This window comes from Myodes glareolus, chromosome 8 (assembly GCF_982192425.1).
Source record: "Myodes glareolus chromosome 8, mMyoGla1.1, whole genome shotgun sequence".
NCBI classification, from domain to species: Eukaryota; Metazoa; Chordata; class Mammalia; order Rodentia; family Cricetidae; genus Myodes; species Myodes glareolus.
The window spans coordinates 15841637-15985815 of record NC_142033.1 but is presented as its reverse complement, the minus strand read 5'-3'; the positions used below and the strand labels follow the sequence as shown (position 1 = coordinate 15985815).

The 144179-nt window shown below is 40.5% G+C and overlaps 1 protein-coding gene across 1 annotated transcript; it reads right to left on the bottom strand.

Moving 5' to 3' along the window:
* Window positions 1-47852: 47852 nt before the first annotated feature.
* Btc (betacellulin) lies at window positions 47853-99044 on the bottom strand. The gene is made up of 6 exons (XM_048425445.3): window positions 98681-99044; window positions 71274-71372; window positions 57738-57855; window positions 53147-53293; window positions 51444-51551; window positions 47853-49648 (listed from the first exon to the last, which is right to left on the bottom strand). The coding sequence occupies exons 1-5, from the start codon at window positions 98742-98744 to the stop codon at window positions 51446-51448; spliced, it is 534 nt and encodes a 177-aa protein (XP_048281402.1). The 5' UTR covers window positions 98745-99044; the 3' UTR covers window positions 47853-49648; window positions 51444-51445.
* Window positions 99045-144179: the final 45135 nt, after the last annotated feature.

Below are 144179 nucleotides of genomic sequence, written 5' to 3'. Positions count from 1 at the left end.
CACACACACACACACACACACACACACACATACGACAGCTTTTAAAAGATGAAACCAGCTAGAAATATGTGGGAACTGCCCCAAAACCAGATAGAATATCCTAGAGCGATCAAAAAGAGAATGTTTAAGGGAAGTCATTGTTTGTTTATTTATTTATGTTTGCAAGGTGCTGACTTCACTGTAAAAATCTGGTTGCACCTGTTCCTATTAGGGCTAGACACATAAATGGACGTGAAAGCAAATAGAAAGATTTGTAGAAGAGGTAAACGGATACTTTAAACAGGGCAGAGTCTGGATAAATATTGTTTATCAAAGTTAAATCAAGATCAGAGAAACAAACTAAATAGACCTATAACCACCAAGGAAACAGAAATAATCATCAAAAGTCTCCAGACCAAAAAAGCCCAGGACCAGATGGCTTTAATGCAGAATTCTACAAGATTTTCAAAAAACTACTGCCAATACTCCTCAAATTGTCCCACACAGTAGAAACAAAAGGAACATCACCAAACACTTTTTATGGGGGCACAATTATCCTGATACCCAAACAACAAAAAGATACTATTAAGAAAGAGAACTATAGACCAACCTCACTCATGAACACTGATGCAAAAATACTCAATAAAATACTGACAAATTGAATCCAAGAACACATCAGGAAAATCATCCACCATGGCCAAGTTGGCTTCATCCCAGAGATGCAGGGATCGTTCAGTATATGAAATCTTCAACATAATCCACCACATAAACAAACTGAAAGAAAAAATCATTTCATTAAATGTTGAAAAAGCTATCAACAAAATTCAGCATTTCTTCATGATAAAGGTCTTGGAGAGAGCACGGATACAAGGAACATACCTAAACATAATAAAGGCAATATACAATAGGCTGACATCCAACATCAAACTAAATGGAGAGAAACTCAAAGCAATCCCACTGAAATCAAGAACAAGACAAGGTGTCCACTCTCTACATATCTATTCAATATAATTCTTGAATTCCTAACTAGAACAATAAGACAACAAGAGGAGATGAAGGGGATACAAACTGGAAAAGAAGTCAAACTCTCACCATTTGCTGTTGACATGATAGTATGCATAAATGACCCCAAAAATTCTACCAGGAAACATCTACAATTCATAAACACCTTCAGTAATGTAGCAGGATACAAGATTAATTCAAAATACATCAGTAGTCCTCCTCTATAAAGATGATAAACTGGCTGAGAAAGAAATCAGAGAAATATCACCCTTCACAATAGCCACAAATAACATAAAGTATCTAGGGGTAATTCTAACCAAACAAGTGAAAAACCTTATGACAAGAACTTTAAGTCATTGTATAAAGAAATTGAAGAGGACACCAGAAAATGGAAAGATTTCTCTTGTTCTTGTGTAGGTAGAGCAAACATAGTAAAAATGACAATCTTACCAAAAGAAATCTGCAGATTCAGTGAAACACCCAGCAAAATCTTTCACAGTATTGAAAAACCAATACTCAACTTCATATGAAAAACCAAAAAAAAAACCCCAAAAATAGTCAAAGCAACTCTGTACAATGAAGGAATTTCTGGAACCATCATCATCCCTGACTTTAAACTCTACAATAGAGCTATAGTAATGAAAATAGCCTGGTACTAGCATAAAAACAGACAGGAGGACCAATGGAATCAAATTGAAGGCCAGGATATCAATCTGCACACCTACAAACACCTTATTTTTGACAAAAAAGCTAAAACTATAAAGTGGAAAAAGTGGAAGAAAGAAAGCATATATAACAAATGGTGCTGGCATAACTGAATATCAATATATAGAAGAATGAAAATAGATCCATATCTAACACTATGCACAAAACTCAAGTCCAAATGGATCAAAGACCTCAACATAAAGTCAGACACACTGAGTCTTGTAGAAGAGAAAGTAGGAAATACACTTGAATGCATTGGCACAGGAGACCACTTTTTAAATATAACCCTGGTAGCACAGACACTGAGAGAAACAATTAAGAAATTAGACCTCCTGAAACTGAGAAACTTCTGTAAAGTAAAGGACATGGTCAACAAGACAAAACAACAACCTACAGAATAGGAAAAGATCTTCATTAATCCCACATTGGACAGAGGACTAAACTTCAAAATATATAAAGAACTCAAGAAACTTGACTTTGAAATAACAAATAATCCAATTTAAAAATGAGGTACAGATCTAAACAGAGAACTCTCAACAGAAGAATCTCAATGGCTGAAGACACTTAGAAAAATGCTCAACACCCTTAGCCATCAGAGAAATGCAAATCAAAACAACTCTGATATTCCATCTTACACATTTCAGAATGGCCAAGATCAAAAACACTGATGACAATTTATGCTGGAGGGATGTAGAGTAAGGGGAACACGCCTCCATTGCTGGTGGGAGTGCAAATTTTACAGTCGCTTGAAATCAGTACGGTGATTTCTCAGAAAATTGGGAAATAACCTACATCAAGACCCAGCAATATCACTTTTGGGTATATACCCAAAGGAAGGTCATTCATACCACAAGGACATGTGCTCAACTTTGCTCATTGCAGAATTATTTGTAATAACCAGAGTCTGGAAACAACCTACATGCCCCTCAACTGAAGAGTGGATAAGGAAAATGTGGTATATTTACACAATGGAGTACTACTTAGTGTTAAAAAAAATGATGACATCTTAAAATTTGCAGACAAATGGATGGACCTAGAAAAAAAACATATTGAGCAAGGTAACCCAGATCCAAAAATACAAATATAATGTATACTCTCACATAAATGGCTTTTAGACATAAAACAAATAAAAACCAGCCTATAATCTACAAGCCCAGAGAAACTAGACAACAAAGAGGATGCTAAGAGAGACATTCAAGAATCTAAATAAGAAGGTTAAAAAGACAAGATCTCCTGAATAAATTGGGAGTGTGGAAGTCACAGGAGAGGGTAGGAAGGGAGAGGGAGGGAAATGTGTGGGGAGAAGTAAAGAGAAATGTATAGCACAATAAAAGATAAATAAATAAATAAGACGTAAATAAAATACCACTACACAACCTGGCTCCAGTAAGAGCTGAGAGCTAGAGAACAGGTCTACAGAGAGAGTGAGTGTGCCAGGACTGTGGGATTGAGTGTACATGTCTTTGGGTCACAACCGTACGTAAGGACAGGGGATGTGCAGGTCACAGAGTTCTACCACGTGTAGGCATTCCATATACAAAAATAACCACAGAAAACAGTTCAGAATTCTAAATTTTGAAATAACTGTGACTCCTGAGGAAACCCAGGCTTGGCTGACCATAACCTGTGTTTACTCACAAGGCTGTATCAGTGTTGAGAAGGTTCCAGCAAAAAGGGGCTGAAAGAGATGTTCAGTGCCCAGGATGGCGCCTTCCCTAGGCCTGTGTGGGAGACGCATTAGTTGCAGACCTCACTGAGCCAGGACTGGGAAATAACCTGCCTTCCAGTCTCAGTAGATTCTGCAATTTCTACACAGCAAGATTCAATATTTTCTATAGATCGGGGACTACTTTGGGTTTGCCCTTTTCTGACACTACACAGTGTGCATATTGAACACCCTAAGTTTGGGGTTATAGGTCACTAGAACATGAGTTTCCTTCAGACCCAATAAAGAAAGCAGAGATGTCTTGAACATTAAGTGATACAATGAGTCAATGAGACTTTGGTGTGCTCTTCCCCCAAAGAGGGGAGCATGCTCAGTGATGTAAAAAGACTGCTGAGGAACCAGATGAAGAATTTTGTTTCTTCTCTCAACAGCTGTTTAAAGTGCCTTTCCCCTAGATCAGTGTTTCTCAACCTGTGGGTCACGATCTCTTAGGGGGACTGCCAACTCTTCCACAGGAGTTGCATATCAGATAGCCTACATATCAAATATTTATATTATGACGCATAACAGTAGTGGAATTACAGTTATGAAGGAACAATGAAACAATTTTATGGTTGGGAGTCACTACAACATGAAAAACTGTATTAAAGAGTTGTAGCATTAAGAAGGTTGAGAACCACTATCCTAGACCTTCTCCCATAGAGATTGGGAAACAGAAAGATCCACCTCACTCAGATCCAGCCCAAGGGAGCCACGTGACCAGGAGAGGCTTAACCAGAATTGCTAACGAATCTTCTAAGACATGTGATTGGTTTTTAAGGGTCAGACTTACCAGGAATTCCCTTACATGTTGATTATTTTATCTTCCCTCTAGAGAAGGTGTATTAATACCTGGAGCTTTGGCAATCATTTTTGCAGTAGCAAGGATGATATTTAGAAATGGTAGGAGAGGAAGGCTGGAGAAGCCACTTTGACATCCTTGAAAGGAAGCAACAATGTCATCCCTGTTACCAAATGAGAAGACAATTTCCTGTCCAGTGACCAGTACTTCTGCTATTTGGATTTGAATTAATCTGTAACTGTTACATAAGTACATGTCCAAAAGCAATTAAAACTCATAATATGAGAGAGAAGAATAGTCACTCAATTGTACTAAAAAAATTGAAATAAGGAAAAAAGACTTAGGAAATACTTAAACCAAATAACTGTATGAGGAAATACAATACATAGAATGTCTCAAGCTTGTTTCTTTCTCCATCTTAATGACTAATTTCACTAGAATAAATATTGGGAAATATTTCTATATAAAATATTATCAGGGGCTAGAAAGATGGCTCAGTGTTTAAGAACACTGGCTTCTCAGTTCCCAGCATGGCAGCTCATGTCTCATATCTAACTCCAGTTCCAGAAGATCTGACACCTTCTTCTGGCCTTCAGAGGGCACCAGACCCATATGTGGTTCACAGACATGCAGGCATTCAAAACACCCATACACATAAAATAAAAATAAATTAACAAAAAATAATATGGAAAATAATGGTCTTAAGCAAAATAAAACAAGTTAAACATACCTATTTTAATTACTAGATTATTGATTATAAATGTCTTCTTCTTTATATCTATCTGTAACTATTCATCTTGCTTTGCTTTGCTCTAAATGAAATACCACCTCTATAAATCATTTATGCAATTACAAAAACACAATCAATATCATTTGTCACACTTCCGTTCTGCTTGTCTGGGTGGAATGAAATGAACTAATGTAAGCTCCTGCACATTGTGCTAAATTACAGAATTGCATTCTGGTAAATTACCTGTCTGGATACCATGACTGTTCTCAGGTTGCCTCACAGCTTAATGAATGTTCTGTTTAAGCCAGATGTGGTCCAGCGCCTTGAATTGTAACTTCGAGGCAGAAGGATTGTGGTTTTGAGGCCAGAATGGACTACAGAGTTCCAGGTTACCCTGAACTACATTGTAAGACCTTGTGTCAAAAACAAACAAACAAACAAAACTTGTTTACTGAAAACCCTTCTGACCTTTCATGTGACCAGTTGAGGTGGTAGCCATGTGAGGGAGGAAGAGTTAGGTTCTGGGTCCTCAGACTTTTAGCTGAGATGATCCTAAGTTGAGGCATAAATGGAAGATTTTAAAAGAAGAGACGAACTTCTCCATTAGGGTAATATGAAACTCTTAATGTCAATGCTCCTGTGGAGCTGTCAAAGTGATGAAAATAGATTAAGGAATAATTTATGAGTATTCAGATTGCCAATATATCATTTCTCCTCAGTGTTTCCCATCAACTGTATAAGGATACAATATAGTCAAAAACTTTTTGCCATAAAAATAGCAACTATTTTCTGTAATTTGTTTGAACAGTGGCTGTTTTTTTTTTCTGGACTTGACAGATGCAAAAGGAAACACATAATTTGATTATTAAATCATTTTGCTATAGTAGACATTAAAAATGGTGTCTGAGAGTTTTGTGGGAATAATATATGACTAATATCCTTTATAAGAAACAAAATAAAATAGTTGGAAATGATAGGGCACCCATTTCTGTGAAAGATGAAGGTGAGGTGTTCTCTGTTTTCTTTGCAACTTTTCTCTAAGTTGGTAGCCATTATAAATACATGAATTTTCTAAATGAATAGTTAAGGAAATACATTAAACGTCATCCTCACTCCTCTAAGCCGACTTTGGGTCACTGAGAAATGCCAGTGTTACTGGTTTGAGACAGCCAATTGACTTGTCCATAGACGTCAGTGCTACACTGATATGGAGGATGGTCTCTGAGTATGGCTCACACTGATGAACCCCTGACAACATCTGTGTTTAGGCTTGAATGGGAGGCAGACCTCTGCCATCGAGTGGCTACTTTTGTAAGTGAAAGTTCCATGTAGTAAAGAGTAAAGATCGTTACTTCATAACCCTCTACATTTTCCCAGGTAGTTCCCCTGCATTTGATGTCCCTGGTTTCTCATCAGAAGGCAACATGGAATATTAGAAGGATAATGGACCCAAGCTTCAAGGCTGTGATCCCAGTTCTATGAACCCTAGACCTGTGCCTTAGCTTCAGTATCTGAACCTGATAATTAGTAAATGTGTTTTTTTATTAATAGATCTGTTATTCTTAGTGGGAAGGCTTAATGGGGTCTGAGCAGATCAAGGTATAAACTGCAACCTAGAAACATTTCATTCATTTGCCCAACTGATGGCTATTTCGTACTTAAGAAGTGCCAAGTCCTCGAGGCATGAGACACATAGATGGGACTTGCAAGAAGGGTCCCCACTGTTGCATTCATAGTCTAGAGGAAGTGTAGGTAGAGAGTATAATTAAATGGTGATGTGGCAGCAAAAGTGGGGTGAGATAAAGAGCAATGCCAAGTAAATACCGTGTCTAAGTTAGGGGTCCTGTCCATGTGATAAAGCATTATGAGCAAAGACAACTTGCAAATGGAAGTGTAACAAGGCACCAGACCTTAGCGTGACTGACTCCATTGTGGAAGTGCCTTTCAGGCTGTAAAACCCTGCGCATAGACAGTACCAGTTGCTGAAACTAAAACAAAGGCCTAACCCATTAAAGTTCATAGTTCTGGGAAGTCTCTAAATGTGCTAACCTTGCTTTTTGGTTTCCGTAGTTCCATTTCTGGCTAACTCTTCTTGCCAGCTGAAATATGTCAATCCAGAAGATGGTTTTGGTGTTTAACCCCTCACTCTGAGAAAGGCTCAGGGCTGCACTGGTATCCCAAACACCCAGTTGTAGTTGTAGGCCAGACTTTCTATTGACTTAAACCCATAGCTGAGCAGTGTATACTTCTGGTGTATAGCCCACAGGCAAAATGGTTTATTTCAGCTTACAGGTCACACCCTATCACCGAGGGAAGTCGGGGCAGGAACTTAAGGCAGGAACCTGGAGACAGGAACTGAAGCAGAAGCTGTGGAGGAGGGCTGCTTACTGGTTTGCTTGCCAAAGCTTGCTTAGCCTACTTTCTTACACCCCAAGACCACTGCCCAGGGGTGGCACTACCTACACTGAGCTGGATCCTCCCACATCGATCACTCATTAATAAATGACCCCACAGTTTGCCTAGAAGCCAATCTTATGGAGAGGCCTTTCCCCAATTTTAATTCCCTCCTCTCAACTCTTAACTTTGCCAAGTGGACAGTGAATTAGCCAGGACAAGTTGTTGCAGGAAGTTTCTAAGAAGACTGCAATGAGTTAAGAGGGAAGCAGCTGTGCTAAGACACTAAAGAGCAGCTCCAAAGTGGCCCAAACAGAGTGTTCTCTTTCAGGGAGCAATGAGCTCTCCCTGGAAATGAGCAGTGGTGACCATGAGTACCATAGAGCATCTTCATCTTGGCTCCAAAGTCACTGGCAGACATCATAATCCCTTCAATTGCTTGCTCTTGCAGTACAATCAATAAAAAAAAATGCTAGGTCAAAGTATTTCATTCTTAAATAAAAGGCCTTCAGCTAAAGCAAGAACTTGACTTCTTTGAGCTGTTTTGTTTGTTTGTTTGTTTTTGAGACTGGGTTTCTCTATGACACAGTTTTGGCTGTTCTAAAACGCACTTTGTAGACCAGGCTGGCCTCGAATTCACAGAGATCCACCTGCCTTTGTCTCCTGAGTGCTGGGATTAAAGGCGTGCACCACCATTGACCTTCTTGGAGGTAATTCTTAAAGCTGGTGTGGGAGTGCCAATGGAATTTCTAAATACCTTTCCCTATGAAAAAAAACCCTTGTTTTTGGATAAGGGCTACTCCAGTCATGTTTGCCTCTCACTGCCTCTTTCTCTCTGTGTCACTTTAGCAGATGTCAAAGAAATGAGAAACACCCTCTTCTGTCTGTCTGTCCATCAGTAATTCTTACCTCCCCAGAGAACTCAGCAGAATCCCCACTTAGTGAGACTCTAGGAGATCAAGAAACACTCTGAAACAACTCTACAATTCTCACTTCCCCAAGGTGGTTCACCAAGCTCCCCAAGCTAAGGGTGGCGCTGATGACGTGATGATACATTGGTCATTGACTGACTAAATGACTGCAGTGCCCCTCCCCCTGACATCCACACATGAGAGAAAACCTGATTGCAAACACAGCTACAGGATACTCATCAACTTTACGTTATGGGAACTTCCTTATCTCTCTGAAACCCGTAAAAAAAAAAAAACGCACCTACTTTGTCTTGCAGAACTGCTGCCAATATATGTCCATGCTGCTAGTAACTTAATAAATCTCTTACCCAAGCTATAGTCTGCCTCAATGCCCTTCTTGAAGCCTGAAGTTTGAGACTCTGCAATATCGCTCCACAATTATATGCTTCTGACGGGACATAACAGTGGGCATCTGTCATCCTGGTTGAGACATGAGAATCACTAACTCAGACAAAGTCTGGGCTACAGAACAAGAGTGGTCCTCAAATAAACAAATAACATTACTGCTTCTGAAACAAGTTATTTCAGTCCCCTTGTTCAAAAAAATTATATGCTCATTTACAAACTCTATTAATACAATTACTCACAAATAATTAACAAGGCAAGATGAGAGAGAGCTAAGTTCTATGATCACAAGCAGACAGACAGCCCCACAATTCAGTTGCCATTTTCACAGTCCCCGCAGGGATGAAGCTATTCTAAGGAGAGCATTTCTACTTCTTTTGGCCATAAAACTATTGCAACAATGGTCCCCCCAAAATTAGAATTTCTCCAGGAATCTCAGTCTTGAAAGGGGAAAAAACTGAAGTCAGGTGCCATTCAGAGGAGGAACTTGACTCTGGAAAGAGATTTCATAGTTCTAATGACTTGTCAGACCACCATGCATGAGATGATCAGACAATATTGGGTCAGTGATGGGCAGGACATCACCTTGATCAAGACGGCTTAATTATATACCTACTTCCTGCCTTCTGTTTAAATCTAAACCTTATGTTATGATCCCAAGATAGACTTAGAAGATCCCACATCACCTTGTTCTTCTTTTCAATGGGGCCATATTGAATAGTCTCCTTTTTGGTCTTCACGATCACTGATATGTTAAGTTGGCCCATTAAGATTAGGCAGTTAGGTCTGGCTTGCTAAGGTTACCAGTACCCAGGCTCTGACCTTATCATCTCCGGTATCTTAGTTAGGGTTTCTATTGCCATGAAGAGACACCATGACCATAACAGCTCTTTAAAAGAAAAACATTTATTTTGGTAGCTTATGATTTCAGAGGTTTAGTTCATTATCTTCTTGGCAGGACATGGCAGTATGCAGGTAGACAAGGTGATGAAGGCATAACTGAGAGTCCTACATCTTGTTCAGGCAACAGGAAGTGAATCGAAACATGGGGTACAGCTTGAGCATAGGATACCTCAAAGCCAGCCTGCATAGAGACACACTTCCTCCAATAAGGTCACATCTCCAAATAGTGCCACTCTCTATGAGCTTATAGGGGGTCAATTACATTCAAACTTTTACATTGGGTAAGAACACTATGATACAGGTAAGAAATAAAAATATAAGTTATTCTAGGTGCTTATCCTAACAGTCAGCATGGACAACAAGCATGGAGTATTGGCTTTCCTGATGTCTATTTAAATATTTATGTTAGTAAATTTTACCATCCAACTGATGCTTCAGAATTTCTTGTTTATAAGGTTTCCATGACTTAAAATAGAAAACTCCTTAATTAGAAAGTCTCATCCACATTTATGTGTTTTTCTATCTGTGCTTTGAATAGTTTTCAAGTGCATATTTGTATTCTCATCTAGCATTGCCCAGAGAATTTTCAAAAGCATTCTATATTTGGTAGACCTGCCTCAGAGAGCAAAATGTGCACATTTGGTTCTCAAAGAACATACTGTGCTTCACACAGAAGAGCTCCCTGTATTCTTGGCCTTTTTTCATACAAAGGAAGAAATATTTTCAAGCTATGCTATGGCATAGCTATTTCCTTAAAATCAAGACTTACCTGTGGAGGTCTGTGGGCTTGCTAGATAGATGTGTCTATCAGGTAGGTGCTGATTCACAAGACTAGGCACACAAAGTCTCCTTAGGACAACATCCAGGATATTCATTCTTACCCTCCTGATCTAATCTCCCTCTAGTTTTAAGAAGTAGACATTGCACACAAACCAGGCATTCATATTTCAGATTTAACAAATGTGTCAAGTACGCTGATTCACCATTGTTATTCTTTTCTTCTTCCTCTACCTGATGACTATCTTTCAGCGTCTTCTTGACATAACTTCAAATCACCTAGGAAGAAAGTCCTAATGAAGAATTGTTTATCTGTGGGCACATCTTCAGGGGGATTGTCTTAATTAAATTAGTTGATGCAGGAAGACCCAGGTCACTATTGGAAGTACCATTTGCTGAGCAAAGGGGTCCCAAACTATAGTGTAAATTGAGTTGAACTCAAGCAAGCATTGGGGCAGGAGAATACAGCTACTCTGAAGGTTTTCGGTGGAGAAAGTGAATGAGCAGGAATGTCAGTAAATTCTAGTTTATGGTGCCATGAAGCTGAAGAAATCTTGCTACCTAAGAAAGATGTGTTTGTTTAGTAATTTTGAATGCAGAGAAGAACTGAGGCAAGCATGCCTACTGTGATGGCAAAGATTGTCTAGGCAGGAGACATCACCCATAGGAGTCAAGTTTTTGATGAGAAGCTCTGATAGTTTGATTTGGAAAATCAGCTTGTTTAGATTTATGATTACCTAGTAGATTGGTTAGGCACAGCTCTGGAAGTGTCTGTGAGGGTATTCCCAAACAGGACTAACTGACAAAGGAAGACCCATCCTGAGTGTGGCAGTACTTTCCCTCTGATGGGAGTCCTGATAAATTAAGCTGGAGAAAAGGAATAGCCAAGCCCATGTTGGCATTCCCTTCCCTCTATTTCCTGTCTGCTGTGAAGTAAAATGTTCCCTAAACCATACACTCCCACACCACGATTGCCTACCCACATTCTTGAGGCCAAATGGCCATGGACTTGACCTCCAATAGGAGATGAAATGAATAATAACTTCTCATTCGGTTTGTTTATGGTAGGTGTTTAGAAACAACTAATAACAGGCGCTTACTGTTGGTATTTAGTTCTGTATACCACAACGAGAGAGAGGAAACAGAGGAGGTCAGAAATGCTAAGGTGAATTGTGTTTTACCCATTAACATGCTTAATCATCTGTAAGATAGTTACTTCCTTTTCAGGTCTCAGGTTAATATCCATCATTAACTTGTCTCTCAACAAATCTCCCTTTCTCATAACTCATTCTGTGGTCATAAAACACTCTGCCCAGTCCTTTAGAAGAGCAGTCAATGTTCTTATTCACTGAGTTACCTCCCAGTCCTATATTTCAGTCCATTTAAATTTTTAAATTTTATTTTATTTTGAGATATGGTCATGGTATGTAGTCATGGCTAGCTTAGTGTTCAACATGCAGACCAAGTTATCCTTAAACTTGAAGTGATCCTCCTGCTTCTGCCTCCTGTTTATATTTTTATCCTTTTGGGTTCACATTTTGCTGTTATGTATTCCTTTCCCTATTTTACAATAATACAATGTAATGCACAGAAAAGTCTTAGAAAAATGTGGTCTTACTCAGATAGTTGATGTATATTCAGCAAATGACTTTGTGGGGAAAATCGCTTCTATAAAACAAGAATTAAACTCAATTTGAAGAAGTGCCATAAATAATAAGAGTCAACACTTTCAAGGAGTCTTTTTACAGTGAACAGCAACCGAGTATGTCTGTTCCTGAGAGCTGAGAAATGCAGCTGCTACCCTAATTTTGTACCTCAAAGTTAAGTACTTTCTGTATAAACACCAAGAGCTTCAGTATTTTTGATTTGTCTTTGCTGACTCCAAAATACCAAACTCAAGAACTCCATAAACAGGAATTCCCTCAGGAAATGAAGCCAGCAGCTCTGGAAAAAGTGCCTTGCTGAAAGGAGTCATTTTAACCATGAGGTAGAAACAGATTCTTCTTCTGGGTTTATCCATTATGAGCAAGTGTTTTTGAAGAGTCCATATATAGCAAAGATGTGCTGACCCCAACAAATAGAAATCTGACTAACTCCATACCAATGCAAGTTTATTTAAGAACTACAAAATGGGATATTCTGCAGGGACTGAATGGCAGGCTACCTTGGTGGCAAGTTCTGATCTCCAGATTGTTGTGTGGAACATGCAGCCCCTTTGTTCTGTCCTGGTCCAACATTAGCTTACACCCAAAATAATCACACAGAAACTGTATTTATTTAAACACTTCCTGGCCCATTAGTTCTAGCCTCTTATTGGCTAACTTAACATCTTGATTTAACCCATTTCTAATAATCTGTGTAGCACCACAAGGTCGTGGCTTGCTGGGAAAGATTCTAACCACTGTCAGTCTCAGGCAGGAGCTTCATGACATGTCTCTCTCTGTCTGCCCTTCTTCCCAACATTCAGTTTTGTCTATTCTGCCTACCTAAGTGCTGCTCTATCAAAAGACCAAGACAGTTTCTATATTCAATCAATGAAAGCAACATGTAGACAGAAGAACCTCCTACACCACCAGATGCTATAAATGTCACGTTAGGTAGAAGAAAGCTGCTTGAGAACGTGACTTTTTGAAAGAACTGGGAATGAGGAGGAAATCCTGAACTACCTGGCTGCCCCCTAAATGTCATCACAAGTGTCCACACAACAGAGAGACTGAGCACATTATACTTGCAAAGAAGACCACTGCAGAGATGGAGACCAAGATGGGGGTGAGTGGCACAGGCACAGCCAAGGAACACTGGCACCTTCCAGAAGCTTCAATAAACAAGAATATCTTCTCTCTAGAGCCACTCAATTTTAATTTATGGAAACTCTTTGGAGTCTGACTTCCAGAATTTAGCAATCAAATAATAGTGACTTGTGTTGCTGCTTCCTGTGGTAGCTAGAGCAGGTTGATAACCACAATATTTTGCTTTTTCCAAGCAGTTGTTCACTGAGACATCTAATAGATTAATTGTTTTCTCAAAAATATTTGGAAGCCTAAATGACTAAGTCTAGGCCCTGCTTGAGTAAATTCTGAGCTTGGCTGCAGTTGACAGTGGGAACCAGGCACTGACTGCTCCCATTGTAAGTTGCTCATTTACCAACCGAGGGCTGTCAAGTGACCTTTACACAGTCACTTTCACTTCCAAATGTGTGATGCCGGAAAAATGTCAAAATCTGTTTGATACTATCTTTGCCACGTGATTTTTCTGTGTCTTGAAATTTTTGTCAAAAGCAAGAATTCCAATCAAAAGCAGAAAACAAGAGGACTAGCAAGAACACTGTTCATTGGGTTTGATGTTCATTTGTGTTCTAAGATGAAGCATCTGCCATTGTTTTGTTTCATTGCCTTCCTGACATCAAAGCTGCCTCTTCCACACTGACCCAGCCCTGCACTCTGTTTCCTATCTGCTATGCACTAGTCCTTTCTAGATCGCCAAAGGACATCAGTGTGACTTATTGAAGTCTCTAGCGTGATGAAACTGAGCAAACACAAACAGAAACTGCTTTTTATGAAATCTTCCTGTGTACAGAAATATGCTTCATTTAAGATAACTTCAATCTTAATCCCACTTCGACCTGTGAGGCAACAACTACAATCTTCATGTTGATCTCCCTTCAGCTGCCCAGCCTTTGCGAACTCCGGGGAACACAGAGTGGAAGACAAGAAGAGTTTACTGCAGAAAAGGTTGGAATACTCTTGAGGAGACAGTGACTGGAGTCCCTCTCTGAAACTGTAAACCTAAATAAATTCTTCCATAAGTTGCTTTTGTTCATGGTGTTTGATCATAGATACAAAAAGTAACACACTGACTGCCATGGTACAAGCAATGCCTACAGGTCTAACCTAAGATGACATGACATATTGTCAAAAAGGAGTCCCACTTAGTCTGACCCTTATTTTTTCCTTCTAGGATATTATGGATGAGTGGATGGTTGGATAGATGGATGGATGGATGGATGGATGGATGGATGGATGGATATGTCCCTTATAAATGAGTGTGTCTCCTTTATGTAAAGAAATTATATTCCCAATGTCATTAAAAAATCAACTCCCCCAGTCTCCTCTCAATATCTCTCTCTGACTCTCTCTCTCTCTCTGTGTTGGTCTCTCTCCCCCCTTTCTTTCTCTCTCTCTTTCTCTCCAGGAACATGGTCATTATGTAAATGAGGCTTTAGGCTTCAAAGTCCAGCCATCTGTTCAGTCTTCTGTATCATTTATGAAACAGCCTTCAGTAGATAATGACATGGCAGATATACATTAGCCTGAAACCCTTCCCCAGCTCTGACAATTACATTCTGTTCCTGCCCTCTGAAAGCCAGAGTAAGTTTTCAGGATGGAAATAAATAAAAATAGCAAGAAATCAATGTACAGTTTTCGTAATATCCTTAAGCAACGACCTAGAAGTGACAACTGTGTAGTGCAGGCACCTTTAAATCTGGCAGAATCACCAGTGATATCAAAACCAGCCCCCTTAATCCACAGATAAGGACACTGAGGGTCAGAGGGGTGAAGTATTTTACTAAAGGACACCCAGTTAGCAAAGGTCAGACAGATCTAAGATTCAAATCTAGTCCGCTGCTCCTTGAAAAACCAGGAAAATGCAACTTCCCAGTTTCAGGCTCACCTAGAGTATTGTTACCTTAATTCCACTCTAGGACAGTGATCAGTGAGTTTTCCCCCTAAATAAATAACACTTTTATCATTCATAATTCTGAACTGGTGTGAGATTATTTGGTATGATGGAAGTCACAAAATAATCGAGCAGGAACAGAGTCTAGCAGCCGGAAGCAGAACCAGAAGCAAGAGAGAGCAGGTGCACATTTACCTCTGCTTTGACCATATAAGAGACCACACCCAAGTGGGCTGGATCCTAAAGGCTATTGGCTGAAGGAGCGGAATGTGCTTCCACAGCACTCTGTGAAATATTTGGCCAAGGAGGTCTTCATTTTGCCAACTGCATGCATTCAATTAAAACATTCTAAACCGAGGCAGATTGTGTCTCCTAGTTGTGGAGACACATCATCAACAGCAATACTGCGTCTGGTTATTTAAGTAAGGTTTGTACCTAGAACCACTCTTGTCAAGAGTCCTTTCCTGACTTGTTTGTCTAGATTTTAATCTTTTTTTTTACTTTATTTTTTCCCTCAAAGTTTATTAAAATACAAAAGTCTCCATTTCCGTCCCTCCTCCCAACACCCTCCCACTCCCCCTACTCCCTCCCCTCCTCCCTCTCCATCCCCAATAGCAGTCAGGGTCTCCGGCCCTGCGGGCAGTCCAAGCTCCTCCCCCCTCCCTCCAGGTCCAGGAAGGTGAGCATCCAAACAGACTGGATCCCCAAAATCCAGTATATGCAGAGGAAACAAGTTCCAGTGTCATTGTCGATGGCTTTTCAGAAAGACTCCGGGCCAGCCACATTCAGAGAATCCGACCTCAATCAGAGAATCTGGCTGGATTACGTGCTCGCTCAATCCCAGACAACTGGCCTTGGTGAACTCTCATTAGATCAGTCCCCTTATATCAGTGGGTGATCGCACCCCTCGCGGACCCGATCTTCTTCCTCATGTTCTTCCTCCTTCTGCTCCTCATTTGGACCTTGGGGGACTCCGTCCGGTGCTCCAAAGTGGGTCTCCGTCTGTATCGCCCTCCATCGTCTGATGAAGGTTCCCTCTGATCTTGCCTTCCTTGCTCACGTTCTCTTTCCTTCTGCTTCTCGTTTGGACCTAGGGAGTTAAGTCCAGTGTTTCAATGTGGGTCTCCGTCTCCATCTCCATCCATCGCCAGCTGAAGGATCTATGGTGATAAGCAAAATATACATCAGCATGGTTATGGGCCAAGGCCAGTTCAGGCACCCTCTCCTCTATCCAGAGAACAATCTGGGGATCTCTTCTTGGACCTGGGATCCCATTTATAATCAAGTCTCTAGTAAACCCTAAACTGACTCCCTTAGTTGAGAAATATTCTTCCCTGATCTCATATCTATCCTTCCTCCCTCCCCCGCTCCCAGTCCCCCCCCCCGAGCATTCCCCATTCCTCCCCTGCTCCCTTCTCTCTAACCCTCTCCCCTTCCAGCAACCCTCCCACCCCCCCCCCCCAAGCACCCGAGGTTACCTGGGACTCTTGTCTATTTCCAATCTCCAGGAGGATAAGTACATGATTTTCTTCAGGTTCACCCTCCTATCCAGCTTCTCTAGGATCAGGAATAATAGGCTCAAAGACCTTTAATTATGGCTAGAATCCATTTATGAGTGAATACATACCATATTCCTCTTTTTGGGTCTGGCTTACCTGACTCAGTAAAGCGTTTTCTTTCTTTCTTTCTTTCTTTCTTTCTTTCTTTCTTTCTTTCTTTCTTTCTTTTTAAATTATTATTATATACATTAAAGTTTTACTCAGCAGTAAAAAACAATGACATCTTGAATTTTGCATGCAAATGGATGGAAATAGAAAACGCTTTACTGAGTGAGGTAACCCAGACCCAAAAAGAGGAATATGGTATGTACTCACTCATAAGTGGTTTCTAGCCATAGTTAAAGGTCTTTGAGTCTAGAATTTGTGATCCTAGAGAAGCTAAATAAGAAGGTGAACCTGAAGAAAATCATAGTTATCCCCCTGGATAATGGAACTAGGCAAGATTGCCAGGCAAACTCGGGTGCATGGGGGGTAGGGGGGGTGGTAGCAAGGGAAGATGTTCAGGGAGAGGGGAGAGGGGGAGGATTGGGGATGGCTTGGGGAAATGGGAGGGAGGGAGGGAGGAAGGATGGCTGTGGGAGCAGGGAGGTTTATATTCAGCTAAGGGAGCCATTTTAGGGTTTGCAGGAGACTTGATTCTGGAGGGGTTCCCAGTACAAATTAAATAAAAAATAAAAAAATAGATTTTAATCTTTTGTATCCAATTGTTACATCATGACACAAGCAGGTTTACTGACTACTCAGACAAAGCCTGGGCAAACCAAGAGCTAAACATTCATTGTGAAATTACTTGTGGTTAGCTGAAAATTAGATCAAATAAAAATCTTAAAGCAGAAAACACTAATATTTTACATCATCTGTTTTTGTAGAAGTTATATTCCAAAACTGTAAATGAAATCATACCTTCTTATAGAATACAAAATTAGAAAGAATAATCTCAAATTTGTTTATTTTATGGTCATGTATTTTAGCCAATTAAAATGTGTTCAGTTTGATTTTAAAAATGCAAATGAGATAAACTTTATTTGGATTTAGCTTCACCTTCAAGAAGCATAAGAACTTAGACAATCTAGTTTTCTGAATACTCCCAGTTTCTTATTTGTGTATTAAGAGGTATAAAACTAGTACTGACGATCTCTTAGTTCCTGTCCATCCTGTCCAGCCCTGGTGGATGTGGTCTTTTGTGCTCCATACTGTGCAGGGGGATAGTGGAGAAAAAAAAAACCTCAAATGTGTTCAAACTGTGAAGTATAAAATACAGTTTTGTTCCAAGGTTCTGAATATACTACTTCTGTTCCTTTGGTAAAGTGGACTTTTTTGTTTAAAAAAATCCTGACATCTACGCAGCATTTGTCTAAAAAGAAAGTGATAGTTAACTTGTCTGCCTGAATACTGTTACACACCACTGGAGAGAAACTAATGATCAGCTCACTGCTGTCGGGAAACATGTTAAAAATCCTCCACACTCAGCTAGCTCCTTTTGCTTTATTTTTGTTCTTACAGTTATTTCATTTTTTGAGAATTTCATACATGAATACTCTGTTTACATCCTTTTCACCTCATCCTCTCTCTCAACTATAACTTCTACCATGTGTCTCATCCTTTCTTAAATTCATGGCTTCTCCTTCTTTCATTGTTTTTGTTACATATATAAACATAAAATATATAAATATAAATGTTAAGTCCATTTAGTTTTGCTCTTATGTGTTTAGGGTTGATAATCTAGAATTGGATAACTCATTAAAGGATGCATCTCTGGGAAAGACTGATTCTCCCCCTCTCTTAGCAGTCAGTAATTAACTGTCCATAGCTCTCCGTGGAAGAACAGGTCCTTGTGAGGTGTCTCCCACACACAGCACAATGTCAACAGCTGTTGTCATTGCTCACTGTGTTTCTACACTGGCTCTTCCAGTGCTCTACGAACACCTGAAGTGCCAGTTCATGTGTAGAATTTCAAGTCACTTCTACTCATTGAGAAAAGTACCGGGAATACAGGGCACCTTAGCGTGCTTGGCCATGACACAACACTACAGCCTGGCAGCTTGAAAGCGAAAATTAATATTCTCATGGTTCTGAAGGTAGATGTTCAAAGTCAAGGTGCAGGCCAGGGTAGTTTCTGATGTCCACTTTCTTGGCAGGTAGACAGACGGATGTCAACTTGCTATATTCTCACATGTGGAAGTCCTTTGAGGGAGATGGGAGGAAGGAGGAAGAGAGAGAGAGAGAGAAAGAGAGCAGGGGGAGGGGAATTGCTACACTAAAGTAAAACTGGGGTGTAGAGGCATCTCTGTGGTTAGGAGTGCTTGCTGTTTCTTATGGAGCACCAGAGTTATGATATTACCATATTGGGTAGCTCACAACTGCCTATAACTCCGACTGTGGAGGTCTGACCCTCTTTTCTGGCTCCCATGGTGCTTACACTCAAAGAGACAAAATTAAAAAAATATTTAAAAACAAAAGTAAAATGATATTGATGTAGTCTTTCGAAAAACTTAAGGGCAAACAAACAAAAAGTCTACGGGCATAATGATACCTGAAAGGGACACAGGTGTCAATGGGGAAAGCTCCCATTAGTAAAGCTACACATTTTTATCAAGAAAATGAATGAAATGACATTGGCTTAAAATATAAAGCATACAACAAATATCTATATATCTATACTACTCCTGTGGATACATTATTAAATAAATGATTTTGTAGATGTTCCACCTTCAGGGAAATGGAAAATAATTTCCCACATATACTGTGTGGGATCTGAGTGGCTTCTTCCTAAAGAATTTAGTAAAGAAAAAATAAACAGAAGAACAACTAACTAGCACAGAAAAATCCAATTTGTTTTCCCTCAGCCAGGTAAGCCAGGTAAGCACCAGTGTTAGTGACAAGATGGAACCCTGGACACCATAGCAGTTAGACAAATAAAGACATTAATAATAAGAGAAACAGAGAGTGCTCAGTTATATGAATTTTTCTTGCAACCATCACTGTTGAATAGTAATCTTCACTGTTCTAAAGAATAAATCTTAGTTTACATATTTTAACATGTTTGATTCCTTATTTCGGGGAGGTGCCATGGATACCAGAGAACAATCTACAAGGCTCTATTATATCCTTCCATCATGTGCTCCCCAGGATCGAATTCAGGTTGTTAGACTTGACAGCAAGAGTCTCTAGCCACTGAGACATTTCATTAACTCAAATTTAATTATAAATATTATCCTAACGGCCAGGGCAATGGTGGCGCATACATGTAATTCCAGCACTCAAGAGGCAGAGGGAGGTAGATCTATGAGTTCAAGGCCAGCCTGGTCAACAGAGCAAGTTACAGAACAGTCAGGGCTACACTGAAAAATCCAGTCTCAGAAAAAAAGGAAAGAAGGACAAAAGGAAGGAAGGAAGGAAGGAAGGAAGGAAGGAAGGAAGGAAGGAAGGAAGGAAGGAAGGAAGGAAGGATGGAAAGAAAGACAAGAGGGAGGGAGACAGGGAAGAAAGGAAGAAAGAAAGAAATATAAGTGGAGAAGAAAGAAAAAGAAAGGAAGAAAGAAAGGAAGGAAGGAAGGAAGGAAGGAAGGAAGGAAGGAAGAGAAAGAAAGGTGGGGAAGAAAGAAAGGAGGGAAGAAAGAAGGGAGGGAAAGAGGGAGGAAGGAAGAAGGAAGGAAGAAAAAGATTTAAACAACCAAGATTCTAACATGAAAATAATTTTAATAATACTTTGACAACTTTTTGCATAAACCTCCCAAATTCTCTCAATAATAATAAAATATTTTAAATCAAGAGGCAGAAACAGATCATACAAAGAACAATAAAAGTAAAAATTTAAAAAGTGAGGTAAAAGTCTTTATATTAAGTATTACATTGTAAATGTACTTAAAATTAGCAAGATGTAATATTTACTTCCATGGATATTTTTTCCAAGTGTAATATTGTTTGAAAGTTCATTAGAAATAATTCATAGGAAATTTTTATTAGATCAAAGAGATTCTAAATTAGTTCCAACCAATGCCTTATTTCTATTTCTTGAGTTTGTTCCTAATTATTCAGCCTTTTATTTGAGGCATCAAAATGCACTGAATGCTTTAGATAACACAATTTTAAGAAAAAGTTACAGTTCTCTAATAGGATCTCATGTTGTGTTCCTTTGCCCCAAAGTGACACTTCATGAATGTTGGAGGAATGAATGGAGCTGCCCCTTATTGCTTCGTTCATACTGTGTCCTGACAATCTTCTGGGTGTGGTTAGAGGTCGATGTGACATGTCTACTTTGCCTTTGACACACTGTACCACATCCTAATCCTCATTGGAAGTTCTGGTGACTGCTGACACCCATCACAGACTTCTTTCTGCAGCTGCTTTACCGTGTTCTGGTCAGATTCAAAAGATGAAAAAGAGGAGACTCCAACCCAGGAATCTGTGACATCTTAACAAATTCTGCTCCATATTGTGCCACTGGGAAACAAAAATTAAACTCTCTCTTGGCAAACCTACCACCTTGTTGGACAAACCCAAACAGTTTTACATAGCAAACTGCCTATGGTAGTTTGAATAAGAACGGCCCCAATGGGCTTTAATCTCAGTCCTAGGGAGTCACACACCCTAATCCCAGTACTAGAGGGAATATAAAATGGGAGGAAAGAGCGGCTTAGTCTGCTTAGTTTGTCATCACCCAGGCTTGGTAGAGGTAAGACTTCTCCAGTTACTTAGCTGCTTTGCTTTTTTGGTTTTCGGGTTGAACCCCAGTTTCTGTCTCTGGGTTTTTATTATCCATGCTACAGTGTCCTGGTACATATTTTGTTACTATAACAGGATGCCTGAGACTGAGTAATTTATAAAGGAATGAAGTTTAGTTAGCTCATAATTCTGGAGACTGCAACCATGTCTGTGGTTCTGGGCAGAAGCCTCATGGTGTTTCATATCTATGGCAGAAAAGCATGCGTACAAGCAAGCACATGCAGAGAGATAAGGGAAAACCAGCATCCTCACCTTACACCTATTTGCTCTGTAACTAACCTGGTCCCCGTGCGAGAGAACCCTTCTTTCCCTTAAGAACCCAGTCCTGGAAGTACAATTCTACTCGTCAATCACCTGACCACATCCTAAAGACCCAACTGCTCAGCACCTTTTTGTTGGGAAGGGAATTTCAACATGAATATCAGAGTGGGCAACTGATATTCCTGTGGTGATATCTTCTTTGTACAAATAAAGCTTGCCTGAAAATCAGAGGGCAGAGCTAACCATTAGCTAACCATAGAGGTCTGGATGCCTATACAGGCAGACAGGAAGTGATATGGCTGGGCAGAGAGAGGAATTGACAAGATTGGAGAAAACAGCAACTCAGTCTCTTTTTGGCTGGGAAGTTCCTTCGCCTCACTGATCTCCCAGCATTTTCTCCAATATCCAACTCCGGTCTTTAATTGTTAAGACCTATTAGAATTCATGCTACATAATCCTAAACATAAGCCTCCTTTTTAAAGATTTATAAATAAACCCCTCTCTTAATAAGGAATGCATAAAATATTATGACATTTTATTTCTGTCTACCAGAAATTAATTACATTGACTTCTTCTGATCCAAAATGCACTGGCCTCCTTTGGCTACCTCAAGACTCAAGACAAGGAGGTCCAGGTCTCACCAATAAACATCTTGCAGTTTTTAACTTGTTTAAACAGGAATGATACTCATCGGATGGGGTGTCTTAGTACTTCCTCATGTTGTACAAACTTCCAAACATAAAAAATGTCTGCTCTTCACATATATAACATTCAATAGCTAAAGAGGCACAAATGACAAACTCTCATGCAAAGAGAAAAAACACAAGAGCAGGTGACAACTGCTATGTCACAGCAATTCGGAAATCCATCTGAGTGTTGTTCCTCAGAAGCCCCTCCAAGGGTTAATTAGAATGCAGTTGTACTTGCAGGAGTAGGTTCTTTGTCCATTGTTCTTTGTGTGTTTGACCCCCCCATACTCATCCGGCTACCAATGAGAATCTGCTCATGTTTTCACAAGAAATGACAGCACTTGAAACTGGGCTGAGTTCTCAGACCTCTTCCCACCTCTTTTTTCAAAATGTGAACTCTCTCCGTCCACTTTATGCCCAACAACTAATTTGCCGCTATAACATTTTTTAAAATTTCAGGGATTTTCTTTTGAGTTCATCTTCTGTCTCTTCATAATTCTTTTCCTGGCAAGCTTGTCTCTGTTTTGGGTGTGTCTGTGTACAGACTAGCACTATGTCAACTTGACCCAAGTCAGAGTCATTTGAGAAGAGAGAACTTCAATAGAGAAAATGCCCTCATCATACTGGCCAGTGGGCCAGACTATGGTACAATTTTTTGAATGATGGCTGATGTGGGAGAGACCAACTCTGTGTGGGTGGTGCCATCCCTGGGCAAGTGGTCCTGGGTGCTGTAAGAAAGCAGACTGAGCAAACCATGAGGAGCAGGACTATAAGCAGCATTCCTTCATGGTTTTTGCTTCAATTTCTGCCTCAAGACTCTTGCCTTGAGTTCCTGCCCTGACTCCCCTCAGTGATAAACTATTAACTGGAAGTAAAAGCTAAAATAAACTTTTCTGCACAGGTTCTCTTTGGTCATGGTATTTTATCCAACAATAAAAATTCTACTTCATAGTATGTAGCCACTGTTCATAGTACCTTAAGATACTTAAACATTTATTTCCTTATTTATTATTTCAAATTCTGTTATACTTTATAACTTAAGATTTACAACAAAATCTTAAACTTTTCAAGATCTTCCAAAGACCTATAAATTCTACTTCAAACTTAGAAGTTATCATTGATCCTTTATCTCCCTTCTCAGACACTTTGAACACTTTGCCTATCAATTTCCTTGGTTCACTGGACATACACTCTCTTACAAGTGACTGCAGACATTTTGCTAGCACAGGATACATGAGACTGTTTCTAGTTTTCTACTTGCCAGATCACTTTCCACTAATTTCCACTTCAATATCTAGGCAACTTGATCCAGCATTTCTCTTTCTGATTTTCAGACTTGTGCCAACCACCTTGTCTCCAAATGAGTGCCACTCTTTAGGTTTTGTTCATGGAAATATTCCATGTTGGTAATTTCTTTGATTGGGTCTTTTCATCTCTTGTTTAACACACCACCTCCAAACTCGATGGCATAACAACAACCATTTCTTCTAGATTACAGTTATGAGAATGCCGGGGTGGCTGGAAGCACCATCTGAACCAGCTTCCATCTTGAGCTAGCCCAGGCATCTTTGAACTAGCCTGGGTATCTTCCCTTGGGGAATTTTTGTTTGCTTGCTTTTGTTTTATTGTTTTTTTCTTATACTTGTGTTTTGTCAGCAGGTATGTATGTATACTTTATTCATGCCTGTGAAGGCCAAAAGAGAATGTCAGATCTGAAATCATTGTTACAGTTGAATGTGAGCCACCATGTGAGTACTGGTTGCCAAACTTGGGTCTTCTGCATGAGCAATGAGTACTCTCTCCAGTCCCTTCCCAGAGTGTGTGACATCCCGATTCCCAGTAGTATGATATTGCTGTGTAGTAATTCTTGTGACATAAAACATGTGGTCTTGAAGGGAAGCCCTTTAAGAAACGGAAGACTCTAAAGGAAGGTAAAGCATTTGCTCCTGCTTCAAAGAAGCTCCTTAACGTGCAGGGTGTTCTGAAGGGAGATGAGAGGATCTGTCCTGAAGGAACACCATCTAAACTCAGCAAATAAACAGCTCAAAAACTTTAGAAAGACTCTGAAGCCAAGCAGACTCCTTATGCTTGTCCTATTCATAAGTGTCTCCCAGCAGTAAGAAATGCTGAGAAACACTCTCCAAAGAGCTGAGCTGCCTAGCAGGTTCTTAGACAAGCAGCTTTAAAGCACCACAGGGCAGCTGCGTCACCTGGAGGTGACAGAGACCAGGCCAGATGCCTGCAAAAGGCTCAGACGAACTGAACCACCTGAAAGAGTCACTGTCCAACCTGTTGAGCCGCCTGAAAGTAGTGAAGTGTGCTCCAGGTTTTCAGCTCTCAGCACTCATGCTACTATCAGCTTTTGGTGATACAACTGTCTTCAGTTTCATTTCATCTGTGATATGTAATCCCTCATACATACTCCTGCAAGTAGCCCCAATAAAACTCATTGACTGAGATGGACTTTGAGAGTGTCTGTACTTTGATCTGCCATTGGCTCTTTATCTGTGGTGAGTTATTTGCTCATATCTCCCCAGGAACAGTGTCACAGAGCAGATATCCTGTCCCAGCGGGCACATACTTTCCAAGCCCATTGATACATGCAAATACATAGCTAAGCACAGATTCAGGGGCTGGTTAACTGACTAGACTGCATCCTTGGTGGAAGAACTGAAAACGATTGTTTACATTTGGTCTTTTCTTTTTAAGTTTTGAAAGGATACTCTCCAATTTATTTAACTGCCTGCAGGTTGCTTAGTTAGCTTGGGTTTCCAGCTTTCAATGAGCTGGGGTTGAGTTTAGGCATTATGTTAATCTTTTTTTAATTAATTAATTTATTTATTAAAAATTTCCACCTCCTCCCCGCCTCTCTTTTTTCTCCCCCTCTCCCCTTCCCCCTCCCCACCTCCCCCCTCCCTCTCTAGTCCTAAGATCAGTTAGGGTTCCCTGCCCCGTGGGAAGTCCAAAGTCCTTCTGCCTCCATCCAGGTCTATAAAGGTGAGCATCCAAACAAACCAGGCTCCCACAAAGTCAGTCCATGCAGTAAAATAAAAATCCAGTGCCATTGTCCTTGGCTTCTCAGCCTTCATTGCCAGTCATGTTCAGAGTGTCCATTTTGATCATGTGCTCCAACACTCCCAGTCCAGCTGGCCTTGGTGAGCTCCCATTAGATCAGTCCCACTGTTTCTGTGGGTGGACGCACCCCTTGTGATCCTGACTTCCTTCATGTTCTCCCTCCTTTTGCTCCTTATTTGGACCTTGGGAGCTAAGTCCAGTGCTCCAATGTGGGTCTCTGTCTCTATCTCCATTCATCACCAGATGAAGGTTCTCTCTGGATGGAACTCCTCAGCACTGAAATAGGGATAGTTGGTATTCCAAGGACACAGGAGACAAAAGGGCGTGACCATGGGGGTTACATTTGGTCTTAGTCCCTCATTCCCTCAGTTCTCCGTACTCCTCACAAACCTGCTAAATTACTTGGATCCTGGGTCTTCCCCTCCATCAAACTGTAACCTTGGATAAGCAATTTCATGGCCCACAGCCGTAATTTACATCTACAGAAACAAAAAGCTTTGGCTCAATGAGAAATGAAACATTTTACACATTTAAGTGATATTTTAAACAAGTCAAAACAATGAATAATAGGTTCAAATTAGGAGAAAAAAGTTCAGCTACCTTCAATTCACACCTAAGCAAAATTGTCTTCCTTGCTATTCTTTTTGTATTTGTTTTATTGAGCTATACATTTTTCTTTGCTCCTCTTCCTTCCTCTTCCCTCCCCCCACCTTCAACTCTCTCCCATGGTCCCCATTTACTCAGGAGATCTTGTCTTTTCCTACTTCCCATGTGGATTAGATCCATGTATGTCTCTCTTAGGGTTCTCATTGTTGTCTGGGTTCTCTGGGATTGTGAATTGTAGGCTGGTTTTTCTTTGCTTTATGTCTAAAAATCACTTATGAGTGAGTACATATGATACTTGTCTTTCTGGGTCTGGATTACCTCACTCAATATGTTGTTTTCTAGATCTACCCATTTGCGGGCAAATTTCTTTTCTGATGTGTAGTACTCCTTTGTGTAAATGTACCACATTTTCCTTACCCATTCTTCAGTCAAGGGGTATTTAGGCTGTTTTCAGATTCTGGCTATGACAAACAATGCTGCTATGAACATAGTTGAGCACATATCCTTGTGTAGTACAATTGAACATCTGTTGGGTATATACCCAAAAGTGATATTGCTGGGTCTTGATGTTTTCTAATTAGTTTTCTAATTTTTTGAGAAATCTCCACACTGATATCCAAAGTGACTGCACCAGCTTGCATACCCACCAGCAATGCAGGTGTGTTCCCTTTACCCCACATCCTCTCCAGCATAAGTTGTCATCAGTGTTTTTGATCTTGGACATACTTACAGGTGTATAATGGAATCTCATTTACATTTGCATTGCTGTGATGACTAAGGATGTTGAGCATTTCTTTAAGTGTTTTTCGGCCATTATAGATTCCTCTGTTGAGAGTTTTCTGTTTAGATCTGTACCCCATTTTTTATTGAACTATTTGTTCTTTTGATGACCAATTTCTTGAGTTCTTTGTATATGTTGGAGATCAGACCTCTGTCTGATATGGAGTTGGTAAAGATCTTTTCCCATTCTGTAGGCTGCCATTTTGCCTTGCTGACTGTGTCCTTTGCTTTGCAGAAGATTTTCAGTTTCAGGAGGTCCCATTTACTAATTGGTTCTCTCACTGTCTGTGCTACTGGGGTTATAGTTAGGAAGTGGTCTCCTGTGCCAATGGGTTGAAGTGTACTTCCCATTTTCTCTTCTATGAGGTTCAGTGTGGCTGGCTTTATGTTGAGGTCTTTGATCCATTTGAACTTCAGTTTTGTGCATGGTGATAGATATGGATCTATTTTCATTCTTCTACATGTTGATATTCAGTTATGCCAGCACATTTGTTAAATATGCTTTCTTTTTTACATTATTTTATAGTTTTTCTTCTTTGTCAAAAATCAGGTGTTCATTGGTGTGTGGATTAATATCTGGGCCTTCGACTCATTTCCATTAGTCCTTCTGTCTGTTTTTATGCCAGCACTTATTTTCAGTACTGTAGCTCTGTAGTAAAGTTTGAAGTCAGGGATTGTGATGCCTCCATAGTTCTTTTATTGTACAGGATTGTTTTGGCTATCCTGGGTTTTTTGCTTTTCCATACGAAGTTGAGTACTGTTCTTTCAAGGTCTGTGAAGAATTTTGCTGGGATTTTGGTCGGCATTGCATTAAATCTGTAGATTGCTTTTGGTAAGATTGCCATTTTTACTATGTTAATTCTACCTACCCAAGAGCATGGGAGATCTTTCTGCTTTTTGGTGTCTTCTTCAATTTCTATCTTCAGAGATTGAAAGTTCTTGTCATACAAGTCTTTTATTTAGTTAGTTAGTGTTACTCTGAGATATTTTATGCTATCTGTTGCTATTTTGAAGGGTGATGTTTCCATGATTTCTTTACAAGCCCATTTATGCTCTGTATAAAAGAGGGCTACTGATTTTTTGAGTTAATCTTGTATCTTGCTACATTACTGAAAGTGTTTATGAGTCTTAGAAGTTCCTAGGTAAAATTTTTGGGGTCGCTTATGTAAACTATCATATAATCAGAAATAGTAAGAGTTTTTCTTTTTCTTTTCTGATTTGTATCTCCTTGATCTCTGTTTATTGTCCTATTGCTTTACCTAGGGCCTCAAAAAATATATTGAATAGATATAGAGAGAGTGGGCAACCTTGTCTTGTTCCAGATTTCAGTGGAATCGCTGTGAGTTTTTTTCCATTTAGTTTGATGTTGTATGTTAGCTTTCTGTATATTGCTTTTATTATGTTTAGGTATGTTCCTTGTATCCCTGCTCTTTTTAAGATCTTTATTGTGAAGGGATGTTGTATTTTGTCAAAAGCTTTTTCAGCATCTAAAGAGATGATCGTGTGGTTTATATTTTTCAGTTTGTTTATATAGTGGATTACATTGACAGATTTTCGTATGTTCAACCATCCCTGCATCTCTGGGATGAGGCCGACTTGATCATGGAGGATGATGTTTCTGATGTGTTCTCGGATTTAATTTGCCAGTATTTTATTGAGTATTTTGCATTAATGTTCATGAGTGAGATTAGTCTGTAATTCTCTTTCTTAGTAATGTCTTTATGTGGTTTGGGTATCAGGCTAATTGTAGCCTTGTAAAAAGTGTTTGATAATGTTTCTTCTGTTTCCATTGTGCAGAAAAATTTCAGAAGTATTGGTATTAGTTCTCCTTTGAAAATCTTGTAGAATTCTGAACTGAAACCATCTGATCTTGGAGTTTCTTTGATTGGGAGATTTTGATGACTGTTCCTATTTCTTTAGTAGTTATAGGTCTACTTAATTTGCTTATCTGGTCTTGATTTAATTTTGGGAAGTGATATTTATCCAGAAAGTTGTACATTTTCTTTAAGTTTTTTAATTTTGTAGAGTACAGGATTTCAAAATATCACCTAATGATTCTCTGAATTTCCTCTGTGTCTGTTGCTATATTCCCCTTTTCTCTCTGCCTTTGGTTGGTTTAGATAAAGTTTTGTCTACTTTCTTGATTTTCTCGAAGAATCTTTGTCTCATTGATTCTTTGTATTGTTTTCTTTGTTTCTATTTTGTTGATTTCAGCTCTCAATTTGATTATTTCCTGCCACCTACTTCTCCTGGGTGAGTTTGCTTCTTTTTGTTCTAAAGTTTTCAAATGTCCTGCTAATTAATTAGTGTGGGATTTCTCCAGCTTCTTTATGTAGGCATTTAATTACTACATAAAATAAGAGGAAATACTTTCCTCTTAACACTGCTTTCATTGTGTCCCATACATTTGGGTATGTTGTGTGGTCATTTTCATTGAATTTTAAAAAGTCTTTAGTTTCTCCCTTTATTTCTTCCTGGACCCATTGATGCTTCAGGTGAGCATTGTTTAATTTCCATGTGTTTGTGGGCTTTCTGTGTTTGTGTTGCTGTTGAATTCTAATTTTAAGCCATGGTGATCCGATAAGATACATGGGGATTATTCTAATAATTTTGTATCTGTGGAGGTTTGTTTTGTTACCTAATTTTTGAGAAGGTTCCATAAGGAGCTGAGAAGAAGGTGTATTCTTTTATGTTTGTATGAAATGTTCTATAGCTGTCTGTTCAGTCCATTTGAGGCATAACTTCTGTTAGTTCCCTTATTTCTCTGTGGATTTTTGTCTGACAGACCTGTCCAATGATGGGAGTGAAGTGTTGAAGTCTCACATTATTAGTGTGTGGGGTTTAATATGTGATTTAAGCTTTAGAAGTGTTTCTTTTACATATAAGAGTGCCCTTATATTTGGGACATGGATGTTCAGTATTGAGATTTCCTCTTGATGCTTTTTGTGACTAATATGAAATGTCCTTCTTTGTCTCTTTTGGTTGATTTTAGTTTGAAGTTTATTTTGGTAGATATTAGAATAGTTATACCACCTTGTTTCTTAGGTCCATTTATTGGAAAATTTTTTCCTAACCCTTTACTCTGTGGCATTATCTGTTTTTGAAGTTGAGGTATGTTTCTTGTATGCAGCTGAAGGGTGGATTCTGTTTTCATATCCATCTGTTAGCCTGTATCTTTTTATAACTGAGTTGAGTCCATTTATATTAAGGGATATTAATGACCAGTGATTGCTAGCTCCTGTTAATTTAGTTTCCATTGTTGGTGATGTTATTTTGTGTGTTTTTCCCATCTTTGGGATTTGTTGCTGTGAGATCATCAATTGTCTGTATTTTTGTTGATATAGCCAACTTCTTTGGGTTGGAATTTTTCTTCTAGTATTTGTGTAGGACTGGGTTTGTGGCTAGGTATTGGTTAAATCTGGTTTTGTAGTGGAATATCTTGTTTTGTCCTTCTATGGTGATTGAAAGTTTTGCTGGGTCTAGTAGTCTGGGCTGGAATCCGTGATCTCTTAACGTATGTATAACGCTTGACCATGACCTTCTGTTTTCATTGCTTCCATTGAGAATCCAGGTGTAATTCTGATAGGTCTACCTTTATATGTTACTTGGCCTTTTCTCTTTGCAGCTCTTAATATTCTAGTTTTATTCTGTATGTTTAGTGTTTTCATTATTGTAGTGAGAGGCTGCTTGTTTGTTTCCCGGCTGCCTGGCAGCTCTGACTGGAAATATTCACATAGAAAGTATGTTATTTAAAACACCGCTTGGCCCATTAGCTCTATCTTCTTATTGGCTAACTTTTACATCTTAATTTAATCCATCTCCATTAATCTGTGCATCACCACGAGACTGTAGCCTGTAGTGAGGAGTTGCGGGCAGGCCTGCTTTTCATCCTGCCCAGCTCCTGCACGGCTAGCTTAGCCCCAGAAATAATAACACATAAGCTGTATTCATTTAAATACTGCCTGGCCCATTATCTCTAGAGAGTTAGTTACTGGCTAACTCTCACATCTTGATTAACCCATTTCTAATAATCTGTATAGCACCACAAGGTGTGACTTACCGGGAAAGATTCAGCATGTCTGACCTGGTGGCTGGCTCCATGGCGTCTGCCCCATTGCCCTCTTCCCAGCATTCTATTCTGTTTACTCCGCCTACCTAATTTTCTGTCCGATCAAAGGGCCAAGGCAGTCTCTTTATTGACCAATGAAAATAACACAATAGACAGATAACCCTCCTCCATCAGTAGCCTATCAGCAAAGTTTTAGCATGTCTGTCTCTGGCAGCAGCTCCATGGCTTCTCACTAACTCCTCTTTCTTTCTCCCCCCATTCAGTTTAGTTTTCCCTGCCTATCTCTATTCCCTGTGCAGGCCCAAGACAGTTTCTTCATTAATCATTTCATTAGTAAAATGCTAACATAACAGCTGGTACATTAGCAAGCACTTAATGCATTTTAGGAGTGGAGGTAATATCCAAAGGTTGATGACCTGGGTTTGAGTCCTACATCTGCCACTTACCTACTGGGAAATCCCCAAATAAACACTGAAAAAGTATTCTGTGTCTCTAAGAAAATTAAGACTCAAAAACTCTAATGAAGTTCAAAAGTTTGATTATCCACTGTTTAGGTAAGGCATTGAGTATATGATCTGTAATTCAGGCATACTGTCTCTGATCCCAAATTCACTCCATAAGCGCTCCCCTAAACTCAGTAAAACCTGCCTTCCTAAAACGGCAAGGAAAAGCTGTTGGCTAAGTGACAATAATATTGTCATTGCCAATAATGTCCTTCATCCTTTTCAGATTAAGAAAGATGAATTTCTGAAGACATTTCTGCACTCCAGAGAAACCACTAGAAATTCACATCACTGATTTTTCTTTGTATCAAAATACTTTAGCTACAGCACTAGTAAAATTATGTTTATCAACAGAAAATAAGCTTCATAATTGAATATGAGCAGTAAGATGTTGGGGAAAATGTACTGACTTTTGAAGCTCTCATCTTCTAGAGACAAAGAGAGCTGTTCGACTCCAAAACACATTGTCAAGATGCTCCAAGAAATGTGAATTGCCAGAGTCAAATGATAATGAGAACATCCTGTAGTATCATGCTTACCCGGGTCTGTCTGACTCCAGTCTCTGATGGTGTCTGCCACATGATTGCTTCGCCTCAGGATCATTTCAATGTGTTTCTTAGAATTTCTCCAAGAGGTCAAGATAGGACTGGTGAGGGACACTAAAATGTGCAAGGCTTTTAGGACAGCTGTAGCTTTTCAGAATTGGAGAAAATTACTTAGTAAAGCCAAGCAAACTCTTAATATTCAGTCTTAGCACTGTTCCCTTTTGGCTTGGTTGCCATGACAACGTGTATTTATTGTTTGATTCCTGGTGCATTTGCTGAGGGCAAGCAGTTGCTTTCCCTCAGCCTCGGGTGGATATGAGAGAGAAGCCACTCAGAAAGCAACAAGTATACAAAGAATCTTGTTTATTATTTTTGTGAATATTCTCTTAAAATGCCTGCCTTTATGATAATCATAATCAAAAAGTAAAATTAATGTCAATAATATGATTAGGATGAGGAAGAAAGAGGTAGAGTGGAATATACACAATTAACCACCCTGCTAAGTAAGTCATTTGTACTACTTGTCTTGATGCTTGAGGCATTTCTTCATGCCCTCCCCTCTCTGCATCCCCCCATGCCCACCACTGTAGCATGATTAATAAAGACCCAGAGATAGATATTGTGGTTCAACCTAAAGACCAGGAAAGTAGCAGCCAGCCACTGGCTCTTAGCTCAACTTCAGTCCAAAAATGGTGATCCTGCCTCCAGGAATCTCAGAATGAGACTGAAACTAAGAGCTGTCTCCTCCCATTTTATAATCCTCTCTAGTTCTGGGAGTAAGGGTGTGCACCATTGGGATTAAAGGTGTGCACCACTGGAGTTAAGGACATGCTCCACAACCACCTGGTTTCTATGGCAAGTAAGTGTTGCTACTGGGATTAAAGGTGTGTGGCATTGCTACCTGGTTTGTAAGGATAGGCAGTGTGGCTGTTTTACTTTTCTGATCTTCAGGCAAGGTTATTTATTAAAATACCAATGAAATTCTACTACACACCCCTACCTGCAGTTTCCCCATGCCCACTCCTCTCTGCATCTTCCCCACGCCTATTCCTCTCTGCATCTTCTCCATCCCCACCTGTCCTGTATCTTCCCCATCCCCACCCCTCTCTGTATCTTCCCCATGCCTACTCTTCTCTGAGATGCCTCTCATCTTTCTGCATCCAGGCAGTGATGTCTGCTCCGGCCACTGCACAGATACAGAAGAGAAGCACAGGCTGACCTACAGGGACACTGTATGCCAGAGGTGCCACCATTACCTGCTGTAAGTATCACAGTGCTAGAGCCTCTCTTGTCTCTGGTTCTCTGACTCTTTACCTGAGAGTTCACTGCAACCTCGAAGGAATCAGCTGTTATCAGCACAGCATACAGGTAGGCAATTATACTGCTGTTGGCGATAACCCCCAAACAGTAAGGAATGGGCATCCATGAATTAATACTCAATCTTCAGTCTTAGTGGAATACTTCTGAGGGTATTGACCAGTTCTTCTGAGAGACCTGCACTAAATTGTTCATAGCAGCAATTCGTTCACTAGCACACATGAGAGCTGCCCAACTTCTCGACTTTCCTAGCTCCCACATATATCTGGAAATTCATTTCTGCAAAAACAATCATTCTCAAATTTTCACCTCAAAGCCTGCTTGAAAATGAATGCAAATGAAAATACTAAGGTACTCCTTTCTTGACACCACTGTCTCTAATGGATAACATAATATTAATAATTACTGATATTGCTAATTAAAGCAAAAGGAAGTTAACATTTTGAGGGTCACCACTGCCCAATGTGTGCTTCACCATGGGTTTTGTTCCCTCAGTGAAACAGAACCTCCATATACCCACATCAGAGGGCTAACTGCAGAGCGTTTGAGGCTCAACAACCACCTAAGACTAAGGGATGGAAGGTTAAGACAGCCCCAGTGAGAAGCAAGTGACTTGGTTACACACTGGAAAGCACTGCTCAAGATAGGGCCGCTTTCTGTTCCCTGATTTCCCACTGGAGGACCACATCTCTGTCCTCTCCTGCCACCCATACACTGTGAATTAAATTTCTAGCCTGGAACCGTGAGAGGAAAGGTGAAAACCTGCAGCTCTGGGTTTGATTTCCTCCTTAAGATTCGGAGTGGACTGCGAGAACGGGATGCTCACAGAAGAGGAAGTGTGCAGCACACGCAGATAGAGCACCAGAGAAGCCAGAACTCAGTGTTAGACTGTGCTGGACAAACAAGGAAAACACTTACTGCCCAATATCTAGACAGCACAAATCCCATCATGTGCCATCCTTTTGTTTTCTTAACCAAAATTAGGCAGAAATTCTAGTCCAGCTAGAATCAGACCATGGTAATTGGGACCCAAGCATACATATCCGTTCATCTTAATTAGTCAGATGTCCCTAGTTACCCTGTCCAGCCCTGCATTTAGGAAATATCTTAATGAATCCAAGTCGTAAATCTTTCTCACTACTGCAGCCCAACATGCCAAGACCCACTCCTCCTGCCAGGTTCCCTATTTAAGCTATAGCTGTGCATGGAGAAGCATTTACTTATGAGTTTACTTTGTGAGATAAGTGCTAACTCAGGTTTTACTCCAGGCAGGACTGTGTACAATGAACAGATACCTGCAGCTCTGCACGTCAAATAAACTGTAATTTCAGCCCAGTCAATCCTCCTTGTGCCAGATGCCCCCATCCCTTGCTTGCTTGCTTCCTCCCACTTTGTCTGTGGTTTTCTTTACATTGAGTCCCTGTTTCTCCTCCCATCTCTGGTCTTTCTTCCTGTTCTATGGTTGGGTCTACTTTCTTCAGTTGGGTATCTCCTCCAAATCGTTGTTGAACTTCTTCCACCTTTCTCTCTGGAGATTATTAACACTCAGAGATCTAATAGTCATATTGAGATTCTAATAATCCCTCAAAACAGAAAAACTTGGCACGAGTGTAAACGATCAGATTCGTGTCAAATTTCATCCTCCCCCACCCCCTTTGACTCTAATCTCTTGCTTGAATCCTCTGGTCAGAACACCCAGTTACCTCAAATAAGAAAACTGAGTTTCTCGGCATGCTTTGGCTTCTCTGTGGTTTGAATACTGAGCTAAGAATTAGCCAGCCCCCCTGTCACTTGCTGTGGCAGTGCAGTGACAGCGTGAATGTGTGAGGGACAACTGGACTGAAAACAGGTGGGGAATGAGAGAGAAGTCAGCAAGGCAATAGAAAAATAAAAAAGGCACGTCATAAGGGAAAGGATGAGTCCTTGGTCCGTGCCTACACCCAGGAAACAGGAGCGTAAGTTTGTCTGCCACAAGATCCAGCATTCAAGGACAAAAGTAGGAAACAACAGCCAGGTGAGCCAGGGTCATGTTCCCGAGGCAAGACCTCCACCCTTGGCTCAGACATAAAACCATAGAAAAATAAACAGAAGGTTGGAGACATTCTGAGAATTTGAGATTTTTTTTTCTTAATTCCAAACATGCCAAGAAATGTCTAGAAAAGCCCCTTTAAATTACTCTAGTGAATTTAAACCAGATGAGACATTTAATTACTTTGGTTTCCCCCCCGCTTTTTTTGTAGAAAATGAGCATGGCATAAGAAAAATGATTAATAATATAATTTACTATATGTATTTCATGTGCAACCAATTTGGAGAGTAAATCTCTCTCTCTCTCTCTCTCTCTCTCTCTCTCTCTCTCTCTCTCTCTCTCTCTCTCTCTCTGTTTGTTTCTCTCTCTCTTTGTCAAAGCTCCCAAAATTGCAAGCCTCTCCAAGGCATTCACGGTGCTTCTGAGGGTTAAGATTTAGATTTTATATTCGTATCCTCAGGATCACTGTAAACTTGTCATGATGCTTTTCTTTTTTGCAAAACCTGTGGTTTGGGCTGTGATGTATAATTGACGCTAGCAAGATACCTTCACATAAACAAGCTGATGCCTGGTGAAGGCACATCAGAGCCCCCGTCCCTCCTCACACTCAGCACTACGTCACTTTGGTCTCACTGTCCTGAGCATGCCCAGTTTTCTTGTCCATACTAGCATCAAGGCCTCATCTGTGTCTCCTACATCTCTGCTATCCCCCAGAGCTGATGATCTTTCTTCTTCCTTGTGTGTCTAGGGTCCATGTCTTATCTCTCTTCTTACTGTCGTTACTGCACATCAAGACGCTGCGGGTCCCCTCAGGGTCCCTCCCTCTGTCCCGTGGCCTCAGTATCTGGATACATTAGTCCATTTTTAATTTGGCAGCATCAAGCCCTAAACATACTGATTTTCCTATCCCTGTGTGCATAAATTGAATGCCTTCGCCATCGTGATGAAGTGCATAAACTATGGTAGTAAGTGCTGCACTTTGAGGCTTGCCGCCGCTGCTCACCTGAATTTCTCTCCTGTCTTTCCTCGCTGCATAGCTAGGTTTCCTTTTGAAGTCAACACAGGACTCTTTGCTCTTCATTATTTCAATAACTTACCTTTCAGCCAAAGGAAACAGTCGGTGGCTCTTTTAGAACATACCTAAATTCCCATCTCATTGCTTTCGTAATTGTAATTTCTTAATTTGCAATTTTATAATTCATTATTAAGTAAAATAAGGGTTACGTGAATGTAGCACTGTGAAGCTGGGACCTCCAGACTGATTATCTCCAGTGACTCCCAAGAGACTAAGGGGTGGGTGATGCACACAGTGTAAGGATGATTGACAAAAGCATCTTTCACATTCTGGCTGATGGAGAACAAGACAAGATCCCCTCCCATGACTTAGAACGGTGTACAACGATTAGTTCTAATGATTTTCATATAATGTTTTGGTACTGAGGTTGCCTGGGGTTAACTAAAGCCACAAGAAACAAAATGCTACCACGGGGAAGCTGCAGTTATCTGGGGCGTTCCTCTTGGAGCTTTGCTATCTTGGTCCCCTGCTTAAAACAGTCTTTGTATTGGCCGAGGCTATAATAACTTATGAATTCCAGATGATCACTCTAATATATTCACGAACTCCTCAAAACCACATTATTGTTCTGAAGCCGAAGTCATTCTCACGCAGGCCTCCATCCCCAGTGTGCTCCTTGTTCTCCAACCCACATCATAGTTAATCATAGGAAAACGTTACAGACAGTTGGCTCAGAGGCTAAAAGTGCACACTGTCCTTACAGAGGCCCTGAGTTCGATCCTCGGCACCCATTTTGAATGGTGCACAGCAGCTTGTAATCACAGTCCCTGGGGTTCTGATGGGCTCTTCTGTACCCACACATGCCAGTCACACAGGCACATAATTTTAAAAATGATAAAAACAGTTCTTATTTTTGCTATTTTAAATATTTTTAAAAAGAAAACAAACTATTTTTTTTCATTATACATACCAATCCAAGTTCTCACTCCCTCCCCTCCTCCCATTCCCTCCACATACTCTCCCACCCCACCCCCATCCAGTCCTCAGAGAGGGTAAGACATGTTGCTTTGGGGAAGGTCTAAGGCCCTCTCTACTTTATCTAGGTTGAGCAAGGTATCATCCAAAGAGGATAGGTTCCCAAAAAGCCAGTACATGCAGTAGGGATAAATCCTCATACCACTGTCAGTGGTTCCTAGTCGACCCCAGCCATGCAAACTGTTCTTAGAAGAGAAAAAAGAACTCCCTGATGGAAGCTGAGGTGGTAGTAATGTACAGATTCTAATGTAATGTACAGCCTGGGGTTGGAGCACACTCTTAGAATCCCAGCACGGAGATGGATTACTTAGGATTTCCTAGCCAGCTAGCCTAGCCTACTTGATGAGTTCTAGGTTAAGGAAAGACCCTGTCTCAAAAGAATACAAATAGCTCCTGAACAATGACATGGGAGGTTTGTTTCTGTCCACGCCACACACACACACACACACACACACACGCACGCACACACGCACACATGTGAATACACATGTTCGTCCATACAAGACCTCTGTATTTACCAGTATGGTGGTGCTCTTGTTTTCCTGTAATTCTAACCTCCTGTCCCCAGCTAGTTGTGAGATCATGTTAACTCTCCATAATGGCTTGCTTAGGTCACAGTCTTCATGTTTCTCCCTCGCCAGCCCAGCACCTTCAGCTACCCTCAGCTTCTAGTTTGCCCTTCACAATTCCTGTCTTCCTCAGTTAGAGATCCCAAGGTATCTGTCACCAGCTTGCCCCAAACCTTTCATTTTCTCCATCCAGTGGAAGCACGGGGCCCTAGCATGGCATATCAGATGCACTATCATGGCAGGCAATATGATCTCTGACCACTCAGGCAACCTCTCTTGAGGAGACTTCTTCTTCGTACCCCATTTCCAATATTCCGCATAAGGGCTGTCAGGTTGAACAACTACACAGACAGACTGTACAACTGAATGTCAGTATTTGACACATACTTAGACACACATTACTTGTTATTTTATACACATGCAATTCCAACAAGTCTCTGACCTCTAGCTGGCAGCATAGGCTAATGCAGGAGTCACCAGATGGACCCCGCACTCACAAGTCCGTGAAAACTCATCTGTGACTGTTTTCTCTTCAAAGGCAAACCTTCACCACACCTCCCGGATCATTCCATCAATCTCTTAACAGTAGATGTGGTCCAGCCTCTATTGCCACTAGGGCAGGCATTATCTACTTCCCTGTATTAAGATGAACTTAAAGCTGCACCTTCTTCTTCTTATCACTGCAAGAGATGAAGTAAAGCATATTTTTTTGCCTTACGTAGTAATGCCAAAATAATTATTTTCAAGAAGCAGTGTTTCAGTTAGGGTTCTAGTGTTGTGACGAAACACTGTGACCAAAAAGCAAGTTGGGGAGGAAAGGATTTATTTGGCTTACACATCAGCATTGCTGTTCATCACTGAAGGAAGTCAGGACAGGAACTCAAACAGGGCAGGGTCCGGAGGCAGGAGCTGACACAGAGACCATGGAAGGGTGCTGTTTACTGGTTTGCTTCTCATGACTTGCTCCGTCTGCTTTCTACAGAACCCAGGATGACTGATCACTAATTGAGTGATCAATTAACCTTTCCCATTGATCATTAATTGAGAAAATGCCTTAAAGCTGGATCTTATGGAGGCATTTCCTCAACCGAGGTTCCTTCTTCTCTACTGACTCTAGTTTATGTCAAGTTGACACACAAAAGCAGCCAATACAAGCAAATTTAAAATTTCACTAATAAAGAGCACAAAGAGTTCTCTCTGGGGCATGATGGGAGGTGAACTCTCTTAGGGGAAAATTTACTTGGCTAGGTGGGTGAGGGTGAAACCGGTAGACTTCGAAACAAAGCCTCACTGTGAAAAGACACCACCATCCCATGGTTGAGATCCCTAAATTTGTAAGATACTAGAGGACCCAGGGACAAAGCAAAGGGGCTCTGGAACAAGGAAGGAGTGGGGTAATGAAGGCACCTGCTTGTTAGATAGAAAACGTCTGGGAAGTTGGAGCTGTAAGGGAAGAGAGCTACAGGCCTGTGCTTGAATCCCATTCAAGACCAGGAATGCCTGAGTTTGGTTCAGTCTTCTTCCTCCCTATTATAAATTGGAAAGTTTTGTGGAACCACCAAACTATTTTAAAAGATGAATCAGGTCCACTCCCCAAATGTGTAGTGTGCACTTGTCTGAGGAAGAGTGGATGGAGCAACATCTGGAACAGAGACAGCGTCTCCTCCATTCTGGGCACAAGCTGACCAGACACCTCCTCAAAGGAGTCATGGGTTCCTCCAGACCTTTCCACACAGATGATATCCTAGCCAAAAAGAGGTATGTGTGTGTAGGGGCAGAAGGAGATCGATTTAATTACAGCTTGGCCCTCCCTAGAAGTTAAGGACTTACAAGACTGAAGTGTCAAAAAGATGAAAGCAGCCACGTAGACAGCTCTGTGTACGCATTCACCAGCCCTGCCTTATTTGACAGTAGCGACTTGTTGAGCATGTTAATATGCTGAGCTAAATAAAATGGCGTTGTCTGACTCTGACTGAACAGGTTTATTACTAGAGAGTGCGTGAATGCTTTTCTCTTCCTTCCCAGAAGCAAGCAGGCTTTTGCTGCCAATTCTTAGCCCTTTCTGGCAGGAAGAAGTTTATGAGATTTTGTTTGACCCCTGAGAATGGAGAGCTGCCAGCAGAATGAGAGGGAGAAAAAACTAATAAAATCATAAGCAATTGAATTCCAGTCATTTCATTGCCTAATAAAACTAGGACAATTTTATTTATTTATTTTTGTGGTTAGGTATTGAGACAACGATAGCAATGCTGCTAACTGGACTTTTGGAACACCCAAGATTCAGGCTGGTGCCAACTGACGATGCCCAGAGGGACAGGACTGACTGGAAGCCAGAACCCAAGGAGGCTGTGAATGGCTGAGCAATGCCATGGGGACTAAGTAGATGGGTGGAAGGAGCCACCACTTGAGGTCAGGCCGTGTAGATGGTGAACCAGTTCTGAGGCTGAGGTCTTCCTTTCGGAACAGGGTGTTCAACCCAATGCATTGTGCAGCTCAAGAGGGAGTGAAGGCTCGCTGTCTGGATGACAGCATCTGTCACCGCTAGCCATTTTGTCCCTATGTACTCTCTGTTGCCTTGCCACATTCCAATCTGGCGTCCCTTTTCAGAAGGCAAAGACTATAACTAATGAGACTTTGTTTAAACCTTCACATCCCCACAGGCTGAGAACAGGGCCAGTATTTCAAACCGCAGTCACAAATCAACTTCTGTGTAGCAGGTAATGCTTGTGTTTCCCGAACGCCCACTGTGAAGCAGGCACCTGCCACAGGCTGGCTTCAAAATTTCCATGTTCCAGTGCTAAGGGAGATGCTGAGCAGCCCGCTCAAAGATTAAGAATTCGAAGTGTAAGTCCACCCTAAGTACAAGTCCTGTCTACTCAGCAGGTCTCAGATCCTAAAGCCAGCTCTGAACAGGGACGTCATGAGCTCAACACTAACACATGGGGATGGGACCATTCTATCAAGTTTATTAAGAAACTGAGGCTGGATAAATTGGTCCCGCCACAGTGGCATTCTACACTAAACTCCGTCAAAAAGTTTTTAGGTTAATGTCTAGAATATTGATAGGGATGACAAAAAGAAAAATTATTTAACTTCTAGTAGAGACATTTGTGTATTTAGAGAAAATTGTGTGATCTCATAAAGATCACTAATTTTTTTGATGTTTTGTTTGGTTCTGTTTTGACACAGGGTCTCATTAAGTAGCCATAACTGAATCTCATAATGTAAGCCAGACTGGTTGTCAATTTACAGATCTGCCTGTCTCTGCCTTCAGAATATTAGGATTAAAGGTGTATGCCTAGACGCTCACCTAAAGCCTGACTCGAAGGAACCTTCTGGCTTGCCTTTTTTCACAGTCTGGATTGAGATCAAAATAATACACTCAACTGCTCTTGTTCCATATTTAAAGAAAAGCCAAACACTATGAATCTAAGCAAATACCTAAAGTTCACATAAAATCCACGTGAAACAAAATATTAGAATTATAAATAAAGACAGGCTGTGGTAGCTTATTTTATAGCCTTCCATAGCTGTGCAACAGGAACGGTCTGTTTTCAATTAGCCTGCTGTTCCCTGGTCTGTGACGACGGGATCCCAGAGGTGCATGTTTATGAGGGCTGATGATGTTCTGCGAGGGGAACTGACACCTCCAGTCTTCTGTGAAGTGGGGCTCCGATGCAAAAACTTGCTTTGTTTTTTTTTTCCTACTGGGTTAAAACACCAGGATAGTTTGATAAGTATCTATAGAAGCAATCACCCTTTCTTTTGCCACAGAGTCCAACATGGAAGGGCGCTGTTGATAACTGATCGTCTTTTATATAACCCCCATGGTTATGTGCTTGGCACCTGCTTACAGCTGTTCAGTGCGCCGTTCCAGGGTAATTGGAGACACCTGTGCCTTTTGGGTACTTGGATTTGCTCTCATCTGTGCTTGCACGTTACACCCTGTCCGTTCCATCCACGCACCATCTCTTCCTTTTCCCATAACCGTCTCCCTGCATGCAGACATTTTAGCAAATGCTCCTGATCAGCTTTCAGCGCGCATCTACTCAGGGTCGGACCTGAAGGAAGATTATACAATGACGTGTTTGCGACTTGTGTCTTATGCTACTGCTGAAGTATGATTTTCTTTGTGTTAAAATATTTTATAAGACAGTACTGATATCTCATTCACACACTCATGCTGGTTTTTTTTTTTTACAGTATTGCACGTGCTAGTCCAAGCCTAAATAAATAAATCAAATTAAATATCACTAAAATTCCAGGTTGATGAAGAAGACTAAGTGAATGATGCTATTTTAAATTCAATATATTTTAGCTGTATCCAGTTAATTCTGGCTATCACTAAATGTGTTTTCATCCTAATTGCAACAATTTGTTTAAGACTTTTCTGATTATAAAAGTGTCAGAAATGGCCCCCAAAGTTTTCCAATCTTTTCCTTTTTCATACCCTATGTTGTTTGACTGGGATGTTTGTTTTCATTGGTCTACCAAGATACTCTGCTCTCCAGGTAGAGAGTCCTTTGGGTAGGACACTCACTGCCTTTCCCTGTTGGTGTGTTTCGCCCGATGTCCTTTCAGTATTGGTGTGCAAAGCAGGCTACTTACATCTACATCCAGTTGAAACGTTGCTGTGGAGCTCTCAGGTTTGTACCCGTCTAGGTTTTCACTTTTTAAACTGTTCAACCATACAATCTTATCAGTTTACTTATTTAGCAGATTCAGAGCTCTGAACAACATATCCATTGTTTTAGCTGGATTTGAGAGGTAGAACAATATATTCGTTATTTTAGCTCAGTTGGAGAAGTAGATGTCTTAAATGCACTTTTATTTCAGAATTGAAGACGCTCAACATTAAGATGCAGTGACAGCAATGGACAAGCAGCGTGGTCTTTGGCTCTGTCCCGAAGCTCACAGGATTCAGCTTTGCCTTCTAGGAAACGTGCAGTGATTCTGTGAAGCCCCACTGTGGATAACAGTGGGAGGTTTGTCTAGTTCCTGGACCAAATTATTTTTAAGCCCATCTTTGGTGTTCACCAAAAGTATCTGACTTACAAACATCCCAGTATTAGCTTAAACATCACTAGTCCTTGTGTTTATTTTCATTGGTGTTAGAGCTGTTTCTGAATATTTTCCCCATGCTCAAAAGAAAGAAGTCGAGAAAGACAGAATGCAGGCAAGTAGCTGAAATAACCATTCTAGGACCAGCTCCCTCGGGTGGACTGTTTCACCAAAGCACAGGTCCTTCCCACGGGAATAGAAAGACACTCTTTTCCAGAGGACTCAGAAACCTTCAAAAACTTAGTGAGCTCGCCACTTGATGTGTGTGGTCATTCAAGTTGAGAGAACCCTGGCTTTCCATGACTAACATATCACTCCTACTATTGATCTCAGTAATGATAGCTGCACTTCTTCCTGGAATCCAGGAATATTCTTTGTGTCACAATACGTATTTAACTGCTGTAATCTCATTGAATCTTCTTAGCTCGCCCTATTCACTAGCTGTTTCAACTTTGTAAAGGAAGACCTTATCTTGGTAAAATAGCCCAGGGCTTTGTGGGTAGGTAGCAAATTGAAGCCCTAACATCTAAACAAAGAATATGCTCCTGACCCTCACATTGCAATAGTTCAGAGGTGAGCTTTCCCTTCCTGTGGCATTTGTGCAGTGATCAGGAGCGTTGGTTTGGTCAGGAGCTCAAGTGTTTCGAAGTCTAGTTAGAGTTAGGAGGCAGAGAAATGTTCCCACAATAATTTCAGTAAAAATTCTCCTTGTTTTAAAAGTGAAACGAATAAAAACCAACCAAGCAGATAAAAATGTTCTTAAAGTGACATTTTCGAAATTTTTCTTCCAGTACATTGAGTAGACAAAATGTTCCTTAGGATGTTAAAAATATAGAGTATAAATAAGTTTATTTTAATTAGTTTGTACACTGCAATATTTCAAAAGTGGATCTAGAGATCAAGTTTAAGATTTGCCCTTACCTTTTGCTAAAACCCAGAACAAGGCACTTCATTTTCTAGCTTGGGCCACACAATTACAAAATATTTTATTATTCTTCATCCATCCTATTAAAAAAAATTATACTTGCCATGACCAACAATGTTAAGGAGCTCTGTGCTTGTGGGGCACTTTGCCTCGTCAAAGAAACTGGAAACAAAAGACGCAGGGAAGCAGCCTTTTGGCGAACTTCTGTCACACATGTATTTATTTTGCAATTTAAGCTTCAGTGAAAATAACAAAGCATGGAGGGGCAAACCTTTTGAAAACACAGTTGGTCAACTTTGCTTTTAGAAGGTAAATAATGATTATAACTGTTGACCGATTGTACCTCAAGACTCACATTTTAAAACATCCAGCAACAATCTTATCACTTGGCATAATTAATGATACAGTTTTCAGAGTTATATAATTTTATAGTTTCCTAATAAAGAATTCCAGACTCCATAAATGTCAGTAGCTGATGGGGCCTTGGGAAGAATGACCTGCTTGCAGATGTGCCAACTTGATGTTATGATAAGACACACATTCCTGGGTCCAGTAACGTTAGCAAAGTGGCAAGAGTGGACTAATTGCCCCTTATGCTCTGGCAGTAATGCTTGGCTGCCAAAGAGGATCACATGGGAACTGCTACCTAGGAGGGAAAAGGAATTGCATTGACGCATAAAGGACTCTGCAGAACAGTCAGTGCCCAAGTAGAGCACCAGTGTTTCTCAGGCATAACAAACAGAAGTATTAAGAGCTAGTTTTAGATCAAGGAACTATAGTTATGCATAGGTGCTCTTGGCAGCCATTATAAAATATGTTAGTTATTGAGAGTCTGGGAACTCCCCCAATCCATTTATATGGGGTTCTTCTCTGAATATTTGCCTTGCCTTTAAGACAGTCCTGCCCTCCCTTCCTCCTGCCTTTCCTTCTTTCCTTCTTTCCTTCCTTCCTTCCTTTCTTATTAAAACACCTGGAAATAACTGAAAACATCAGGTGTGAAGTCTGATAAGCTCCTGGTAACTCAGTGTTTGGATAAGTCTACAGTGTGAAAGACCGGAATCACTAGAAAAGGGTCATGAGGTCAAAGGTTTATTTCTTTATTTTGATGGTTTTTTGTTATATTTTAATATTTTAATTGTTTTATGTAATCGGTATAAATATAGCAGTGGCAATACTTGGCACCTTGAAAATACAGATGGATGAAGAAAGGATCAAGCCACCATAAAAGCTATGTGAGGACTACTCTAAAATAAGTATTTCTTTAAGGAAATATCCTGGTATCAAAATCATGGATGCTAAATATTCTTTAATTTCCTTCATAAAATTTTGCTCAAACTGATTCTTTATTTTATATTTTTATTTTAAAATTTTCCAGGTATTTTGATTACTTTGTTCCCTTTCCCTAACTCTTCCCAATTCTTCCCCACCTCCCTACCCAGTCAACTTCATCCTTCTCTCTCTCTCTCTCTTTCCCTTTCTCCTTCCCTTCCTCCCTTTTCTCTCCCTCCCCACTCCCTCTCAAAGAAAAACAAAAGCAAACAAATCAACAAAACCAATAAGACAAAAGATGCCAAAAAAAGTGAACATAAACCCATAAAAACATGGCATTCATTTTGTGTTGGCCAACTATTCCTGGGCATGGTCCTGGACTGAAGTGTGGTTGATGTAGCCGGTGACACTCCATTGGGGAAAACTGATTTTTCTCTTTGCAAGTAGGTATCAATTGCAAATAGCTTCTTGGTTAGTGGTGGGAGCCTGTGTCCACCTCCTCCTCTCAGTGCTAGAACCTCCATCTGGCTTAAACTTCTAGAGATCCTAAGTATGGCCACCATAGCCTCTGAGAATTCATAAGTCTTTCTGTGTCTGGAAGACACTGTTTCCTTGGGGTCATCCATCACCTCTGGCTCTTACAACCTTTCTGCCTTCTCTTCCAAATAGATGCCTGAGTTATGAGAAGAGGGGTTTTATGAAGACATCTTATTTAGGACTGAGTGTTCCAAAGCCTCTCACTCTGCACATTGTCCAGTTGTGAGTCTTTGTGTATTTTTATTTAAATATATCTCAGAATTATATAAATCTCACTGGCTAGCATGTGCAAGGCCCTTGGCTTTGTTTTCAAGTACTGATAATAAATGAATAAATGAATATATACTAGGACCACTAAAGTATACAAATAATAAGTAATATATAAATAGTAATGTTATTTCTGGTCATGCTGGTGGATATTTTCAAACCCAGCACTCAGGAAGCTGAGGCAGAGAGATGGGGGAGTTCCAGGCTTGTCTTGCCTGCATAGACAGACCCTGTGAATCCAAACAAAATAGAAAATAATTACAGGCTATCTGACTGGAAACTTCTTTATGTACACTGAAGAAGTGTCCTGCCATCTGCCTTCCTCATCCTTGGCCCAGAACGTTTCATTGTAATTTTATGCAACTGCTCACACCGGGGCCCTGAGATGAAGGGAAACTAGAAAGGAAAAAGTTCTCTCCTCAAACAGAAGAATGTCTCATCTCATCTTCCAATGTTTGTGCCACATACTCGACCTGAAAATGCCCAGGGAAATGTGGGATGAGGCATGAAACTTTTGGGTTCTTCTCTTTGCTTGTTGTCTCCTAGCAAGACTCACTGGTGCCATAACTCCCAATGCTTTCTGGGGACTTCTGTAGAACTTGAGAAGAGCTCAAGAAACATTTGCATGTGCCCAGGATGGTGTGGGAGAATTGTCTGTATTCTGTCAATCATGTTTTAAATAAATGCTGATTGGTCAGGCAGGAAGTATAGGTGGGAAAATCATTCAGGAAGTAGAGGTGGAGCAAAGAGAACAGGAGTATTTTGGGAAGCAGGACGCTCCCTCTGCCACTCCTGCCCAGACTCCTAAGAGGCAAGATATGAGCTGCCCCACTGAGAAAGGTACCAAGTCATGTGGCTAACATAGATAAGAATAATGGGTTAATATAAGCTATAAGAGCTAATAAGTAGCCTGAGCTAATCGGCCAATCAGTTTTATAACTTATGGAGACCTCTGTGTGATTTTCTTTGGGGCTTGCCTGCTGTGGGAAACTGGGCAGGACTTAAACCCCAACAAGCAGGCCCCTTCATGTTACACCAGGATTTGAGACAGAGACCTTCATTTTTTAAAAACAGATTTTCAAGTAGGTTTAATTTCCTCTAGAACCACTCCTGGGCTCTCTAAGCTCTCCAAGTCACTCCCTTATAATACATACTCCTTATGACTCCCCGAGTACCTGTGCTCAGGCTCTCTCGAGCAAGAACTAAGAGAATATGCCTATGGCTGCATGAGTGGGAACATTAATGGAAACGGTTCATGTGATTATGGTGGCTGATAAACTATCCAACAATTTTTTTAACAATCTGGAGACCCTGCCATAACAGCAATGTAGCTTAGTTCAAACCCAAGTCTCTTGACACAGAAAAGGTGCTTCCAGTTTTTTGTGTGAGGCTAAGAGCCTAAGAGTCCAGGAATATGCTGGCTTAAGACTCAGAGTCCCAAGACTGAATAGCCTTGAGTTCTAATTCCAAGGCAGCAGAAAGATGTCCATCTTAGGTCTCAAAGCCGAGAACTGCTCTCTCATTCTCTCTGAGCACCCGACTGAGTGGGTGCATTCACCTGCACTGAGGATGGGGTTTCCCCACCAAGTCTTTTGAGAATCACATGCTCCTTTCCTCTGGGAGCATGCTTAGAGCCAAGTCCAAAACAACACTTTACCAAGTTGTTCAGGTATTCCATTATCCAGTGAAGCTGACCCTTATATTAATAGCATCACCCGATCCTGAGATTATCAGTGCATAGCTCATTCCCTTAGATACCATGCCTGCCTTATTCCTCCTTAGGGCTTCCACCAGGGGTGGCCACAGTACATGCAGTTCAGTGGTGCTCAGTCAGTGTTCTCTGAACACCCTCATTCTTCTAAATGCTTCAATTGATAAAAGAAAACAATGAGCCAAGTAAAATATTTCCAATATTTCAATTAATGGTTTCTATAAAGGTAAACTTTACAAAGCAAATATGTTTGCATTTATTTCTACTAATAATTCATGTTACTAGTAGAAAATTCTCAAGAAAAGCTAGGGATGCTTTGTTTAAAAATAAATTTATTTTATTCCATTATAACCTCAACAGTCTATATAAATGACAACATAATATATGCAAAAACAATTACAAAATACACTCTGAAAAGACATGAAAATTCTGGAAATTCTTTCTAGATATTGGAATGATAAGAAACACCATTAAAAGCTTTAGATAAAAATAAGTTTCCCAGCACTGGCTTCTTTTAAGAGATTACATTGGTCAGTCAACCGGAGACCAGGAAACAGAGACGATTACCAGGATTGGTGACATTTTTAGAAGTTCTAGTGATCATTTATTTCAGGCCTGTTTGACATCAAATATGACTGGTGAGAAAAAATATATGTGAGCCCACGGAGGCAATAGAAAATAAAGCATGAATCCGGATTGAGGCAGGGGTAGTCTTGTTCCAAGGATGGCAAGTAAGTCACAAGGAAGAAAATTCATTTTGAGACATGTCAGCTCTTTCACTTAGCTTTTCTTGGCAGGTGAGCTATTTCTTCATTAGTGAAACCCCAGTCTGTTTCCAAACACTGTGATAAAAGAACATAGGGAACCCAGGCTTTTGTTTAAATCTATGGAATCGCTATTGTGAAATAGAATTTACAAGGATCCTGACTGGCAGGTAGCACCACAGCCTAAAGATATCTTCCCATCTTTTGTAAGTGACCCACTTAATCAATGTGAAAAATTCCATGTTCTATAGAATACTGACTAAATATAAATTTTATTTCTTATGCTTAATATATTTTCTACTAAATAGAGCACATAGTCAAACGAGCACTTGACAAAATAGTTCAAACAATAGAAACTATGATCAGAATGTCTTGGCATCAAAATTCACCTGAAAGCACTCCTACATGCCTTTGAATTGAGGCTATGTTCTCATATGGTCATATATGGACACATATTATCTCATATGATCACATATGGTCAGCCTCACCATCACTGATATTAACAGTCTTTTACAGTGCTGTTTATACTGAACTGAGTATAAATACCTATTGAGGGTTTAAAGACCACCAGTCATTTACTTTTCTATGTCTATTTATTACTATAACTATGGGACAAATCTGTTTGCTTAGGAAATACAAGAATTTACTCATATCACTGAGACTTTATGAAAAAGCAAAATAACAACAACAACAATAGAAGTCAGCTTTGCAGAAATCATGACGATGACGTCAGCATTAGCCCTGACTCCACAGACTGTGTTAATGAGGGGAAATTGCCCTACCATCTCAGAATCATGACAATGCACAATTCAGAAAGAAATCTTGGGCTATTTGTTGAATTAGGTTACAGAAGTCCAAATTAACAAAAATGATAAGAGCATCATCCATCTCAGTTCTGACTCCATCAATTCCTCCATCTCTAAATCTAAGTGAGATTATTTAACTTTTGCATGTATGGGAATGGTGATAAAAGAAATCATATATTTTAAACTCAGCGTATGATAATTATATAAAGCTGGCAAGCCTTATTATTGACTCAGTTCTTAAAATCTAACCTCTTTCCTACTTTTCTTTTATTTGACAAATAATCCTGGAAACAAAGTTTGTTTTGAAATGTCCCTTCTTATTGTTACCTAGTCAGGTCCTTTTTCTCAGTCATTAGATATTATAATAAAAATATTAATAAAAACAATAACAAGCGACACAAAGTTACAAATAAAAATAACAAAGTCAATACAATATTTAAACATTCATTGCTGCTAGTTGTTTTCCTGAGACGTGTCCTGTCCATCTGCAAATGAGGAAGGTGTTTTGGAGCTCTCCGACAGCTTGTGGTAACTTTGTAACCTGTGAGAATGAAGAACATAAGAGCAGCACCTTTAAAATAAAGCTCTATACAAAAATTACAGCAACAACAGCTCATTGGCACTTGTGTTTGGAGTCATTAGTGCTGACTGTAATAAATGGGAAGAACACTGTCATTCCTCAGCAAGAGATATTGTTCACTATTGGCTATTGAGACGTTTGTGAGAAGGAATGTCATTGTCACAGTCATGCTGAGGGTGAACAAGTTAATACCAGACCTGATTGCTCCCAGTCTCTTCTATCCTAGAGAACTGGCCAGGAATGTAGCCAAAGCTGTGCACAGTTAGAAGAAGAGAAAAAAATATATTTCCTTCTGAGTCTCGGGTGCCACCAACTGTGGAACTACCATTCTTGGGGTAACACACTACTTTAATTTTTGAATAGTTGGGCTTCATGTCCAAATTTCCACCGTTTGATTCTGCTAGTGGTGCCCTGTGTGCCCTTTGCAGATTTTCCAAGGGGCTCCTGTTGCTGATTACACTGGGACTACACTCCATTGTTGATTTAGTTTGGTTAGTTTGGCACTATCCAGTGCCAGGCTTGTGCTGAAGATCTGAAGCAGGGGCACTTTGGAGCAGTTTCTTGTTGTCTTATTTTGGGTTGGTCTTTGTTTTTGTTGTTGTTGTTGTTTGTTTGTTTTTTTGTTTGTTTTTCATTGTTTAGTTTTCAGCAGTGGCTCTTTCTGCTACAGCAAATGCTCCCACTGGAGGTGTGCCAGCCAACGCTTGCCATGGTACCACCAGGACTTCAATGGCTTCTGTTGCTGCCAGAGTCGAGTGTCATGGTGGTCCTCCTGGACTCTTGGGAGAGTGACCTGGCAGTACTCTCATCAGGACCTTTCTCCTTAATAAGCTGAGAGGATCTGCGACTACTGTCGGGATCCTGACTCACAAACACTTCAAGAGTTGAGAACTATACTTCATGCATGCTAAATTCTCCATCATCATCATCATCACCATCATCTTCTGCTGTGAGACAATAGTCTTGTACCCTATAAATATTTGTCACTTGTATTGCTTTAATAAAACGCTGCTTGGCCAGTAGCCAGGCAGGAAATATAGGTGGTGCTACCAGAATAGGAGAATTCTGGGACGAGCAAAGGTTCAGTCTGCAGTCATCACCCAGAACAAATGACACAAGATGAGAATGCTTCACTAGTAAAAGGTACCAAGCCACATGGCTAACACAGACAAGAATTATGGGTTAATATAATGTGTAAGAATTAATTATTAAGACGTCTGAGCTAATAGACCAACCAGTTTATAATTAAGGTAGGCCTCTGTGTGTTTCTTTGGGACTGAATGGCTGCAGAACCAGGTGGAACAGAAACCTGTCAACAATCTTCTTCACATTGCTATTGTTGTTGTATTTCCTCTCTTAATATAATACATCTAAATTAAAATACTTCTTTTACTTAAAAGTGTGGAAGAAAAAATTATACAAAATAAGCATGGCAACAATGTAGCATTGGAACACCTATTTCTGCGGCGATACAGTCGCCATGGCGGAAGGGGTGGACTTATTCTTTGAACATACAGTTCGAATCAGTTATTTTATCATGATCTAACAAAAACTAGTTGCTTGTTTCTATTTTGCTGTGTTACTATGTCAACAAACAGTTATAACAAAATGTTTAGGTTTCATAAAGAAGACGAATTTATTTTTGGATGTTTGTGTACATAACCCAATTCTAATCAACGATTATTAGCCATAATTAAGCCTCAATACACCATTTACAGTCACCAGGCTTCCCATCTGCTATGCCCTACATACTTACCATTAATCAATATTGGTCTCTTGAATATCTTCACTTATGGGAGTTTTATCTTTACCCAACGTTTCCGTGTTCTCTTTCTTCCTTTTTTTACGATGCTTTCGAAGAGGACTTCAAAAATAGCGTGTTAGAAATGAGTCAGAATATGTGAGTTCATGTTAACATGTAAACATTCAGTTAGAGAGCATGTGACTTTCTCTCTATACAATTCAAAATGCATAAGTTCCTTTTCATCCTAACTCCACTGGCTTCTCTTCTGACACATTTCTTTAAGCAAGTTGAAGTGCTAGCTACCACAGACCACAGTGGGTGTGATACACACTTAAATAAGTAGCAAGAATCTCCTACCTGATGGTGGAGAGAGATTAGTAAACAGAAGAAAAATTTCCATAAATTATTTCACAGGGTAGAACAATTAGCACTACTTGGTGTGAAGAAGCAACGGGGGCTGAAAATAGACAAGAAACTGGGAGAGTGGCCGTAGCCCCCAGAAATATTACTAAATTTCTAGGCACATTAATGAAGAAATTGATTTAACATTCTGGGCTAAACTTTAGTTTCCTGAAAATGTGGTTCAAAATTAATATAAAGATCATTTTCCAGCTGTGCCCAACTCCTCCCTCTGCCCTAAATGCGATATTTAAAATATTCTTTTCTACCATAGAGCACAAAACTCAAAAAGGATTTTCAGTTTAATAGTGAGGATTTCTGTAAACCATCTAGTTCAATACTTGCACTTCACAGTAAACACAGTCTGAGTTCAGAAACACTAAGAACGTTGTCCAAAGTCTCAAAAAATACATAACAATGGAGATAGTTAGAATTGGTTTCTGTATTGTTTTGGTTTAGGTTTGATTTTGTTTGTTTCTTCCTATGTTTTAATCCAAGAACACTATTAAAGAATTGTGATTCCCCTTACACACACACCTATCTGCTTGTTTTTTTAGACAGGGTTTCTCTGTGTTCTGAAACTCCCTCTGTGGATCAGGCTGGCCTCGAACTCACAGAGATCTGCCTGTCTCTCCAAGAGCTGAGATTAATGGAGTGCGCACTACTGAAAACGGCATCTCTCTTTGGCATAGTCCACAGCATGGAAGTGGAGGCGATGTTTTAGGGAGGGAAGTTACTCAAGACAAGACAATATTAAACTTAATAATCGGTCTCCAGAGAAGCTGCCCGTGGGTTAATAGTTGTCCCAAACCACTTTCTTTCAAAGAAAAAGAAAGGCATCTCTGATGCCAAATGCAAAATGAAAACTCATGATAATGAAAACAGAGGACTCAACCGTACATGTGAAATTAATTATTTTAACATGGTCATACAAATGTTTAATTTTTTTCTATTCTTAAGTGCCATTATGTAATTTGACAGTTTTGGAAAATGAAATTTTTATTTAACTTACTAACAAACATAAAATACACCTGTGCTCAGGGTTAAATGACCAGAACTTTTAGCCCAAAGATATCTATAAATTTTGTTTCAACGTATAATAATTATTCCCAGTAAATTAACAGAAATTATCTACAATGTGTTTCATGACTATTATAAATTTTATATCAATAGACATATGCCTTAAAAAGCTGATTTCTTTAAATCAAAACAAAAGGGAAGAGAAGGTAGAAAACAGAAGAGAAAGAAGAAAAGGGAGAAGAAACATTAGATGTAATTTCTCAGGTTTCCTTAGACTTCAGTGCAAATACACTTACTGACAGCAGGTGCAGACCCCGATGACCAAAATGATGAACACCACCATGACCGCGATCAAGCAGATCACCAGGATCTGCCCTCGGTCTTGCTGGAGGTAAAACAAATCCACTCGCTCACACCGTGCCCCAAAGTAACCTTTCTCACACCTGTACAAGGAAAACACTTCTATGAGTCTCTACTTTTTTTTTTTTTTTCAAGACAGGATTTCTCTATGTAGCTTTGGAGCCTGTCCTAGAGCTCGCTTTGTAGCTCAGGCTGTCTCTCACATCTCTATCAAGATAATCTCAAGATAAATTTCAACTCAACAGATTTCCTAAGTCTGTAGTTAAAGTTAGGGAAACTTTTGACCAAGCTGGGAATTATTCTTTCAATGCGACCTGAGCTAATGACTTTGTGTTATATGGATTCTGCATAAATTCCTGAGTTGTTATAGAACCTTAAAAGATACATTAAAAATCGAGCACATTTTAATAAAATTTATCTCATACTACTCTGGCATCTTTGCATTACTATTTCCCGTTTTTCTCTACAGATGTAGCCAAACACAGACAAATACTGGTCACATGCACAGTTATTTAAATATCGAAATAAATGATCAGATTCTGCACCTTGAAAAGATTTCTGTGCGACCTCATCTATTTGTAAACCTCAGAATTTATTGCCAGATTGTTCCATAGCTGATGTTCAGCAAGAGTCAATGAAGTCCATTCCCACAAAACCAGCTATTTCTCCAGTTAGGAGCTCTCAACTGTCAGCATTTACGCCAACAGAAACAAGCTCAGAAATAGTCTCTATGGGAAGAACTATTGTGCAGAGAAAGGAAAGGCACACCTAAGGATGCAGCATGAAGCTCTCAGAATAAGTGAGGGAGAACTGCTTCATTCAAGAGCCATGGATAGCTTCACTCTATGGTCAAAACACGGGCTGAAGAGCTGGAGCCGTGACTCAGTGGTTAAGAGCACTTCTTACTCTTCCAGAAGACTCAGGTTCAATTCCCAGCATCCACATGGAAGCTCACAGTCGTTTGCATTTCTACTTCCATATAATACAATGCCCTCTTCTGGCTGTACATGCAGTGCACGAATACACACTTGGGTGCACACACATACACAAAACAATACAGGTAAATACTTAATTTTTAAAAACTACAGGTTGAGAACTTAGAAAAGCATTAAAATATTATAATGCTCTTAATATTATGATTGAGAAAGATCACCTTAAATTGAACATGACAAAGAATGCTCTTTTTTGTGTTTCATGAGACTCTTTTATTATTTATATTGAGTTATATACTTTTCTCCACTTCCTTTCCTTCCTCCCCCCTCCCCGTCTACTGTCTCCTATGATTCCCATGCTCCCAATTTCAATTTACTCAGGAGATCTTGTCTTTCTACTTCCCTTGTAGATTAGATCCATTTGTGTCTCTCTTCGGGTCTTCTTTATTGCCTAGGTTCTCTGGGGTTGTAAACTGTAGGCTGTTTTTTCTTTGCTTTATGTCTAAAAGTCCCTTATGAGTGAGTACAAATTATGTTTGTCTTTTTGGGTCTGTGTTATCTCACTCAATGTGATGTTTTCTAGATCCATCCATTTGTCTGCAAATTTCAAGATGTCATTATTTTTTCAGCTGTGTAGTACTCTATTGTGTAACTGTACCACATTTTCTTTATCCATTCTTCGGTCGAGGGACACCTAGGTTGTTTCCAGGTTCTGCAGATTACAAACAATGCTGCTATGAACATAGCTTAGCACATGGCCTTGTGGTGTGGCTGAGATCCTTTCAGTATACACCCAAAAGTGGTATTGCTGGGTCTTGAGGTAGATTGTTTCCTAATTTTCTGAGAAATCACCATATTGATTTCCAAAGCAGCTGTACCAGTTTGCATTACCACCAGCAATGAAGGAGTGTTCATCTTGCCCCACATCCTCTCTAGCATAAGCTGTCATCAATGTTTTAGATCTTGACCATCTCACAGGTGTAAGAAGGAATCTCAGATTGGTTTTGATTTGCATTTCCCTGATAGCTAAGGATATTGATGAGCATTTTCTTAAATGTCTTTCAGTCACTTTAGATTGCTCTGTTGAGAGTTCTATGTTTAGGTCTGTACCCCATTTTTTAATTGGATTATTTGTTCTTTTGATGACCAATTTCTTGAGTTTTTTGTATATGTTGGAGATCAGACCTCTGATGTGGGGTTAGTGAAGATCTTTTCCCCTTCTGTAGGCTGTTGTTTTGTTTTGTTTACCATGTCCTTTGCTTTACAGAAGCTTCTCAGTTTTAGTAGGCTCCATTTATTAATTGTTGCTCTCAGTGTCTGTGCTGCTGGGGTTATATTTAGGAAGAGGTCTCCTGTGCCAATGCTTTAAAGTGTACTTCCCACTTTCTCTTCTACGAGTTTGTTGTGATTGATTTTATATTGAGGTCGTGGATCCATTTGGACTTGAGTTTTGTGCATGAAGATAGGTACGGATCTATTTTCATTCTTCTACATGTTGATATCTGGTTATGCCAGCACCATTTGTTGAATATACTTTCTGTTTTTAATTTTATATTTTTAGCTTCTTTGTCAAAAATCAGGTGTTCATAGGTGTGTGGATTAACATCTGGATCTTTGATTTGTTTCCGTTGGTCCTCTGACAGGGAATGCTTTTACAATTAAATCTTACACACATGCACACTCTCTTTTAATTGGCATAGCTATTTCTTTAACAAGTCCGCTACAGGTAACTTTTTAAAACAAATGTTTTGCCCATAAATAGCCAGCCAATACACACTGCTCTTTAGGATTTTTTTTCTATGAACTGTGGACTCGGGAGCTTTAGCTTAGTGTCTCAGCAAGCAGAACCTTCCATAGGTTGGAACCCAGTGAATTTGCTACCAGTCAAATTTTAACATGGCCAGAGCACCTCTTCTGTAATTTTTCCCTCAATAAACCAATCGCACATCAGGTGATGGTTATTTTCCCTGAACATCTCCCACATGGAAAGTAAGGGGAAGAGGAAATGATGCTTGAGCTGTCTTGCATCACCAACAGGAATAAGCTCTCTAGGCTAAGGGAGGGATTTGTTTATCAATCCCTGGGAAAAAAGTAGGATAGCGCAGGGTGTCTGCAAAGGCACTGAAAACTAGAACAAGGAAGTTGAGCCAGGATCTAAACATCTGGGAGGCTGAGGAAATGGATATCAACCCATGGCAAAGGGAACAACTGTGAATTGACCTTATGCAGGGAGACTCCACAATCTGGTTTTCATCTCAAAAGACAGCACAGTTAAAGAACAATAAAGCTGCAGTCGAGGGAACCAGTTAGAACAAAATGTACTGGGTCAAAGGGCATTCATCATTTTATTTTATTTTTTATACTTTTTAATTGTTTTTATTGAGCTATATATTTTTCACCACTCCCCTCCCTTTCTTTCCTTTCCCCTTCTATCCTCTCTCATTATCCCCATTCACCCAATTTACTCAGAGATTTTGTCTTTTTCTACTTCCCATGTAGATTAGAACCATGTATGTCTCTCTTAGGGTCCCCTTTGTTGTCTAGATTCTCTGGGATTGTGAATTGTAAGCTGGTTTTCTTTGTTTTATGTCTAAAAGCCGCTTATGGTGAGTACATATTATATTTGTCATTTAAAAATTCAGTATATGTCTCCAATCCAGTAAAAATAAATAAATAAAAATTCAAAAACTCAGGTCTACTTATACACACACACCTAGACACACATACACACACATACACTCCTTACTTTTTACATTATCAACTCCTATCTGGCCTCTAAGTATTATCTGGGCATATTTAATTTTAGAATTGAACTGAATTAAATTCTGAGGAAGTCCAAGACTCCTCGAGCAAAACATGCTTGAGAGATGCTCATGGGAAATGGTTTCTACCAGACAAGCTGTGGGGAACATACATATATACATACATACATGACCTTGTGTGCTCAACGTCAGAATTATGATTAAGGAATTAGTTGATCCTTGTATGAAGTAAAGTCCTAGAATTCTCTTAGAAGGGACATCCCTTTAGAAGAAAATGAATATTGATAATACATGAAAAATGTTGAAACTTGGGCCTCTTGAGCTAAAGTCTGTCCCTCTCCCCACTCCCCAGTGGGCTAAGTAGGCCTTGGTCATCTCCACTTGCAAACACTCTGACTTCCTCACACGTTACTGCCACCTGCAGAAGGATGGCATCTAGTTTGGCAGAGATTCCTTCACATTTACATCAGCTCCGGAACTGCCTCACACATGCCAAAGAAGCTGTTTTCATCTGAACCACCCAGGAGATGATTGGGACTGACGAGATCCTCACACAGACAGAATCGGCTCTGCTTGCACAAGGGAGCAGAGGACACCAGTAGGGCAGAATTGGGACTGGGTTCTCACACTCATATTTCAGGAGGAAAGTCTGCGTCAGTTCCTCCACAAGTAGGTGCTGAGCTGGGCCCTAAAAAAAAGTAGTCGAAGGCAGGACCCAATGGAACTGTGTCTGGACAGATGGTAGGGTTAGCTCAGACTTTCCGATGCTGTCAAGCCCCAGGCTGGGAGCATGCTGCTCTCCTTTGCTCATGGGCACAGGTCCTTCTACTTACATGCAGGAGGGGGTTTGCTCATCCACCACGAAGCGGCATCTCCCATGGATGCAGTAATGCCTGTACTGCTTGGGGCACCGAGAAAAGTGGGTTTTCAATTTCTGTTTGGGGGTTGTAACTGGAAAAAGAAAAAACAGAAGTAAAATGCTAACTCCCCATTTTGTTCATAAACTCACAGCTAATATATGCCAAATATATGAGAAAATAGTCACAAGCGAGCTCTCACTCAGAACTAAACTTCCATGTGCATAGTACAGCCAGCCGTTTCCAGGACTGAGACACAGGGAGCGGAGAGGCAGAAGAAAGCTAGACAGCAGTCTCGGCAGGGACTTGTGTGTCGATGAGAGTAAGTTGTGATTTTGTTGACAGCAATAACCACTACACCCCTTAATATAAACTTAACACAGAACAACTCTGTGGGGCAGACAGAAGAATCTGGAAGACTTTTGAATAACCAATATACTGCAGACTTCTGTGATGCCAAGATGTAATACAGATCTCTCAGGATCCATGGGAGACTGTTTCCAGGCCCTTTACAGATGCCTTAATCCAAGAAACGTGAACATTTTATATAATGTTTAATAGCATTATATATAATATATACACATACCTTATAATGTCTAAATTATTTATGGGTACTTAGTATAACATGGAAATCAACTGAGTTGTTATGCTGTACTGTTAGTAAATAATGGCCTGCCTCTCTCTACCACAGATCTGAGCCCCAGCTGGATGAATCCATCGATGCAGACCTCACGGGCTCTGAGGGCTGCTCTACAATCTCAGCAGATGCCAGATGGCTGCTCAGGAGCTGGCTGACCTGGTTTTCATTGTTGAATCACTTGACTCCCGGGCTGAAGGCTTGGGCATGCCAGGTGCTTGGCTCTCATGCATACCAGTTAGTGGGACTCATCGAAGAAGCTGTAATTCTCCTAGAAATAACTACAGCTCGTGTGAAAGCAAAAACATATGTGTTTTGCCAAACCTCTGGACAAGGCAGCGCCCACCAGCTGAGTGCTTTCTAAGCCTTTTAAGAGCAGGTACTGAAGCAGCAGTGAGTACGGTAGCCTCTTTGTGTTTCAACGGGCGCAAATTAAAAATAATCACAAACGGGAAGAAAACCAGTAACCATGAACGTAACTGCAGTGCACTGGTAACAGGGGAAAGGATGCTGAGTTAGGGAAAAAGAGCATTGTGGGATTTTGAGTTCTTCACTAGCGGAGTCAGATGTGCTAATTAAGCTGTCTGGGTCTCTGTTTTCTCACCCATAAAGGGAAGGTTATAAGGTATACCTTAACTGGCTGTTGCGAGGTATAAAAAAAAAAAAAAAAATGAAAGAGCCCAGCAGAGTGCCTTAGAAAAGACAAGAGCCAGCAAATCATCTGATCCTTGGTCCTGTAAAATCTGAGTCATTTCAAAAAAAAAAAAAAAAAAAAAAAACAAAACTTGTGTAAGTAGGAGAAGTGCTTCCTTAATAAAATAAGAATTTTTGGAGAATATCATGTTTAGGAGTCAGTCAGCAAGCAGTTTAAAACTGGGGAGCCCGAGGAGCTGAAATACTCCGCTAACAGGAGTGGGCGCCAGGAGGCAGATGTAATGAAGTGGGAGGAGCCTGTCAGGAGCTCCTCAAGGTGCAGGGAGCCTTAGGGATGTGAGTGTGCCTAGACTACAGTGACATGTAAAGCCAGAGAGAATAAAGGGCGGTTTGGGCAATGAAATAACATGGTACCTGTAAGGAAAAAGACCCCGCGTAAGGAAGGAGTCTTTCATTCATCGGGGAAGGCAGGGCAGACTACGCTACTAGTGTAGTGAGACACTGCGCACTAGGAGAAAGTCAAGGAATCCTGGGACACGCCAGGCAGTCTGATGTGGGCCTGGGCCAGACAATGAAAAGCAGAGACATACGTTCAAGAGGTAGCAAAGCCTGGTGTCAGATTTTCTGTGCTCCAGGAGGTCTGTCTTGAAACGCAAAGCATCCTGGTCTTTCAATCTAAGCCATGAGGCTTTGGGTCCGAAACTTGGACTAATTCCTCTCTTTGCTGGGTTCCTTTTTATGCACCGGGACTTGCAATCAACACCACGTAGAATATCATTCCAAGAGACAAACTAACTCGCCGCTGCTGGAGGCAGTGGTTTAAGCAGCCTCTGCCTAGCCAAGCAGCACAAATCCCTGCCAGCCAAGCAGTTGCCAGGTTCTGTTTGGATCACTCAGCTCAGCTCGCCAAAAAAGCATGCTTTTAAATATTCCCAGAGTCATTTGGATTTAAAACCCTCTGCGTGCCACCAGGCAGAAAATGTCTGGTGGAACTTTCAGAGAGGAAACAGAGATAAATCACCCATCTTGATATGTAGCACCGAACAAACAAAGCCCAAACAAAAACCTGTCTTGCGCTGCCTTCGAAATGAGAAAGTTTGTCAGCATCCTCCCTGCAAACAGCATCTGGAGTCACAGTTACTTCTCATCCAGCATATTCCTCGGTCACAGTGTCTGAAAATGAGCTGGGAAGTCATATTCTGACTATCATGAGACCTGAGCCTAGAGGTGGGAGTGGAGTCGGGCGGGGAGGGGGGCTCATTCCACTTTCAGTATTTGGATTCTCATGAAGAAGGAGTTAGAGAAATTAAGCCTATGACAAAAGTACCACCAGTCCCAACTCTTGTACTTCTCTATTGAAAACTGAACAGTATGCTCCTAAAAATGGAACAATAAGGCACCTTCCATAACGTTAGAGGTGAGTGTGCTTCACTGGCCTCTTCCCTCTCCGGTGAACCTGGCCCACTGCACTGCATCCTAACAGGTATTCCCTTGGCAGTAAGATGGCATCTCCGAATTTCACAGAGCAATGACATCTGGGTCAAGGCCAACTGGCCAGGCCACAAGCATTACTTCAGACTTGGAGGGCTGTTACAGACGCTGTCTCAATCTGTTGTGGGACACTGGCTTCTCAAGATTCTGACAGTCAGAGTTATGACAGGTCAGCGTACGCAAGCATCTGGTTCAGAGATTTTGCAGTAGGGATCGGAAACAAAGACATCTTGCTTGGCTCATATGGACCATTCAATGAGAAGAACTTGTTCCTGCTGGGTCATAAGGCTAGATAGATTAGGTATGACAGATTCCTGTGGGCTAAGCTAATGGAGAGGAATCCAAAAAGCAACTAAATAATTTAGTTCTGATTTGGAGTTTTTCTAAGTTTGATGTACTTATCAATATAACACAAAAACAGAGGTTTTTGTAGTACAAGCTCTCCAGAATGGACATTGTCATAGTTAGGGGTTTTATAGCTGCGGTGAAACACCATGACCAAAAAGCAAGTTGGGGAGGAAAGGGTTTATTTGGCTTACACATGAGTGTTGCTGTTTCTCACTGAAGGAAGTCAGGACAGGAACTCAAACAGGGCAGGGTCCTGGAGGCAGGAGCTGACACAGAGTCTTGGAGAGCAGCTGCTCACTTGCTTTCTTCCAATGGCTTGCTCAGCCCACCTTCTTATAGAACCCAGGACCAACAGCCCAGGATGGCCCTACCCAAAAGGGTTGGTCCCTCCCCCACTGATCACTAAATGGGAAAATGCCTTACAGCTGGTTCTCATTAAGGCATTTCCTCAACTGAGGCTCCTTCCTCTGATGACTTTAGCTGCATCAAGTTGACACACAAAGCCAGCCAGTAGAGACATATTAGGTCATTTTTCATAAAATCTCTGCTGACTATTGCAATAGTGCTTGTTATGAGTGTATTTAATAATTCTGTGACTGGTGTGCTACCAAAAGTAGGCATAATTAACGAGGTCCACAAGCGCCCATGACAAAGGATAGCAAGTATTTATTTATTTATTGGGGGAAAAAAACTCACAATAAGAGTAGAGAGTTGTGGCTCTCTGTAGGCGCTGGAAGTTGCAGACAGAACTCTGACCACCACCCAAGAGAGAGCGTGAGCATGCTTCCTGTCTGCGCTTATACGACCTCAGACCACACCCTAATGGGCTGTTAGCCAAAAGGCTATTGGCTGAATAAATTCCCACAACCACCCATAACTCAACTCAGCAGGCCACTAACTCTAAGGGTAACTTATACTGTAAGTATCCTGACATTTAAACAGTTTGTTACATTAATTCTTTCACTAACTTGCATGTGTACATGGGTGGGTGACACATGACACGGTGCGGGTGACTAAATGCACAACATGGCATGAACGTGAATGTCAAAGGACAGCTTGAAGCAGTGGCTTGTCTGCTTCTACCATGTGGGTCCCAGGAATTGAACTCAGGTCCTCAGGCTTGGGCAGCAAGTGCCTTTACCTGCTGACCCATCCCATCACATTGGCCCAGTGATGTATTTTGTAATGCTTACTGCAGTGATTGCAAATTTGCATTATTTCTAGCCCCTTTGTTCCACAGGCAATAGAGCTAACTACAGGGCAATGCTAAATATTGAAATAGAAATCTTGTAAGGATAAAGAAAGAGAGAGGGAGAAGAAAGGCAAATGACTACAAATTAATCCTCCCATACACATATCTGACCTCTAAGTGGAAGAAGCCATGCTCAAAAGAGAGCACGCAAGGCCCCACAGAGCATGGGAATAGGCTTCCTTCTGGCCTGTGAAGTGTTGTCAAAGGCTTTAATAATCTGCTTCTGAGCTTCTGGGGCTGTTCCCGGTAGAGGTTCCCTCATTTTATCGTCTTCTTGTGCCGAAATCTGAAGAACACAGTTGTATATTTTTAAAGCTAATTTCCCTTCTTATCTTACCAACTGCCTCCTTGCATCAGGAGCATGAAGAATTCACAATGTCCTTGAAGCAAGGAAAAAGTTGGAATGTGGGGAATCTCCAGGAGTCTGGCAGCTACATGGCATTTCCTGTAGAAAAGTAGAAGGGAGATGTGCCCCTTTCTGAGTAACTGGGATCTACAGTTGAGGCTGTGGAGAAGTGGGAGTCACGGGATAGTGTTAAAGTCAGGTTAATCGGTATTTTGACCAAGTCAGTCAAGTTGGCCATTACAGAACTAAGATCTACACCGAGAGCTGACCTGACTAGTCTACTAAAGGAAAAAATGATCAACCACTTTTTGCTAAAGTTTGGATAAGTATGATCAAAAGCTCATGTGATAAAGGCTTGATCATCTGTCCACAACCCTACTGGCGATTGTAGAACCTCTAGAAAGACGGGTATAGTGGGAGAGTGTGGCTCACTCAGGGTGTGCCTGGAAAGACAACTGTAGAACGTTGGCTTCCTTCTCCCTTGGGTTCCCAAGTGTCGTGAAGTGACTGCTTCTGACACACATGTCCACCATGAAGTGCTGCCCCACCACAGGCACCAAAGCAACAAGGCCAAATGTCCATACAGTGAAACTACTAAAACTCTGAGCCAAAATAAATCTTTTCCTATAATCAGTTGATTTTCTAGGGTACTTATTGCTATGACAGAAAGCTAAATGCCCGGACTATTGAAGTGTGCTGCGTTTGCATCCATTCAAAATTCTTCACGGCTGCAGCAAATAGCCAATGGTCAAGAAGAAAACTTGTGTTTTCTTTTGTTTTTAAGACAAGCATGCTATAAAATTCTGAATGAAACCAGACTTTCTTTGCTCAGCCTCCTGGCTTCCTATATGGGTTCTTTCTTGTCTCCCTTAGCTTCTAAGGCTTATGGGTCTCTCAGGGTCCAGGATGGTCTCCTTTCTCTATACTCACTCTGTGCATGAGTCCATGAGGTCCTAGTATTATGGCAACAATTCCCAGGTTGTTGTCCCATCTAAGATGTCTTCATGTCATGTGAATTGTCCAGCTAACCACACAGTTGGATATCTAAACTGGCATTTCCACTTGACTTACAAATGGGAATTCTTCATTTTCTTCTTAAGCATGTCTTTCCCTCTTACATCAGTAAATTGTATCCATTCTAATTGTTTATTTAGAACAAATGCCTCAGCATCATTTGGACATCTTTGACTTTTAGTCTACATCTATTTCATCAGCAAATCCTATTGGCTGTCTTTAAAACACATGCAAACTAACCCTGGCAAACATTCCACTGGACTTCAACCCCATCTCAGCTCTAGGCTGGGAAGTGTCCCCTTTCTTGTGACACCTGAAACTCTTTGGCTTTTATATGTGGCATCTCAGCTATCTATAGCACAGAAGCCAAAGAGAAGCTCACAAAAATGGACGAATTAACCTGAGGAGTTCTACAAATCACTCCCACTGCTTTCATGACCCTGTCTTTGCCCCTTCTGTTCATTGTTTCTCCCTGGCACGATAAAGAAGGCCCATTGTGTCCTAGATGCTCGGAAGTATGAGTGAATGCACTCCTTACTCATCAGGAAATGACAAGCTGAAAATACAATTCTTAGATACCGAGTTTATTAAAAGCAAAAAAATAAAATAAAAGTATTATTTAGACACAGAGAAACTGCCTCCATAACCTGTTTCTTGGAGCTACTCGTGCAGAGTCCAGGTTCTGAAAGCCTACTGACTTGCCGATGGAGAGAGTCAGTCATTACAGGTCTGTTCTTAAAGGCAGGTATTCTCCCAGGATCCGTCTGGGCTCCACGTGAGCTTTGCTGCCAGGCAGTTTGTCTTTTAAGTCCTTCCCTCACATCACACTCACTTTGATGTCCCCATTTGACATTGAGATGGCTAATAACATGCATCCTATAGATGGCATCAGATAGCCTTACGTCAGATTACTCTGCTTACTGTGTGAGTTTAAGCAAATGTCTTAGCCTCGCTCTTCCTCAGCAGCTTCATATGAAAGAAGAAATAACAAAGTTACTTTTATTAATAAATCAAATTAATAAATGTAAAACACAAGAGTACTTTGCATGTATCGCAAGTTTAATGGGTAATAGATAACACTGGGGATGTTGATCTCAATGCTGGATATCATTTATATGAATAAAAATGTAAATAAAATAAAAAAGGTCTTGTATGTAATTGAAGTTTAGTTGTTACAAATTTTAAATAATTATTCTTTTATTTACCTTATTAGTTTATTATATTATCTAATTATTTTATGTAAGCTCCCTGCCAATTGCAGATAAAACACTCATGAAGAGGAAAAATCAAAATATACTAGCAAAAAAAAATCAACAAACTATAAAGCAGACAGCAAGAGAGAAAAAAGAGAATAAAAGAAAAATCGGTTGGAAAACAAAAACTAAAATAAAATGTATGATTTTTCCCTATCAGTAATTACTTAAGACACAAGTGAGATGAACTTCTGAATCTTAAGAAAGACAATGGCGAGATTTAACTGTGTATTCATTGCATATGGGAGTTAGACTTAGGGAAATGCACGTGCTGAAAGTGAGGGAATGAAGGGCACTCACACCAATGTTAGACAAAGGACATCAATGTCTATAATCTATGCAGTTATGCATAGATTAGACCTAAGAAGCTTTAGCTCAAAATCTGTCAGCAGACATCAAATGTTAAAGATAAACATTATTACTTGATAAGGTTTTCAGTTTCCAACTATAAATATACATACACCCAACACAAGAACACCTAAAAATATAAGCAAATATTGGCAGAACTGACAGGCTAAGTGATCCTCACCACATACAGAGTCCAGCAGACAGGACGCTCTTGTGAATTAATGAAACGTTTTTGCTACTCACAGACAGGCGACAGGAGATGACAAATTACTGAGATTAGTGGCAAGTGCATTGTTTCGGGGCTCATGAAAGCTGTACATGCAGAATGGACTCTGACCTGTATACACGCCACATAGCACTGCAGTTGACTAGTGATGAGGAGATGCCTGCCTGAGTCTCTACCCTTAAAAAACGAGATGCCATAAGCTCAAACATATTGCATTCAAAGAAGGACAGGAACAGACTCCAAGTTTCTCTGACACATACTTCTTGATGTTGACTCCTAGAACATTCTACAGTCATTGCTAAGAACGACAAGCAAGAAAAGGAATCTAGGCTTGTCCAGGGCCATCCAGAGAACTGTCACACAGATAAAAACAGCTGTAATAGTAGAAGGGCCCAATGTCTCACCTTTTCAATGGATGCATCAAGGCAGAACATCAATAAGGGGACAGTGGCGTGATCATTACAGACTGGACATATCTAACCAACATATAATCAACTTTCCTCAAGCAGCATCACAAGGTGTAATCGACCCAAGCACAGGCAGTATGTTCTTTAGGATGGATAAGTAACTTGATAAATTTGAGAAGACTGAGGTCATACCAAGTACCTTTCTGACCCCAATGAAATGAAATTAGAACTAGACAATAGTTGAAGGAAAAGTGGAAGTTTTGCCAGTCTGTAGACACTGAGCAAAGTCTGTGGGTCAAAGATGAAATTAAAGGGGAAATTGGAAAACATCTTAAAACAAACAGAACATATTAGATGTTGCCGAAAAGCACTAAAAGTTTATAGTGACAAAGGCCTACACTATAATAAGAGAGGAATCTCAGTGGACAACTAACTTCATATTTGAAGGAACTAAATGAACAAATCAAGCCCAGATTTGGTAAAATGCAAGCAAATAACAGAGATTTCAATGAAATTAAGAGAATACAGAACAGAAACTCGGTACCAAAAAACTAACAGAACGAGTTCTTTATTCTGGAAAAGCAAACAAAACCAAAACAACCTTTAGCAATAGTTAATGACAAAAGGAGGGGAAACACAAATTCACTAAAATTCAGAAAGAAAAAATGGGAGTAGATTATTGTAATCAGTGCCACAGAGACAAATTTATTTATGAAAATTCCATGAGAAGTATGAGCAACAAATTGAATAATCCATAAGAAATGCATAAGTTCCAGAAACAGTCTACCGTGACTGCATAAAGTCATAAAGAAATATAAAATGTCAACGTATGTATAATTAGTGTGGAGACTGAATCTATATTTTTTTAAAGTCTCAATTAAGAGACTTCATGGGTTTTACTAGTTAATTCTACAAAATAAATTAATTAATGCCAGTGCTTCATAAACTTCAAAAACTGAAGGGGAAAGAATACTTCTAAAGCTACTTTATAACCTCAGTATCTTCTTTACTTCAGAGCCAAAGACACTACAAGCATAGAAAAACCATAAATGAGTGATCCAGATGAACACAGATGCAAACTTTCAACAAAATGCTAGAAAATTAAACCACACAGCAACTTTGAAAGCGCATGCACCATGTGAAAATGAATTTAACTGTGTAATGTAAGAAATGTTCAGTATAGAAAAAGAAATCTGAATCATGTTTCACCTCAACAGAATAAATAAGAAAGTCAAATGATCTTTGTGTATGCAAAAGAAGCTTGTCAATATTCCCCAATCCTTCATGATTAAAAACTCTCAACAAACTATGAGTAGAAGGAAATTACATCAATAGACATAGGCCTTATGTGAAAAGCACAGAGCTAACATTATACTCAATCATGAACATTTTTAAATGTCCCTACTAAGGGACAAGGTAGGATGTAGTCTAGTTACTTCCAGTCAACACAGCTTTGGAAATGTCATACAAAGAAATTAGAATAGAAAAAAAAAAGACATTCACAATAGAAAAAAAAGATAAAATCATCCCAATTTGAAAACGACATGATCTAGTATGCAGACAACTCTAAAGACTCAACACAAAACAACATTAAAACTAACCTATGAATTCCACCAAGTTCTGGAATACAAAATCAATATATGAAAGTCAGTTGCATTTCTGTTAACAGACTATCCCAAAATTAAACTAAGAAAACAATCTCAGTGATTACAGAATCAAAAGGAATAAACACTTGGGAATAAACTTAAGAAGGGAAAATCAAAATTCCAATTATGTATTTTTCAGCAATGGAAAAATAATTGAATAACTGATAGAAAATTATAAAATATCCAAAAAATCAGACCAGTCTTGAGCAAGAAGAAAACTAGAAGTGGTTTGTTGCAGTAGCAGCCTATATATCTTGGAGATAACTAACAACTCTTTAATTGGACTTAAGACCCATTCAACAAGAGAGAAGTCATGCATGGTACCAGTAACTTAGCCAACTACCCAGGGATAGGGAAATCATGGATCTTGGAGGAGAGTCTACTACTGACACTTTATTGAATTAGCACACTCCTAAAAGTATATTCTAAACATTTGCCCTTTGCCCACAGATAGGTGTGGTTCTTACTCTGCATCAAGGAAACCTCTTTTTGCAACAGAAAGAGACACTTACAGAAAATTATAACCAATCAAACTGTAGAGGTGTTTAGTACAGTCTCAAAGAATACATCTACAATATAACTCTTCCAGCTAATGTGCAGAAAATATGGCAAAAAGCAGGGATAGGAGGGTGGGGGTGATGTAAGAGCCAGAGGGTTAGAAAGTTTGCTGTGTGGTTGTGTCTGCCTGAAATGTCGAAAGCTACACCCATGAAGTCTCACCAGAACATGAGCTCAGGCCAGCTTAAATCTGACCTGACAAAGGATAACATAAATAAACATGTTAAGGGGGAAAATTCATGAGACTTCAGCCCTAAGACAAAGACCTACAAGCACCTAGGAAATGCTGAGAGAGGGATATAGGGGATATAGTCTTCCCCAGGGAAGAGCACAATAATTGGTTGTCTAGGACCAATGATCAGTCCTGAAATATGCATGCAGTAACATTCACAGAATGAGCAGGTTGTCTTTTAGTATTTAGTAACATATACATATATATATGCACATATATATCACGTATGTAATATACATATACATGTAGCAACCATTAAAGAAAAAGAAGCCATGATTTTAAGGAGATAGGGGAATCTGCATGGGAAAGGTCAGAGAAAGAAAAGAGGAGAAAATGATGGAATTGTATTAAAATCTCAAATAATAAAATAAATAAGTGGAGTTTGAAAAATGAATATCATATAAAAATAAGGAAATTTGACTCCTTTCTCACACTATTCACAGTAGTATGCTCAAAATAGATCTGGAGATTTAAATGTTAAGGCATGAAACGTTAGCATTTGTATAAGACATCATCATGAGAGAAACTTTTTGATGGATATGACACCAAAAGTATAGGCAACAAATGGCAAAATGAAAGCACCACATGGCAAAGGAATTGGCAGAGTCAAAGGCACCTATGGAATAGGAGAAAATATTTTCAAACTGTAGTACAGTAAGTTGTTGATATCTAAAATATATAAGAAATGCTTAATAATTTAATAGTGACTAATAGTTAATAATCTAAACTTTGAAATGGAACTATGAAATTAAATAGATATTTTTCCAAAGGAGACTTATAAATGGCCAACACACACACCTGCTTAATTCCATGGAACATCAGAGAAGTGCAAATCAAAGCCAGGGTAAACGATTGCTTCATTCTTGCCAGAATCAGAGGGAGAGGAAGAGAGATATTACGTGGTGAGATTAGAACCTTATAACGTGTGGGTGAACATTTACTCTCCCAGGCTGCTATGGAAAAGAGTGGAGGTTCTTCAACAGAAACTAAAATGAAGCAACCACGTCACCCAGTATACCCCACTTCAGGATATTAATCCTAAAGAGCTGAAATCAGGAAATCAAAGTGATATGTGCACTCCATGTTCATTGTAGCATCCTTCACAAGAGTCAAATGTTGATATAATCCAAGTGTCTTTTGATAGATTAATGTATAAAGAAAATACAGCATACACAATGAGGCAATAGTCAGTCATGTAAGAAGAAAACCCTGAAATACACGCACCTTGGATTCACCTGTGGAACAACATACTACACTAAACAGAGCAGCCAAAATGAATCAACTCTGTATGCTCCCACTTCTCTGAATTAGTAAATTCACATAAACAGACAATAGATGTATGACTTGAGGAAGAAGGATATGGGGAGTTTATATACAATAGACATAAAGTTATTTAAGCACAAAGAAATAAATTCAAGATATCTATTATACAACATCATTCTTTTTATAACAACTATATAATACACCTTAAAATTTGTTTTAAAAGTAGAGCTGTTAAATATATTCACTATGACAAAATTAAAATTGAAAAAAATCTTTAGGATTATGGCAAGGAAGAGTTTTGAACTTTGTCAATAGTAAGATCATGGAATAATTTTTCAGAGAGATCGTGTGGAAACTCCCATCAAATATCCCATGATATTTGAAACTTTACTGAAGAAAAACAATCAGCCACCTAAAGTTGATCCTGGTATCCTAACAAGGGCAACAAGACCAGGCCCCCATAAGCAGGACCTAAGACACCAGTGGATTCCGTGACCAATGTGCATCCTGCAGCCCACCCACTGCTCTAAGGGATAAAATAGGAAGATTAGGCCAGAGGTGGTGACCCGGATGAGAAAGACTTGCTCAGCATGTCCCTGGCTCTGTCACAGTGTTCACTAATCAAAGGGTACTCCCATCCAGTGACCATGCTCCCTGTTCAGGGAACCTCTCAGGAAAGGCACCAGGAGCTTCCCCACTATACCCAAATAGTTAAAGGGTCCTGGAACTTTTAAATTTTTTCACCTAAAATTAAAAATAATCCATGTTGAAGGCCAGATCACAAAAATCTATGTAGAACCAAAAACAACTTGCATCAGCCAACAACAGCAAGCGGTGGTCCAAGAACCAAATCTGGTGCACAGCCTGTTACCCCAGCCTACCGCCTTTGAGAAGATTAATTCAAGCATCTGCTAGATAAAGTAAGTAAAAATCCTTTCCTTCTTCCCTTTTTTAAGGTATGGATGGAGTAGACAGAGTTGAAAAAAATGGAAGGCAGCAAGAATTCATGAATTCAAGCCCACATATCACATAATGGAGTCTGGAGCAGCAGGCATCGGTGTCACTGGGTGTAAAGGTTAATCTTGATAGATGACTTGACAGAACTCAGAAGCAACTAGGAGACACATGTCTGGGCATGTCTATGAGGGTGCTTTCACAGAGATTTAAGTAACAAGGGAATACCCATCCTGAGTGTCCACAGCAGCTTTGGTTCAGCTACCGTATCTGTGCAAACATAAAGGAGAAAACTAGGCAGCCCCAGTGTCCACCTCTCAATGCCTTCTGACTGTGTGTATGACATGAGCAGCTGCCTCAGGCTCCCAGGACCAACCACAGCAATAGCCATGGTACACTGTATCCTCAACCTGGAAGCCAAAATAAATCCTTTCTCTCTGGAGTTGCTTCTATAGATAATTTCTTTTCAAGCAACCAAAAAAGCAACTAAGGCCCTCAGTATATGGTGGCTAAGCATGGAGGCATTAAAATCAGGGCGACTGGAGTTCAAATCACAGAGTTGCAATTTCCAGGCTTGGGACCTTCAGTGGGGTGATCTTGGGGGAGTTTTGTAACCTGAAATCTCCCCATGTTTTCTGTTTAAAACTATATCAGATCATTCTTAGAGTAGTATTTAAATGCATAAAATACAGTATATTGTTTTTAATTTTTATCTCACTCTTACACGTAGTGAATAATTTACTGTATGCAAATTACTTAATACAGTACCTACTATGCTACTGTATGCACAAAGAACCAACTAGTAAAAAGAATACTATTTTTAAAAAAGATGAACCCTAGGGGGTGTGGCTTTCCAGGAGTAACTGAGTAGCGTAAACATTACCTGTGCAGTTCTCCCCAGGAGCCCCACAGAGAGAGCCATTGGTTTCAGGTGTTCTGGTTGTGTTCCCGTCTGCCACCACACAATGGAGAGTTGCAAGACCTTCAGATTAGAAACAGAACCAGAAAATCAGTTTGAAACTTTGCTTACTATAAAATATTCTCTAAATGTCTTGACCCACTCTGCACAAGAGGAAGCCTGTGGTTCATGCTGCATGAAGTCCTCTCCCAGCAGGAAAAGGACCAGCGAGCAGCAGGACTTCATGTGTTCAGCTCAGTGTAAGATGGAATTTTCAAGTCAGGACAACTTCCTATCACCACACATCCTTAGGGAGGAGACTTGTCTATAGCCCACAGTGGAGGTTTGTCCCAAAAGAAGAGTGGAGAGATGGGATCCAGGCCCCAGATAAACACATGGATGAAGATGCAGAGAGAACAAGTGATGAGCGCCCATGGCAGAGGAACGATTTCATTCCCCACAGCCATGTGCTCTGTTGTTTCCCAGAGGCTAACTTCCAAGTGTACTTCCATTGCCGATGTGATCAAACAGATAATCAAATGATGGGGACCTTTTTTATTGTTCGTATTAAACCTAGGTTTCATACATACTTGGCAAGCCCTCTGCCATCAACCCATACCCCCACAATGATCCTTTAAGAATTTGAGGTCCCTCAATTTAATAATCTCTAAGAGGGACTTTATATTTTCCTGAGAATAAGAAAAGTGTTGTTGTTGGGATGGCTGAGAAAAGAATGCCTGGTACCTGTATTAATCCCGATTCAAGTATGAGAAGTCATATATGAGACCACCAGGAAATTAGCACGGGCTGGATGTTAGATTCAACTAAAGAATTGTAAACATTTCAAATACAGTAGGGATATTGTACTTTATATTAAGAATTCATATATCATAAATATATTTAAATAGTCATTAGTTAAAGCAAATACATAAAATTCACTTTATTATTATCATAACTATTATTATTTTGTGATATCAGCAATCAAAACCATGGCCTTTGGATTGTCGGGCAAGCGTTATACCACTCAGCTACACCTGCCTTGATGCTCATTTTAAAGTAACATTATGGGAATGTGGAACAAGATGAGGAACAAAAGACAAAAATGAAGTAAAATTCATCACATGGTAATAGTTCTTGAAGCCGAATGTTGGATGAATCAAGGTTTATTATGCCAGTCTTTCTAGTTCATACATGTTAAAAATGTCCATGGTGCAAAGGGGAGAGAATAGGAAAGGGTAGGAGACAAGAGGAAGAGAAAAATGGCTTGGGCATTGACTGCTTCATAATTCAAAGCCTTGTTGACAGTGTTGAGTATGTGAAGCATGTATTAAGGCTACAGATCACCAAACATGTTCTGGTATATAATCAGTGCTCAGTAAATTGCCTCATTGTTATGCAGCTGACAGAAATAACAGACATTCCTATTGGTTGTTGGAAATTATACATCTGGACAACAGTTGCTAGGCAACATGTTCTTCAATTCCATTTAGTTCAACAAACAATCATGAAGCTTTGGAAACACCCAGGTGGAGAGGATACACTTGATCCTCAAGATGCTCTGAAGTGACAAGGCAGACAAGGAGCTGACCAATTAACCATGACACAAAATGATAGCAGTGTGCCGGGAAACAATGGCTGGCTAATTTTAACGTCAAGACTTCTCCCCACCAACAGCCTTTATAATGTCAGGTTTTCCAGTTATCAAATTGGAAAAGATTGTTTTAAAGAAAGAGAAAGAATTAAATGTTGGAGAAATTGAACAGAAGTGGAAATTCAAATCACTGGTGATGGGCAAATTAACCCTTGTTTTATGGAGGACACGTTAACACAAAGCATAAAAACAAAAGTAACTAAATGCGTGCAATTCTTCATGCCCAGTACTTACAAACTATTAAGTTCTCCTATGGAAATAACGCAGGATATACATAGGATAATCTACCTACAAAAGCCTCTGTGTGACTTAAGTTAAAAAACATGAAGAGTTACTTAAATAGGGACAGAGATGGTTCAGTGGGTGTGAGCACTGACTATTCCATCATAAGAAACTGAGTTCAGGTCAATGAAACCACTCAAAACCTAGCCTGCCAGCCCTACTCCAAGTTCAGTCAGGGGAAAGAATGTTGAATGATGGAGTCGGATCCCCAACATCTTCGTCTGTCTTTTAGGAGGTTATACACACACACATACACACACACACACACACACACACACACACACACACACGTCCACATACACCCCCCCACACACACACCACTTACCTTAGAATCTAGTGATACAGTATTAATTAAACACATTTGATCTTCCTTAATGCAATAAAACGCTAATCAAACATGAAATGGCATTAAAAAAATAATAGTGCACTTTAGTGAATTTCCAAATAAGCAAACTGAATCTAAACAGCCAAAAGGTAGATAAACATAAAATTAATTCAGCTACTTGAGAAACCTTTCTGCTAATTTCTTGTATCCCTATTTTTTAACTTTTCTATGAGCACATTTTGTTTGCTGAGAAAAAAAATTCAAGAGAAAGGAGTGGAATTGTGAATTTTTTAAAAAAAAAATCACAATTTGGCCACCAAACTTCCATTATTTATACTTGTCATCTTGCACTTGCTCGTCCTTTCCCACTTAGAACAATCAGAAGCAAACAATTGCTGCGAGCTCTTCAAACTCGGGATTTAGAGACCACTTATCTTTGTAATCTCAGTACCTAACACAAAATATGACATATAAAGAATCAGTAAACAAAGTCCGTTTTCTTTCTTTCTTTCTTTCTTTCTTTCTTTCTTTCTTTCTTTCTTTCTTCTTTCCTTCATTTTCATGCACCAATTCCAGTTTCCCCTCCCTCCTCTGCTCCCACTCTTCCTACCTTCTCCCCACCCTCCATCTATTCCTCAGAGAGGGTAAGACCTCTTCTGAGAAATCAAGTAAATCTGTTCCATCGTCTCATTGGGGTAGGACCAAGTCCCTCTTCCCCCATGCATAGGCTGAGCAAGGTATCTCTCCATAGAGAATGGACTCCACAAAGACAGTTCATTTGGGGTCCTGGTCCCACTACCAGTGGTTCCACATACTGCCCAAGACCCACCGCTGTCATCTGCACATAGGGGGCCTAGTTTAGTCCTACGTAGGTTCCTCAGCTATCAGTCTAGAGTCAGTGAGCTCCCACTAGCTCTGTTAAGTTGTTTCTGTGGATTTTCTCATCATGGTCTTGATCCCTTTGTTTATATTCTCACTCCTCTTTCTCTTCAATTGTGCTCTGGGAGCTCAACCCAGTGGTTAATTGTGGACCTCTGAGTATGCTTCTATCTGTTTCTGGATAAAGGTTCTAGCTTCTATGTGGTGGTGGATTGTAGGCTGGTTATCCTTTGCTTTATGTTCAATATCCACTTATGAGTAAGTACATACAATATTTGTCTTTCTGGGTTTCCTCACTCAGGATGTCTTTTTTCTAGTTCCATCCATTTGCCTACAGATTTCAAGAAGTCATTGTTCTTTACCACTGAGTAATATTTCATTGTGTAAATGTAGCACATTTTCTTTGTCCATTCCTTGGTTGAGGGGCATCTAGGTTGTTTCAAGATTCTGGCTATGATGCTATGAACATAGTTAAGCAAATGTCCTTGTGGTGTGAGTGTAGCCCCTTAGGGTATATGCCCAAAAGTAGTATTGCTGGGTCTTGAGGTAGGTTGATTTCTAATGTTCTGAGAAATCACCATCTTGAATTCCATAGCAGTTGTACAAGTTTATATTCCCACCAGCAATGGAGAAGTATTCCCCTTACTCCACATCCTCTGAAGCATAACCATCATCAGTGGTTTTTTTTTTTATTTTAGCCATTCTAATCAGTGTAAGATGATACCTCAGAGCTTGTTTTGATTTGTATTTTTCTGATGGCTAAGGATGTTGGACATTTCCTTAAGTGTCTTTCGACCATTTGGAATTCTTCTGTTGAGAATTCTGTTTATATCTGTACCATTTTTTTAAATTGTATTATTTGGTAGTTTGATGTCTAGTTTCTTGAGCTCTTTATATAGTTTGGAGATCAACCCTCTGTCAGACATGGGATTGGTGAAGATATTTTCTCATTATGTAGTCAGCCATTTTGACTTGTTAACCGTGTCCTTTGCTTTACAGAAGCTTCTCAGTTTCAGGACGTCCCATTTGTTAATTGTTGCTCTCAGTGTTTGTATTATTTGTGTTATATTTAAGAGGTGGATTCCTGTGCTAATGTGTTCTAGGGTACTTCTCATTTTCTACTCTATGAAGTTCTTGTTCTTCACTGACCATTGATATTCCTTAATATAAACAGACTCAAATCACTTATAAATAAACAAGTTAACAGATTGGATAAAAAACAAAATTCATCCTTCTGCTGCATACAAGAAACAAATCTCAACTTCAAAGACAGACATTACCTCAGAGTAAAGGGTTGAAAAAACATTTTTCAATCAAATGGTCCTAATAAACAAGCTGGTATAGCTACCCAGATACCTAACTTTTGTTAGATCTCCAAAATATACAAAGAACTCAAAAAAATGGTCATCCAAAGAACAAATAATCCTATAAAAATGGAGTACAGACCTAAACAGAGAGCTCTCAACAGATGAATCTAAAATAACTGAAAGACACTTAAGGAAATGTTCAACATCCTTAGTCATCAGGGAAATGCAAATCAAACTAAAATCAATCAAAAAGATGAAGAAAGACATTTCATATTCATCACAAGAAAAAAAACATCAAGAGCAAGTCTCAAATCTGAATATCTATATCCCAATTACAAGGGCACCCACATTTGTAAAAGAAACATTTCCAAAGCTTAAACCAGACATTAAGCCCCACACACTAATAGTGGAAAACTTCGAAACCCCACTCTCACTACTGGACAGGTCTACCAGACAGAAACTTTACAAAGAAAGAAAAAAACTAACAGTTGTCGTGACTCAAATAGTCTTAACTGACATCCGTAGAACATTCCACCCAAACACAAAATAATATACCTTCTTCTCAGCACTTCATAGAACTTTCTCAAAAACTGACCACATACTCAGCAACAAAGCAAACCTCAACAGATAAAAAAAAATTGGAATAACCCCGTGTATCTTATCAGATCACCATGGCTTAAAGCTGGAATTCAACAACAACAACAACACTAACTTCAGAAAACCCAGAAGCACATGGAAATTGAACAATATTCAATGGAATCACCACTGGGTCAAGAAAGAAACAGTCAAATCCAAAAATCCCAGCAGCAAATTCTGCTGAGAAACAATAAAACACAGTTAACTCATTTCTAAAATCCAATGCATGAGTTGGTTTTCCCCCTGGAACAAAATGAGGAAGCCTTAACTCTATAGTTCATGTACTTTAATGGCTTGGGAAAACAAAAAGAAAGAAAGAGAAAGGAGGGAGAAAGGGAGGGAGGGAGGGAGGGAGGGAGGGAGGGAGGGAGGGAGGGAGAAGAAAGTGGGAGACAGAGGAAGAGAGGGAGGGAAGTTCAAAAAAGGATGAATTGGGGAGATAACTCAGTCAGTAAGGGAAAAGCATGAGGACCTGAGTTTGGATCCCCTGGCACCCACTTAAAAAGTCAGTATAGTGACACACATTTGAAACCTCAGTGCTGGGGGAGGGGAAAGAGACAGTTATCCATGGAGCTTGCTGTCCTGCCAGTATAGCCAATTGGTGAGCTCTAGGTTCAGTGGAAAACCCTGTTTCAAAAAATAAAGTGGACAGCAATAGAAGAAGATGTCCAATATCAACTCTGGCCTCCATGTGCCTGTCCACACATACATTCACACATATATGTACATGCACGGAATTTGTATAAAGAAAGAAGAAGAGAAGGAAAGGGTGGGGAAGGAGGGAAAGAAGTCTCAATCTAATAGAGATTCAGCATCTACAAGCTGAAAGTGAAAGCATTTATTTCTCAGGATTATTATAAAGGTTAAGTTTTATCAGAAAATAGCTTAGACTACTACACCATTTTAATCCAGCTGCCTTTATTCCTAGTATTACTTATAATTTAATCCAGGATTCTACACTTCTATTAATGGAGGGAACACCGATTTCATTGAAACCTCACAATTATTCACATAGACCATCAGATAGACTAAGGTCTATGGTCAGGCTCCTTCTGCTAACCCCCACTTCACATTCTGGCATCAAGTGACAAAAAGAGGCCACAAGCTCTGAGGTAGATGGGTCCAAGAGAGGAGGCATTTTCAGAAAAACCAACCAAGAAAAGGGTTCTGAGCAACGTATGCTTAATCTCCTACTGTTGTCTAGCCCATCTCCAGCTAACAACTGATGGCCATAAACCTCTCTGTGTGGGTGGGTGGGGGAAGCACTTTTGAACAGATTCTAATAAGTGAGCCAAGGCAGTTCCTATCAAATCAGAATTTACTCCTTCCATCTTTAGAATGAAAGATAATGACTCCCCACACCCAGAGGACCTGGCTGGAATGAAGACACAGGAGATCTTTAAGAACCACAGACCCCATGAGGTTTTCTGCATTCATTTTAACACTACTAGGGTCTTCACAGGACTTTGCAACCTGTAAGAAGAGACTGAGAAATCAGCAGAAGAGTCACAAAGCCCATTACCAAATACTACAGGCTGCTTCGCAAAGAACACTCTGTTCCATCCATTAGTCAACAAATACCCATTACACACCACGTGCTTGGTACTGATTTGAGACGCTGAAGTCCAAAAGATAAAGATATTAAGGCTAACCTTAAAGATCTCATATTCTGGTCTGAGAGGTGCACCTATCATCCAGGCGCTGTGGAATTAATAATGTGAGAGGTGACACATAAGGAAGCCCAAAAGGGAATCAGCTCTGCCTGGGAGCAAAGGTTTCCTATAGAAGCTAAGGTTTGGGATGAGTTTTTAATGGCGAATAAATGACTTTTAATGTATCAATTAATTACTTGTTGAAAGATGCGCAAGCAGAATCATCACAGTGGTCAGCATCCATGTGGTCATAATAACATAAATATTGGTCACATCACACAAAGCTCTCATAAAATTGAAGACAATAATTACCCAGGTGTTGTGGGCACTTGTCCATCTGGAATAGCAGCGATTTTATTATTATTATTATTTTGTTTGTTTGTTTATTTGTTTGGTGGGCGGGAGCTTTGAGACAGGATTTTTCTGTGTAGTTTTAAAATCTGCTGTGAAATTCACTCTGTACTAGCTGGCCTTGAACTCACAGAGATCAGTCTGCCTCTGTCTTCCAAATGCTGGAATTAAAGGCCTGCACCACCACTGCCTGGCCTGGCCTTTCAGAAGTCATTCACTTGCACTTCCTGCTTATTTGGGTAATATTATTTTCCTTCTCAGGTCTTTAATGGGGTTGAAGATTAGATAGCTACAGTTACAATCTTCTCATGTCTTAGTTAGGGCATATTAGGTACAAGACTTATACTTTTCAGGACAGAACAGCTATTGGAATAATCTCTGTAATCTGCCAATTACCTATAGCCTGGTCATTTAGTACGTTTTCTTGTTTGATGTTGTTCTTGTTGGATGTAGTTTAATTTTAGTTTATTATTTTATTATTATATTTGTTTATTATTATGTTATTACCTTTTCTTTCTTCTGCACACCACTTGGTAGTTGTTCTTATTGTAAATAGTTTTATGTTAGGATTAGAACCTTCTTATTTAGAAAAAAAAGGGGGAAGCATTGTGGGATTTTGATCTGTTTAGCCAATGACTTTGAGGGCAGCAAGCCCTGGTGCGTGGTCTGCCTTCATGACAATTTATGAGCTGAGAAGAGGGGTCTTTCGCTCTCCTGCTCTCATGCTCACTTGGGTGGTTGGAGCAGAGCAGGCGACTTGCTGTTGGCACTCTTCACCCTTGGGCAGAACGGCTAAACAAAGGAGCTGGATCAGCGGCAGCTGAGCCATTCTGTATCAGTGAGTGTTTACCCCTATTTTATACCTAAAGAAATTCTTGAGAACCTTTACCAGACTCTCCTGGATTCACGCTGCACCCAACATCCACTATCTAGTAGTGATTGGTCAGTTCCTAACACTTTGAGTATCTGCTGTCAAGGTAACCATGCTGACAAATGGAACGCTATCATGAAAAACGGGGGAAAAAATCATAGGAAAATAAAGCCTATTTCATAGGCTATATTCCATGGAAGACATCATGTTTAAGGAAGTTCAAGTTCTAGCTTAAAGTAAGTAGGAAGCATCCTACAAATCCTTCACTGGTCACACTGTTGATATCTGGAGCTGAATATTTCTTGGCCATGAGGGGTTGTGTATTATAGGATGATTAAGTGATTTTGGCCTTTACCTACTGTATGTCAGTACGATCCAGTACCCCTCTGCCCACCACACCTGAACTATCACTTTGAAAAGTGCCCAGACTTCACCAAATGCGCCTAGGGTCAGGGAATTCTTCCACATGAAAACCAATGCAATTCTCATCAACCCATTTTATGTATTTTAATCTAAAGTACAGCTTGCATTTTGCCATTTCCCTTTAATGTGAATCAACTGCACACTGCACAGCCTTCAGAGGCTGACACTGTGACCTCTGAAAGCCCTTAGGCATCACCATCTCATGGGAAAGTCCCGGACTCAATTATTAGTTCACTATGTGACTTAGAGCTGACAAAGAAATTACCTCTTTCCTCAAGAAAACTTGGATTATAGATTTTCTTCCCATCCCATAGTCTAGTTCACACACACAAAAAAAGACGTTTTAAGAAGCACATATTGCTAAAATTATCAATGTATTTATGAGCTGGAGAATACATTATTTGGGGGGAAAGACATTACAAAATAATTGGCATAAGTGTGTAGAAAACATAAAAGTTCCAATCAAAAGCATCACAAACTATATATTAAATTATATTAAATTACTAAGAATTCCAAAGGTTTTTAAACATCCTACCAATTTTGAACCCAGAAACTCTCCTTTCAAAGCATCCATCAAAGCCATATTTAAAGTTTCAGTGGAGGGGTGGGATTCAGTTGCTCTAAGGCAGGCAATCTCAAGACAATCCATGCATGCCTCTGTCTGTGCGGTTCATTTTTCTTGCCTGTTACCTTTGGAATCACCTAAAATAAAAGTAATCTCTCCTTCCCACAAGACATTCTGAACTATTTGTACCTGACTCCCAAGTTTTCCTATGGAGTTTTCTCTTAACAAGCTAAACATTCTGACTCCTTCAACCCTATTTCATTACTATGTCAAAAAGCTTTGTCATCTTCCTGTAAATGCAAAGTGCCATCCAACATGGTCTTTAAAAAGACAGACAGGACCGGGGTTCTCAGCCCCAACATGTCTAGTAAGGGAAGCCCATAGTCTATCAGCACCTCTGGGCTGTCATAATACATGCTGGGGATTTATCCTGCCTAACACGAACACATCTACTAAAGTCTTGTGTTGCTAAGAAGCAGTGTCCTGATTGCTAGGCATGCTTCACCTTTGTTGGTTTTTTCCCCTTTATTTTGCTTCATCTTTTGTATTTCTTCTAAGTCGGCAGTTGTCTTAAACATTTACTCTTTTTATTTATTTAGATACTAATCTCAGATCCCCCTCCCCATCCCATTCCCCATCCACTCCTCAGAGAGGGTGAGCCTCCCCTGGGAAGTCAACTAAGTCTACCCCTTCACCTCACTGGGGCAGGACCAAGTCCCTACCTCACACTCCCAGGAGTAGGCTGAACAAGGTATCTCCCCATAGAGAATGGGCTTCATAAAGTCAGTTCATGCATTAGATCCTGGTCCCACTGCCAGTGGATACACTAGTAAGTAGGCCAAGACACACCTTTGTCATCTGCACTCAGAGGACCTAGTTCAGTCCTATGTGGGTTCCCCAGCTGTCAGTCTGGAATCAGTGAGCTCCCACTACTTCAGGTCAGCTGATTCAGTGGTGGCACACACCTTTAATCTCAGCACTCAGGAGGCAGAGAGGCAGGCACATCTCAGTGAAGTCAAGGCCAGTCTGGTCTACAAAGCAAGTTCTAGGACAGCTAAGGATGCTTACACAGAGAAACTCTTCCCAAAAAAAACAAAAACAACTGTCAGCTGTTGGGATACTTGGCCATTAGAAAGAAAAAAAGCTGAAGTTCAATAATATATCACATGGGAAGGGAATCATCAAGGTATCTACTTATTCCTTTTTAAATGTATTGTCTGAAGCTTTAACTGTCAAAGAATTTTCTTGCTTTTGGATTCTTTTATTGAGCCTATCAAATATTCCACTTCACATGACCATAGAATTACTCAGGTGTACAAAAAGAAAACAGTAAAAACAGAGTAAGAACAAAGGTACAATGTCAACTATGCTTCTTCATGACTAGAAGTTGAGTTCCTATTCTTGGAATTATCTTTTACAATATCAACCGTATTCATAAATCCAATGAAAAGGGGAAAGAAATCTGGCCCAAGCCCATCTACGTTAATGCACTTTGAGATCGTCAAGTGAAAATTACAGAATGTATTAAATTATTATCCCCACCAGTCAGCCTAGGGAATGAAGTCAGTAGAAACAATACAGGCATTCAAAAGGAGACAGCCTGACAAGGCCCATGACACAGTCCCAGTCACTGCTAACGCTGAGGTAAGAAATAACCCAGCTGGATCAACTATTTAAAATGGTCGTATGTGACCATACAGTCATGTACGTTGTATTTGCCTCATCTCTGAGCTGAATTTTCCATTTATAATGCCAAGAACATTTTGTATTTAAAAAAACATTTTATCAAAAATGTCCATTTATCTCTACTTTAATGATTAAAGGCTTCTTAGATACCTTGCAGACCTCGCTTATCTACTGAATTCAAGGTCTTCTATCAGACCAATTTTAAGATTTGAACCACACTTCATGTCCCATTAAAAACTGGAAGACTATTTCATACTCAGGCCCCTGGGACTTCATTTATATTAAAGGGAAATGGTATTGAGACACAGAAAAACAACAACTTTGCAATCAGATGAAGCAGGACTTGGATTCTAGACCTGAATTTTAATTTGACTAATTTGAGATTATAATTCTTACTAAGCTTCAGAGTTCTTTCTGCAAACCTAACCCCTATGTCATGGCAAAAATTTAGCTTTCTGTGTAAACAAAGAGGGGGAAAGGAATTATATAAACTTTACCATGGCAAATGTTTATGCATTTATAGAAAGCTATATCCTCACTTGGTGTAGGAGGTCCTTCTGTTTATATGTTGCTTTCATTGGTTGAATAAAGAAACTGCCTTGGCCTTTTGATAAGGCAGAACTTAGGTAGGCATAAAGAAGACAGAACTGAATGCTGGGAAGAAAGGCAGACAGGCAGACGCCATGGAGCTCCTGCCTGAGATAGACGCTGGTTAGAATCTCGCCAGTAAGCCACAGTCATGTGGCAATACACAGATTTAAAAGAAATGGGTTAAATTAAGATATAAGAGTTAGCCAATAAGAACTAATGGGCCAGGCAGTGTTTAAATGAATACAGTTTCTGTGTGGTTATTTCAGGTGTAAGCTAGCCAGGCAGCTGGGACAGAATAAAGGGCCCGCACTCCATGTAACACTCACTCTCATAAAAGGTAGGATGCCAACTAATTTCTACATTTAGATTGTAATTTCACTAGTATATAAAATGTTTGAAACAATAACAACAAGCTATCAGTGCAAACATACACACACACACTCATGCACACACACGCACACACACACACACACACACACACACACACACCATTCCCACAAATGTGCTTTGTAGTTAATGAGACAAAACTGAGTAGGGGAATCTTCATGTGCTGTTTCTTCCTGGTGGTTTTGTTTTGTTTTTAAGATCTTTGAAGTTCATAGGCTGATTAATAGCAGTGTGGGGTCTTTCTCATGTGTTGGGGCTTTGTGTTCTTAGCTGTGAGTCAGCACACCATTTATGTGAGCTAGGATTGCTGATTCTCTTGGTTGAGTCAATGGCACAAAAAGAGTTGATAAGGTCAGATATGAGACAGTGCTATTCAGTAACAATTGACTGATTTATAATCATTTCTCTAGACTTCCAAAAGCGCAGTTAATAGAGTTTGTTGACAGTTTAAATCAGTGTGAGGAGCAACATCGGAAGCATTTGAGGACTTTTCCCGTAGCATCTTTGCTGCCAAGAAGAGAAACGAAATCTGGAGTGTGTGAACTCAGAGTGGTTCCCATGTCCAGAAAGAAGCCATATCGAACATGAAGCTGGAAACAATGACAGGGTGGAGTCGCTGATTAACACCGGACTTAAAATAAAAATTGTGAAGTGGGTGGAATTTAGTATTTGTGTTCTCCTTAAAATAAATTAACTCCCTTTCTATCTTTTCTGTTGTTGTCTTTCACGATGTATTAACTATTGCACTTACAAATACTGCCCTGAATGTAACATTAACATTTAGCTTGTTTTCCTAGCAAACCCATAACAACAGAAAATATTTGGCTCTGAAGAATTTTCCTAGAGCCTAGAATGTCTCAATCCATGTCCTCCAGGAGCCAGATCCTGAGACATGGATTAAGGAGTTACAATCCCAAGGCCATGAAAATGACAGAAAAGTAAATGAAAGAGAGAAGGGAGGTACTTAAAAAGGTGGCTTCATTGCATCACACAGGGACATAAGAATTCCCCCCACTGGCATGTGTACTCACAAAGTGGCCCAAACAGTAACTGAATCTAAGGCATGCTTCTGGAAGTACAGAGAAATGAATTGACCAGTCAGGCTCATCACCAGTTCCCACTGACAAAATTCCTCCTGCTGGCTACTAATTTCCTCAGGTCTGATGAATAAGAGGCAAGGACTTAAGTCATGGGTTGTGATATTTTAATCAAGGTCCAAAGTGGGGCAGCCTGTGTGGGTGAGAAGCTGACCGTGAGGCAAGGGAGGTAGCAGGAGAGCTCATAGAATTGGTCCACTAGGTTCCAGCACAGGCATCTGGGCAGCAGGACACCTCTTACGAAACAGAGAAACAGTATGCCGAGGTAAAGTGGAGTTTCCAAGTTCTTCTCAATGATTTCATCTGGGAAATGTCTCATTTGATCAGACTAAAAGATGGGCTTCTGGATTCCCAAGAACTGAGGGGGAAGCACGGAGAAACAGAAACAGTTCACAGGGTCTCCACAAATATGCCACACTTATGCCAAATCAGGAAAGGAAAACACAATTATTTCTTCCTCTAATATGCAACTCTATTTAAAATGGAAGATATAATATCTTGGTGTCTAACAAAGACTAAGAATGATAGATAATAGTGTATTAACCCAGGATATGACAGTCATGCTTCAAGGCATACCCCATTCTCAAGAGTCATCAGCCAACACAAATTGGACTCAATGTTTTGTTGTTTTAAAGAGAGAAGAAAAGGAAGTTTGGTGTTAGGATAGAGGGATAAAAATTGGGAGGAGTTGGAAGAAAATAAAAGATGATCAAAATATATTGTATGAAATTACCAGGGAGTATATAAAAACATTGATTTTTAAAAAAAAAAAACAAGTCACCAAGTTTAACAATAGTAAAGAAAAGACAATGGATTTCAGAGTAGAGACTTACCCTGCCTTCAAAAGTCCCAAAGTTCTTTAAATGAGTTTGAGTAAATGAATTTCCCTTAACATTCATCTATTATTATCTTTATCAGTAAACCTGTTCTTAAGGACTAAAAATATAAAGAAAAGCGCATTATATTAGGATTATCTTCCAAATGTAAGAAATATAGAAAATAAATTATAGTGGGATCCCAAAGAGAGACAATGTGGTAATCTTGTGAAATAAGAAAAAAACTTCCTTAAGAAGCAGAAAACTAAAATGAATCGGAGGCAGTGATGTAGAAATAAACTCCGTGTGTGTTGGAGACTGTGGGCAAAGCTGTGTGGCTAGGGAAGAAATGATAAAAAGAAAAAAGTCTCACGAATCAAGGGCCCTCTTGATGTGGGTGCTGTGACTGTGAACTAATTCAATTGATTTCCCATGTGACTCAGGAAAATAAGACTCATAAAGAAACAGTCACACCACGCATTTCCAGTTGACTCTTTGCAATGCCTGCTCACCACATCATGAAAGACAGATTCACAATTATGAAGCTGATTAGGCTTAGAAAACCACTCAATCCATGCGTAATAGTGACGATTACTGATGAGTAGAAATCTATAAAAAAGGACAATGGGTTGTCATTTAATAGGCTTTTGCCTAAAAAGGCGGGGTGGGAGGCTTCTAACTATGTGTGCAAACTTGTCTTACAACACAGGCCACTTGATCAATACAACCACTCTTCTAGCTCTCCTTTACAGACTGACTATAACTAATCTAAAAAAAGTATAGAGTTTTCTCCCAGTTTTCTTATATAGCAGTGGTTGAAATTTTCAGCAGTATATTTTAGCAGATATAACTGTGATTCCCATTTTCTCCACACTATGGTATAATAGTTATTACTCAACTATCAAATCCAAAGAATCTTCAAGGTAGAAACATCCTCAGGCATAAGATTGTTGCTATATTTCAAGATGAGGTTCATGAGAAAGAAGTTGTGGAACCCAAGTTTGGGTGGGAAAAGAATCAGATAATTTTCTTCTTCAGTGTTAGCTTCCAGTTCTAATGGCTCTGCCTCTTCTGATCATCTCAGAGGAAGCAGACAGCTTCTTCATTTGAAGATATCCTAACCTTCAAAGTAGCCTCAAGTTAAACTAGCATTATTCAGTATTCATAAAAATACAATACCCCCCCTTGAAGACACCTGGTCCACTTACCTTCTGGCTGGGAGATCACCTCTGCATGTTTCCCATCAGTTCTAAGAACGCCCCTAATGTGCCCAGGTGTGGGAAACTCACCACATTCTAGGGCATTCACTTCCATCTTTGCTTCCAAAGCTCCACATGGGAAACAAAGTCTTCCTGGATTAAGGTGAGAATTTTCTTCCGTAGACTTTGAGTTCATTAGTCTAACTTTACTCTGAACCATGTGGAGGGCTCCTTTGTTGTAATTGCTTTTCAAAAGTGTTAAGTTGTATAGGTGGATTTTGGAGAGAGGGTACCAGCTCACAAAAACATATGTGAAAACTTATTATTAATTATGAATTATGAAACTTGCCCTTAGCTTAGGCTTGTTCCTAACTAGTTCGTATAACTTGAATTAACCCATATTTTTTTATCTACATCTTTTACATGGCTAAGCTACTTTTACCCTGCTGTTCATTTTGTTTTCTCTCCATCTGGCTGGTGACTCTGCCTTCGTCCCAGCGCCCTCTCTCTGTCCATCTCTCCTGCCTAGCTATTGGCTGCTCAGCCCTTCACCACACCAATCACAGCAATGCATCTTCACCCAGTGCACAAACATTCTGAAACAATGTTGTTCGTGGTAAACCAATATTCACCTGTCCCAGTCAGCACCCCATTTCCTCAGTGACCTGTGCTCATGCACGTTTGGTTTCTTCAGTTATCTTCAGTCTCTGGTTCCTGGGCTTTCAAGAGCACCAGTAATGACCAAAGCGACTGTACCAGTTTGCATTCCCACCAGCCAGCAACGCAGAAGTGTTCCCTTTACCCTGCTTCCTCTCCATGAATCTCATAGCAGAGAAAGAAGGTGGGAAGAACACTTAAATGCATTGGCACGAGAGACCACTTCCTAAATATATCCCCAATAGAACAGACACTGAGAGAAACAATTAATAAATGGGACCTCCTGAAACTGAAAAGCTCTGTAAAGCCAAGAACATAGTCAACAAGACAAAATGACAGCCTACAGCATGGGAAAAGATCTTCACCAACTCCACATCAGACAGAGGGCTGATCTCCAAAACACACAAAGAACTCAAGAAATTGGTCATCAAAAGAACAAATAATCCAATGAAAAAAATGGGGTACAGACCTAAACAGAGAACTCTCAACAGAGGAATCTAAAATGGCTGAAAGACTCTTAAGGAAATGCTCAACATCCTTACCCATCAGAGAAATGCAAATCAAAACAACTCTGAGATTCCATCCTACACCTGTAATGTACTGGCTTTGTGGGAGCCTGGTTTGTTTGGATGCTCACCTTCATAGACCTGGATGGAGAGGGGGGACCTTGGACTTCCCATGGGGCAGGGAAACCTGACTGCTCTTAGGACTGAAGAGGGAGGGGGAGGGAAAAGGGAGGTGGGGAGGAAGTGGAAATTTTTAATTAATAAATAAATTTTTAAAAAAAGAAAATCAAAGAAATCAAAAAGAATGGTCAAGATCAAAACCAGCCCTATTTTCTAAGCAGGTCGTTGTTCAAATGGGAGTCTCTTTTTAAAGAGAATGTTTTATATTAGAATTTCATATTTATTAAAAACTTGCAAGGCATTAAGTATTAATGATATATCCCTCCCTCACTTTTAGCTGCCTCTGATGTAACCTAGTCACATTACTGTGACATTTGTACCAGAGCTATTCTAAATGCATCACTGTTGCTGCTCATATCTTTCTGTGTCTAGGTTTTTCATCTCCTCTGCCCTGTAACAGGCCTGCATTTTATTGGTGCTTATGACCTCATTGACACATTAAGTATCCTGTAGCTTGCCCCTCAGTTTTCCATTTGTCTGCTGTTTTTACAGAGCTCAGCTGTGGTTAGAATTATTGGAGAGCATACTACAATGTTGATTCATTCTTCACATTATAATGCATTAGAGACGTCTAGATGACAGGTTTGTTGTGCTAACCTGGATTACTTGGTTAAGGTGTTCACACCAGACTTCTGCACTATGTAGTCACTACATTCCCCTTTCACACTCTGTTACATGTTAGGAATTCAGCACATGCTTTAAATACATGGTGCATGGTATGTGCACGGTCAAGCTCAGCACTCCGTGAGGAATCTCCAGGATTGCCATATTGCAACACTGAATCCTAGCATCCTTAGGGCAATGCCTCCTCATTTCTCAACCACCTCCGCCCCTGGAAAACAGCAATCTACTCTCTGCTTCTATGGATTTCCTATTTTAGTTTTGGCTTTATTTTGTTTTGTTTGAGACTGGGTCATACTAGTAGCCCTGGCTGACCTTAATCTGAAAGTATTTCCCCTATCTCAGCTTCTGAGTTGATGAACCGTCATTTCTGGTTCTGGTTTTGACTACTTTACATTACTCACAAAAACACAGCAGTCCCTTCCCTGGGTACATATGCAAATACAGGGAAATTGGGAGTTCTGTGAGGGATCTGTAGCCCCATGATCTCTACAGCAGTAGTATTAGCCAAAACATGGATATAATGTCAATGTTCATTGATGGAAAACCTCAACCAATCACATTCAGCTTAGGGTGTGTCCCCCTGGGACCACAGAAAACAAATAAAAGATCGAAGTGTGCTTGTCGCTTCCCCTTTGCCACCTGCATTCTCGGATCATTGGAACCCTTGTTTTTTAAGTTTTTTCTTTCTTCTGTTTATTAAAACTAAATCTTTTATATTAAGCTAGTCTGGTTAATTTTTAACTACCGATCAACCACGCCCCTTCAGTTCATCAACATAGAAATGAGTAGAGACTGTATGGTGTGTCCACGCAATAGGATATCATTCAACCTTGAAAACAAAAGAAAGCACTCCACATGTGATGTTATACTATTATTTGAGAACAAAGAAATCGGTTCTCATTGAAAGGTGTCAAGGAATTAGGTTCCACCTCCTGAAGGGAGGAGTAGCTCCATGCATAGATTTACAATTACTCTTAAAGGAACACTGTTCTCCTAGAAAGCCTGTGTAAAATGTAGTCTCCCATGGGCATGTTAAACAAGAGTTTAATAGGTCTGGGGTGAGGAATGATGATGTGTCCTTAACACATTCCCTGAGATAACAGCCCAGGTTGGGTACACCCCTCTACCTTCCGGTTGACCTCCATAGTTTCCAATCCTGATCAGGCATTGAGTGTCCCAAAAACAGATCACAGTCCTGTAACAAAACCATCCTCTCCCAAATATGGTACCATACACTTTCTCTGTCTCAGACGGTCAGCTTTGGAGAGAATTGTGATCCGTGCTTCTCCTTCCTTGTGTATTCGCGATCTGTCAATACAGCTGATGAACTCTAACACTGAAATATTTACAAATCTTCTTCTCTTCTCTCAGTCAGGCTATATATCAGTAGAGTTTGCCTTTGCCTTTGACTCGTTTCTCATCTATTCTTCTGCACACTAAGGTCACTGTGTTCATTGTGCTACTACACTATTGAGAGCACCAAGGTAATACCTTTATCCATTTTATTACATCCCAGGAAAGACCCTCTGACATGAATTAGAAAAAAAAACAAAAGAAAACAAAACAAAAACAAACAAAAAACCCAAAGGTATCCTTGGATATTATAGAGCTTCCATACAATAAGAACGTTGAAGATAAAAGAATAAAGCACATTCCATTTTGGTTCGTCCTCTCTCAGGTCTTGAATCAATTCTCTTTAACATGTCCCTAATCATAATCAATAAAATTTTTAATCCTATTAATTATTAAATCATTAGTCTCTCTTAAAAATGCTTATTGCAAGATGAACCTGCTGCTGCCTCCAAGCTGTAAGCCATCTCCAAGCTTATAAAGCCTAGCAGTGAGTGACTGGGGACGAGGGAAGCTGAGCATGGTGGTATATACCTGTAACCTCACCATTCAGGAGGCTGAGGTAGGAAGATTATGAGTTCAAAACCAGCCTGAGTTCTATAATGAGACCTTGTCTAATAAATATAAAATAAAGAAAAGAACCATGGGGCACACCACTGGTCCAGACTTTTGGTTAAGGTGAGGCAGCCCATCACTGAACAGTAGGGAACAAGGCGAAAGGCAGACTGAATCTTTTCTCAGCATTCAAACAAACTACCAACTAAGAAGCCACAGAATATTTTAAAGTTTCTCTTTATCTGAATGTGACTTTATCTGAATGACAAAATCTCTTGACTCAGTCCCTAGGAACCCCATAGAGACAGCACCGCACCAAGAATTCGGTGTCCTGACTAAAGGCTTCATTTTAGAAAGCCCTTCTTTCTGCAGTCTGTCTTTCCCTGGATATGCCACAAAATCAACTTTCTGTTCTGGGCATTTGAACATTCTCATTCTTCTATTAGACACATAAAAACAGCAGCTATTCATCTACCCACCTCTAAGTCTTTCCTCTGTGCTCCTCCACCACTGTCATGGAAGAATTGCCACCAGTCTCTACCCCACCAGCGGATTCTCTCAATCCTCCAGCCCTTACATACTCCTTCTATGGGGATCATATTTAACCTGTATTATAGAATTAGATCAGTCTATATTATTTCATTTGTGATGAACATTTTAACCCAGCATATTATAAAGTCCTTTTAGAAAATAATTGTCTATAAATAAATAGTTCTTATTAATTCATTGATTCCTAATAGTCACAGACATTCTTTATAATAGTAGGTGTACTTTTGTAAAATTATAATAAGTTTAGAGCTTTCCCATTACTATATGTTTTATAAACAATAATAGTGCTTTCTGTTGATCCCAAGTATTGTGCCACATACAGAAGAGTCCTACTTTGGGGTAAATTGATAATGTTGTTCATGGTGGTTATCAACACTAAAGTCCATGAATAAATGAAATTCTGCTGGGTCACCTCACTCAGAGACCAGGTTCAGATGCCATCTTGGTAAGGAATCATGTAGTGAAAATAAGTTTTTTAGCAAATCTAAAGATAAATACAAAGAGTTGTGGAAGAAAGTAAAGGGTTCCTATTCGCGTGCACTCTCTCTCTCTCTCTCTCTCTCTCTCTCTCTCTCTCTCTCTCTCTCTCTGTGTGTGTGTGTGTGTGTGTGTGTGTGTGTTATAGTGTAAAATTTATACCAAACACTTTGTGACATACTATGAGCAGATACTGGTCTAGGAATGCTTCCTGGACTAACTCACATTCATTTGCTCAGCAAGTTATTTGCTGAATATTTCCTATATAAAAACATGATTCTAGGCACTCAGATAGAAGGGTGAAGCAATCTGACAGGACCTCTGTCACATTATGGACAAAAACTTGCTTTCTTTCCCTCCAGGAATGAAAAGGGTGGCAATTTCCTCCTCCTTTGCTCAAAGCACAAAATTTATCACTTTGTCTTTGTTAGGCTTAATGGGTGAAGTGATTCTTTTACTAGTTTACACATTATATCTATGAATATTTTGAAACTTATTCAAAAAGAATAGTAGTGCTGTTCTGGCCATTTGTTTCCTGCTTATCCTGGTAAAATATTTCCCTGTATTATTCTATGTTGTCCTCAAAATGACCTTGTGTCCCTAAGTGATGATGATGATGATTTTCTTGAGTAGATCAGAGAATGAGATGTGGAAAAGTTAAGGAATCATCTCACTGTTATAAGACAGTGATGGACCCACTTAATATTATGAATGGCTATCTAAAGAATCTGAAATTTTTCTCCCAAAATTTATGAAATAATATCTTTTCCATCTTTCTGATATTTAGAAATGAATTTTGACATTTCATCGCCACCCATTCTTCCAAAATGACAGATCTATTCCATTTTAATTGAGGTAATTATTTCTGTAATTCAAAGAAATAAGACAATCCCATTTTGATGAGATGACTTCAAATATCAAAATCACCTTTTAAATACATTCAACTACTACAGAATGACTTTCTATCTATATCAATGTCACACAGTGCTGTGAAGCTTTTAACTACGTGAATCAGGATAAGAATTGGCAGGTAAAAAGGAATCTATGGAGACATTTAATATTCAGAGCATAGATATGCATTTCATTTTTGCAAATTTATATTGCACATTTTTCTTGCAAAATCACTCAAAGTAAAATTCCTTGGGGAATTTTTATCTTTTACCTATTTCATAACTTGCAAATCAGAAACGTGACAGACAAAGGCAAAAATGATTTTTTCATTAATTTATACATTCTTATTATAATCAGGAAGCCAGGCTCAAAATTACAACAAAAATAGTGAGAAGGTATTGGTCATAATGACTTCTGCTGTGATTTCATATCATAGATTGCGCATATCTAGAAGGTACTCTTGGGACACACTGTAAGTGTTCCACAGAGTGATGAGGGTGATGCATGCAAGAGCCTTGGATCCCTTCCTATCAGCTTTTGTAAATGAGGTTACTAAGGCTGGGAAGATTTAAGGGACTGAAGCCTCAGAGTTAGTAATTCATAGCACCAGGAATTACAGTCAATGGTCTGACTGAGTCTACCTTCTAACTCCTATATTAGCCCAAATCAGAGTAGACTTTTTCACCAATTTCATTAATAAGCAAGTTGATCTCATCTAGAATAGTATAAAAGAATGGCATCCCCCGATTTCCCACAAGCACATGTGGGTGTCCCATGGCTGAAAAAAAGACCTGGGAAGATGTAGGAATCATCACATGTATTCAGGTTTATTTAATATGTGAATCCATTGTCCGTTTTTCTACTTTAAAGCGGTATAACATCCCAGGCTTTTAGCATCCTATCTGTCCCCATCTGTCACATTCAGAAATAAATGAACATCTCCTAGCACCTAGGTACTCCACAGTTTAAAATTCTTATTCAATAAAGCCACAAATCTGAACTTGTTACATGCTGTCTCTCTATTCCTCCTATATAATGGGAATAATAACAACAATCTAGCTCCTTTATTAGGTGAATATGTTTTGTAGAATAAATAAATCATTGGTCTTTTAGACCAGTGCCTGTCCTGTCTCTACATTACTGGTGCTACTACTTTTGTGCTGAAGACCAAATGGGACAATAGGTATAGAGATAACTTTATGAAGATCCTCCAATTCCTAAAGAGCAGTGGTGCTGGGATCTCATACTAAAGATCCAGCAGAGATCTAAGTACACAGCAGCATCCTGTGACCATCAGGAGCCCAGAGGACGAACCACTAAGAAGATACTCAAGAGAAATCAAGTCCAAGTCCACCAAATTTCTCTATTCAGTTCCACTGACAACCCTTCGGTCTTGCTTCTGGTTGCTCTGTCTTGGATCCATTCCTGCTCTAGACAGCTTGGACCATGAAGCTATCCAAGAAGAAAGGATAAAGGTTTATATGTCATATGTATAAAACTTGGCAAATGGTAACTTTACCATCTTAATGTGGGATTTAGAATCAGTGGTGATTTTTCCAGTACTAACAAGGCCAAGAACAACAGCCTCTGAAGCACATCTATTCTGATGTCCATAAAGGCTACCAAAACGTATTTTGTTTTTTTTCCTATTGAATATCACCCAGAAACCCATGAATATAACAACTTCATACTCACTATCAGTGAAAAGCATTGTTCTAATCAAACAAGGGACAAGTTACTTGACATCCCAAGAGCATTTTGGATGAACCACAGGAGACTGCCTCAAGCCTACTGTCTCTCCCTATCCCACATCATCACTTCTTTTTCTTTCCTTGGTGTTAGACATGAAACCCAGGGCCTCAAACATACTAGACACTGAGGCATGCTCCAAATCTGCCCTAGATCTCAACCTGTAAGACGGGTATAGTAAGTTTGACTCTTCAATACAGAAAAGAAGAAATGATCTTACTTTATGCAAAAGAAGAACGTTTTTGTGGAAGGCTCATTCACCCCTCCAGCACCAGGTCCACATAGTAAGAGATGAAGAAACATATCCGTCAGCATCTCTGAGCTGCTGGCTTTTGTTTTGCAACACAAAATCAAAAGATTTACTTGACCTTGTTCCATTTTTAAAACAAATTTATTTATTTATTTATTTATTCATTCATTCATTTATTTATTTTGCATCCCAACAACAGGTTCCCCTGCTTCCTCTTCTCCCAGTTCAGTCCTCTATCCCCTCTCTGTTCCCACCTTCCAATCCACCTCCACCTCCATTTCTGTTTAGGAAGGGCAGGTGTCCCATGAGTATCAACTAAACATGGCATACCGAATTGCAGTAAAACTAATGTGAGCATGCTCACCAACAGCCATGTGCATTTACCCATTCATTTAACTAATTACTTTGAATTTCTACTTTTTGCCAAGCATTCTTTATGCAACCCCCTCATGAGCAAATAAAGCCAAATAATAAACTTATAATTTTGAAAAGATGAAAATGTTCTATTAGTAACCAATTCCTTTATATAACCCATGTCACACTTTCAAACAAGAAAATTGAATGTGAACACTGGTGCACTGATTCTGCAATTCATGCCACTAACCCTAAGTCAATAAATAACAATCTACATATCCTTCAAAAATGTAAAGAATGAATGGAAGTATTTCATGGTCAGTTGATTTGAACAGCTGATAATCAAAGTAGGCAACTACTTAATTGATATGAATTTGATTAAATACCCCATCTCTCTCCAACCATCTAAAAACCTCTATTTCTTTAAATTCTCACCACTAAAGACTCACCTAAGCTATTAAGACATTTTTCTTTTTCTCTTTTAAGATACAGTCATTAGCCTTGAAAACATACTCGTTGCTGTTGGGTTACCTTGCACTCCAGTGTAACTTGTGAGCATTCTGTAACACAAAGGGCAAGTTTATCTGTATGAGCAGCATAAAGAACTAGGAAGTCAGCTCACCTTGTGATGAGTAAGTCCCTGGACACTTTAAGCAACCCTGCAAGTTAATTGTGTATCAAGTTCTCCATATAAACAATGAACATAGATCATCTTGACAGAAGGCTGGGAACTACCTCATCTGGAGAATTTTGTGCTTGTTATATCAGGTGTCTTAAGAAAGGTTTTGGCTTCATAACTGAATGATAATATTAAGTACTTGACAGATCAGACAGCATTTGGTGTATAAACCTTAGAGGTATAAGTCAAAACCTATTCTTTTCCTTAAAGTTTGTTATCACCTATCTTAGAAACAAGTGCTCTGTGTTGGAAAGTGTCATGCAAATACATTCAAACATGGCCATCAATTATATAGGCCTTTCTCATAAAAGGTCATCAATCTATATCTGTGGAATGCATGACAGATACAGGATACACTGCAGATGTCACCTCATTCCCACCCTCCAAAGTTTTCACTTATGAGAAGCAATACATCATTATCAAAGTGTAATGGTGAAAGCAAACATGCTATGTGTAACCTGACGTTTGCTCATGGATTTAGATGTAATATTATTATCATTAGTTCTATTCATTCTTTAGTACACTGTAAATCCGTAAGTTTTTTATGACTATAGAGGGAATTTAGACCACAACCATTGTTGGCATAGGATACGTTGTGGGATGTATGTTCAACAGTGTCTGTCGTGAATCCTAGCTTTTGGAATATAAGCCATTGGGAAGTCGCCAATGGTCACCTGAACCAGGTTCAGGTTCTCAGGCATTTACACAGCAAGCAAATACAAACAGGGCCTGGGGTGACAACACTAGAGGCAAGAATTTAGGGACTGACTTCTTTGTCATCTAAAGAATCACACAGGACATAGATCTGACTATATCCTTTCACCTACAACTCTAAGAGCTAGGACTAATTCCACTGGGCTCATTACTCAAACACAATGACAAGGCTAAAAAGGCAGTATTCAATATCTCCACCTGAATGGTGCGCTCTCGACCACTGGAATTAGATTTCTAGCCATAGCTGAATTTGATTAACAATTAAGAGAATACAGACAAGAAATCAAAGCCAAGGTTTCCAGTGACTCTATAAAGATGTTTTTAGGTAGGTAGTTTTTGTAAAATAAAACCAACTTGATGTGTATAAAGGATATTAAGTACATATATCAATACATATAAATACACATATAAATTTGTAATATGTGTGTTAAATTTATTTGTATCATGTAAAACTAACTGTTTTGTGCAATACTTCTTTTTTCTGTCTCCAAATCACTTATTTCTTCATAAAATTTGTAAAAGGAGCATCACTGAGTTTTCATATATATGAGAATGATAATTACCCTATATAGTTCAATCTGCCAAGTGCCCCAAGTATCTTTAGATGCATCTATACTTAAAGCACATAGCTATTCCTAGTTAATCATATAGTATTTTGTGCATTTTTGTGAAGAATATGATAATAGAAATCCAATGCCTCCTCGTTTTACAAATGAAGAAAAATATGTCAAGAAATGTATAACTTGCAGGTATCCTAGAGTCACAGAAAAGCAGGGGTGGAACCAGCTCTCCCCTCCACTCAGCGACAGTGCTCAGTGCTCCTTTTCACTGTCATACGGGTCATGTCACGTCACATCGCATTGCTCACAGTGTTTGCAAAAGTAAAATAACATATGGTTTAAATTAGGAATGGAACTTTGTGTGCGTGTGTGTGATAGACGTAGGAAAGCTTAATGGAAACAGTGATGCCAACGAATTAAATGGCACTCTGCAAGCATGTAGGGGATCTAGAGACAGAATCCAAGCTCCTAACTCATCCATCATCAAGAGGTTGTGTGTTTAGGTTTCCCTGGCTGTAGTGTAACACTGGGTTAGAAGATTTCTTTTTCCATTTTTGTCTTTTGACAGGTTGGGGGTATGAAAGAGACGGTGTGACAGTAAAGGAAGAAATATCCATCAGCCCTGAAATACCATTTCTTTCCTGCCTCTCCTGGCCCAGCAACATAGTTCATGTTTAACTCATACTCTCGAGACAATCAGGCTATTTAGCCCATCGTCCTTTCTCCTCCCACACTGCACCCTAATTTTATCTCCTCTGATTCATTGTTTACATCCTCCTTTCATGAGTTGTAATTGAGTCTGTTTAAACTGCCTATTGATTTCTGATCAAATAGTTTAATCTGGCTTGTCTTTTTTGTTCTTCATAGCCTGTTTACATTTTCTCTCAATCCAACTGCTTCTTTTTCCAATAGAGAATCACCACCAAATCAACATCCCATTACTAAATGCTTCTGCCTTGCCCCCGCCTACCCTGTCTGCCTCTCTTTTTCTCAGATTCTCCTGGTACCCACACATATCTTCCATGCAGCTTCTTGTCACCTTTCCATATTCACCGTGGAGCTCTCCCATCTCTGCTTATCTGAACTTTTCCCTAATTGTTCTGTATCGTCAGCGTGGTGGTCCCAACTCAACGTAAGTGCACGAACCACATCGAAGGATCTCTTGAACATTCTTCTTCTGCCCACTTCTTATACACTTTAGCATGTTCTGTTCACTCTAGCAAGATGAAGACCTTGACTAAGGGACAGTCCAGACAAGAGAGAGGATGAGAGAACCCGTTGCATCCAAGTGATACTGATCGTTGCATGGACCCTCATGTCAAGGCTCTTGGTCCACATCACTCCACACTGGGCTAATATGAACCGCTTCTACAGCGGGCTCAGCCAACCCTTCTTCTCTAACCTGAGTCCTACATCCAATCCACATGCCATTTTATCTTCCCTTCCCATTCTGAAGACAAAGTCAAAAGAAACTTTCACTTATAATTCAACTGTTTTTCCACTTTGAGAGACAATCGCATCCCTTTTGACGGGCAGAATCCCTTTCTCGGGTGTGGAAGGAGATTTAATAACATGATAACCCTCCCAATGTCTCAGTCTTCCTTAGACCCCACCAAAGTCTAGGAAATATCACTAGTACCCCTTCCCTTCTAGCACCCTCAGGGACCTTGAAGTAGAGGTCTTAAGATGGCTGGACATTTCCACCAGACTATCTTGCTGTCCCCTACTCGGAGAGCAGAGAGCAAGGTGCCACCCGAAGCTCCCACCCTCTTTCCTGAGCTCTGGCTCCCAGGGACCTGTCTTTCCTCTCTTCCCTCCTTCAGAAATCAGAGCCAGGAGTTCTCTACCAGCTGACCTTAACTTTCCAAAAGAAGTGTAATATTTTCTCCTGTGATTTCTTAAAGTAGGAGACAACAGGTCCCAAACGAGGCAGTTTGATATATTTTTTCTTTATTTTAAATTTATCTTTGCTTATTTAGTCGTGAATGGAAGAATCACAGAACTGTCTCAGAAGAGACCACTCCCAGCTTCAGCTTCTCCCAAACAGAACAATAAAGAAAAAAGACAAAGAGGAGAGGGGTGTGTGTCGGGGGGTGATTCCTCCTCCTAGGCCACTGAAAGCTTCAACAGTCGTCCTGCAAAACACACACACACACACACACACACACATACACACTCACATGCACACACGCACGCACACATGCACACATAAAGGCATGTTTCTCCTTCACCCTTGTATGAAAGGAGTTCCCTCCTCTGCCTCCTGCTGGTATCCTCAGTGCAGGCTCCCTTGAGCCTGCCTCACCCACCTACTATACGCCTCCAGGGTCCCCACCGAGACCTCCTTCGGGTTCTCCTCCTGTCACACCGAACCGGCAGTGCCACCTGAGCGCAACCCAGCAGCTTAACCCACAGAGTTGCTTCCGCCCTGGGGCCTTGCGCACAACCGGGGAAACCTCCAGCAGGTGCAAGCCAGAGGCGGGATCTTAACTTAGCTGCCTCCCTCTTCTGATCAAGGTTATCAAGACTCCAGCACCTTGTCTTTCCTCCTGATCTGCAGCTCCCGGAATGGACACTTACCCAGGGCAAGGGCCAGGAGCAGCGGCAGGGAGCTGACGCCGCTGCCCGGGGCGGCTGGGTCCATCAACCGTGCTGTGCGGGGCAGAGCTGCTCCTGGAAGAGCCTCCCAGCTCCTTCTTCGTGCCCTGCCCGGACCCGGCACCGAGAGGGTGCTTGGAAACTAATCCCTGAGCCAGGAGGAAGCGAAACTACACAGCAGGCAGCCTGGCTACAGGGCAGGGAAACACCAGGGGCGAGCAGCCAGCGGGCTCCAGTGTCGTCCAGCCCTGGGAGTCTCCTATTTATCCTGGAGCGTTCTGCACACACCCCCGGAGAGGCGCACCACTTGGTGCTGGTAGCCTGCACGCTGCTCCCACCCTGCTGCCCCACACCCCATACCCACACCCAAGGACATACTCAGATGGCCATGGGGCCAGCTCACCCACTCCCCCTGCTGGGTCTCACCTGATTCTTCCTTTCTCTCACCCCTGGGGAAGCAAGCAAGGTAAAGTGGACCCAGAAGTGACAGAAAATGACCCGCTGACAGCCCGTGCCTCAACTCCCTCACGGAACCCTCTGAGGGAAAAATCAGAGCCAAACACTTGTGGAACTCTCTATCTGGCTAAGCTTGTGCTAAAGAGACCTGAGCCAAGTTCCCTGAAGAAACTCAGGCATTTGACAATTGACACAGCCAGGGAATTTCTCCAGATCCATAGCTGTCTTGTCAATTTCTTAAAGGAGGCAGCTCAGTTTTCAGTGTCTTCTATCAATTTATTAACTTCTATGAATTTATTATCGAACTCTTTGGTAAGATTTTAGCTCACCAAAATCTCCTTTTGAAGCTTCATGTATCAACGGGCTGCGGTGGGGCACACCTGTGACCCCAGCCTTTAGGGCTGAAATAGGAGGAACAGCAAGTTGCCAGGATCAGCCTGGCTCACATAGCATAATCTTAGCTCCGAAGCTAACTTACTAACGAATCCACTAAGTACACAGATAAATGAAAGAACTTCATTCATTGTTTATTTATCCATCATATTTCATTTATTTACCCTCTTAATTCTAGTTGGATCTTTCCAAATAAGACTTTTTTTCCTTGTCTTGCCAAGCCTTGTTCCTACTTCAACATGCCTGCTTATGGGAAGTTATTATGCACGAAGCTGTTTCTGGAACCCCCAAACATGCTCAACAGCCTTCAAAGAGGGAAAAGAGCTTCCAGTTTTACCTCCTGTTACAAACATATTTGCCTCCGAAATGGCCAAAGGGTTTTGGTCTTGGGTACTGACTTATTGATCTTGTAAAAGCAATACATAGAAGCCTCCCATGTTCAGAACTTGTATTCCTGATATTTCTGACATACAAAAAAATCTTTTACATATGAAATGTAAGTCAAGCATTTGCCCCCCTTTACCATCCCATTGTGTAAATTAAGCAAGTGACATTTTGTTGCTAAACCAATCCTAATTATTTTGGTGCTTTAGGCAACTAATGTATCTGGAAGAATGAAAGTTGGTTCTTTGGTTTTTAAATCCACCCATTCCAGTTTCCCCCTTAGAGCCCTGGGAAAGAGGGCTTACTGAGACAAAGGGTGGGGTCTAGAACATCTCAGGACTGGGGACTAGATGGTCATGCATCACAAATGCGAAGGGGTGCAGATGGAGGAAGTCAGTGAGGTCTAGAATCACTGCCATTGGCTCAGCACTTCTCTGTCCTTTTTCTTTCTGGCATCTTCTCCCTCTGTTATACCAAGGCACTCCCTGAGATGGCACCATAGTCAATACCTGTCTTCTTACCTCCACAGATTGCTACAGTACTCTTGTCCTATCCAGTATCTGTAAATGTGAATTATAAAAAAGAAAGAAGGAAGGAAAGAAGGAAGAAGGAAGGAAGAAAGAAAGAAAGAAAGAAAGAAAGAAAGAAAGAAAGAAAGAAAGCACACCTAAGCAAAGTGCGCCATATGTTTACTGAGAATTATAAAGGGCTAGGACATGATATATATATTTAGCATCCCTGACATTCAAATGGTAAATTAACTTTTTCAGGCCAGTAGAGGATAAAATAGTCTAATTTAATAAACTATCTAGGCCAGACAAATTAGTATCTTTTTATGAAAGCTTTATTTACTGACAGAAATAAAATAAATTTTCCCAAGAATATGTCCTCTAAATTTTCTGGCATCAGAGAGCCAGTCTCTTCAAGGTCAAGAGAATTTCTCTTCCTCTTCTATTCTCTCCTTTATCCTTCTTCTTCCCTCCCCTCCCTCATTCTCTTCTTCCCTTCCTCCCTCTTCTTCCTTCTTCTCTATCTCCCCACTTCCTAAAACTCTACTTGTTTAAGGAGGAATTTAAATCTGAAATCCAAACTTTACTTTTGGAAAGCTGGAAGTTTAACTTTGATCTTCCTGTGTCCTTATTCCTGTTGCTAAGGTGTGTCTCAAATCTTCAGAGAGTATGCTGGGCTATAACCAAAGCGGAATAACTCAGTGTGGCACAGGAGTCACAAAATAGAACTTCCATCCACTGAGCTAGACATTATTAGGATGACGTCATCCTTGTGCCAGGCTTAGTCAAGCATAACCAGCACTCCCAAATCTGGTATGAGGCTCAAGAAGATTCCTGTGAAGGGCCCATAAGCATCAGCCTTGTCTACTTCCCACACAGAGGAGCCTCCATCAAGAACATTCCTCCCCCTCCTCTGGACATGACAAAGTGAGTCACAACACATAAACAGACACACATGATGATGCAAGGAAGATTCCAGAAGGCTTTTATTCTGGGTCAAAATAATTTCAAAAACTTGGCTGTAGACCGACTGAGCCATCATGACATCTTTTGAAATAGATGTGGAGGAAGGCAGGTCCTCACAGCTCTTCTATTCTTCAGGCCTGCAGAATACACACCATCTACATGGGACTCCCTTCTAGAGTAGAGGATGGAGTCTCACTTCAGGTCATTTGACCAATATCTAGAGCAGAAATGACAGAAGAATTGGAGTAGCAAAGATCCTTTATGGGAAGTGAGTTCATGTAGAGTGCTCTGGGCTAGAGCCTTGAAGATACTTTTCTCCCCTAGTCTGTGGTGGTAAGGACACACTTGATGGCCTCTGGGGTGTAAACAGAGACTGATGCTCAGACTCAAATAATCACACAGAAACTCTATTAATCACAACACTGTTTGGTCAATGACTCAGGTGTATTCTTAGATAGCTCTTACATCTTAAATTAATCCATTTATATTAGTCTGCATATAGCCACAAGGCTGTGGCTTACTGGTAAGGTTCTGGTGCCCTTCTCATTCAGCAACTTCATGACATCTCCTTGATACCACCTACTCTTTCTCCCTGTATTACTGTTTGGATTTCCCACCTGGCTGTTCTCTGCTAAGCCATTGGCTGAAACAGCTTTATTCATCAACAAATAAAAGCAACATATATAAAGAAGGACATCTCACATGACTAAAATGTTTCTAGTATTCATTGATCCCTTCTATCCATACTAATCTCCAAAACAAGAGGTCACCCAGGGTCACCCTTGGCTTTAATTCCTCAAAGTGGTTTCTTCATTTCTGCCACACAGTCAGGCTGAGGATTTTCCAAATCATTTTGTTCTCTTTACATTTTTCCAATAAATTCATCTTTAAGCTATTTCTTTGCCCTCTCATTTTTCCTTTAAGGCATTAAAAGCAACTACACCATAGCCTGAATGCTTTGCTACTCAGAATTCCCCCTGTACCAGATATTCTATCTACAGCTCTAAAGCCCTGCATTGCACAATGTCCGAGAACTCAGACACAGTACAGTCACATTCTTTGAAACTTTATAACAAAGTGGACTTTAATCCAATACTTTGTCCTCAGTTCTATTTGAGATCTCATCAGAACCTTATTCGTTATTTGGATTGCTATCCTCTTTTTGAGACGGTCCAAACTCTTCATAAAGCTTGAAGAGTCTCATCATAACCCACTTTCATTCACAACTGCTCCAGCCTCTATCCTTGACCCAGTTTCAAAGTCAATACTCAATGAGGTGACAGCAATATGAACAGAATTCTAAGCTCACAAAGTTTTATATGACCATTCCCCCATCTTCCCACAGCTTCTGAGGGGAGAGAAACAAATAAAAGGAAAGAGAAGGGGAAAGTGGCAGAGATGGGGAGTCTTGAATTTTAAACAACTCTGCAAAAGATATTTCTTGGAAGAGTGGAATTTTAAGAATTAGAGGGGAAGGTGGGCAGATCTCTGCGAGTTCGAGGCCAGCCTGGTCTACAAAAGCTAGTTCCAGGACAGGTTCTAAAACTACAGTGAAACCCTGTCTCAACCCCCACTCCCAAAAAAAAGGAATGGAAAGAAATGTGCTCTTTAAATTTGCAATATGGTCATGTCTTAGTCTTCATTTGTTTCCAGGTGATGCCATCAATATTCTAAATCTGATATCTGATCTCAATTGTCAACCTGATGTTATCTAGAATCCCTAGATCCTAGATCCCTGGGCATGCCAGTGAGGGATTATGTTGATTAGGCTAATTGGGGTGAGATGGCCCACCCATGGATGGCACCCTTCCCGGGCTGGGATCTTTGACTGTATAAAAGAGGAGCACACACATGTCCACCTACCCTCTGCTTCTGCACTGTGGATGTGATGTGACCAGCTTTCTCGGTGTCTTGCTGGCTTGACTCTTCTGCCATGGTGAGCTGCACTCTGAGCTGTGAGCCAAAATAACCCTGTCTCCCTTCTGTTGCTGTTGCTAGGGTACTGTATCTCAGCAACAGAGGAAACCAAAACATTTATTTCAGCTTTGGTGAAATTATGATTCTCCCCAACAATTTGGTTCTTACTTAATCTAGCTGTTTTTAGCCTTTAAGCCTTTCCCACAAAAGATAATGTATTCCTTCAATGATATCTTTAAGCTGATTTTTTTTATTTCTCTGGAATGTTGATTTAGCCTGGAACTATTTATCTATGATCTGTCTATAGATACAATGTCAGAGCTACTAAAACTGATGCAAAATACTCAGAAATTAGTTTGACAAGCTACACCTGGGATGACTGGCAAGGTTCAAGGCCCAGCACCTTTGCAGCTCACAATTGTGTATAACTCCATCTCCAAGGAATCTGGCAACTTTTTCTGACCTCCATGGGATACTATATACATGTGGTGTACACATATAGTGCAGGCAAAACACTCACAGACATGAAATAAAAATCAATAAGTCTTTTTATTTATTGATGTGACAATATAGAAACTTCTTACATTTTGTCTCTATCTTTAAAGCATATTAAAAGTTCCTACTGATGTCCCCACTAATAACTACAAACAACTTTTAATAACTTTATCCTTGGGATTAGCACATAACAATCAATCACATAAAGCTATTGTTAAATTTCAAAGGCTTGTAATCCACAAAGCAAAGGATGTACAAACTAAAAAACCAAGAAGTACAAACTAAATGAAATGAAGCCACAGTTATCCTAATGATCAGTCATCAATCTGATCGGATCAAGAATCAATTAAGAGGCCCTCTTGGTTGTCTGTGAAGGCATTTCCAGGAAGGACTGAGTAAAGAAAGAGCCTTCTCCACAGTGGGTATCACCTGCCAGTTGTGGTTCAGATTTAAAGATGCCCAAAGAAAACCTGTGCTGCCTGTTTCCCCCTCTTTGCTGTTTGCTGGTAGCCATTGCCCATCTTCAGGAAAACAGTGGGGACAAACAGCTGCTCCAGCCCCCACGCCTTCTTGCCAGAATGGGATTGCTGAGACATTTAGCCTCCTGGACAGAGAACTGCCAGGTTCTTGGTGACTTCAGTGTGCAACCGCTGTTGCTGGATTGCCCAGTGTGTAGCTTGGAAGCCAAACTAATAAATCTCCTTTCATAGCACACATCCATTGGTCTGTTCCTCTAAAGAATCTTGACTAATAAACCCTCTAAATTTTTTATGCACACTTTGAAGCCCCCTTTCCCTATTCAGGATTCCACAAACATATAGTTATCCTGTCACCCCAAAGTAACTTCTTGGCAATAGTGGGTTTTCAAGTTATGGTTTTCATGATCTTTACAGCTTTGAAGTGCACTTATATAAAAGCAATTCCCATCTGCTTGCTAGCTAGCCATCCACATTTGTATATGCTATTTGATTCTAGAATTGCCACTGACAGGAAACAGCCAACAGAATGGGAAGAATATTTCACAGCCATTCACCCGACAAAGGGCTGGCACCCAGGTCTATGCAGGCGGCTCAGAAAATGTAACAAGAAAACCACCAGTCCAATTAAAACATGACCAAATGACTTGAGTAGACATTTCCCCAAAAAAGAAATACAAATAGCCAATAATATAAAACAATGTTGAAAGCAAATTGGGTATCATCTTACTCTAGTTAGGATAGTTATAACAAACAAAAAACCCTGCAAAATAAGAAATTACAAATTCTGGTGAGGCTGAGGAGATAAAGAAACCTTCATAACCACTGGTGAGGAAGGGCATTTAGTTCAGTCACCATAGAAATTAGTGTGGGTCTCCTCCTTCCTCATCTCTAAGTATTCCGCAGAGCAGGCTGCCACCTCAACTCTGTAATTTCAGAGATAAAACATCCACACCCCATGAGATTTGCTGAAATCTCCTTTGATTTACTAAGAGTCTGCATTAAGTAAAGTGCCCTAAGACACTGTGCAAAGACTAGAAGTTGTTAGCTAAGAAAGCTCACTGGCTAAAGCATCAATGGCCTTCAGCATCTCAATGTGGATAGTCACACAGTCCTAGACTGTTACTAGTCTCTAAAGACTATTTCCTGGATAGGAAAGAAAATCAAGCTTCCCTGTGGGCTTTAGACTGTGGAATCAAAGAGCAACGTTCAGAAGATAACTACATATGTGACATGAGCAGCCTGTGTGCAGGACGGTGAAAACATACACTCCAATTATGGAAGCCTCCAGGTCCTGATCCACTTTTCTTACGAGCCTGAGTTGGAATGCAGGCTTTCTACATCAGTGACAGGAGATGCTATCAGTCTGACTACAATCAAACAGTATTTAATGCTCTTAAAAATACCAGGCCAGGGCCATTAGGATGGCTCTGTGGGTAAAGTACCTATTGTCAAGCCTGGGCACTTGAGTTCAACCACCAGAACACACATGTTAGCAGGAAAGAATCAGCTACAAATTGCTCTTGGACCTCCATAAACTCAATGTGGCATGTGTGCACACACACAGCCTAAAGATTGGGGATTAGATAGATAGATAGATAGATAGATAAACAGACAGACAGACAGACAGATAGATAGATAGATAGATAGATAGATAGATAGATAGATAGATAGATAGATAGATAGATAGATTAATCTAGGCTAGTGGTATTCTAATGCCAGATAACTGGAATCTAGAAAGCTCAGTAGCAATGAGCACACTGGGAGGCAAGACTTCTAAAAACTTTGTAAGTCAAATTTAGAAAGCTCACTCTACCTCCCAGGTTCCAGATTAGCTCTCAAAGAAGGGAAATGTACTTCAAATTTTAAATGTAGGAGCGAGATAATCAATACTACCTCCACACACTTTTGGCCAATTAAATGTTGCAGCCATTGGTTCAACATTTGATAATTCATAAAGTTTCCCTAGAAAATGTGCAGTGAGCCAAACGCAGTGACACTAAAGGGCCACTTACCCGTTTCCATTTCTCTGACTGTCCTCTTAGCTGTTTGCTACTTTTAAAATCATGTGCATGGGGCACACCGTGACCACATGAATGCAGTGCCCACAGTAGCCAGAGGTGTCAAATCTCTCGAAGGAGTTATACATGACTATGAGCCACCTGATGTGGGTGCTGGGAACTGAACTCATGTCCTCTGGGGTCACAGTAATCTTCTTATCTGGTAATTCATCCCCCCAGAACCTTCTGAGTCACATTCTAATTCTGTCATCTAAACTTTATCACACCTGTTTGAAGAGAAGGTAATGGGGCCAATTCCAAGGACAAGAAAGTTCTGTCACCTAGATGAGGGTAAAACTGGCCTGTCTGGTCAATCACCTTCACCCTGTTCCTGATCCTGGATCTGGGATGCTTCAAAGTTCTCCAGACTAGGATGCATGTGCTGCTGTAAGAAAAGAGTCTTGCTGGTGTCTCTGGTTCTCCACCTCTCACCAAAGTGACCCAGCTGTGAATCTGGGGGTTCCATTTGCCCTTGGGCCATGCCAGCAATTGTCTTTGCAAATGAAGGGGCACATAAGGAACTGCCTCATCGTGGTTTAAAGGTTAAATCATCCTCATGGGCTCATGTGTTTGAAAACCTGGTTCCCCGTTTACGGTGCTGTTTGAAACCATTTGACTTAGACTCTAGCTATTGGTGCAGACTTTGGTGTTGAGAGCTGAGGGTTATAACCTGGCCCTACTTTAATCCTAAGATTTCTATTTTCTCTTTGCCATCATTGTGATCAGCTGCACCCATCTCCCGTTAACATGGACTGAACTATTTCAGCCACCATGCACTCCCCTCCTTGATGGTAGCCTTGAATCATGAGCCTGCCTTGAATTGCTGCTTTCTGACATCCTGTTACACAATATAAAAGGGAACTAATACACCCCTGTAGATTAACATGAGTGACTAGCAATTGATCTGTGAGAATTATATGAATTTCATGACACAAATAATTTGGAGGAAAATTTAGACAAAGCCAGCATATAAGTGCTAAAGTCATAACTGTGAAAAGCAAGTCATAAAGTAAGCGTAGAGCAATCTTAAAGCTTAAATATTGAATAAAGTCACAGGCTTGGTTCAAATCCTAGAACTGTTTATAATGAGCTATGTGACCCTGGATGAGTTTCTTAGCTTTTCCAATCCAAATGCCCACATTTTCAAGGAGAAAATTATAGTGTTCTTATAAAATTTATGTGAAACATTCCTAAGGCATGCATCATGGTGCTTGGCTCATGGTATTCAAATTTCAATATGTGGTGACTGTCAAGATAGCCTCCCAGTTATCCCTAGATCCATCACAGCCATAACAACCTTTGGACCAGGAAAGGATAAGGAACAAGTTGTCAGAAATGGGTAAGATGTGCACTCTGAGACTCTTGGGTCCTGAAAATAAATTTTTCATAAAAGGAGGACTAGAAAGTGAAGTAGAATGATTTCAGGATATATCTTAGAAGCAAGAGCTAAGGCAAGGAGCGTCCTCCTGACCCATGCGCTATCACTGTTAAGCTGTTGGGACCAAAAAAGATCTTATTCCTACCAGGCCTCTAGGTTCCAGTTCATCAAATGCATATATGGGTGGCGGCACATCCCTTCAATCCCAGCACTCAGGAGGCAGAGACAGAGACATCTTGTCTCTTTAATAGGTCACATTCACAGACTGGGGAAGACTTTCCTTAGTTAAAGATACATGAGGGAACTTACTAACTGTCACTATAATGAAATACTGGAGGCAATTCATTCATAAAGAAACAAAAAGTTTTATTTTGACTCATAGCTATGAAGATTCTACTCCAAGATCAAATAGCCTCGTTTCTTAGGTTCTGCACTGATCATAGCTTGACATGTAGAGGACACATTGTGCAGCAAACCACTCACCCCTTAAGACAAGAAACAGAGAAAAAGGAAGAGACCAGGGTATTACAACTTCCTTCAAGGGCATGCCCCCAGTAAGCAAAGGATCTTTTGCTAGCCTCTGCCTCCCAGGCTTTACTACTTCCCAGGAGCACCTTTATGGAGGTTGAGAATGTACTAATATGTGAGTCTTTGGGAGACAGTGATTCAAACCACAGTAAAGAAACGCTCAGTTGTCTGCTAAAATCATAGCTGGGCATTTACCGATGCTCACTATGCACCAGAAATCATTCTGCACACTTTATAGACATTAACTTTTAAAACCCACATCCAGAATATTGTGAAATATGTCCTCTTGTTACACTCATTCCACATTCACATTCACGCAAGAGCACAGACGCTGAGCGCTGCACACAAAACAGCATGTAACCCGTGGCAGTGCTATGCTATATTCAGGTTCTGGGCTCTCAGTGCAGCCTTCAGGTTCAATGGACTTCCCAGAAACTGATTTTGAGGGGTAAACAGTAGTGGGAGGGATAAAATGAGGTCAGTCTTTTATATTTTATTGTTACATAATTTTCCCACAGAGCAAAACAAAGTAGGCTGTAACACGAGGGGGCCGGCTTGTTGGGGTTTCCGTCCCAGAGTCGGCAAATCCCAAAGAGAAAACACACAAAGGACTCCATAAGGTTATAAACTGATTGATCCATTAGGTCAGGCTTCTTGTTAACTCTTATAACTTATGTTACCCCATTATCCTTATCTACATTAGCCACATGGCTCCGGTACCTTTCTCAGCTGGGCAAGTTACATCCTGTCTCTTTGGTGGTCTGCGCAGGAGTGATGGAGGGAGCTTCCTGTGTCCCAGAATACTCCCAGTCTCTTTGCTCCACCTCTACTTCCTGTCTGGCTTTTCCGCCTATACTGCCTGCCTGGCCAATCAGCGTTTTATTAAAATATGATTGACAGAATACAGACAATTCTCCCACACCAGTAGGCAAGAAAAACACCTGAAGGGACCTGAAAACGCAAGATGAGAATGGAGATTTTGAGATTTCTCCACACCTTTGATGATGAATTTGGTACTGACTTCATCCTGATTCCTTCTCAAGACACCAGGGGTCAAGGGCAGCTCAGGGTGAACTGGTGAGATCATGACCGAAGAACTGTAGAACAGGATGTTTGTTTTTAATGCTCCACAAAGAGAAGAACACATCATCATGTAGATAATAGGCTACCAAACTTCTCAGACCCAAGAGACTTCCAGTCCCCGGAACACTCCTTTCTATGTGTTTAGCTTTCCACAGAGAGGACGGCGGCAAGGAGAGAAGGAAGAAGACCGGCAGGAGAGATGTCGTCAAACACCCGAAGAGCTGTCGCACTGAAAATGAATCACATCGACAGCTGTCAGCCTCAAAGGCTGCAGGGACGACCTACGGGTTAGAGGCAGGTGCATTTCAAATTCACTGCAAAAGAACAGTCTAAGCTGCTAATAACTGAACACGTTTCTGAGCAACACAGCAAGTTCTTGGCCCTGGGTGTGTTTATACCGTCTACTGCAAAGTAAATTCAAATCATTTCATCTCCCTAACCTGGAGACCCTGAAATTCAAAGACTAGATGACCACAAACAGCTTCTTATCTGCCCCCAAATGCTTACACAACATAGTAGAATTTGTTCCTCTAATATCATTTTAAAGTGAGCAGATGGTCACGAAAAAACCATCTGCCATAAAAATTAGACCTTAAGAAGTAGTATAAATGAATTAATTAACTTACAAACAGTTGAGGATGCCCCTGCATACATTCTAGGCATCCTTGGGTTGCATCCATAGTATTTTGAGATAATGACTCATAATATTTATATGTTCATTTGCTTTCCCAGAAATAAAAAAAAACAAATCCTAAATGTATTTATTACAAACTCTGGATTTCTGGTCTCCAAAATGATATAACCTCATAATTTCTGCACTCTGTAGCCTATCAAGAAATTCAAGCTATTGTCAATGATCAATTATTATCAATTACCATTCTGATGCAAGTTGTTAAACTTTGACACAGCACAATTAACTGTGAATTATCGAGAATACAATCTTAAGTACACACCTAAGAACACAAAATGATTTGACACAGTGATAAGACTATCAGATGGCATCTGCATGGAGCAAATATTCACACAAAAAGAGCTTGGGGAGGGAGGGTTCTTTTTAGCTACAACTGGCACCTGAGAAGGTGAATGTTGAGTCTGAGATCTCATCTAGATTGGAGAACTATTATTGAAAGAGACTTGCAGCCATGATGGCAAATGATGCTTATAAACCTTAATAACTTTTAAGTGTTCTACCCCTCTTTTAGAGCAAACTGTCAAAATGAACAATCCAACATATCTCCTAAAATAAATAAAAGACCTTCAAATACTCTTAGGTTGAGATTTTAAGTTATTTTAGTCAGGAACTAAAATAAATACCTCAATTTTATTTTTTTTTTAAATTATTTGTGGGCAGAAGTATATGTGTCTGCATGTGGGTGCTCAGATGACATGGCATATGTATATATGCCTTTTATGACTGATTCCAATCAATAATCCAGCACACTAAAGTATTGACATTTCATTAATAAATACCTTCAGGTCAATCTGGACTTACACATTGTCCTTTCCTGTCTCTTCAGAGAAGAGAGAGCAATTATTCCCTCCAAGACAGTACAAGAAATTTAAACATTATGTTACAAAGCTTGCCTCAACCCTCTAGGTTTCTGTACTTCCACAGTGCCTTTGAATTTAAGGATATATTTGAACGGCTGTTATTTTCAGTCAGCTCCCTACTAATATCTGAAAGGTTTTTCTTTGGATTCAAATGAAAGCTCTGCCAGCGATGAGCATCTCCCAGACTTTACTGAGAAAGTGTTTCCAAGCATGTTAGCATCCAGGAAGAAAATTGAGCTGCCAGCACCAGCTTAGAGGATTTTATGAAATGCCCTGCTCAGAAAGAAGAATGTAAGACGACTAAAGACAGAAATTGTCACCTCCACCCATCCACCTCTTCACAGCCTGATTTCCTGCTCAACACCTCTGCGTCAGCTTAGATCTTTACCTGGCTGCTGGCAGTGTCAGCTGACTGATGTTCCTAATACAGCACCATTTCTCTGCATCCGTGCCTTACCATGGAAAGTGGAGAACAGTGACCATACCATTGCTGTTTGACTCATCAGAAGTAAAATGTGCGGTATCTGGAACATAGAGAGCACTTAAGAAATATCAGCGTCACATGAAAACTCATCCTCTATGCTGGGTCAAGGCTCCTGAATGACCCAGCAGTGGAAATACAGATCCATCGAGATCCATCATTCCCCATCAATTCTGTTTGTGTTGGTCTGACCCACTCCTCCCTCTTGCCTAGATTGTTACAATTGGCTTCTGATGGGTTCCCCAGCTCCTATCTGTGCCCCTCCAGACCATTGTCAATTCAGGACAACTCAGTGGTTGTTTGTTTTTAAAATTAGATCTTGTCACATCTCTATTATCAACTTATTCTCTACCTTACCCAACCCCCACCAATACTCAGCAAAATATTTACAATGATCAATAAAGCCAGAGAGGGGACCGAGAACTCTTTGGTCTCTGCAGGTTGCACACATGCCTTTGTGGAAATAAAGTTGTATCCAGGGTGTGTGATAATATTTGCAGCAAAATAAACTGAGATAAATCTTGACTCCATTTCTGAAAAATTTCTCTTCAGTGCTGCAGGCTCTTTCTAGTCTTGACTTCTTGGTGTCTAATTTGAAATCTAGCTGACCTTCAGGCTCAGAAGCCTGGTAATGAATTCAACTCATCTTTGGGCAGATGGTGATAAAACAAATCCTGCACATTGGGAAAGAAGGGCATTAATGAAGCAATTAACCTTAGTCAGCGTGTTGTGTGACCCTGGCCCAAAACCAGATAGCAAAACACGGAAAAATGCCTGAACCGAGAAGAGGGTTTATGATCAGTGGGAAGTAGGGGGAATCTGAAAAGCCATGGAAAAGAGCAGTGACATAAAAAGGTTAAAGGGGTTGGTACTCAGGGGTCATCCCTCCGTGAGGAAGTGACAGCTGCAGAGCATTGCAGGGACGAGTTGGGTGGAGAAAGACATCTTTTATTCTTTTAAGCGCTCTTCATTTTGATTCTTTTTCTTTTCTTTCCTCCTCCTCCTTTTTCTCTTCCCTCCCTCCTTCTTTCCTTCTTCCACTGCCTCTTTCTGTCTCTTCCACTCTCCCATTTGTCCTTTCCAGGTTCTGCATTTTGTCTAGCATCCATCACGCTTTGCTTTGAAATCACCTCTCCCTGGGCTTCCTCCCATACCTCCAGTCAAGAGAGATTCCTGGCTTGCAGCAATTCAGGAGATATGCAGAAAAGGCACATGGTCAGATTTGATTTTCCCTTCATACTCAAGTGTTCATCGATAAGTATGAAAACACCATGAGAGATTCTTCACAAACTGTTCACCAAGGCTCTGATCTCCATGGATCTTCTTGTGCATCTCAGAACCAGCCTTGAGTTCACATCAGCCCACAAACAAAGCACTTGAATCAGCAGGATGTTGTTCCCAATGTGTGGGTCTTAGTCAACCCAAATCTGCAGAACAAAAAGCGAGGGAAGGGAGAATTTGCTCTCTTCCTTTCTTTGACCAGGGACTCTGAACTTGAACATATAGCACAAAGTCTTCTCAGACTTTCAGAATCACACTATGCTGCTTAACTCTCCTGGGTCTCTAGTTAACAGATGGCATAATGAGGGCTTCTCGGCCTTTATAATTGTGTGAGTAAATTTCTTATACCCATTTCTCTCCCACTTCCTGTCTATCCATATGTGTGTATGTGTATGTCTTCCTGTTGGTTATTTCTCTAGAGAACCCTGAGTAACGGGTACAACATTATTCTCATCAGCATCTCTTTGTATCTCTTCAGCCTGTGTAAGTCCTTGGTTAGCACTTCTGAATGCAGATGAATGCTAAGGTATGGCATTGTCTCCATAGCAACATGGCAAATATTCATAGAGAGAAATTATACAACTCAATATCCTTTTCCATTTCTACACTGAGAGCTGCTCTGTAATATGGCTAATTAGCGAAATAGATCAGAATTTAGCTATGCTTGACAGCAGCAAAAAACAAACACATCTTCTATGGATGTATGTCATCTCCAAAAGATGGACAGAGAGCTGGATGAAGTACTGTGAAACCTTCCAAAGTGCTTAGAAGACTTCTAGATGCCACACTTTTGATTTTAGTGTAGACACTCATATTTCCTTTTTTATTGATTTTTTTGAGCTATACATTTTTCTCTGCTCCTCTTTCTTCCTCTCCCTTCCCCTTCTACCCTTTTCCCATAGTCCCTATGCTCCCAATTTACTCAAGAGATCTTGTCTTTTTCTACTTCCCATGTAGATTAGATCTATGTATGTCTCTCTTAGGGTCCTCATTGTTGTCTAGGTTCTCTGAGATTGCAATTTGTAGATGAATTTTCTTTGCTTTATGTTTAAAAACCACTTACGAGTGAGTACATATGATATTTGTCTTTCTGGGTTACCTCACTGGTGTGAGAGAACTGTCTGTATTCTGTCAATTATATTTTAAATAAACGCTGATTGGTCAGTAGCCAGACAGGAAGTATAGGCGGGTCAATGAGAACAGGGGAATTCTGGGAAGAGGAAAGTTCTTTCGGCAGTTGTGATCCTGCCACAGAAGAAGCAAGATGTGACTGCCCAGCTGAATAATGTACTGAGACACGTGGCTAACACAGATAAGAATAATGGGCTAATACAAGTTATAAGAGTTAATAAGAAGCCTGAGCTAATGGGCAAATCAGTTTATGAATAATGTAGACCTCTGTGTAATTTCTTTGAGACTTAATGGTTGCGAGAACCAGGCAGGACAAAAACCCTGACAATACCTCACTCAATATGATGTTTTCTAGATCCATCCATTTGTCTGCAAATTTCAAGATGTTAATATTCTTTACTGCTGTGTAGTACTTTATTGTGCAAATGCACCACATTTTTCTTATCCATTCTTTGGTCAAGGGACATTTAGGTTGTTTCCAGGTTGCTAGCTCCTATTAATTTAGTTTTCGTTTTTGTTGATGTTATTTTTTTGTGTGTTTTTCCCTTCTTTGGGATTTGCTGTTGTGAGATCATCAATTGTTTGTGTTTTTGTTGATGTAGCCAACTTCCTTGGACTTTGTGTAGGGCTGGGTTTTTGGTTAGGTATTGGTTAAAGCTGTTTTTTTCTTCCTATGGTGATTGAAAGTTTTGCTGGGTATAGTAGTCTGGGCTAGCATCCGTGGTCTCTTAATGTCTGCATAATGCTTGACCAGGACCTTCTGGCTTTCATTGTTTCCATTGAGAAGTCAGGTGTAATTCTGATAGTTCTGCCTTTATATGCTACTTGGCCTTTTTTCTTTGCTTAATATCCCTTAAATATTTTTATTTTTAATATTTAAATAATAAATTTCCTTTGCTTAATATTTTCTTTCCTTAATATTCTTTCTTTATTCTGTATGCTTAGTGTTTTTTATTAGTATATGGCAAGGGGACTTTTTTGATCCAGTCTATTTGGTGTTCTGTAAGTTTCTTGTTTCTTCATAAGCATAGCTTTCTTTAGGTTGGGAAAGTTTTCTTCTGTTATTTTGTTAAATATATTTTCTATTATTTTGAGTTGAACTTGCCCTTCTTCTATAACTATTATTCTTAGGTTAGCTCTTTTCATAGTGTCCCATATTTCTTGGATATTTTGTGTTAAGCTTTTGTTAGATTCAGTGTTTTCTTTGACTGCTGAGTCTATTTCCTTTCTTGTGTCTTCAGTGCTTAAGATTCTCTCTTCCATCTCTTGTATTCACCAGTTTTTACTGGTGTCATGTTACTCTTTGTGGTGTTGCATGTGTTCTTACCTTGCCTACCCATCTTTTCCTCTGATTGCTGTAGTTGGGGCTGTCTGTGACTCTGGTGATAAATCTCCCAGGTGCCAGTGTATCCAAGGCTCAGATGGTTGTTTTTTCTAGTGTAGTCAGGGCCACAGTTCCAGTCACCCATTGGTCAATCCATGTTCCCGGAGGTCACTCAGTGCTCCCGGGGTTATTTAGGTCTGCTCTCATAGAGATTGCTTGTTTGGGGCTCTTTCTAGAGGTTGCTGCCTTGGGCCTGCTCTGGCAGAGGTCCTGACTCAGGCTTACTCCCCCGATAGAACTGGATTCATGCCTGGGACCACAGAGGCCTCTGATTCCTGCCTACTCCCTCGGTGGTCCCAGACTCATGCTGACATTCATATGTTCACATGACCTAAGCATCCTCTGTGTGCTAAATATCATTCTAGTCAGTTATGGATACAGTATTAAATAAGGAAAATTGTGTCTTGTAGGAGCATGAAAGAAACACGTGATGAAGGTGAAGCAACCAATAGCATCTTAGATCCTGTTCAAATTAAGTGCCATAAAGAGTTGAAGAAGCAGTGTAGAACACAGATTTAAGGTGTGTGTGTGTGTGTGAGTGTGTGTGTGTGTGTGTGTGTGTGTGTGTGTGTGTGTGTGTGAGAGAGAGAGAGAGAGAGAGAGAGAGAGAATTTTAGATAAATTCAGATGAGAATTCTATGGGGAAAAATATAGAATACAAATTGTGAAACCACCTAAATATGGTGTTTCCAGTGCTAAAGCAGTCAGTGAAAATGTCCTGGAATGGGCGCAGGCTTCATGCATTTAAGGGACTAATAAGTCAACATGGCAGAACCATGAGCGGCAGGGAGAATGTTAGAAAATGTGGTTAAAATTACCCAGGGCCAGAACACACATGCAATGCTTTATAGAACATAGTAGCTTGAGCTTCTTTCCTAGTTTGACTTAAGGACTTGGCTATAGCTCAGTTGTAGACCAGGAGCATAGAATGTATGAGGTGCTAGATTCAATCTCTAGTGTCTCTTTCTCTTTTTCTCTTTCTGTCTCTCTCTCTCTCTGTCTGTCTCTCTCTCACACACACACAAACACACACAGAGAGAGACAGACAGACAGACACACACACACATTCACACTCCAATATAAATTTGTTAGAAGAGAAAAATAACATGAGGATCTAATTTGTGATTTTACAAGATCATTTTGTCAAGCATGTATGAGGGGCAATTGTAGATTATGTGAGAGAAGTTAAAAGTACCACACAGACCAAGTTAGAAGTGGGAGTAGTTTAATCTACAATCAGAGCAATGCTGTAACACAACAGGATGAGATATTCTTTTGAATGTAGAGCTATGGGACTTACTAATGATCTTCACAGTGAGATGGAGGTAAAAGAAATTGACTTCCAGAGAGAGAGGAGGATGCACCATGAACCTAAAAATGTCTGTGCTTCAACAACACATATCTAAAGAGTGGTTTTTCCAAATATTCAAAAGATGACCTGGCAAATTGGATTTATTACTATATAATCTTATCAGAGAACCCCTAAGATTTCAGGTTTGGTAAAATATCCCCATTAGTTCTAGATTTTCTCCCTAAGAAACCAAACAAAAAGGACAATACCCACACTAGCAATGTCACTCATGTTACATCCAAAGCAGCGGCTTCTAAATCTGTACTAGATAATTACAGCATCATATTTGTCAACAATGCCTCAAGGCACACAATTATAGAACAAGTTTATTTCTGTCTTTGGGATTTTTATCTTATTGTTTATCTTAGTCTATTTTTTTATCTTATTTTATTCTATTGCTTTTATTTTATTCTATTGTGTTTTTCTTATTTGTGGGGTGAAATTTCATCAAATGATATGAAATGTGATGTTTCCTTCAAGTTGCAATGTAGCATCAACTCAAAAGCAGAATGCCTGGTCCTCACTTACAGGAGAAATTTCCCCTTTAACCCAGCCAGGTCCTGATTCAGGACAAGGTTGAAGCTGAAGGGCAGAACTAGAGTTGGCTTTGTCTCCTCCTCATTTGTATTCTCCCCCACAGTCAGCTGTTATTTCTGAAAACTTGCAGACAAGGATGTGGGGTTGGGAGGAAAGAAATTGATTGGCCCTGTCATAATCTGGCCTTTCAGAGCCTGACAATCCTTCAAACTGGCTTTCCTTCTGTTTGGGCACATTAACTGACTATTGGACGCAGAACCCTTCCATCATGAGGGTGATTACCCTGAAGCTCCCTTGACTTAGGAAGGGTGCATCTCTCTGTTCCACTTAGTCATCAAGCTCCACAGAACTTGGCTATATCCCCAGTGTCTTCCCCTAAAGCAAGACCCTTTGGCCATCCAGGGGATTTTTGGATGTAATACATCCTTCTTGCTATGCACAGTGGACATCTAGAGGAAGGAGAACAGCAGTCATATTTCTACAGCCATCTTCTGGGTGAAGGCAGTGCCCTGTAAGCTTCCGCACTTTTCTGTGGAAACCCGAACCTCGAAACAGGCGCGCGCTTTCCTGACTCGAGCCCACGAGAACGGACGCATGTCCTAGGGGTTTGAACAGATGACACACACACAAAGAAACCGGCTCATCTGCCAAAGAGCAAGTGGCAAATGGCAGCTTTATTAAGCATAAGTCGGGTATATATACTGTGGGGCAAAAGGACACCAGCCCCCCATCAGGATCAAGGAAAGAGAAAAGTCTGGGGGTCGCACCCAAGGTCGGACAGCAGCTGAACAGAGAAAAGAGGAAGCCAGGTGGGCGTGCTCAGGCTCAGAGAAAAGCTGACCCAGGAACCTTGCCTGCGGGCGAGAACCTTGCTTGCAGGTGGAATTACCATGACAGAAGAGTTCTCTCTGAGCTACACCCTTGGGCCGTAGGTGATATTAACATAACAGGAGAGGGCAGTACTATGCTACACCCTCAAGCTGATGCAGTGGAACCAGGAAGCAGAACAGCCCTGCATAGCACCTCGGGAAAAATAGGGAACCTGTGCACCTACAGTGCCCTTCCATTGATCTATCAGCTGGACTTCTCTTCACTTTACCTGCAGATAGGACCACAAACCATCACTGTGAGCCTCCAACTTACTAGCAATTCACAATTATCTCAGCAAACTCTCCTGCAAGCAACCGCCTTTTTCAGTTTATAACCTAGTGTATACCTCTGTGTGATTTCTTTGGGACTTAACGATTGCGGGAAGCAGGTAGGACAAAAAAGCCCCAGACAAAAGCCTAGGAAAGATCATCTTAAGTACATAGTAGTGCAGATACAATTGCCTGATCCGCAAACCACACTGCCACAAACCATGAGGCTGGTCCAGGAGTCCTGGCTAGCATCCATGAGGGAATGAAGAAAAGGCAGACACACAGATACATGTATAGTGAACCTAGAATCGGGTGGACTTCTCTAAAACTGTTGCAGTAGCCTGGAACATCTTTACCAGATGCAGCACAAGGGAGGGGATTAACTAATCTTAGTAGGTGTCTGTAGGTGAGCAGTCTCGGGTTGTAAAAATCCTGGTGGAAGCTGCAGTTGCTGGTCTTTGCACACACTGATCAATAGCTCATAAACATTCATCCCAGACTCCAGAGGAAAACTTCACCATTCCTTTTGAGCTTGATACATATGGATAATCATTTTGTCAATTGGACTTGAAGTCCTCAACAGGCTGGGCTCATGTCGAAATACACATTCAATAAGAACTTGGTTCTCTCAGGAATTCCTCTGTTCCATACGCACCACCAAGAGGAAAGACTTCCTACCTCTTTCCTAGGCCAAAAGTATAAAATTAAGGCTATTTTCTTTACTGTAAAATCATTTTTTACATTTTTCTCTGGTGTAGGAGTGACCCTAGACTTATTTTCCCCTTGTTAGACTCATGAGGGTGACAGTGTAATAAAGATCCTCCCAACCCCAGTGTCTTCCTTCTTGCTTTTGTGTTCTCTTGAATACTTTTCTCATCTAAGTTTATCTTATTTACCTTTCTTCCTGCTTGAGAATCAGACTTCTGATTCCGGAACTATAGATATTAAGGAAAAGTATATAGATTTTATTTCATCTCCAACTGTCTTAGTTCCAGATGATCCAGGCCATTGCCTAGACTCCCCCCTCCCCACTACCTTGCTGTAACAAAACACTATTAAAGGAGACAGAGCTCCCAAAGACATAGCAAATATAGTCAACTGAGAGAGCCTCACATCATTGGTAAGTTTAGTCTGAAATTAGGCAGAGAAGAAAGGCCAGAGTCTGGGGATACAATTTCACAGGCAGCTAAACTTGAATCAGACTATGCTTTGGCTAGGGGGAAAGTTCTGATTTATTCATTAAAGTAAATCTGATCGCATTTGCCCTTCAAGTTAAAGAACTTCTGGCTCTGGATGTCAGCAGCTTTCAATGTGAGATTCCCATGACAACTGAAGTAGAGATGACTGATCCTGCTGGCTGATACTGCCACCTTTGCCATCACCTTCTGTGCTACATAGTTTTCAGTCCCCATGACAAAATCACAGAAAGACTGGTGTTGGCTCACAGTTTCAGAAATTCTAATCTATAGATGCTTGCCTTGATACTATGGAAGCATGTCTTGGTGCAGGCATGTAGCAAAGGAGACTATTCACTTCATGGTAGAAAGGAAGTAGGGGCAAGACAAAGACAGACCCTGGCATCCCAGCATCCCCTACATGAGCACAGTCACTGTCTAACTTCCTTTCCTATGACCACATCTTTTGAAGATTCTACCATAACTGGGGACTCGGCCTCCCCTAACACATGAACTCTGGGAGATAAACAAGATTCAAACTCTACCACTGTCACAACACAATGCCTGTTTAAAAAGAAAAATCTAAGACAGACAAGAACCTATACATTATTATTTTGTGCCCATGTACATCTTTTTTACACCGATCCTCAGAAATAACTCGTTCTCCTTATTTCCCACTAGTTATTTCTACCTTTCCTCCATGTTTGTGTCAATACCAAAATACACACACACACACACACACACACACACACACACACACACACATACATATGCTCATGCATGCACACATGTACTCACATGCATATGGCAAGTAGGTTCAACACAACAACCCTCATCTTGTGCTATCCATGAATACAGCCATATAGTTTGAATCAGGCAGCAGTGCAAGAGACTAGCATTGCCTGACAGAGAAGTGTAAAAAGCTCCTGCAATGGACCCAGGGCCAGACATGCAGGAGTGGATTCCTGAAACCCAGAAAGTTCTAACAAAAATGAGACAGATTGTGGATATTTGGCACACACCATTATTCTCAGACCTGGGAGGTAGAGACAGGTAGATCTCTGTGTGTTAGGACAATATGTTCTCTGTATAGCAACTCCCAGGGTAACCAGAACTTTAAAAAAGAAGAAAGGTCTACTAGGAAGATGATTCAATCACTAAATTGCTATGTACACATGAGAACCTAAGGTTGATTTCCCAGTACCTACCTAACAATCCAGGGGTGGCAGCACACACCTGTTACCCCATCACTAGGGAGGGCAGAGACAGAAGGATCCCGGGGATATCTGTCCACCAACTAGCCAACTGAGAGCTCTAGGCTCAGTGAGATGCCCTGCCTGCTCAATAAACTAAGGAAGAAGAGTCAAGAAAGACGTCCCCCATCAACAAACATACACACACATACACATGTATACACACACACACACACACACACACACACACACAGGGACGGAGAGACTAGGAGATAGGAAGAAAACTTCAGGATTCGAGGTAGAAGCTCACTCCCCGGCTTTGAGAAGAGCTCCTGGACAGGCCGTTCCCAGCAACAGCTAGCCTCGGAGTAGAAACAGAGGCTCATATGTCAAATAAATAAGTATAAAAATAGAAGGAGCGACGCATGTGGGATGACATCACTAACACAAGCCTATTTTAAGGAGTGAGAACACACTGGGAGCTACGTTCTTCTAACAAACATGCTTCATCCTTTATGTTAAGGAGTAGAACGATTGGGGGAGCTGAGCTCCTGTCTGGGAGTGACGGGGTTAACTGCTATTGTACAAGGGTGTGTCTTCTGGCTGGTATATCCTTGAGGTGTAAAAACAAAGACAGTCAATTCATCGATTATTTTTCTTTTTTCAAAACTGTTTTTCCTTGATTTCCTTCATTTCAACAAAATCACTATGCTGCTATAACCATGATTATCTGTATAACCGATCCCCGTGGGTAGTTTAAAAAGTAGAGACTGATGGTATTCCCAGTGGAAGGTGTGTGTCTTTGCCAAGAGTTCTCGCGAAAGGCCAGAGACTGCCGCTTACTGATCTCACTCTGGTCACATGTTCACCCTGAACCTATCATTGTGTTGGGAAATGGAGTCCTGTGATGATTGGTCAGTTCAGTTTCATCTCACAGGCATTGAGGAAGATGGTCTGGCTCCTCCTTCACCCACTGCCTCTCCCTGCTTCTGTGTTCCTCTAGTTTGCCCCCATATATCACACGGATTCAGAAGGTAGAGAATTGCAGCAGGAGAGCCAGGCATGCGAACGGTCGATCGGAGGTCAGAAAGACATCGAAGTGAATCTGAACTGGGAGTGGGCTGTCACTGGTTCATCTCCAGAGAGCTATAAGGTGCTAAGGAGGTTGCAGAGAGGGCATTCTATCAATGGTCTTACTCATCTGCCAACACCATGTACAAAACCAACTGGCTAGGCAAAGGCAAGATGAGCCCACTGGTACAACAGTAGCAAGCTTTTTATGGGGGTAACAAAGCGGTTTCTAATTCAATTTGATGTCCACTTCACAAGAGAAAATTAATATCAAGTCGTGTCAATGCAGTCAAAAATACATGGCTTGGGGGGTAATAGGCCTCCGTGGAGAAGCTACTGCAGTTGTTTGCTGAATAGACATGATGTGTCCGTCAAATCACCTCCTAAAGAACTATGTTTGTACCCAGAGAATTGTCCCTCTGGCAGCTCTGGTCGAAGAGAGTTCACAGTGATCGTAAGCGACTGCACAGGCCCATAACTAGTCAACGTGCTGAAAATAAATGATTAGCCGTATGCAGGTGCTTCATCAACTCCTCCAAGACTCAGGGAACATCTTGGAAAAAGAGGCAGAAAGAATGTAAGAACTAAAAGAAGAGGGAGAATGGCATGGAACACTGAATTCTAGACATGGCATAGCTGTTGTACTCTTGAACCAGCTGTTGTGACAAAGTGCATAAAAGCTCCATAAGTTAGGAAGTTCAACACCCTGTGATGGACAAGTGAGGGGCTCACTGCTCCCTGGGAATTTATACACAGTTAATGACTGCTGGGGTTGCAGAGACATTTTCTTCAGTGACATAAGGCTCCTGTGGACAAGCCTAATGGAACTCATGTCACCACAGAAGGACATGAAAACTGCAGGGGGCTGGTTGGGAAGAGGTCGGGAAATAGAGGTAAAGGGATGGGGACACGGGAAGGTAAGAGAGTAATGGATGTGATCCAAATACATTGATTACACACGTATGTAAACATGCCATAAACCCACTAGTGTGCATAGCTAATATGTGCTAGCAAAAGCACTTCAAGAAGAATCAGGGATGTTGATTCCAGCTCTTAGAATGCGGTAGCAGAAGGATCAGGAGTTCAAGGCCATTCTTGCCTGGATCAAAAGTAGCTGGACTAATGAGATTATATTTCAAAAAAAAGATACAATTAGAAACACAGAGTATTGCTATTGCTCTCCCTTTTTCATTCTTCTAATTTATATTTAATTGAAACAAGAGATTGAAATGAGATATCCATGATTTTCTTTTCCAAATGATATTTTTAGTAACATTTTGAAAAGGAACACATGTACTCATCATAAATCTTGCTTTCTTTCTATTTTTATATAATTCAAAATGTTATGAAACTAAAACCTCACTAAATTCTGAGAGCAGCTACCTCTGAGAAGACGGAGTGTGGATTGCAATAGCAAAACCCTCTAGGAACTGTCAAAACACACTGTCTGTGTTCCATGCCTCAAGACAGGACCAGGCACACTCATGTTCATTCTGTTATTAATTTCTTCTATGAGTGTCACAAATGCTATCTTGTGTATTTAGTCTTTAATTAAAGATAGAAAAGTACAAACAAGGATTCCATTTGGGAACTTTCTAATCAAGAGTTACTGACTTTAAAAGGAATGTGGTTTGACTAGTTTTGTAGGAGGGTTTGAGAAACACAGTGCTCTGAATTTTCTTCTCTTTTTCATTCTGCTCCCTTGTTAGAACCAGCCAGTGTTGATTACTACAGTAGAACTGAGTTAGACAATGAGACCCCCCCTTTCCTCCTGCCCAACCGTCTTACCACCATCCCTGGCTGTAGGAAATCTTCGTGAAATGGCCACAGAAAGCAGGCAGCCCCCAGAGCCATGGATCCCTGCAGTAGCTTGGGATTAAATGAAAGAAGCAAAACACTCAGAGTCCATGGCAGGCACACAGTCTAGGATCTCAGGTGCTTTGTTGTGGGTGAGACCATAAGCTGGAGATTTACAGATTGCATGTTCAGGCTGCAAAACTTGATGCTGAACTCTGGCCTAGTGAGCTGGTACTAGGAGATACATCTTTGGGAGATAATTAGGGTCAGATGAGGACACAAGGGTTAGTTTTCTTACAAGAAGAAACATCAGAGCCTGTTGTTGGACTTTGATGTTGGATGTTCCAGCCTCCAGAACTCTCAGAAAATAACTATCTGTTGTTTAGACCACTTCAACTGGGGTATTTTGCTGTAACAGTCTAAGCTACTAATATAATGATTAATATATATTAGAATACTAATTATGTATTAATCCAGTGAGTAATTCTATGCAAGCAAATAATGACAGTGGATAATTAACATTAGAGCAGAAGACTCCATAGTCCTGGACATCTATAAATCTTCTCTTGCTTAAAACAAAGCTGGTTTAGTAATACATTTGAGGGAGAAGTTATTATAGCAGTAGAGGCTGTTTTGGACACAGCCTAACTGCAGGGAGCTTTGCAAACCCTGCCCTCCTTCACACACATTCTCCAGTTGAGTTTGTTTAACCTTGTTCCAGCTTGAGCGTGCTCATCTTAAAAGTAAAATAACGATTATTACTTGGAGAGCTAAAGGAATGGCCAGTGACTGTCTGTGTAGAGCAACTAGCACAGAGCTAACAGAGGCCACTAGGAAAGACATCAGACCTGCATAGCTCTTTCATGACCAGCAACACAAAGTTGAGTGGTGCGGGAGAATTGTCTGTATTCTGTCAATCATGTATTTTAATAAAACGCTGATTGGCCAGGCAGGCAGTATAGGCGGGAAAGCCAGACAGGAAGTAGGGGTGGAGCAAAGAGACTGGGAGTATTCTGGAAGCAGAAGCTCTCTCTCAGCCACTCCTGTGCAGACCACTGAAGAGACAGCATGTAACCTGCCCTGCTGAGAAAGGTACAGAGCCATGTGCTAACACAGATAAGGATAATGGGGTAACATAAGTTATAAGAGTTAGCAAGAAGCCTGACCTAATGGGCCAATCAGTTTATAACCTTATGGAGTCCTGTGTGTGATTTTCTTTGTTGCTTGCCGGCTGTTGGGGTACTGGGAGGGACAGAAACCCCAACAAGCCAGCCCTCATACTACAGTTGAGCTCACATTACAGTGTCTAGGCGTCTCCAATATAAGACAACTGCTCAAAAATGTGCATACAATGAAAAAGCAATAAATGAATAAATAGAGGGGTTCAGGGATGTCTGGGTAACTTATCTGCTAGAATACTGCTAGCAATGTCCTCTAGCCAAAGATCACCAAAAACACACTGGAACTGAACAAATTATACTTACTCTCTCCATAACATTCTCTGTGATACACTACGGGGGAATTGGGTAGGAGAGGGTCTCGGTAGGAGTGTTATAGAAAACTTTGTGCATTTGAGTTTGCATTGTGAGACTTTGGAAGAGGGTTTGTAGAATTAGGGTTATCATTGGGATTGGATGCTCGGGAAGTGAGGAGAAATCTCTGATTATCTTATTAAATCTTACCCAGAGGGAGGACTGTACCCCGGTAATGGCTGTAATTGGAACAGTATCAGCAGCTCTTGCATAAGGCAGAAGAAGTGAAAGTGAGCTCTAGCAGGTGTACTGTTTTTTGTATAAGAGAGTGTCACTGTGGGATCTCCAGACAGCAGACACAGAGACAAACTGAAAAGGCAGAAGCTTTAGTGGAAGGCTGGGGGAAGGAGCAGATGTCCGTGAAAGAGGAAGAAACAAGATTGCCAGGAAAGTCTTTCAACCCAGACACTGAGGGAAAGGAAGGTGGGCAGAACAGAATGGATAGTAATCCAAAGGGTCATTTGGAACCATTGGACAAATGTGGCTACCCCGGATGTAACAGGCTCTGCCTCCTGGAAGGAGAATGGCATCAGTATGGACGATTTGGTGAATCTAAGGGTGACTGTAGCTAGAAGTCTCCAGCACAACATATTTTTTCATGAAAGAAAAAATCTAATGAGAAATGTCCCAGTAGCCTTGGTTATTTGAACTCTTGATCCCCAATTTGTGTCACGGTTTATGGAGATTTAGGTGGTGCAGCCTTGTTGGTGAAATACATTACAAAGGTACTCTTTGAGATTAAAAGCTTCAGGCTACCGCCAGTTTGCTGCCTCCTGTTTCTGAGCCCTCAACTTCCCGCTTTAGCAGCCAAGTCTTCCACATGATGCTATGCTTCTCAACCTACCTTGAGGGTTAGGACTCTAACACTCTGGAGTCATAAGCCAAAATAAGCTCTTTCTCCTGTAAGCTGCCTTGGTCATGGTGATCTATCATAGTGACATAGAATAACTGATAAGCCACGGCTGTAGCAGGAGGTGTGTTCTGTTAGAGACGTGAGTTCTTCTTCAAGATGTCCTGCAGCTCCAGTAAGGCATCTTTCTGTGTTAGCCCTGGTTTTATACTCAGCAAGTAGTACTTAGATGTGACTAGGATAGGATTAGCCAATTTCATTGGGAAGATCAAATATCTGAAGTCGCATGCTTTACAATGGAAAAGAGTGTATTTAAGTAACAGTTCAAAAATCCAAGACTGAATGGCACCATGCACTGGTAAAGATCCCTTGTCTGCTTCGTACATTGGCAAAGAAATGTGGCAGAGAACCCCCTGTTGAGGACCCCTTGTCTACATCATACAGTGGCAGAGAACAAATGGCCACAAGGGAAACTAGCTAATGCGGGATGGCATTACTTACTAACAACCCATTCTACTAAGAATTAGCTTGTTCTAGAACCCTCTTATTAAAGGGTCGACCATTTCAACCCTTCCACAGTGTAGAGCGTCTAACAATGAACTCTCAGATCGTATCAAAACCACAGGAAGGGGACACTCCAACACCAGAAAAGAAGTATTCGAGAAAGCTGACTCAAAGTATAGTACGGGGAAGGCTTCCCTATTGAAATGAACAAATAAACATAGCAGCTATGTACCTCCTAGCTCCCTTTCTGAGTGTATGAATAAGAAAACCAACCTACAAAGAGGTGCTCAGCTGTCTTCAATCTACAGAACAATGGAACTAAGAATAGTACAGTCTTGCTATTTACTCTTTCTTTCCATCTTTCTTTTTTGCCCTTTGTTTATTTGTTTGACATGCCAACACAGTTATTTGCCCTTTTCTAAAAAAATCAGCACACAGTAGACCCACCATCTCTGCATAACAGAATAGAAATTCTATTCCTAAAATATGCAATGCTGGGTACCTGTTTGGGGCACAGTTCATCATTTCAGAGCTTCGTAGCCCGAGAGATCCCCCCAAAAACCGTCTGTTCAGTATCACTCAGACTTAGCACTTCTTGAACTTTGCCAGGCACTCTTTAATGGTTTTGGATTTTCAGCTCATTAATGTTAATTCAACTGAAGCAGATCACAGACAAGGAAAGAAATCTTGAAGGATTCTCTTTCACTGAAACTTCCTGTCTCACACAAACTTCGAGTTTTTCAAGTTAGGATAAAATTCTCTACTCTTAAGTGGAACAAGTTGTAATGTTTTACTGGTTAGACTTTTGTCATCTGGGAAGAAGAGGACTTCAATTGAGAAGAAGTTTTATATTAGCCAATCCATGAATATGTTTTTCCTTATTTTTATTTCCTAGGGGCTTTTTAAAAAGATATTAAAAATGCTAATATAAGCCATTATATCATCTACTGTTCTGGGACTGCAAAAGTGTAAATAAGATATTATATGCAGAGAATACAATATAAATTGTGTTATCTTTGTTATTTGTGAACTAAATTTAGTCAACGCATCTGTGACTTAGAGAACCTGGAAATGCTGATTAAAACTCCAACTGAAGGTTATGGAGTCCTGCAGACAAGGAATTAAATTCCAGATCTTTCATTGTCTTGCTATGAAAAGTTGAGTAAATTGTCTAATTTCCTGTGCCTTTCTTTCCTAATCTCTCTAATGGAAACAACACCTTTGCATGAGTGAGATGCTAAGTAGAATGCTTGGGTAGGTACTTAATATACATGTGATCTGATATATGATAGGTACTTCATACACATGTGATCTGATGTATGCAGGCACTTAATGTGCATCTCTTCTCTCTTCTTGGCTTATCTATCACTTAGGGATCAATCTGACACAGAGGCTTTTGCTCCTCTTCTCAAGCACAGCTCAGAAGGTTGCCTCGTCTCCAACACACCACCCTTCCTAGTCTACAGGAAGTCTTTACTCTGGGTAAGAAAATAAAATTCAGTTGGCATCGGAAGAAGCCATAGATAGCTCTCTCTTCCACATCCTCCTCCATCACCCCCTAAAGTGTCAGGCCCTAAGTACAGCTCTCCATGACGCTAGCCAGGCATGTGTTTCTATGTACAGGTATAAAAGTCCCTTTCTGCTACACGGCAGAGAAGAGTCTGCATGTGCTCTGTACTTATTTAGCATACTTTTTCATTAGCTCTTTTTGTCTGCGTTGAAGTTGTTCCCCAGCTCTCTTGTCTCCACCGGGCCAGTTCCAGCGCATCCACTTCAAGCTGTAGCGACATACTCAGATGAACTTTACAGCAGTCCTTGCTCCTCCACTAGACTATACGCTTATGAAAATAAAAGCTCTCATTGATGGATTTCTTCGGGGATGTAGAGGACCTGCGCTCTGCGGAGCATGTGTTCAATGAGTGTGTGTTGGCCAACTGGCTAAATGAAGGCATGAATGAGTTGTTGATGAATTGAAACTTCAGTTCTGAGGGAACAATGTATTATCAATCACATAAAAATGTTTCTTCATTTAAGACCTTATAAGTTGGTATCCATCATTTCTTCATGTTTACTTCATTAAATCAGAACCTTTAGATGCTTTTAAGTATTTAGAAATTTAAATTTCCTTTTCAAATCAATCTTATTAATCAATTAATTGTGTGTGCATGTTTGTGACATGACATAGAGCACCTGAGGAGATCAGAGGACAGCTCTCAAGTCAACTGGGTTCTCTGCTGCCACATTGTGGAATCTAGGAATCGAACTCATACCAGCAGGCCTTGACACAAGGGTCTCTACCCACTGAGCTGTCTCACTGGTCTGAACTGAGAGATATTTTAACGATTAAATTGTACAAGAACATACTAGATGTCACTGCTTCTTCTCTTTCCACACCATTTTCTACATATATGAAAACCTAATATAAAATATATTTCTACACATAGGGTAGAAACTCAATAGTTCATGGTAGATAAACCAACTAAATTATTATTAAAATTGAAAGTGTCACAAAAAACTAATATAAAAGGCATAGTGAAAAGAGAAGGATTCCTGATTATTGACTAGAGATCAAGAAAACCGTTGTAATTGTAGGAAATAGAGAAAGAAAATGGGTGCATGAGTTCTGTCCTGACTCATAAGATAACATTGTAGATGCTTAAAAATCCCCATATTATTTCTGTCACACATGCACATACACACACACACACACACACATACATAGACAAAATCATTCCTATATTAAATTTTATGTTTCTGTTGCATTTAGATGCCAAGGAACTAGGTTTTTAGGGCTCTTGCTCAGTACAACTTCTTTTTAAAAGCCTGTGAGTAGCAGGTTACAGGGGCCTTGCGCAAGGAACTGCAGTACTCCTCTGGGAATCCCTAAATTCCCACACCCTCTGAGTTTTGGAGGTCACCATAGCAACAGCTGTGTACATCACTACTCCAGTGCAGATAGACCACAGCTGTAAGCTCTGCCGGGGACCCATCACACCCTGTCTGGCTGAAAATTAAGTCACAGTCTCATTCCAAGTTTTCTGACATTCTCTGAGGCTTTGAGCTCATCCCAGGAGAAATAATTAAAGTCACACTGACTCGGGTAGCATATGGGACAGCGATATGCCATTAGCTGTTTTTTAATTCTGGAGTGAAAGTTATTTCAGAAAGCAGCTGACCGCAATTCTCAGGTGCAGCCCTTCTGTGTGGTCCAGAGGAACATGTACTCAGCACCAGTGCCCGAGACTGAGACCAATATCGTCTCATCCAGAGAAGCTCACAAAGCTCCACAGAGCTAAGGCATTAACCACACCTTTTGCAAGGAGGTGAGGGCCTTAGCTGAGTGCAGCACTTTACATTAAAGACTCTGACCCACATTAGTTTAATAAAACGCTGATTGGTCAGTAGCCATGCAAAAACTATTGGCAGGGCAACCAGACTATGAGAATTGTAGGGAGAGAAAAGGCAGAGACGCAGTCATCAGCTAGACACAGAGGAAGCAAGATGAGAATTGCTCACTGAGAAAAGGTACCAAGCCATGTGGGTAAATGTAAACAAGAATTATGGGTTGATTTAAGTTGCAGGAGCTAGTCAATAATAAGCCTGAGCTAATAAGCCAGACAGTTTATAACTAATGTAATCCTCCATGTGTTTCTTTAGGACTGAACAGTTGTGGCACAGGAGGGACAGAAACTTCCATCTACAGGGGTGGGGAGGTTCTAAGTATTTAATTATGAAGGGTCCTCCTGAAATAAGTGAAGGTTTGGTGATAAAGGCAGGTAGCCATAAGAACAGATAAGCATTCTGTATTTAAAAGCAGAAATGTGAGGATCTGAGTTGCTCTTCTTTGCTTTCTGGTGATGTAATAAACATCATGACCGAAAGCAACCCAAGACAAGAAGGATTTACTTCAGCCTGCGCATTACAGTCCGTTATCAAGCAAAGCCATGGCAAGGATTCAGACCTGCCTTCCTTGCCCTAAACAGATGCTCTTGTTTCCACCCCTATGCAGTCTCCCCTGTGATCAGGAAGTGCTGACGATGCCCTGATCTGCTTTGCTCCTTCCCACACAGCATGACTGCCTTAGCATGAACAGGGTTTAATGGCTGCTCTGTGTTACCCTGGAACTAACAGTGGGCCAGTTTCTCTATGGAACTTTTTAGGGCAGCAGCCTCTACCAATATTTTTTTCAGTCCAGGAAATTTCTCCCGGCCTCTTCCTTCACATGTATGGCTGAGGTGCCACATGTGGCTTTAGCTGTGAGGAATTTGGGCAGGAGAGAGGTGATATGGGACTCACTACCAGGCTTGTGAACACTAATTAATCCCTAATCTTTGGACTGATTTCTGATGTCACCAATGCTCCTAGTTCCTCCTGAGTTAAAGGCAGGAATCCAGGCATCCATGTGGTCTATGTGGAGTCTCTAATCAATACCTATTTTAACCTCATCCTTTGCTGTAACCTCTGACTGAGGTCACAGACAGATCCCTGCAACTGCTGAGCCCTTTGGAATTCTCTGGAGTGCACAGGATTCCTGGTCCTTTTCTTGCTTTACAAAATGCTAAGTTGTAAAATGCTAAGAACTAAGTTGTAAGCTCTCATCTATAGTTGCTTCTCAGAAAAAGAAAGAGTTACCAACGCGGCGGTGATGGTGCATTCTTTTAATCCCAGCATTTAAGAGGCAAAGACAGGTGCATCTCTGTGAGTTCGAGGCCAACCTGGTCTACAGAACAAGTTCCAGGACAGCTAAAGTTATGCAGGAACCCTGTCTTGAAACACACACACACACACACACTATGGTTACCACCTTTCCTCAACAGTTAATAAAAAATGAAAGCACAAGCCATTTGTTTATAGCTATGAACAGCTAATGCAAATGTTATTTGCATTTTAAAATTATATAAATATATGTTGAACATATCTGCATATGTGCATGTGTGTTTTTTCTGCATGTGTGTCTGTGCACCAAATGCTGTATGATGCTTGTGGAGGTCAGAAGAGGGCAATGGTTGTGGTCTGCCATGTGGGTGTTGGAAAGTGAATCCAGAGTCCTCTGCAAAAACAATAAGATCTCTAAACCACTGAGCTATTTCTCCAACCCCTATAATTGCTATCTTGTGTGCTATCATTATAATGGAATTTCAGGAGACAGCCAAGAAGAATGCACATACTTAGTTCACTGGTTTAAAAACAAAAAGTCTCCTCTCTTCCCCACACCCCCAGCAACCCATTTTCACCAAAATTCAGTATATTCCTGTGGAAAGCTGCGTCACGTTACAAACTCTTTCTATACTCAGAACCCTTCAGGAGTTCTCTAATTCATTTTGAGTAAAATACAAGATCTTTATAAAGCGACATAACCTTGCATCCTGCTCTCCACTGCCTGCATAACCACACCCCTTTGGCTCACTACACATGAATGCAGTTCTCCCACTACCCGGCCTCCTTGTTCCTTCTATGCGCAGGATATACATTCATGCAGTGGGGCTTTCTCTCCTTGTGCTCTGCCCGCCTTCCATCAGAGCAGGGCTGCTAACTCCCTCAGCTCCTTCGAGCATCTCAGCCAATATCCTTTGCTCAGTGTGTTTTACCTGGGCCACCTGTAATAACAGTGACACTGAGTGTCTTCCCCATCTCCCAACATCTGTTTCATTACTCTGTGTAGTATTTATAAACATCTAGCATTCTCTCTATTCAGTTTTAATGTGATTCTTTGTATCTTCCTTTGAAACACATGACAATGAAAACACTATTTTGTTTCCCGCGCGGAAAAGTGCTCAGGCATAGAAGGTATTTATATGTTTTATAAATAAATGAAGATGAGAATGAGCAGTCCCTGCTCACCAAGACATAAGTTAGAAAACTCTGTTAAACACCACGAGATGCCCTCACCAAGTTCTCCTAGGAAAACCCAGCCTATATGACAAAATTCCCAGAATGCAATGGTGAGTTAGCCAGGGAGGCAGGATCAACGTTTGGCCTTCTTAGAGGAGCTGCTACCAGCATGTTTCCCAGAGTCCGGAGACATCGCTAAGTCAGCGCCTAGCCTTGCTTCCATGGTATCACAGCACGAGGAATAGAAGGCAACCACGTGAATATGGACAGAGCTCTTTTAAGCAAGTATGCGATGAGACAGCAAGATGGACACTTATCCGGTCAGCAAGAGCATAGCCGTGATCTGTGAGAGATGGAGAAATCTTCATCGCATCAGTATGCCCTTTGGATCCTGGAGCAAGCGTGACAGGAAGGGAAGACACAAATAAAGCCGTGAGGTGGAAGGTCAGCAGATTTAAAAAGGTAGCCTCCTTCTGCCTTACTGCTAGAGATTCATTTGGGAAATAAATGAGACTTGGCCCCCATTATTTCTGTGAAGCCGGTGAAACAGGCCACACTGGCTAGTGTGTTAAGCCCGTAACAGGATGGCGGACGCGATCCGGGCTTTGAGACTTACTCTGATAATTAAGTCCCAAGCATCTAGCTCTATCCAGTGCACAGAGATTCTTGAAACACGAGTGCACTATTAGACCAGTAGTTAAAAACCTAAATTGTACTTAAGTGCCCGCATTGTTTAGAAACTAGGTCAGTGAAGTTTCCTCAGTTATTCTTCTCTGGCAAAGTTCAAAGTTGGACACCATCCTTGAGGCACCAGAGCTGCATTCTGTAGGCAGAGGAGAGAGGTTACATCACTTCTAGGCAATTCACATTTGTCATTTAATTGTTTTTCCTAGAAGCTAAAGCAGGCCTTCCTGCGAGTGATTTTGAACTATATTTCCCCTGCCTTGAATCAGCTCCCTCTTCTGTAATAACTGCTTTCCAGGCATTTATGCAGCGCATCGAGACGGGGTTTCTCTGCAACATGGAAGTGAAGCTTTGTCACGATGACTGTTCTTTGGCTCCAGAGCAGGTATCTTTTGCTTGGCTATCTCTGAGAGATAAAGAAAGTCTGACATCTGGACTCCCTCCTATCTCTAAACTGGGAATAATTAACTCAGATGGCCCATTCCCGAAGTTCTGGAAGAATTAGATATAAGGGACACTGTGGTGATACAAGAGATATTTACTTTGAGACCTCAGAATTCCTCACAGACATTGTTAAATCTGAACTGACTGTGAGGGGCAGAAGGCCATGAATGATGTCACCAGCAACGTGTCCCCACCAGCACCGTGTCCCCACCAGCACCGTGTCCCTACCAGCAACGCGTCCCCACCAGCACCGTGTCCCCACTACCAGCACCGTGCCCCCACCAGCACCGTGTCTCCGTATCTCCAGTGCACTACTCAGATGCAGGCTGAAATGTACTATTTGTGTGGTTCGCTGGGATTAATATTAAGACTGCTATAAATACATCAGAGATCAATCAGTCATAGGTGCTTTTGAGTTGGGACTTGAATCTCTTGATAGCCAGTATATTTGTTTTTATTTGTTTTACAGAGACTTAAAAAATAAAAGCAGCATGTTGGTAGGTAGCCGTGGATGGACTACATCTTTCTGTATAGTCCAGACTGACTTCAAATTCATATCAGTCCCTGCAATTCACCCTCCACCATGCTGATTTACCAGTGTACCCCACCACCTTCTAGAGAATTCGTGAAAATGTTCCTGCTTTTGTCTTCAAAAAAGGGCCACAGATTTAGAAAGTGAAAATATAAGACATTAATTGAAATTGAATTTCCAATAAACAAGTAATTTGAGAATTTATTAGCTTTTTCAATGAGTCGATCACTGAATTTCATTTTAATCCCCCCAAAAAATACTTCATATGTATATTTGACTAAGTTTATGACTAAGTTTAAGTTTATGACTAAGTTTAAGGTAACAGCAAATTGGAGAGGGTTTCTTCTCTTTCTTTCTTTGTGTGTATGTAATTATTATTAGGAGTGCGATGGTTGCAGGAGTCAGTTCTTTCCTTCTACACTGGCTTCCGGGGTCAGTGCGCAAGTCATCAACCTTGGCGACAAGGGCCTTTACCACTAAGCCAACTCATCAGTCTGGAAGGATTGTGTTTGTTTGTTTTCTCTTACCATGTCCTTCAAGTTGGAGGAAATAAACAATTCAGTTTTGAGAACCCTGCCTGGAATTCACTTCAGAATAAAAGTTCTGGCTCATAGGTTTCCAGATGGTCTGGATCAGCAAAAGGTGTCAAGATTTCACCGTTCAGGGAAAGAGAGAGGCCAGGAACCCTGAGGCAAGCATAGAATAAGAAATAAATAAGCTCTGAGAGATATTTACAAGGTGCTTAGAAGTCTGCGTTGCTGAGCACTAAATGAGGAAAGTAGAAAATTCAGCGTCAAACACAATTGCAGAATTTCAAACATAAAGGATTTAAGTCTGGGTGGAGGGGTAAGTGTATTGTTCCTGACCGCCACACAAGGCCGGTTAGGGAACACACAATATTCCCGCCATCCTTATCTCCCTGACTACTCCAAAGGGGCAGCTTCCCCAGCTAATCCCTCTCTCCTGCAACGCCATCCCAGCTTTCTGCCTGGAACCCATACCCTCCCCTCTCCCTTTTTCGGGGATTAAATTCCTCCATCTCAGCCGGGGTGGGCACCGCGGGACATACAGGCGGTGAGTGCAAAGGGACGGAAATCCCTTTGTTCTAATACCCTGCCTGCAGCAAGCTAAGGCTGCAGGCAAAGTGATTCCTGGATAGCAAGGGGCATTAATCCAGTAGCAAAAGACCCAGCGGAGGGAAGAGCCATTGGAGGGCATCTGAAGGAAGAGATGGGCAGGCGCCAAGGCAAGAATTCCTCCAACAATCGGAAAAACAACACGAAAACACCAGATCCCAGCGATCTTATGACAGAAGGACTTGAACACCCTATACCGGAAGAAGTGGAAAACAGTGTCATTATGAAAGCAATAGAGTCTCTTAAACAGGGTATGAATAACTCACTTAAAGAAATAGAAGAGAAATATAACAAAAAGATGGAAGAAATGAGTAAAGAAATGGAAGACAAATATAACAAAAAGTTTGAAGAAATGAGTAAATTCGTAAATGATACCCTGGGAAACCAAGAAAAAACAATCAAACAGGTAATGGAATCAGTTCAAGAATTGAAAACTGAAATGGAGGCAGTGAAGAAAACACAAACCAAGGACCGGCTGGATATGGAAAATCTAGGTAAACAAACAGAGACTTCAGGAACAAGCATAACCAATAGAATACAAGAGATAGAAGAACGAATCTCAGATTATGAAGACACCATAGAGAAAATAAATGCCCTGACGAAAGAAAACAGCAAATCCAATAAATTCTCATCACAAAACATTCAGGAAATATGGGACATAATAAAAAAAACCAAATCTAAGAATAATAGGAGTAGAAGAAGGAGAAGAATTGCAGACCAAAGGTCCAGAAAATATATTCAACAAAATTATAGAAGAAAACTTTCCCATCCTAAAGAGTGATATTCCTATGAAGGTGCAAGAAGCATACAGAACACCGAATAGACTGGATCAGAAAAAAACATCCCCTCGCCATATAATAATCAAAACACAAAGCATTCAGATTAAAGAAAGGATATTAAGAGCTGCAAAGGAAAAAGGTCAAGTAACCTATAAAGGTAAACCTATCAGACTTACACCAGACTTCTCTATAGAAACCATGAAAGCCAGAAGGTCCTGGATAGAGGTACTGCAGAAACTAAGGGAACATGGATGCAAGCCCAGATTAATATACCCAGCCAAGCTTTCATTCACTATCAACGGAGAAAACAAAATATTCCAGGATAAAAACAAATTTAAACAATACGTAACTACTAATCCAGCCTTACAGAGAATATTAGAAGGAAAATTACATCCCAAGGAATCCAACATTGCCAACACTGACTACAATAACTCAGACATCTAGCGACCCCTCACTAGCACAACTCAAAGAAGGAAAACACATACACTCTACTACCCAAAAAAAAAATGACTCGAGTCAACAACCACTGGTCATTAATATCTCTTAATATCAATGGACTCAATTCACCTATAAAGAAGCACAGACTTAGAGATTGGATACGAAAACAGGATCCAACATTCTGCTGTTTACAAGAAACACACCTCAACCACAAAGACAGACACCTACTCAGAGTAAAGGGTTGGGAAAAGGTTTTCCAAGCAAATGGACCTAAGAAACAAGCGGGTGTGGCCATTCTAATATCTAACAAAATCGACTTCAAACTAAAATCAATCAGAAGAGATGGAGATGGACATTTCATACTCATAACAGGAACAACTCATCAGGAAGAAGTCTCAATCCTGAATATCTATGCCCCTAATATAAAGGCACCCACTTATGTAAAAGAAACTCTTCTAGAACTCAAGGCAGTCATCAAACCACACACGCTAATAGTAGGAGACTTCAACACTCCTCTCTCACCAATGGACAGGTCAATCAGACAGAAACCAAACAGAGAATTAAGAGATTTATTGGAGGTATTGAATCAAATGGACTTTACAGACATCTATAGAACACTCCACCCAAATAGGAAAGAATATACCTTCTTCTCTGCAGTTCATGGAACCTTCTCGAAGATTGACCACATACTCGGTAACAAAGCAAACTTCCACAGATACAAAAAAATATTAGTAACCACCTGTGTCTTGTCAGATCACCATGGATTAAAATTAGAATTCAACAACAATGCTAACCCCAGGAAGTCAACAAACTCATGGAAGTTGAACAGTCAACTACTAAATCACCCCTGGGTCAAGGACAAAATTAAGAAAGAAATTAAAGACTTCCTTGAATTTAATGAAAACAAAGACACAACATACTCAAACCTATGGGACACTATGAAAGCAGTGCTAAGAGGAAAGTTCATAGCAATAGGTGCCCAAATAAAGAAAACGGAGAAAGCACACATTGGAGACTTAACAGCACACTTGAAAGCTCTAGAAAAAAAAGAAGCTGATTCACCCAGGAGGAGTAGAAGACTGGAAATAATCAAACTGAGGGCTGAAATCAACAAAATAGAAACAGAGAAAACAATCCAAAGAATCAATGAATCAAAAAGCTGGTTCTTGGAAAAAATCAACAAGATTGACAAACCCCTATCCAAACTAATCAAACGGCAGAGAGAGAACATGCAAATTAATAGGATCAGAAATGAAAAGGGGGACATAACCACAGACACAGAGGAAATTCAGAGAATCATTAGATCTTACTATGAAAGTTTATATGCCACAAAGTTGGAAAATGTAAAAGAAATGGACATTTTTTTAGATAAGTACCATATACCAAAGTTGAACCAAGAACAGGTGAACAATCTAAATAGACCTGTTAGTCGCGAAGAATTAGAAGCTGTTATCAAAAATCTCCCTACCAAAAAAAGCCCAGGACCAGATGGTTTCAATGCAGAATTCTACCAGAACTTCCAGGAAGAGCTAATACCTATACTCCTTAACGTATTCCACAATATAGAAACAGAAGAGTCATTGCCTAACTCCTTTTATGAAGCTACAGTTACCCTAATACTAAAACCACACAAAGACACAACCAAGAAAGAGAATTACAGGCCAATCTCACTCATGAACATCGACGCGAAAATTCTCAATAAAATACTGGAAAACCGTATCCAAGAGCACATTAGAAAAATTATCCATTATGATCAAGTTGGCTTCATTCCAGAGATGCAGGGCTGGTTCAACATACGCAAATCTATCAATGTAATCCATCATATAAATAAACGGAAAGAAAAAAACCATATGATGATCTCATTAGATGCTGAAAAAGCATTTGACAAAATTCAACACCCATTTATGATAAAGGTGTTGGAGAGACTGGGGATACAAGGATCATACCTAAATATAATAAAAGCAATATACACCAAGCCGACAGCTAACATCAAACTGAATGGAGAGAAACTCAAAGCCTTTCCACTAAAATCAGGAACGCGACAAGGCTGTCCACTCTCTCCATACCTTTTCAATATAGTGCTTGAAGTTCTAGCAATAGCAATAAGACAACATAAGGAGATCAAGGGGATTCGTATTGGAAAGGATGAAGTTAAACTTTCGTTATTTGCTGACGATATGATAGTTTACATAAGTGACCCCAAAAACTCTACCAAAGAACTCCTACAGCTGATAAACACCTTTAGTAACGTGGCAGGATACAAGATCAACTCCAAAAAATCAGTGGCCTTCCTATACACAAAGGATAAAGAAGCCGAGAGGGAAATCAGAGAAACATCACCTTTCATGATAGCCACAAATAGCATAAAATATCTTGGGGTTACTCTAACCAAGGAAGTGAAAGACCTATTTGACAAAAACTTTAAGTCTTTGAAGAAAGAAATTGAGGAGGATACCAGAAAATGGAAAGACCTCCCCTGCTTGGATTGGGAGAATCAACAAAGTAAAAATGGCAATTCTACCAAAAGCAATCTATAGATTCAATGCAATCCCCATCAAAATCCCATCAAACTTCTTCACAGACCTTGAGAGAACAATAATCAAGTTTATATGGCAAAACAAAAAACCCAGGATAGCCAAAACAATCTTATACAATAAAGGAACTTCAGGAGGCATTACCATCCCTGACTTCAAACTCTATTACAGAGCTACAGTATTGAAAACAGCTTGGTATTGGCATAAGAACAGAGAAATCGACCTTTGGAATCGAATAGAAGACCCGGATATTAACCCACAAACCTATGAGCACCTAATTTTTGACAAGGGAGCTAAAGGTGTACAATGGAAGAAGGAAAGCATCTTTAACAAATGGTGCTGGCATAACTGGATGTCAACCTGTAAAAAAATGAAAGTAGATCCATATCTATCACCATGCACAAAAATCAAGTCCAAATGGATTAAAGACATCAACATTAATCCGTCCACTTTGAACCTGATAGAAGAGAAAGTGGGAAGTAGTCTACAAGATATAGGCACAGGAGGCCTCTTCCTAAGTAGGACCCCAGCAGCACAGACAATAAGAGAAACAATGAATAAATGGGATCTACTGAAACTGAGAAGCTTCTGTAAAGCAAAGGACACTGTCAGTAGGACAAAAAGGCTCCCTTCTGACTGGGAGAAGATCTTCACCAACCCCTCATCAGACAAAGGTCTGATCTCCAAATTATACAAAGAACTCAAGAAACTAGGCACTAAATCTCCAATTAACCCAATTAAAAAATGGGGTACTGAACTTAACAGAGAATTCACAACAGATGAACTTCGAATGGCCAGAAGACACTTAAGGTCATGCTCAACCTCCTTAGCGATCAGGGAAATGCAAATCAAAACCACTTTGAGATACCATCTTACACCGGTCAGAATAGCTAAAGTCAAAAACACCAACGATAGCCTATGCTGGAGAGGATGTGGGGTGAGGGGAACACTCATCCATTGTTGGTGGGAATGCAAACTCGTGCAGCCACTGTGGAAATCAGTGTGGCGGTTTCTCAGGAAACTGGGAGTCAACCTCCCTCAGGACCCAGCAATTCCACTCTTGGGAATATACCCTAAAGATTCCCTAACATACTACAAAAGCATTTGTTCTACTATGTTCATAGCAGCACTATTTGTAATAGCCAGAACCTGGAAACAGCCTAGGTGCCCCTCAATAGAAGAATGGTTAAAAAAGGTGTGGAACATATACACATTAGAGTTTTACTCAGCGGTAAAAAACAATGACATCTTGAATTTTGCATGCAAATGGATGGAAATAGAAAACGCTTTACTGAGTGAGGTAAGCCAGACCCAAAAAGAGGAACACGGTATGTATTCACTCATAAGTGGATTCTAACCATAATTAAAGGTCTTTGAGCCTATTATTCGTGATCCTAGAGAAGCTAAATAAGAAGATGAACCTGATGAAGATTATTTAGCTATCCACCAGGAGGTAGGAAATAGACAAGAGTCCCAGGTAACCTCGGGTGCATGGGGGGGGTGGGAGGGTTGATGGAAGGGGAGAGGGTTAGAGAGAAGGAAGTAGGGGAGGAATGGGGAAAGCTCGGTGGCCTGGGATGGCGGGGGGAGGGAGGAAGGATGAATATGGGATCAGGGAAGAATATATTTCAACTAAGGGAGTCATTTTAGGGTTTACAGGAGACTTGATTATATATGGGATCCCAGGTCCAAGGAGAGATCCCCCAGATTGTTCTCTGGACAGAGGAGAGGGTGCCTGAATCGGCCGTGGCCCATAACCATACTGATGTATATTTTGCTTGTCACCATAGATCCTTCATCTGGCGAAGGACGGCGATACAGTCGGAGACCCACACTGGAGCACCGGACTGAGCCCCCCGAGGTCCAAATGAGGAACAGAAGGAGGATGAACATGAAAAACGAAATCAGTACTGCGAGGGATGCTATCACCTACTGATACAATGGAACGGATCTAATGAGAGTTTACCAAGGCCAGTTGGACTGGGACTGAACGAGGAAGTGATCTAACCAGATTCTCGGAATTTGGCCGGATTCTCTGAATGTGGCTGGCCTGAAGTCTTTCTGAAAAGCCATTGACTATGATACTGGGACCTGTTTCCTCTGCATATACTGGATTTTGAAGATCAAGTCTGTTTGGACACTCACCTTCCTGGACCTGGAGGGAGGGGGGAGGAACTTGAACTTCCCACAGGGCAGGCAACCCTGACTGCCCTAAGGGACGAAGAGGGAGGAGGAGAGGGAGTGGGGGGAGTGGGAGGGTGTTGGGAAGAGGGGCGGAAATGGAAACTTTTATAATTTAATAAAATTTACTTTAAAAAAAAAAAGGATTTAAGTCTGGCCTAACAGAAAATAGACGAAATCAGGAACCAATATCGATTTTGAGGGATGAAGTCATTAAGCCTTACAGAATTTTAATTTTTCTATTATTCTATTAACCTAATATCATTTACTTCTCCATAAGAATTTAGAAGGAATTAAAGTAACCTTTCAATAAAAGTAGAAAACACATATACTTGTGTGTATATACATATGTGTATATATATATATATATACATATACACACATATATATATATATATATATATATCACAAAGAGAGAGAGAAAGAAATGGAGGTAGTAAGACCACATACTTTAATCTTTAAGCCTAATAAGGGTTGGAACAAAAAAAAATCTTCCTCCCAAGAAAATAAAATTAATTGCAACTGCTGCTTAATTCACTGATATTTCTAGTGTGTACAAAGGTTTCATTTTCAGGCCCAAGGTATTCCACATAATGGGAATAAAGATATGGGGAGTTGATGACAATAGATTAGAATAGGTCTATAAATATGCAATGTTTTTAAGGGAGACTCATTATGGGGAGAATGAAGCAGGACATGTGGTAGAGAATGGCTTGGCTTCTGGGGAATCTATTAAAGGTAGGTCAAGGAATTCCTGCTCACAGGGTAAAATCTGAATAAGAGCTTAGGCGGATACAATGAGAAAAGAAGTCTGGTGAGACAAGAGCCAAGAAGAAGAAACTGCACCCACACGTTCCCTAGATCAGTGACTTGAAAAACGTTTATCCCAGCTCTCTGTTCCTTCTCCACAGTTTCAGTTTGGGCAGAGATTACTCCTCCCGCCAACTTCAGACTTGTGTATGTATCTTCCATTGGCCTCACTTGTCTGAGATTAGATGTAGTAACATCAGGTCTACCCAGAAGTTTTGATTGCTCTCTGTGTTTGGCCATCTGCCATCAGAAGGCTTCCCTGAAAGCCGCTACTCCCAGACCTAAGGTAGAAGGACCACACACAGATCTGAGCCACAGTCTACAGCAGGGATGCCTAACCCAACCACAGAAGCCTCAGCAAGAGTGAAGCATTGGTTTCCCGCCATTACTTCAGCAGAAATGTCATTGTTATGGCAGACATTGGTTTCAGTTTTGCAGAATAAGGAAAGTCCAGTATACTTAGAGCAGGCTGCACAAGAAGAAGGATGATGAGCTAATGACAGGAGAAATCAAAGACACCTCAGGCCACTTGACTTTCAAGGTTGAAGCATCCTCTAAGCATGAAAATAAGTATAAGATATCCCAAAGTCTCTGGGTCAGAGGCAGCAGTGATTAGACCCAGAGTACGAAAGTGAAGACTGCGAAGTGATTTTGTGTAGCAAATATTTGATAGCTGAGTTGTCAGGACTTGAGACCTTGTCGGCAATTTTGGGGATAGGATTGCAGGTTGAAAAGGATCAAGATGTTAGGGGAGCAATTCCCTAAAGTTTTATTCCCTGGAGCTCCGGTGATTCCAGCATCCATACGGGCTCTGGGGGAGTCAAGAGTAGCATGCATGCTTTCCGTGCGCTAATGTGGTGAGAATACGTGTCACTTCTAAAACAGTCATCATTTTAGGGGGAAAGACAAACTGAAACTGTGCTAAATACTGAAAATCTCAAGGAATAGACTGGATAAGAAATAACATCTGGGTGTGGAGGCTAAGGAAGACAACTGGTGGTTCTGAACCAGCTTGGTCTGTGTAGGGGGTTCTAGGCCAGCCTGGGTATACAGTGGGACCATGCTAGGGAGGAAAAAAGGAAGGGAGGAAAGAGAGGAGGGACCTGTTTGTATGTATAGATATGAATACCTATTTGTTTATATTCTACACACACACACACACACACAATTTTAACCCCACGCTGTAACCACCTTTAAGAAGTACAAGAGTCCCAGGTGTCTTACTAGTGGCTCTGACTTGGAACTAGAAGGACATGCTTTTTAGAGTGGTCAAGTGGCTAAAGTGTTATGTGGAATTTATTGATTCATTTATATGAACAAAAATTGACATCTGTCTTGAAGGTTTCAAGTTTGGGTGTCTAGAAAAAAAATAGAACTTCAAGGAGAAGAGAGACTGAATTTGGGAGGGAAATAATATCAGGTTTTAGATGTGTCGCGCACATGGTGACGGCGGGGGCTGTGTTGGGTGAGCAACGGCACAAAGAGAGAAAGAGCAGCAATAACAGCCATCACCAGCTAGCAGGGCAGCAGCTAAGAACTTTCCCTGCCCTACCTCAGTTGGGTCATATTAAAAAAACAAACAAAACCAAAAAACAACAAACATCTCGGTCCTGTGGTGTTTGATTCAGAAGCAACAGCATCAGGTTGATGAAACCAGACAGTCTCCTTCCAGAGTAGAGCTGGAGGGCTTGACGGGAGGCTCAGGTGTGCTGAGCACTATAAATCACACCTACTCCTAGCTCCCCGTTAGCCATTCACAGTGGTTTCCCTTAGGACCGACCCTAAAGTTTATCTGCTGTAGTCTGTCTTTCCTTTCCACCCAAACGCTAAGGTCCCAGAAAAATAGTTCTTTACTAGTCTGCATCCTCAGTGCTTAGTGTAGTATTGGATATCATCAGTTCTTTCGACCTTTTATACAACAAACATTTATTTGGCTAACCAGACAAGGTGCTGGGAAATGGGCAGAACTAAAGGACTATGTGAGGTCTTTACCTGTGAAGAAACAAGTTACCACATCAGAGAAACCAGAGGTAGAAGCATGGCCTCAGAGTGTGGGGTGGAACTACTGTGACACAGGCCACATACAGTGACCTTCAGTGTGACCTTCAGTAGGCGCGCAGAGAGACCAGAACGGCTTGTGTTCCCTTTGACCTAACAGGAGAAGGAAGCATTAATTGCTGATGATTTCCACCATCAATGTAAACCCACCCGACAGCATTTTACAGCAAAACTATATTCTTTCTTAGCTCAAGTGAATAAATATCCAAAATCTATGTGTCCGTGGGGTTAAGTTCCCTCCAAAGGCCTTAAGAGAAGACTGCTTCTTGACCTCTTCCAGCTTGCAGCTCTAATATTCTCTGCCCGTGGCAGCTGATGCCAAGTTCTGCCTCTATCTTTATGTGGTTTTGCCTCTGTCCACCTGTCTGTCCCCTCCTAGAGCGATTCTTCTCAATCTTCCTTACACTGCAACCGTTTAAAGCAACTCCCCT

What these genes read in the sequence shown, in the direction of transcription:
- Btc (XM_048425445.3), bottom strand. Translation starts at nt 98,744, where the DNA reads ATGGACCCAGCCGCCCCGGGCAGCGGCGTCAGCTCCCTGCCGCTGCTC. An exon ending in GCTCCTGGCCCTTGCCCTGG is followed by an intron (nt 71,373 to 98,680) that starts GTAAGTGTCCAT and finishes TCTAATCTGAAG; the next exon opens with GTCTTGCAACTCTCCATTGT. An exon ending in GAGCAAACCCCCTCCTGCAT is followed by an intron (nt 53,294 to 57,737) that starts GTAAGTAGAAGG and finishes TTCCTTGTACAG; the next exon opens with GTGTGAGAAAGGTTACTTTG.